Source organism: Bos mutus, chromosome 24, assembly GCF_027580195.1.
Source record: "Bos mutus isolate GX-2022 chromosome 24, NWIPB_WYAK_1.1, whole genome shotgun sequence".
In the NCBI taxonomy this organism is placed as follows: domain Eukaryota; kingdom Metazoa; phylum Chordata; class Mammalia; order Artiodactyla; family Bovidae; genus Bos; species Bos mutus.
The window spans coordinates 9,492,421-9,636,599 of record NC_091640.1 but is presented as its reverse complement, the minus strand read 5'-3'; the positions used below and the strand labels follow the sequence as shown (position 1 = coordinate 9,636,599).

The window sequence follows — 144,179 nt, the reverse complement described above, 5'->3', positions numbered from 1 at the left end:
AAAACGTGAGGAAGGGCTTTAATCTCCCTGAGTGATATTTAATCTGAGATCTGAAAGAAGAGAAAAAGACAATTAGACAAGGATGATGAGAAGAACCTTCTCACCAAGAATGTTTCATGAACAAAAAGCAACAGGGCTTGTACTCCAATGGTAATTTAATATTTATTGAGAGAATTACTGGCTTTGCAAGAATCTGATTCTTTTCCATTAGTTAGACTACTTCTAACTAATCTTAGCTTTTAGACAGTTTCTCTACAAGGATGACAGACAAGTAGTTTCAAAACCGATAGTAGAGGGTATAAACATGATTTATTTAGAATTGGGTGTGATGTTCCTGGTTGGCCTTGCCTCTTGGGAACACAAAACCAGTGTGTGCCCTTAGCAAAGGGCTGCCCTGCACCAGCTGTTGCAGAGCCCACAAACACCACTGTGAGATCCCATCAAGTATGATGAGCCACCTCATCACCAGATAATCACCGCTCCCCTACTGCTCAACCAGACACAATACGTAAAAATGTTAGCAGTCACCATATGCAAGCGTCTCTCTGAATTAAATGTTCCCTTTTCCTGCTTAAGAATTTACTGGCTGGTATGCTCAGCTGTGAGAGGCATTTCTCCAGAACTGGTATTATGTTCTGATCATCTCAACACCAGAAACCCCCTATTTCTTTCACACTGGAGCAGTCAAGCACCACTCAACAACTTAGATACGGAGCATGCTGTGTGTTTTCACTACAGTATTAAGAAGCAGCAAGTGCTAAGGGCTCCAGACTAGGGTAAAAATAAAAAAAATTTAGATACTATGTATTTTACTACTAGATGATGAGGAATTTTAATCAGAAATAAAAACAAAAAGAGGAAAAAAAAAAGGAAAAGGAAAGTGTATGTTAATTCATGAGATAAAAGCTTCATAGACAACAGAATATATCACTTAAAAGCTGTGTAATTTGTCTCACATGTTCATTGCCTTGTCACCTGTGTACATGTATGTTTCCATGGTATTAGCATCCACATGAGTTAAAATATAAGCATTTTCATGCCACCACACAGTCCCCTGAGACCTTGGAGAGATCAAAGCAGGACTGGTATAATTAGGTTTAAGAGCTGGCCCACGGGGCATCTGAGGACACAGGTAGCCAGGTCCCAGGTGAGCCATTTATCCCTGAGTTGGTGGAGACACTGTCATCAGGAGGGGAGAAATGTGTCTGTATATACACATCATATACACATGGGTGTGTGTGTATGTTCTGCCCAATCAGTTAGATCTTCATTTGAATGTTTTCATTCCCCAGATCTGATCAAGAAAAGGATCCTAGTTTTAGAAAGAGAACAAAGGAAGAACTGGGTCACCAACTACCCAGACTTTTAATTTTGTACCATTGTCCCAACTGCAGGTTTATACTTCAGTGTACCTGGTAAAATGCTAGTATGACATCTCCAGGACCAGAGCTGTGATGGTTGCTCAAAGGGGAAAAGATGAACAGTTTAGTTAGTTGTCAGTCTCACATAGACAAGCAGGGTGGTCTCAGCAGCATCCGTCTATATCATCAGGGTTCCAACCACATATGGTATCGTCCACCATCCCCACGCCATCCTAATTTCAGGAGCATCTGATAAACCTCAGTGTTACACCTCCAAGTAGTTTTATGACTAACACAGGTGAACAAGTTCTCATTGACTTCTTCACTCCTAAAATCCTCATTTTAGAAATATGACACCAATTAGGCTGTCATATTTGAACCAATTAGGCTCAACGGCATTGTCTACCCTAGGGAGATGAAGTTTAATAACATTGAGAACAAAAACAATTTGTGATTAGCTCCTAAATAATGTGTATGGGGCTGTAACCATTCCTTTTTCATCATAATTGAAATTCAGGTTGAGACTCTAATTTCTTATTTTTTATGTAGTAGAGTAAGATGACAAACAGAACTTAAAAATTCCCATATGCCATTTATGAATGTTTAGTTAAAAAAGTGAAAAAAGGGCTTCCCTGATGACTCAGATGGTAAAGAATATGCCTGCAAGGTGGGAGACCCAGGATCCATCCCTGAGTTGGGAAGATCCCCTGGAGAAGGAAATGGCTAGCCACTACTGGAATTCTTACCTGGAGAATTCCATGGACAGAGGAGCCTGGTGGGCTATTTATATCATTTATGAATGTTTAGTTAAAAGCAATTTAAAATCAGTGGAGTCAACTTGAAAAAAGTGGGAAGAGGGGGACAATTGATATTGGAATATTGGAATATTCAGTACTTTACTGAAAAAAGAAAGCTGACTAGGCAGTTCACAGATAGTCCAAGCATGAAAGAATTATTCTGAATTTACATTTTGCATAAGAAACAATTTCTAATCAACAATAGGTACTTAATTCCTTGGGCATGGCATCATAATGAAAGTGCCTTTGGTTCTTGAATCATTAAACTGATGACATAAATTCCTGAAAGATAATCTAATCAATGTTTCCACCAAAAATTTAAAGAAGTAATAAAAAGAAACATTCATGATGAAAATCTCAGGTGTTAACCCAGATGAGAATGAAAAAAATCAACGTAACTGCCTGTGTTTAGCTGGAGTCAATGACTTATTGCCTGTTCCAACTTTTAAAAGTTGTGGCCTAAATCTTACCAGTTAAACCTTAATGTTTAAATGTGCCCCTTTTGTAAGTATTGCAATTTAAATGATAAATTTAAAGTGGGAAAAAGAAAGCAGTTTATGCATACTCTAGTTTTAAAATGTATAATACACTACTAACAGCAGTAGGTGGGATTCAATAGGTGATTTTTGATATCTAGATTAGCGAATATTCAGGAATGGAGTCTGTGCCCTGTTGTCAAAAGCTCTAAGGGGTCTGTAGTGTTTCCTGACTTTTGAGCTAACTAGTCAGATGCCTCGGGTCTGTGGAAGGTGCCACAAGTCTTGGAAGCCCAGCGTCAGAGCGGAAGGATGGGAGCACAGCAGTAGAAGTAGCCGGAGCATCAGCGTGTGCACTGTTTCCTCGAGTTTCTCTTCTGTCAAAGTGAAGCAGGAACGGCCAGACTACGCTCCACACACACAGTGAGTTGTGTTACAGGACAGGAACCCAGAGCTTGGAGAACCCAAGTCTTTTATGATCAGTGGAGAGCCTGTCTGACCTTCACCAGGGAGAGGAGCAGTGTCTTTATAGCTCTGGACAGCACACACACTTGCCCTTTACTCCAGAGGGAGGCGCCCTCTCTCATTCCCAAGGCTGCTGGCTGTACAAATAATCCTTGAAAAGGCAACCCAGACAAAAGCAGTCAATCCTTCTGTTTGCAAGACCTACAGAAACTCGACACCCGCAGAGAACAGCTTCCTGACATACATTCCTCCAAACGTCTGCAGTCTTCAAAGCGTGACCTTCTGGCCGTATCCCAGTTAAGTAAAGCTTTTACAATGTGTTGGAATTTTCTGTCTGTCTTGTCACCCACAGTGACTGCTGATATCAGTGCCCCTTATTTTCAGCAAAAAAAAACTAACAAAGTGGCCCTAGAACATATTTTTAACAAGTTCATTAAAAAACGACTGATAAATTTGGGAAAAAAAGAGAAGAAACAATGAATACATTTTGCACTCTCCATGAGGATGGAGAGAAGAATACTTTTAAAGACAGAAATCCAGGTTACTAATGAGAAATTTGAACTATGAATTGTCTATAGTTTCAATAAAAGTAATTTTGAGTAGGAAGTCTTTCAGTGATGAAAGACTGCTGACACTTTCAATCTCTTTTGATTACAAATATATTAGTACGAGCTATGTTCAAAGATGCAAGAGTCTTCAAAGGCAAAGTCAGACTTCAAAGAAGAGCCCAATGCATGCGTAAGGGATGTCTTCTTTAAGAGTCGTTCAAGTCTTGGATGAATTTCATAATATAAAACGGTCATTTAAAGTTAGTTAATAAAAAAGACAAAGTCTTAGATAACAATATGGGCTTTGAAATGCCCCCAAAAGGATATCATAATGCAATACTAGTAAAGTACAAAGTAGGACATTCCTGCAAAATTTTGTTAAATAAAAAAAGAAAAAAATGAAGGTCAGAAACACAATTTTCCTCTTGTTTTTATTTTTTTTAAATACTGCAACAAAAATAACAAGGCAAGTAACCACAGACAGTTTCTGTGCTGTAAGACTATTTTAGTAGTAGCCACTGATGCGCCAAACCAAGAGTTTTAGCATATGAACCAAAGGATAAGAGCAAGGTAAGTCATGTTACCTGCTTGTGAGTGAAAATGACCAGTATATTAGTCCACTTCTGAAGATGAATTAATTTATATTATATGGTTAAACATATCCATCCCCTGAAAGTGAAAGTGTTAGTTGCTCAGTCGTGTCTGACTCTTTTTGACCCCATGGACTGTAACCCACCAGGCTCCTCTGTCCATGAAATTAAGAATACTGGAGTGGGTTGCCATGCCCCCCTCCAGGGGTCTTCCTGACCCAGGGATTGAACCCACATCTCCTGCATTGGCAGGCAGATTCCTTACCACTAGTGCCACCTGGGAAGCCCATGTGTCCTTGGATCAGTGTCTGGACCCGAGTCAGGACGTATCCGATGACTGACATCACAGCTCTTCTAGACATTCATGATCGTCCTCATAGTTCCTTACACAAGTCCTGGCCTTTAACCAAGTATCCTCAGATTTGGTAACTCCTTCCACTCTTCTCTGCACTCCCCAAAGACCATCTTTCAGAGCATGTTCAGCTAAACATGCTCCATTATTCTCCTAGGCTGCTCCCTGCTCCTAGTGTTCAGAGAGGACCAGTGTTCAGGCATTTGGATGCTCTGCTGTGCCATCAAGTCCGATGTCAGAGCAGACTCCTTCTTCCCTTCGCCTTTGTGTCAGGGTGAAAGGAGTCTGATTGGCATCTGCCAGGTCTTTTGTGCTGATTTTTCAAGGTTCAGAAAATCTAATCCTATTGGCCGTAAATGTATAATACAGGCTTGCTTCTTCTTCAGGCGTAAGTATGTGCCATTTTTTTCCCCCCACAGTTCAATCATCTCTTGAGATCACCAGTAGCTTAATGATAAAGAATAAAATACAAACGTGAAAATGACTAACTGATGGAATATCCTTGCCATTACTTGAGTTGAAAGATTAAAGGCTCATCTTTGTCAATTTCTTTCTGTAACCTTGTCAATAGAGTTGTAAGCATCTATTCCACCCAGAGTCCTCTTAATTATTATTACTGCCATTTAGTCAAGTGCAACAGTCCCTTGGTTCCCCAAGGCATTTGAATCAGTAGGCACTTAGCTAAATTAGTTGATGATGGTTAACCATGATGTCACACCATTCCACAAATTACCAGTATCCTGTTGCCAGTTAGGGAGGATCACTGTGTGTAGATCCAATGGCACAAACTAATTAACCCCAGAATCTCAGCTTTGAGGATTGAGTTTCTTGGGCAATTCCTGGTACTCAGCACTGTATCAGTCAGTATCAAGTCAGAAAAGCAGAATCCACATGTTGTTGAAACAGAGTGAGTTTAATGTATGGAATTGTTTGAGGGGATATTGATGGAAGGACTTTCAGGCATAAAGGAAAAACTGAAAATAAGAGACAATAAGAAGGAGCTCACTTTTAGAAATGAGAATACAGATGGGAGAGGCATGGGCTGTTACTTTCTAGAAGCTGTGAGGATGAGGGATCCCAAAGTATTAGCACTGAGACCTCCGAGAAAAGATACAGCCCAGATGGTCCTGGCATCTCAGAAGTTCAGAGAGGCCATGCAGAGCTGAGACATACACCTCTAAGGAGCAGGAGCTACTTGTCTGGGGCTAGTCCCTCTGAGTGGAAATGGCAGGACAATTCTGGGAGTGTGAATAAAAATCCTGGACCCTGAAACTACTTGCTACTCATCACCTAGTGCTCCTGAGAGTGAGGTTGGGGAAGAAAGCTGCTGGAGAGTTATGGAAAGAGAAGCAAGTGGATCAGTGAGGAGCAAGTCCCATCTATGTCTTCCTGCCTTCCCATCTTCCCCCAGAATCCCCTTTTGATACATCCTAACAGGGAGTATACTTCATGGGAAATAGATGGGGAAACAGTGGAAACAGTGTCAGACTTGCCAACAAAGGTCCATCTAGTCAAGGCTATGGTTTTTCCAGTGGTCATGTATGGATGTGAGAGTTGGACTGTGAAGAAAGCTGAGTGCCAAAGAATTGATGCTTTTGAACTGTGGTGTTGGAGAAGACTCTTGAGAGTCCCTTAGACTGCAAGGAGATCTAACCAGTCCATTCTGAAGGAGATCAGCCCTGGGATTTCTTTGGAAGGAATGATGCTAAAGCCGAAACTCCAGTACTTTGGCCACCTCATGTGAAGAGTTGACTCATTGGAAAAGACTCTGATGCTGGGAGGGATTGGGGGCAGGAGGAGAAGGGGATGACAGAGAATGAGATGGCTGGATGGCATCACTGACTCGATGGACGTGAGTCTGAGTGAACTCCGGGAGTTGGTGATGGACAGGGAGGCCTGGCGTGCTGCGATTCATGGGGTCACAAAGAGTTGGACACGACTGAGCGACTGAACTGAACTGAACTGAACTGAACAGGGAATATAGCTGGCTTTGCAAGGTCCCAGCACCAGTATCATGATAGAGAAGTATGGAATCTGGAAAATACAAGATAATCTGTGGTCTTGATGGAAGAAGGAAAATTTTAATGGTCTTCTCTGGTGGCTCAGACAGTAAAGAATCTGCCTGCAATGAAAGAGACCTGGGTTCGATCCCTGGGTCTGGAAGATCCCCTGGAGGAGGAAATGGCAACCCACTCCAGTATTCTTGCCCAGACAGAGAAGCCTCGTGGGCTACAGTCCATCGGGTCACAAAGAGTCAGATACTGAGCTACTAACACTTTACTTTTTAGCCTGTTATCAAGGTTTTTTGCTCCGGTTAAATTCCACATAATTCTGTGTGCCATGACTGATTGTAAGTATTTATCTAAGAAATGAAACACACATAAGAGACGCACTAGAATGAGACTGGTAAATGTAGAAACAAAAGCATTCTGAGTGAGCAGCATAGTCTACTGTGCTGGGGTCTGGCTTCAGAGAAAGCAAATTTGCATATGAACTTGTGACCATCGAGAGGTTGTTAGAAACACAAATGATTGGAATTTCTTGGGTAGAATTTCGAATATTTATACAAATTATGTTCCATATTTTAAAAAAAATTTTAATTTATTCAAGTCTACAATGCTCTTGTTGATTGAATAAGGAGCCCTATAATTTTTGACTGCAAAGAAGTTTGACAGTTTGACAACAGAGAAGAAAAACCGCTGCAGTATATTTTTTGACACATTATCAATTTTTCATATGATCTTTATGTATTTAACACAGTGGAGGCAAAGACCGTTATAACTGGCTTCATCTTTCCCAAACTTATGGTTGATTAAAATTCAACATTAAACATCATTTTCATGTACATTTAGCTTTTAATCAACAGATCAACATACATAAAGTTTATTATGCAAATGGGCTGTGTTCCTCTTTCATATTCACAGCTCAGAAAACTTTGAAATATTTCAATTAAATTGGAAGTCTCTTCCACTCTGCCAGGTTTTTCTCTAGGATTATGTCTTACTAAATAAAATCATAAAATTGAACAAGCTTTTAACCAGAAATAGAGCACCCCCAGAGTCTCAAGGACACTTCATGAGGAGGCCTTGCATTGGTCTGAGAGCTTCGCTCGATGTGCTCCCAACGCGGTGAATAACCTCTGATGACCAGATCACAGATCCACCATATCGACTTGGGTGTTTTCTCTTTTCGGTGAGGAATCTTGGATGCCCCTGAGTGACAGCATTAGGCTACAAGAGAGATATCTACCTATGTGATTCACTGAGAAGAATCAAACTAGACCCCAAACTTCTATTATTTCTTGCACTCAAGTGGTTACTGGCTAATCATCTTACACATGGACTCAGAATCTAGTGAAGGATTTGGAGCTAGCCATAAATGCTCTTAATGGAAATATTGTTATCTCTATACAAATAAGGATGACTAAGAAAAAATAAGAAGAAAGAATTAAATTTCCTTGTCCTATTTTGTTTTCCGTTGGCTTAAAATAGAATAAATGTAATATACCTTTTTTTTTTTTTTCAGAGAGGGAATTTGCTGTTGGAAGAGATTTAAGAAAAATAAAATGCGTGCCTTATTTTCACAAGAGGAACAATGAGATTTTTCTGAAGTAAGAGACATACCTTTTGGGGTAATAATTAGAAACTGAAACTTAAGGAACGATAAACATGTTACATCAAACTGTAAATGTCTCTTGAAATGAGATTTGAGCATAAGTAAACCAAAAATGGTAGATTTTTAATAAAAGACACTGCCTTCAGCTACTGTATCTAATTGTTGTTGGTTTCATTTAGAGAAATGTTTTTCAGAATAGAATAGCAGAACACACGTAGAGAGGCGTGCACACACACACTCAAACCAGCACCTAAAATCATTTTATTGTCTTTCTGCCTCTCGCACACATACTTTTAAGTCTTCCATTGCAAGGGGCACAGGTTCCTCTCTGGTTGGGGAGTGAAGCTCCCACATGCCTCCTGACCAAAAAACCAAAGCAAAAAACAGAAGCAGCACTGTAACAAATTCAATGAAGACTTTAAAAATGGACAGCATCAAAAAAAAAACTTTATAAAATTAAATAGTATATGATGAAGCACATGAATATATACATAAATGAAAGAAGTAATTCATTAGAACATGATCTTAATTCATATGGTCCTATAAAATATTTAGTAAGCAAACACACACACACACACACACACACACACAAGTGCTGGAAGAACAGAGATATAAATAAAATTAGCAATGTAAAGCTGGGCTTCCCAGGTGGCTCAGTGGTAAAGAATCTGCCTGCCAATGCAGGAGACACAAGAGATGCAGATTTGATCCCTACCTCCGGAAGATAGGGCTTCCCTGATAGCTCAGCTGGTAAAGAATCCGCTGCAATGGGGGAGACCTGAGTTCGATCCCTGGGTTGGGAAGATACCCCGGATATGGGAAAGGCTACCCACTCCAGTATTCTGGCCTGGAGAATTCCGTGGACTACAGTCCATGTCGCAAATTGTTAGGCACGACCCTGGAGTAGGAAATGACACCCCATTCCAGTATTCTTGCCTGGAGAATTCCATGGACAGAGGAGCCTCGCTGGCTGTAGTCCATGGGGTCTCAAAGAGTCAGACACAACTGAGTGACTGAGCACACACACACAGAGCAACGTAAGGCCAGAGCTGAAATTGGGACACACTTTTGAAAGTGGCAGAGTAGAGTAAGAGAAGCCAGATTTCAAAAATGATTTTATTACAAAGCAAGAAGCTGGCTATAAAGGAACAAGATTCAGCAATAAAACTTGTGGAACACAGGGCAGTCTGATGTTTTGACAACTGGCTACTGGCTACTGCTACTTGAACCCTTTCCAATGCAGCCACCTCAGAAGTGTGTGTGCATCCAGGGAAGAGCAGATGAAAGCAGATTTGAAAGAACTGCCTGGCCGAGCTGAGTGACACTATGCACACTTTCAATAGGGAGACACAAAAGAAGAATTATTCTCCTCCTCAATTTACTGCAGCTCTGTCCATCTCAGCACTGACAGCCTTGGTAGGTATGATGACCAGCTGGGGTCTGAACCTGTATTTTATACTTTCTCTCAGATCTGTGGATTCAAAGAATAGCCAGGCGTGGGGAATTAAACAGCAGACCAGCCACAGTAGAGAATCGCCTGCTCTGATTCTAGAGCTCATGTTGGAATCTCAGAAGTGCTAGTGTGAAAAACCTTGAAAACTGCAGTAATCCTGTGTAATCTGTTTATTAATTTTCACTGGACTGCATTAGCTCCAAGAAGACTGGTATAGCCTGAGCATCTATGAAGCATCTGCAAAGACAGGCTTATAATAGTGAAGAAAACCACAAGTTCAGTCCAAAGCTTAATTACTGCCCCTCAGAAATTATTATCAAGATGGGACATTGTGAAATAAAAGGGTATTAGATCAGCAAAAATGTAGAATTCTTCGAAGTTTTATCTATGCCACATTGTATATAAATTTTAGTAGCTTGTTATTTGAAAAAATAAACAATGTTAAGAAGTTAAGTAAGATCCCCATGGGAGCTTCTAGAAAGACTTTTAGTACTGAAGACTCACTAAAATTTACCTATATTTACCCCTGGAAACTTCAAACCCCACCCCCCCACCCCCACCCTGTAGCTCAGTTGGTAAGGAATTTGCCTGAAATGCTGGAGACCTGGGTTCAAACCCTGGGTTGGGAAGATCTCCTGGAGGAGGGAAAGGCTACCCACTCCAGTATTCTGGCCTGGAGAATCCCTTGGACTGCACAGTCCATGGGGTCGCAAAGAGTCGGACAGGACTGAGTGACTTTCACTTTCATCCCTGCAAAACATAAAATAATATATAGATTTATAAAATAATATCATATTTCCTAGGTGATTTTTTAAAAGCCTATAGAGTAAAGGAACAACACACACACACGTATACAATTTCTTTGGTATCCTGCTTTTTTATATTAGATAACTTGCTTAACCAATGGTAGCATATTATCTAGAATCTCTAAACTTAGGCACTCATACAAACATGAGATAATGTTCTTACCACACACACACACAAAATATTAATTATGTGATGTAATGAAGATGTTAGTTAACACTAAAATGGTAATCATATTGCAATATATAAGTGAATCAAATCAATACTTTGTATACCTGAGACTTATACAATGTCTGATGTCAACTAAGTTTCAATAAAGCTGGGGAAAATATGCGTTATTTACCAATTTTAGATATGGAGCATAAAATTGTAAAATGTCAGAACTGGAAGCGTCTACAAAGATCATCTTGTCCAAAGCTAAAATTTACAGTTAAGAAACAGAATCCAACAAAATTCTCTAAAGCAATTATCTTTCAAATAAAAAAATAGAAACAGGTAAGAATTAAAAAGACAAAATCACGTAGTCAAGGATATTAGTAATAAGAATGAGGAAAGAAGCAAGAAAGAAAAAAGAAGGGGAAATTGTGATTTTTATTTGTGGATACTACTGATACATGCTGTATATCACAGAGCAGGATTTGTTCTCTTAATTTTTCTTCTACACCAAAACACTGAATGAAGATTTTCAGAAATATTCAGACATACCATATTCATAATCTTCAGAGAAAATCACTTCTTTCAGAAAAGAGGACCTCATTTCATTAAGGAAAGCAGAGATAGCATTTCTTTGCTTCTTTCTTGCATTTTGCAACAATATCCTCACCCACAGAAAGAGAAGAGTCATGGAAATATTCTTAAATGCCGACTCTCCTTAGGTATTTTGTTAGAATATCGTTTTTCTCACTCCTTCTTGCAAGTCAGTCACTAGATATGAAGCATCCTGGAAAATGTCTCCCTTCCTTTCCATGTATGCTGCCTAAAGAATTTGTCCGGTTGCTGTTGCTGCTTTATTTTTAACCTGCTAAGCTGCCACTTACCAATGTGCTATTCTTGCTTGTATTGACTTTCTGTGTACTTATACTTTAAAATTCTGTATTTGTTGGAATTCAGATACAGTTGTTAATGAATGAGACCAACTGTGGTGACTTCAGCAATCAGGTATATTCTTTCAAGAAAAGGAAGTCTGGAGGTAGCTGGTCAAAGGCTGGCATTGCAGCCAATTCTGTGACGTGATTAATCAAGGACTTCTTTCTCCTCTGATATCATTAGTATTTGGCTCACAAGCCCAAGGTTACCCCAGGCTTTAAAATGGCATCAAGTTAAATAAAAACAACAATCGCGGATTTTCCTAAACCACAGGGAGAAGTACAGAATTTAACTGCAGATTTCAGGATTTTGTTAGACATATATTATTTTGTAATACAGATACATAACAAGTCCACGGGGTCGGGTCAAAAACAGTTGGACACAACTGTGTGACTGAGTACACACATACCCACAGCAACTAGTTTAGTTAATAAGATGCTTAGAGATAAAGGTATTAAAAAGCAGCATGGCAGAACTAACATTTAAATACTCCAGTCACGTAATTTTTTTTTTTTAACTGTTAAAGGGCAAAAATATCACCACATAATGCTATTTAAGAAACTTTAATTTTTCACAAAGTCCAGTTTAAAAATATAAACTAGATAAGGATGAGAAATAGAACTTTAGGCTGCCTTGAGGTTCAGGTGGACTTAAATAAAAGGAGTCATGTACTTTCTACAAATGGGTTCAGTTGTTAAATTAAAATTTCATCAGAAAAATACGAATGGAAATGTGAAATTTACAATTTGGATAATGACCCAAATTTTAGAGATCCATATAAAAAGTAACGTTGTTTTAACTCTGGAGAGAACAACCAGTTCATGAAAGAAATATAAGACCAAATATCCTTGGTTCCCTAAGAATTAAGAGCTCATAGAGAAGGATACAGGTAAACTAATTGCAAGCAAAAGGACTTTTGGAAGATCCCTTTTACCATATTGATAGGAAACAAGAAAAACTATCAAAACCTGTTCAGTATGTCCGCTTGAGGAAAAAATTAGTACTTCAAAAACTTCCTGCCATTTCTCTTATCTCCTGAGAGGCACTGTCTACAAATACAGAAAAATGGCAATACACTGGTAAATTTGGAAGTGCTCCATCCACAATTAATTTCAGCTTTAGAGAAAATGTTAAGTAGTCTGAAAAAAAAATAAAATTGAAGACAAATTATATTAAATAAAAAAGGAAAAAAGAGTAATTTTTGTCTTGAAGCAAAATATCTGGTTGTATCATTAAATGTTTTAAAAATCAGCAAACTTTTGCATGTATCAGTTGTAGAAAGCTGAAGGGAAAATCAATTTTATTTTCTCTGCTTTATTAGAACTACTCAAGTAGTAGAACTTTGTAACAGTTCTAAGTATTTTTCAATTTCTGATATAGACCTTCAATTTGGAGAATGTTATCACAGAATATTCCTTTCTTCTTTTTGTTATAACCTGTAAAAATTTAATAAGCAGGATTTACTCAGCAAATAGAACTGTCTGATAAAATATATTTAAATTTCCTTTAATTTATCTGCACATAATCAGATTATAGCTGATCCAGAAATTAGAACACTACATTATGTATGAGACAAAAAATGAGCAAAGAATTACCCAAAGTCCCAGAGTCCCTATGGAGAAAAGACTAATGGGGCATAGAGAGAATAATTGGAACAAAATCCATAAGAATTCAGATCTATTCTTCTTAGATTAATGTAGATCTTTATTTTTGTATGAATATGAAGAGGTTAAGAATATACCCTTAGGGTGCTAACTCAGGGCCCACATCAAAGACCTATTGTCTATAAAAAACTGATCTTCTGACCCAGTAGCCAAAACTCACCCTTCTTCCCTCAGAGAAATTAAGATCCTCAGCCAAATTAATCAAAGCATCTTCATGTCTTCTATGAGGATCATCTTTATTTTTAATTAATTAATTTTACTTATGGCTGCCCTGGGTTTTCTTTGGGGCACACAGACTTTCTGTTTGCAGTGTTCAGGCTTCTCCTTGCAGTGGTCCCTCTTGTTGCGGAGCATGCTCTAGAGTGCAGGCTCAGCAGCTGTGGCCCACGAGTTTAGCTGCCGCAGGGCTTGTGGGATCTTAATTCTTGGAACGGGATTGAATCCATGTCCCCTCTATTGGCAGGGAGTTTTTAACCACTGGACCACCAAGAAAGTCCCTAGGATCATCTCTAAATCCAAAACTACTCTACTAAGTGAGTCTCTGTGGCTAATGAAAAACACACAACATTTTTCTAGTTAATTAATTGTGAATAATTTTTACTTTCTTCTCACATTGCCATTCATTTTGGTAATATCCCTAATCAAGCAACTCTATGAGGCTTACACAGAGAAAAAGAATCTCATGATTGTAATTTTGTAGTTAGAGAAGTATCGGAGCCCAGGAAAGACTTTTGTCCCTTCTCATACCAAATGAGTCTTGATGTTTTCCTTCCTAGCAATTATTTTTAAATAGAAAGAGTTGATACCAGCCTAGCTGTTCATAGTTAGTATCTTGTAGAATTTCATTCCTAACCAGGAGCAAAACAGGTTCAAAGGGTAAAAGCTGGCCCTTTCTAGGGCTTCCCTTGTGGCTCAGCTGGTAAAGAATCTGCCTGCAATGCGGGAGACCTGGGTTCAGTCTCTGGGCTGGGAAGATCCCCTGGAGAAGGAAAGGCTACCCCCTCCAGTATTCTAGCCTGGTGAATTCCATGGGCTGTATGGGGTCACAAAGTCAGACACGAATGAACGACTTTCACTTTTCTGGGGCACGTCAGTTTGCTGTAAATAAAGAAATAAGTATATACACCGACAGTGTCTATGTTTGTGTTGGAGTAATACTCATGTGGTGCCTGCTGTCACTAGTGTAAAAGTCAATAATAAAAAAGATAATATTGAGTCTAGAGAAAATACTTACTAGATTATCATGCTGAATAGGTCACACTGGCAGAATCTTTATGCAAGAATCTTCTATAAAACAAACACAAAGCAGGAGGAGAATCAAAAATCCTGTCGTAGATATGGAAATGTGGCCCCAAATTCAAAATATGAGCGCTGGAAATGATCAGAGTGTAAAATCCACAGGAATTACATTTGGAAATGTTAGCATAGCCATCCAGTTGCCCCAGATAAAACTTCAGATACACATTTGCCAAAACCCCCCTTGAAGCAACACGGCAGAGACTAACTGTAACCATTAAGCAAACATTGTGAGAAAGCCAGAAAGAAATTTTTCTGAGACAGCAGAGCCTGGGGAATTCATGACTTTTGTGTGACTTAGATAATTAAGAAAAAGTAAAGGTAAGACTGAACTGGAACTATGTCCTAAAGAGATTTTGTATCATTTCCTTCTGCTATGGATATGGCAATATCCTAATAGTAGTCTATTATCTGAACAGGTTGCACCAAATTCCTATAGGACTACAACCTCACAGTAGCTAAAACAAAAATAGATACTGTGTTTCCCTGCTCGGACATTCAGATTTATCTATCCAGCAGTAGAGGAACATATTTTACTGGCCCAGCTGTTTGTAAACTATGCAAAGTTTTGTCACTTACTCGGAAACTTCATTTTCTTATCATTCCCAATACTCTTGAAAAATGGGGAAAAAAAATAAACATTAAGCCTAAAATTTTTAGCTAACCAACCAGATGCCATTGAATTCCTATGGCTTCAATTACTACCCTTAGTTTATATGAGCTTCCCTCGTGACTCAGACGGTAAAAAGTCTGCCTGCAATGCAGGAGACCTGGTTTCTAACCCTAGCTTGAAAAGATCCCCTGGAGAAGGAAATGGCTACCCACTCCAGTATTGCTGCCTGGAGAATTCCATGGACAGAGGAGCCTGGTGGGTTACGGTCTGTGGGGTCGCAAAGAGTCAGACATGACTAACACTTCCTTTTTTTTTTTTTTTTTAACATTATATGACCTTGTGGTCTTGCCTATCGGATATGCATAGGTTGTCTCTTTATGGATCATTTATAAGCAGATCCCTGCAACTAGAAATGCCACCATTCATACTGAATTCCAACTTTTTAAAGTTGCTCTAGCTGATCATTGTCAGGAAATGAACAGATATAATCAGTCTTACCATTAACGGCTACAGGCTGCCTTTCCTCAAAAAACCACCTAATCAGTTCCTCATGTGACTTAAAAATAGGTGAGCTTGTATCCTGGAAGAGATATCAGAGAAAGGTTACCCTTAAAAGCTGCTGGCAGAAGACCTTATCAAGGACTCTATTGTCAGTACAGAAATTGATGACAAAGAATTCGTCTTTGGATGCATATTTCTCAACTAAAACAACCACAAAACCTATAAGAATTGGGATAACACCTATTAAGCATCCTAAACTGTTGTTCGTCACAGAGTTTTTGGAAGAGATTGGAACACAAATACAGGATATTTGGAAAATGCAGACAAAACCACAGAGAGTTCTGCATAAGACCGCTGGAAAATTACTCTACATGTCACACCTTCATTTGTAGTGCTTTAAAAAATAATTATGCCTTTGGTTATATGTTTGCTTTTTACTTTTTTAAAATTATATGCTTCTGACTTTGCCTCTTTTTTCATATTGTTAACAGTAGGACTTTCCTTAGGTTTAAGCTTTACTACCCTAATTTAATTTTCATAAGATATTGTTAGTTATCACTATTACAAATAATATTGGTGCTGTATTTCACTAACCTACCAGTACTGTAATGATATGTTTGTGTTTACACACAGATAAAGTAATGTTCTTGCTCTCCATAAGGGATGCATAAGGGCTATAATCGTGTCATTATGACACCAAGAAACAATATATTATAACTATAATAAGTTATTTGTGTCTCTTCTGAAACTTCTGGATTGTCTATGTGGGAGATTATACTCTTCAGTGTTTGGGTGTAAGAATAACTGTTTTGTGGAGTTAGAAGTTAGATCATGTCAACCTCTCACAAGGAATCTAAAGAGATAAAAATGTTTTGGGTGAAATAAATAATAACTATTGGAACAGATTTCTAAAAATATCAATTTAATCCATAGTAATGGCTATGGAACATTAAACATTGAAAAGGAAAGAGAAGAACTTGTTTTTCTAAAAGTTGTTAGCATATTACATGTCATAGACAGAGTGCTCCATGGATGTGATCTGACTCTGGGGGCTTAGGTTTTAGAAACCTTCCATCGTATATCAGAGATACTGTCTGTAGTAAATGGTGATCCCTTGATTTCTAGTTACCTGTGCAGTCTGTCTATTATCTGTCCATTACCCATCAAAGAAAAAGGCTCTCTGGAGCCTGCTTGATTGACACAGGACTCTTCAAAGAAGTCAACTATTTGTCCTAAATGAATGTCTTATTCTCTCTGGCAATAGCTATCCATGTGGGGATAAACAAATAAAATATGTTTTTGTGGGGAAAGAATAAGAAGTCATCACAAGGAAGAAACCTCAAGTTTCATGGAGATTCAGAATATCTCTGGGAAAAGAAATTTGTTTAATTACTTCCTATCAAATTTGATAGTTTAAATACTTAAGTAGCAGATGCTGTTTTAAAGTATGCCAAAGTTGTCTCCCGGTACAGTTTGCTGATCATTATTTTATGTATGAAAAAAAAAGCAATTTTAATGAATTGTGGAAGAATTTCACTGTTACTGGTTTTACATGAAGTTTCCTCTAGATAGTGTTAAACTTTTAAAGAGGAAAATGATTGCTAATAAACTATAATAATAACCTTCTGCATGTTTTATAACAGGAAAGAGCTTTGAGGGAATAGAATGGTCACCATTTCAGTGGTATCCATTATGCATTCATGGCCATCAATGCATGTTATTATAAAAGTTGAATTGTGACATTCACTATAAGGCTTCGTGGGAATATGAGCAGCTTGGATATAAAAGCTTAGGAATCATCAACTGCATCACAATTACCTATAAAGTAGAGGTTATAGAAATGTAAAAGAAATTGTCTCATCTTCTTCTATGCAAAACGCCTTTAAAAATCTTTCATATGGTTTGCAATTTTATCCTTTAATGAAATTCAGTAATACATTGAAAAAATTGGAGTATGTTCCACGGTCAAAAATCCCTGACTCCTCCAGGGTTCAGGAACTAGCCAAAAGCTATGCTTTCAAAATGTATACAATTCCTATCTCAGTTGGCATATTTTAGATCAGAAAACTCTCATGGTCAATGCAGTAATTGTCCATTAAGTCTTATTACATATGGTGTCTTTTCTCATCTCTGATAACATTACATGTGGAATCAGCCATATGGTCCAAGCAGCTGTCTAGATCTGCCATGGTGCGTGTCTGAGTCTGGCTCCACTGAAAGCCAGCACTTTCCTGTCACAGACTGTGTAGGTCAGGGCACACACCTAAGTGTGAGACAGGCTGTCTGCAGAACTCAAAGAAACCCATTGAGTAGTGTGCCTTTCTTCTTTATCGTGGAAGCTTTCTTTTTTTTTTTTTTAAGATTTTTGACGTGAACCATTTTTAAAGTCTTTGTTGTATTCATTACAAAATTGCTTCTTTTTTTTTTTTCAATTTTATTTTATTTTATTATTATTTTTTAAATTTTATTTTATTTTTAAACTTTACATAATTGTATTAGTTTTGCCAAATATCAAAATGAATCCATCACAGGTATACATGTGCTTCCCATCCTGAACCCTCCTCCCTCTCCTCCCCCATATACCATCCCTCTGGGTCGTCCCAGTGCACTAGCCCCAAGCATCCAGTATCGTGCATTGAACCTGGACTGGCATCTCGTTTCATACATGATATTTTACATGTTTCAATGCCATTCTCCCAAATGTTTTGGTTCTTCGACTGAAAAAGGCATGTGGGATCCTAGCTCCCAGACCAGGGATTGAACCCTCACTCCCTTCACTGGAAGGTGAAGTCTTCACCATGGGACCGCTAGGGAAGTTCCTTGATTAGTTTTAAAATAGGAGGTATTATGGGATTAAATGCAAAGATGCATGATACAGATGAAAAGTAGTGTTATCGTCACCAAGGTCTATTAGAGAGGTTACTCTGCTGCGGCTGCTAAGTCGCTTCAGTTGTGTCCGACTCTGTGCGACCCCATAGAGTTAAGGTATGGTAATAAGGAGAATGTACAGATTGAACTGGATATGTATATTGGGAAAAGATGGAGATGTTCAGACAGGGATAAAGGGACATGCACTGCAAGTTATTCTGGGCTAACTCGTCACACAGGGGAGAACCAGGGCATTTTACTCTAGGCATGTTCACACTCTTTGGACATAGCTGGGTCCAAAAGACCCTGTCGGAAGGAAATCTTTTGGGTATTTTTATGCACAATAACGTATGAAAAAGACATTTCAGTTCTTACTTCACACTAACTCATTCCATTACAGCAGACTTTTGCTTGACACAAAATTCATTTTGGCTTTTTACTTTAATGAAGATGTTACTTTTATGATTACAAAGGACCTAATTACCAAGTTTGTCATTCCTCTTCCCTAATTCCATTAGTAATCAACCAAATGTATTATTAATTAAAAGACCATTAGCATAATGAATTGTAACAAAACAGCAGTTCAGATAATATGAGCTATTTAAAACATTCACATGCTTAGAAAATGAACCTTTTTTAGATTATGAGAAGTTATGAGCGGATAAGTCATGATTGACATCTGATTTTACCTGACAGATGTCACCAAATCTCGTAACATTTCTAACCCCACCATCCCCATGCCATCAATGATCCTTTATTAGCTCATACCCATGAATAATGTTCAATATATTTCCGGGACAAGTTTGCAAATTATTATATAATTTTACAAAAATATTTTAAAAATACACTACATTTATTATTAAACTTTGTTTACAAAGTGGTAAGTTATACCACAGATTGTCTATCATCAGTAAGTTTTAAGTCATTTAATTATTTTTAAGAAATTGTTCATGTAATTTTTTGTATGATGCAACTGTCACTAGAAAAGATGATCCTGTCTGAGGAGTAGGTTGATGTAGGTAAAGACGTTAAATTTTCCTAAAGACTCAGAAAACATGAAGTCTCTGTGCACAGAACAGTGCCTTCATCACCTGTGATGTAGTTTTCATTATGCTGAACCCTCTTTTAGGTTCTGCTAGAATAATAGCAGTGATGATATTTTGTGTAAATATACTTTGTGTAAATATACTTGAGTAATGCATTATATACCAAGTCACACACAAGAATATCACATTTGTGAGAGCTGTTTGCAACTAATTGTCTTAATTCGATATTTTTGTTCATATTTATACACAGAAACATCACTTTGTTAGTTTCAAGACAACTGGAATGAAAGAGCCTGAATATTTATTATCACCTATGTTGAATGCATATTCACATCATATTAGCTATTCTAGCAGTTTTTTCCTTCAGAATACTTTTTGCTCTTCTTTCAAGCATATTACATGTTCCCATTTTTATGTCTTCCACTTTTATTTATTATTTTTAAAGTCATATACTTATTATTTTGATTTGAATAGCTGAAACAGTACTTTTTTGTAAAGCAAAATACATAACTGACATTTTGAATGACAACTTTAAAGCTTAATTTAATTTCAAATATCTATTAGAAATTTCATATATACTAGAAAGTAAACTTTCTTAATTATTTATATAGTAAGATATAGTGGTATGGTAGGTAATGCCAAATTAATTATTCATTTTTTTTTTCTAAAATGTGACCAAAACTACAAACTCTATTCTGTCATTACATCATCAGAATCTATAAAAATCTAATAATGTTTTTATATGAACAGTTCTTATTGAAACATTTCTCTTGAGCCACACCAATACAGTTTCATATATTATTTTGGTTATTGTCTATTCTGGCCACTGGAATTAGACAAAAATAAGTGCAGTTTCTGGTCTTCTGTAAGGTTCAAAAGATTTACTTTTTTTCATACTTTTTAAGCAATAGTAATAATCTTTTAAAAAGTTACTTTTCTTTTATTCTGGGCTTTGGTTTTTAATATTTTATTTGAATTTCTACATTCACAAGAATATATAAATTGCATTTAGACAAAAATTACAACATTGTATTAGAAAAAAAAAAATTCCAACAATTTAGAAGTGGGAGCAGCGGGCTGTTTTGTGAATCATATACACCAAGGAGTCTCCTAAAGCAGTGTTGCTACAGAATGAGCCCCCAGAATATCCCTGCTCATGGGGACCCCACAGATACTCCTGTGATGGAGAACAGAACATGTGCTCTGATGGAGCTGAAACAGAAGGACCTTGGCAATCACGGAGAAATCTGGCACATGTTACCTTCAGCGGCAGCATTCACATGGGGACTTGTGTTGTTAATGTTTCTGCTTCCCGTAGGTTAATTCTATTGTCCTTAAGCATTGTGCTGTTGTTGTTTAGTTGCTAAGTCATATCTGACTTGTTTGCAACCCCATGGACTATAGTCCACCAGGCTCCTCTGTCCATGGGATTTCCCAGGCCAGAATACTGGAATGGGTTGCCATTTCCTTCTCCTAACCCAGAGATTGAATCCGCGTCTTCTGCTTTGGCAGATGGGATCTTTACCACTGAACCAGGAGCAAAGTCCACTTAAGCATAGACACGGGCTTATTTCAGAATTTTAACCCTTTAAAGAGCCATGTCAAAGTTTATTTCCCTATAGAAGAGGGGGTAGGTTAGTGTTTAAGGCTCAGGGATGATTTAATGGGGGTGACAGTGTGTATTTTGCTTCTTAACTGGTAACTTTTGTGGCTCAGATGGTAAAGAATCTGTTTCAAATGCGGGAGATCTGGGTTCAGTCCCTGGGTTGGGAAGATCCCCTGGCCAATCCCCTGGAATGAGAAAGGCTACTCATTTCAGTATTCTGGCCTGGAGAATTCCATGGACTTCATAGTCCATGGGGTCACGAAGAGTCGGACTTGACTGAGAGACTTTCACTCACTCACTTGAAAGGAGAGAAAGGAATATAAATATCATGTTTTATTTTCCAATCCAGCAAAACCAAATTTTTCTCCTCTTTATAATAACAATATCAATGTGAATATGTCAAAATGCACTTGGCATTAAAATATTTGTGTCAAAATAGCATATACCTTTAGGAAGTGTTGAGAGAGAAGATCTAACCAGTAGATCAGAGCCTAATAGCATCCTTGGAGTACACTGTCATGAATTCTGTAGATGAGTAATTACCAGGGTGGTGTCAAGGGAATATGGTTGTGGAAGTGGTGTTTTGGGGGGACTAATTTACTCCATAGCTAGGATTTGTTGTTTAGTATCTAAGTCATGTCCAACTCTGTGTGACCCCATGGGCTGTAGCCCGTCAGGCTCCTCTGTCCATGGGATTCTCCAGGCAAGAATACTGGAGTGGGTTGCCATTTCCTCCTCCAGGGGACCTTCCCAACCCAGGGATCAGATCCAAGTCTGTTACATCTCCTGCACTGGCAGATTCTCTACCACTGAGACACTGAGGAAGTCCTAGGATAGTTTTGAGTTTGAGAACATAAAGAAGAAGGTCAGTTGATCACCTATTATCATTATCCAGGATTAAAATAAGAAGTCATATAGGAGTGGAAATGAGAAGAGTGATTTCAAAGACAGAAAACATAGGATTATAAGAAGTATCATATATTGGAGATGAAAAGCAACAAGGACTATTAAATATAATATTCCAGTTTGTTTTCTCTCATATTAAAAAAAATATTCAAATGTAGGCAACCCAAGGCTGGTAGAGTTAGTTGCTTAATGTCCTTGCCAGGAATTTTGGTTCACATCTGCTTTCCAGATAGAAAGAAGAGGGAAGGAGGGGGCGGGGAAAGTTAGAACAAGGAGCATTGGTGCCATTTATCAACAAAAGAAAATAATTACGCAAATATTCTTCAGGTTTCCCCTTAGGTCTCATTCATTAGAACTACATGCATGCCCACTAATTCCTGTGCCCATTGATCACACCAACCTGCTCCCTTTCTCCTGGCATCTGGTGGTGGGGGTGGCCAGAACCACCAGGAGACTGAGAGTTGGAAGTGCTTACTTCCTGCCTCTCCCAGCGGGGCCACAGTCTGCCAGTGAAGAAGTCGGCTTGCAGAGGCCACAGCCCACATCAAGCAGCCCTCTCCTATGGCTCGGCTCTCACAGATACAGGCAATCTCCCTCCCCTCTTACCCCTTTAAGTATCTCTCACTGGTTTTTCTTGGGCTTCCCAAGTGGTGCTAATGGTAAAGAATTTGCCTGCCAATGCAGGAGACCCAGAAGATGCAGGTTCAATCCCTGGGTTGAGCAGATGCCCGGAAGAGGACATGGCAACCCACTCCGGTATTCTTGCCAAGGAAATCCATGGATAGAGGAGCCTGGAGGGCTATAGTCCATAGGGCCACAAAGAGTTGGACATGACTGAACACACACGCACACACAAACACACTGGTTTCTCTTAACCCAGCCCACACCTTTGTAAACAGTTCCTTCATTTCTTTAATCACTGCTTTTGTGAGCGCTACTCGTTTCCTACTGAAACTCAAGCTAATGTATGGGGACACAAATAAAATCAATTAGAAAAGTTGTTTCTGAATAAAACTGGGGAAAAAGAAATCAGTGGATCTTGAGTAGGAAGGTAGATAATAAAAAAAATAATTAGCTGCTTAATAAAAAAAATTTTAAATTCTCAAATTTGCATGAAAAATATGACCTAAGAAAAATTTTAAACAATAAATTATTCTTATGTGAAGGTGAATGGCAAGCATTATGATTTTTAAAGACTTAGATATAAAAGGGACCAGAAAATATGGCATCAGTGTGTTCATCCTTTTGACTGCAAGGAGATCCAATCAGTCCATCCTAAAGGAAATCAGTCCTGAATATTCATTGGAAGGACTGATGCTTAGCTTTAAGCCAACTTTTTCACTTTCATTGAGGCTTTTTAGTTCCTCTTCACTTTCTGCCATAAGAGTGGTGTCATCTGCATATCTGAGGTTATTGATATTTCTCTTGGAAATCTTGATTCCAGCTTGTGTTTCTTCCAGTCCAGCGTTTCTCATGATGTACTCTGCATATAAGTTAAATAAACAGGCTGACAATATACAGCCTTGACGAACTCCTTTTCCTATTTGGAACCAGTCTGTTGTTCCATGTCCAATTCTAACTGTTGCTTCCTGATCTGCATACAAATTTCTCAAGAGGCAGGTCAGGTGGTCTGGTATTCCCATCTCTTTCAGAATTTTCCACAGTTTATTGTGATCCACACAGTCAAAGGCTTTGGCATAGTCAATAAAGCAGAAATAGATGTTTTTCTGGAACTCTCTTGCTTTTTCCATGATCCAGTGGAAATAGATGGGGAAATGGATGGGGAAAGAGTGGAAACAGTGTCAGACTTTATTTTTCTGGGCTCCAAAATCACTACAGATGGTGACTGCAGCCATGAAATTAAAAGACGTTTACTCCTTGGAAGGAAAGTTATGACCAACCTAGATAGCATATTGAAAAGCAGAGACATTACTTTGCCAACAAAGGTTTGTCTAGTCAAGGCTATGGTTTTTCCCGTGGTCATGTATGGATGTGAGAGTTGGACTGTGAAGAAGGCTGAGCGCCGAAGAATTGATGCTTTTGAACTGTGGTGTTGGAGAAGACTCTTGAGAGTCCCTTGGACTGCAAGGAGATCCAACTAGTCCATTGTGAAGGGCTGTATATATTGTGGGATTTGAAATCAGTTAATATATATATAATTGAAACTAAATAAAATGTCAGAAATTTTCTGAAAAAATCACATTTTACTTTTGTTCAAATAATATATCAAAACAATGAAAGTTACTTTTGAAAAATCATTCAGAAGTTAAGTATTTCCGGTACTGTTTACCACAAATTTGGGGGAGTTATAGTTGAATCTGATAATTAATGAATAATAAAATGAATCACTTCAAAAAAATAAACAATAGTGACAAAGTAGAATTTATCACAAAATATATCCTCCAAGACATCCAGGGAGAAAAATCTAACAAGGAATGGAAGGACAGGATGTTCATCAAAAGCAAAAAGAATAAATTGTAGGTAACAGAACTAGAACTAACCTGAATATTTAAGTTCTAACAATAACTAAAAATAAAACAACCTGTTTGTTGTTTGTTTTCCTCAAAAAACAAACAAGTAAGAAACTGAAAATCCTAAATTTCCTGCAAGTTTCGATGACACTAAATAGCAGAAGTAACTTTATAGGCAAATTAAAACAGGCAAGTGCAAATAAAATTCAAGGCAAAAGTCATTAAGTGGTACAGAATTAGTCATTTCCTGTAAGTAGAAAGAACTTTCCTAATACAATCACATTTATACCAAAAGTGTTTTAGACAAATGAAACTGAAAGAAAAATGAAAATTCCAAACTGTTCAAACTTTAAAGAAGGCCTTGACATAAATTCAGAAGCTGTAGGATATAGGACAACTTGGGTCATGTAGCCTGCATACGTGCTAAGTCGTTCAGTCGTGTCCAACTCTTTTTGACCCCCATGGACTTTGGCCCACCAGGCTCCTCTGTCCATGGGATTCTCCAGGCAAGAATACTGGAGTGGGTTGCCATTTCCTTCTTTCGGGGATCTTCGCCACCCACAGATTGGACCCAAGTCTGTTACGTCTCCTGAATTAGCAGGTGGGTTCTTTACTGCTAGTGCCACCTGGGAAGCCCTTCATCCCTGTCATGTAGGCTTAACATGTGAAATTCTTAGAAGTGTGAATATTAATTTTATGTACTATGCATTATATCTATACTATATAAGAGTATGTGTGTTAACAAAATACATATTTAATTTTTATAACAGGACACTAACAGAAAATTCTTGTACTAAATGACCTCTAGCTCCCTTCCTGATGCCTCTACTGATAAGTTACTCCCTAAATGCACATGAGTGTCTTTCTCCCCCACCTTCCTTTTTTTTTTTTTTGAAACTGCATCATGTCTCTCAGGCCACTAGAGTACATCTGAAAAAAATTATTGCTTCAGTGCCTCCTCACAGAAGGTAGTTTTGAGTCTTACTTCCTATATTATATTCTGGGCAACTGCCAGAAAATTACAAGACACTTTCCTTGTAGTATTTCGTCATTTTAGGCATCCAGTCTCAGCTGAAAATCCAAAGAGAAAATGGAAAAAGACTCAAATTGCTTAACAGTGAGGAATTTATAAAACTTTAGGTAAAAGTTAATTCCCAAAACTCTCATAAGAGCATGGGCACAACAGTGATGCCTTTTCTATAGGTTGTTGGCAAAATAATTTGGTCTATTTTGAGTCTCATTTTTAATTAAACAACCAGGTTTTTTTGATCTAAATGGTCCATTAAATAAAATGCATTAGGAAAAGTATTGAAAACCCTAATAAAAATCACTTTATAAGAACGCACCTTTTCATTATCTGCAGAACTTCCCTCGTCACTTAGTTCCTGGGCGGAATTTTCTGTTTCTTAGCATTGCAGTATTAGAATAAAAATATGCTAGAGCAATGCATCTAAGTGTGGCAATTGCCATGAGTCACTGCAATTGTGAAGTCTCCTTCCAACAAAATCAAATACAAAATGAATCAAGAATTATGTAGTTATGTGTAATTATGGCATTGAAAATAAATTATTGTTGTTGTTTAGTCACTAAGTCATGTCTGACTCTTTTGAGACCTCCATGGACTCTAGGTTGCCAGGCTTCTCTATCCATAGGATTTCCAGGAAAGAATAACAGAGTGGGTTGTTGTTTCCTTCTCCAGGGGATGTTCCCGACCTAAGGATGGAACATGCATCTCCTGTACTGCAAGCAGATTCTTTACCACTGAACCACCTGGGGGGCTCAAAATATATTACACCATACAATTAATTTTCCCCTCGGATTTTCCTTTCTGTTTGGATATTATTTTGAGATATGGACCTTGAGGGCAGTATGCTAAGTGAAATAAGTCAGAAAAAGACAATTATTTCACTTATTTGCAGAATCTAGAAAACAAAACAAAGCTCATAGACACAGAGAACAGATTGGCGGTTGACAGAGGACAAAGAGATTAGGGGTGTGGATGAAATGAGTACAAACTTCCAGTTATAAAATAAGTAAGCATACTTAAATTAGAAGGTATAATGGGTTCCAGTTATAAAATAAGTAAGGATGTGATGTACAGCCTGGGGACCATAGTCAATAATATTATATTGAAAATTTGAAAGTTGCTAAGAAAGTAAATCTTAAAATTTCTCATCATATATATACACATATATACACACATATAGATTTGCTTTTCTTTCTATACTTTGCTTGAATATGATCCTGCTCTGTCAAAGGACTATGAAAGATCCAAACTCTTATTTGGGCTGTAAATCAATCACACAAATAAATTTACTTATTCTGTGTTCCAGATTTCAGGGAAATATCTTTGGCTGAAAGGCAGGCATAGATCGCATAAATATTAAGTGCTGAAGAAGGCAGGTGCAATTTGTCTTAACAGCCTAATGGAGAGAGCAGACAGCATTGCTTAAAGAAACTCAGGAAACAGAAATGCTTCATGTAGATCGCAGTTGCTCTGGGACTTGGAGAATAATTAGGAAGTCTCTGGGTAGTAAGGGGGAGAAAGAGCGCTTCTCCTTTTAACTAATTTCAAGAATTAAAAGGAGAACAAGTAAGAAACCTGGAAAACCCAAGTACAGCAACGGAAAGGTAGCAGCTTCAGTTAGTTGCCATGGAAGAATCCACTTTTATCAGGATTGCTCTACCCCCAGCGGAATTAGTGGCCATGGAAGAACTTAGCTTCTATCAGGTTAGGCTACCGCTGATGATACACTGAGTTTTTTATTTGATTAACAGTCTTTAAATAATAGTTGCTTCTTGATTATGTCAAGACTGTTGTTAAATCTATTTTCAATTAGCTGATACTCTGATATATTGTGCCTAATGATTGTAAAAAGACATTTTTACTTTTTTCTCTAATTAAAAAGCTGTCTAATCTTGATGGTTACCAAGTTATTTAAGAGGTTTGCCTACCTACTCGTTAAGTTGTAACCTCCCAAGGAGTCCTTATAAAGACATTAATTATACCATAAAAAGCTGTATTCAGTTTTAATTACATTAGCACATATTTCTTCCCCTGTCATTTTGCTGATAATAATCCCTGAAGTACAAGCAATCAACCAGTTATCTGGACATTTGGGAAAAACTACACAGGAGAATACATCATTGGTGGTAAGTAGCATAAGTAACATCAGCGGCTAGAAGAAATACCCCTCAGATCAGTGACTTACTCACATGACAGATGAGTGCAGATTCGTGCCTCTCCCCCAGTGACAGAGAGTCAGTGCTTGTTCATTCTGTCACTCTGCCATCTTGAAGTCTTTCACTTACCGTTGCAAGGATGAGATAAAGAGAGAAAGAGAACATAGGGATTTTGCAGGACATCATTTCTGTGATGTTCTGGACCATTTGCAGGCATGGTCCAAACTCAGTTACATTGCTCATACTTTATTTTATGGGAAGTTAGGGATGTTGAGAGATGTGGTCTGATCAGATTAATGAAATAGAAAAGATAAACATCTAGCCAGTCTCCACCACACTTGCCTAAAGGATTAAAAGGAATAATCAATTCTTCTCCCTCTCTTTAACACACACACACACACACACACACACGAGAAAGTAATTTTAACAGTGGAGACAATGGAATAGGGGATTAGTGGTTCCAGAATTTATATTAGAAGGGTTTAGAAGATGCATATTTCTTAAAAACAGGTGCCAGAGCTTCCATTCACACTATTTATTTAACAAACAAACTTTTAAAAACCTGTTGATGTGTCTTGAAGTGGAGGTTGGGAACTAGATTTAACATTTTTGACTTGCTTATCAAACATCCTTTCTTAATCCTTTTCCCCTTTTCCTATCTCCCTAAGGAGATAAAATGATAAATTCTCCTATTTCTACACTCTCTTGGCTAAAAATGTTCACATGTTACATTTCTCTTCAATGAGACATAATAAAAATTCTGCTAGAATATTCTTGGGAAGATTTTGCTTTCCTGGTAAAAAGATTGAAATATCTGTGGCCATCACTTTCTTTATCCCTTCTGCCCTGAGGGTGGATGTAATGTTTTAACACTGGCAGCCATTTTGTTACCATGAGACTACCAGAGCTACCACTCTAACATCATGGAACTGAATCACAACTAGTATCTACCTTTCTCTCAAGACTTTTTATTATCTTAGAAAAAATAAATCCATATTTATTAAACCTACTGCTTGAAATGTGGGTTTATGTGAAGCTGGAAGCATTCCTAGTTCTGGAAAGTTCTTTCCTAGTTGAGAAAGCAAGCTCAATATTTCAAGCCATGACTTTGTTTCTCCCATTGTTTATGAAAACACCAATGGCATGGATCTGAGGCCTGACCCTGGGAGGTTATGAGAGAATCGGCATGGGTTTAAAGACAAATTTTTAAATAAAATAGGGAAGACTATTCTTTTGGTTTTCATGTTTCTCTCTTCATACATAACTTTGTGATTTTGCATATTTAAATGGTCTATTGCTGTTGTTTTTCAGTCACTAACTCATGTCTGACTCTTAACAATCTCATGGACTGCAGCATGCCAGGCTCCTCTGTCCTTCACTATCTTCCAGAGTTTTCTCAGATCTATGTCCATTGAGTTGATGGTCTAAATTCTGGACTATTAAAAATTAAATTACAAATAATGAATCTATTAAAATTTAATTCATCTATAGTGAAAACAATGTGATTTCTGCTATGCAACATTGCTTAACATTTCCAAGTGTTCATCAGTTTGGATCTTGGGTAACTAATTGTATGCTTATTTCTGTTGTTGTTCAGTTGCTCAGTCCTATCTGTACAAATGATGTCACATTAACTTGTGGTTATATACTGGATACTTGACGTATGTGATTACTCACGCCGTAGTATTCTTAATTATAAACAAATTCCATTAACTCAGACTTAACTTCTTAAGAATATGTGGTACAATACAAAACCTAACTAGCCAAAATTTAACTTTCCACCATCAGTAAATAAGAGGCACTTACTCAGCTAGTGGAAAATATTTTAAAAAAATGTTTCTTAAGAACTACATGAATTCAATGCCTAAGACATAGAACTTTAACACAAGCAAACACTGATTATACTGGTGATTTGAAATCCTCATTACAGATGTCTTCATCAAACATCAAAATTGCTTAACCTAGTTCAAATTACTACCATGATTCCCAGTTTTCCCTTTAAAATGTCACTGCAAACAGCAGAGGGAAGCAGATGTTGGCTGGGAGGAGGGAGGTTGAAGGGAGTCCTCCCTGCGTGTGTTCTGTGTAGCTTGATTTTACTGTTGTCTGCTACCAGATGGTGCTCCTTCACTGATGAAAAGAAATCCAGAGGACCAAAGGAAACCACCACTAATGAATGAATTAAGGTGGAAAAGGGAGAAGTAGGCTCCTCTGAAATGCGTTTACAGAAATACAATAGGTGAGAAAGAGGCTGTTTTCTGTGTGGCATTCAAAAACATCATTATCCTAGAAGAAAATTATCATATTTTTAAAGACTTCCTTTGAAAGAAAGAAAAAAAAATCAACATACCTTTACAAAGAAAACACAATTATGGTACCCAAATGTGTATTTGATTGGGAACTAGAATACTACTCACTCTAAATATTTAGAAGTTCAGAAAATGGGAGGATCGATAAAAGAAATTTTTATGAAAGAAGTTAATGCATATGTGGAACATCAGAAAATGACTTGGTCTTTGAACAAAGGCTAAATATTGAAAAGATCTAAGTGCTTTGCACTTGATAATATTAAGCTTAACATATTTTACATTTTTACTTTCTAAGTAATTTAAACTGGCCTTGCTTCATAATTTCCCCAAATATACATATGTCCTTTTTCTAAGAGGGCTACTATTGGCAAAACTTTGTTTAAAAAATTAGGTATAATAGCAATTGTTTATTGAAATGCACTGGAAAAAAAGTAAGTGTATAGATGGAAAAGATTAATAATTTATGGACTTAAACTAAATTGTAAAAGTACATAGTTTTGAACTACATGGAAACACATGTAGACTCTTTAACATGTCCTTTGTATCTGTCATCTTTAGAAACAACAATGTGTATTAGTATTCTCATTTTACAGATGACAAAACTATGGCTCAAAAGGCTAAGTAATTTGCCCCAAGTCATGCTGCAAATAAATCAAATATTAAAATTTAGAAGTGCTGACTCCCAAGACCCAGACTACACAGTGCGGCTGAAATGTCACTGCAGTGATGTGGGTTGCATAACGCCTTCCCCCATGCCAATCACAGTCTTTCTCTCTGCACTCAGAGCCATGATAGCATTCTAGTCCCCATTTTATCCACGTAGCCTCCCACCAGTCTGTGAGTTCTTTGTGTCTACCTGAAAATCTGTGTCTAGGGTATATTATCTCAAAAATTATTTTAATGATGATTATAAACAGCAAAGCCCCAGGTTGTAGTGACAGGATCTTGGTTTTCAGCCAGAATGATTCAAATGATATTGTGGGTTGAATTGAAAACTCAGCTGAAGCACTTTTAATGATGTATCATTTTACTTAAACAAGGGTACCCTATTAATCTCTCAAATAACTCATGTAGTCTTTTTTTTTTTTCTTCTCCATGCATAAAAGTTTATCTCAGATGGAGAAAAGTCACATTGCTGTAAAACCCATTTCTTCCCATCCCTTTCCTATTGATGTAGGAAATAGGAGATAGATGGGCTTCAGGTTAAGGAGATAGATGGGCTTCAGGTTAAACAGTTACAACCAGCCTCCTGCTTGCATTTCCTGAGACAAGAGATAGGTGAGCCCCAGTTGAGGCATTTATAATCAGCCTCCCATTTGCCCTCCAAATTGGAAGTAACAACAGAAACGGGGTAAAAAGCCAGTGTTTGTCTCTCGTAAACACCTTAAGGTAATAGTCACGGTAAGGACAAAGAGGGGTAAAACCCTGTTTGAGTAAAGGGTTAAGGGATCTCCACTCACCTCTCTTTTGGAACAAGGGAGACACTACACATGCGCAGAAATCCTCCTTGGGGGTCAAGTGTCAAGGGATAATGCTAGGCCATAAGGAGGCGTGCTCCTCCCAGAAGCCTTCACTTTGAGATCCATCTTGGTTAAGAGGTGCCTGTGCATCCCAAGAGGGTCAGATGTGGGAAAAGAAACCAGATAATTGGCCTGAAGGAAGACAACAGCTGGAAGAAGTGACCTATGTAAATGACTTAACTGTCTCTTTACAGCAGTCCTTCTCACGCTTTCTCTCCAGGTGTTCATCTCTGCCTTGCTTCTGTCTTAACTAAACAAACCATTTCTCTGTGTGCTCTCCCACTTGTTGTGATATGTCTCTAATAATAAACTTTATATCTGCATTTATGTTTTCTGCCTTTGTGATGGATGCCTTTTTCACTGGGGGCAAAGACCAAGAAAAAAATAGCTTCTAGCCTCTAGTCCTTGCTGGTCTGGTGGCAAGGATTCCTGGTTCTCACCCAGCTTCAGTTCCTGAACAGGGAATTAAGATCCCACTTCACGCCACCACCCACTGCTGCCTGGCTGAGACCACTAACAGGCAATCAAGATTTGACTGTTTCATATTAGAATCATTTCATATTACTCTGTAACTAGATAGATAAAAAGTCAATATCTTACAAAAAATCCATGAACAGTAAAAATGACACATATTTCAAGATTAGTTTCTGTGGGGAATTCCCAGGTGGCGCTAGTGTAAACAACCTACCTATGTATCTTGAACATAGTTCAGACATTTTAGAAATAGAATTGGGCTTAAGAATCAGTATGCTGAGCTCAAGTCCTAAATATTTCTAACTATGAGACATGAAAAAAAAAAAAAAGACTCTGAGTTGTTCTTTATTTTACCAGGAGCACATAATAGTTTAAAATGTACCTCCTGTTGTTCTAAGAACTTTATGTGTTCAACTCAACTGAACTTTACAATAACTTTATGGTAGGTTATATTATTATAATCCTTGTACTGCTGGAGGAAACTGAGTCAGAGAGAAGTTAAGTAACTGGCCTGAAGAAATTCGCTGTAGAGACAGGATTTGAACTCAGGAAATCTGGCTCCTACCAAATGGAAATGACTTCCTATCTTGATGTGAAGATTCATTTACCCTTTGCCTCAACAAACCTTTGCTTAATTCTTGAGATATGCATGGTCCCAGCCTTGGTGTCAAACAGCAGTGATTCCAGAGGACAAAGATCTTTTATCATACACCTTATACACAGATTCCTTGTTTTATTGGAAACGTACTTTGCAACCTGTGGATTCTGGTGGAAAGAAAAACAGGTATTAGTAACATATTTATAAATATTCAGATTATTTTTTAATTGTTCCTCTCAATATTTTCCATGCTTTAAACCAAAATTCTGTTTGTTTATTCCAAAAATATATGTAAAGCAGCTGCTACCAAAATAAATAGTTTTAAAATGAAAGCTATTTGAACAAGTGGAGGAGCAGATTATTTGGAAAATTACTTCTTACAGTTCAGTTTATTGGGATAGGCCTTGCCTGTTTCCTGACAAACATATTTCTGGATAGTTATAATATGGTATAACGTTATCAACTTTCTTTTTAAAGTGTTCGTCAGTCACACAGTTGTGTCCAACTCTTTTGCAAGCCCATGGACTGTAGCCCACCAGGTTCCTCTGTCCATGGAACTCTCCAGGCAGGAATGCTGGAGTGGGGTGCCATTTCCTTCTCCAGGGGATCTTCCTGACCAAGGGAGGGAACCCAAGTCTTCTGCACTGCAGGCAGTTTCTTTACCATCTGAGTCACCAGGGAAGACTTAGTAACTGACTCTAGTAAGTTTCTAAAGATTTGTCTTTATGCTCAAATGTAAATGCTAGTTTGTCTTTATCCACAACTGTTTTTGACAGATTGAATTGAATAGATAGATTGTATTTCCAATGAAGTGACTGGTCTTTGGGTGGAAAGGGGAGTGCTTCCTACCCTCTGTGGTGAGCCCACCTGGAGGGGCTTTGTGCTGGTCACTGCTGCCCTGTTTCTTCTCCCGGTGGGTGACATTACTGGTGGTGTGTCTAACTGGCCCATAGCCCACACTCCTGTTGCCCCTAACAGTAGATGCTCTAATCTCCTCCCCCATGCTGAGAGTACCGTCAGGGTTGATTCCCATGGGAGGCTTCCAGCACCACTTGGGACCTTTGGGAAAACTCTGCCTATATCCAGTCTAAAGGATCAGGGACCCCGTTTCCCCCATGGTCCTCCAGCCTAGTCATTCTCACTGATAAAAGCTTCCATTTCAATCTTTAGTCACCTGTTCCTCTATTTAGGAATGTGTTAGTCTATATGGCAAAGAAGAACTAAGGTTTCATATTGAATTAATGTTGCCAGTCAGCTGACTTTGGGATTGGGGATTTTTATATATTATTTGGGTGGGTTTGGTATAATCACAAGGATCCTCAAAAGAGGATCAAAAAAGGCTGAGAGAGGAGGGAGATGTGAAGAGATGGCAATGTGAGAAGCTTATGGTTCAGAGTCTCTACAGATGAAGAAATGAAGATATAAGTCAGAGAACAACAGTGCCCTCTAGAAGCTTGAACATCCACAGAAACATATTCTCTTCTGGAGACTCCAGAAAGAAATACAGATCTACACATAAATTTATTTCATCCAGTGAGACCTATGTCTGATTTCTGATCTCTGTAATTGAAAGATAGTAAATGTGTGTTTTCTTAAGCCACCAAGTTAATGGTAATTTGTTACAGCACCCACAATAACCTTATACATACATATATAATCAAACTTTTATGAAAGCACAAAGAAGCCTGTACCCAGTCCTCCTTGGATTTTAGCAAATATTGTCCATAAGCAAAAGTCAATCACGAGCAGAAATTTTCTATCATTTTAGGTATGATTTTATTAAGATTTTCACAGTTATAAGCCTCCTGGCCATTATTTAGATTAAAATATTTAAATTCAAGTGGCAGCAGTCTATAGATGGGTAATTTTTGCATCTCATGTATCCTCTGGTTTTCTACATGAGGTGATTTTATGTATAAACTACATGCAAATAAAAGCAATTTGGGCACATCTTTTAAAAAATGTTTAAATAAACATTATGATTTAACAAACTCTGCTAAGAACTGTCAAAAGAAGTAAGAAACATGAACACTTTTAAATACTACGTGTGAAGTAGTTTCTCCTAGCGTGAAGTCAAATGTATTAGTGACTCAGCACTGTGACAGCCAGCACACTGGAGATTAGCTCTTTAAAGTACAGAGACAGACTAGGAAATTAATGGTATTTTGTCTCAGATTCAATCTAAATGTCTGCATAGAAAATACTGGAATAATATTTCTTAGCAGATAGTCACATTTTCAAATTTGGTAAGGAATGCTAATTTTACTTTAAAATCTCCTGTATAGCTTCACTAACTGATCAGGGTGCCAAAAATAGTTTTGCCCTGTACCAGAGTATTTGAATTTTTTAAATCATCTTAATACTTCCATGCCTGGCAGGAAGTATTCACACATACTTACTTCAATGACTTTTGATTTTGTACGTTTGTGAAAAATGGCTTCCTGAGTAGTTCACAGTAAAGTATCTGTCTGCAATGCAGGAGACCCAGGTTCGATCCCTGGGTCGAGAAGACCCCCTGGAGAAGGAAATGGCAACCCACCCTACTATTCTTGCCTGGAGAATCTCATGGACAGAGGAGCCTGGCGGGATATGGTCTGTGGGGTTGCAAAGAGTCAGACACGACTGAGTGACTAACACACACACACACACCACCACCAAACACAAATGTGTTTTGCATTTTATTTAGAATATTTTAAATTTTATTTTTCATCAAATATCCATACCAGAAAAAAAGATGAACTCCATTTCTTTTATCAAAGTATAACTTTAATTAATCTTTCATAAGATTAATGGCCGAAACTCACTGATGATGAAGGATTGAAGATAAATTTTTAAAATATAGAATCATCTACTTTATGTTAAAAATGAATTCAGTAAGTTTACTGAATTTACTTCAAATTCTTGTCTTCCAATCCACTCAGTATACCTGTCTCTGAGACAGGCTTCTCTGAGTGCTGTGAAATCAAAACTGAGGTTAACCTGTATGAGTGGTGATGTTATTTATCCAATCTAAATTAGATCAGTTAACAAGCAAAATGTAAGTTCATCTGTCACATGAAAAAACATTATTGACAAACAGAATTGATTCAAAATGTCCAGTCAGCAGTTCAGTGTAGGGATTGTTATTTCAACAACAACCCTTATTTGGTGAAAGTTGAAGAACAACAAAAAGTGACAACTGTAAAAATATTTCCTATGTTAATTACCTATGTGCACAATTTCAATGAATAACGTATATAGTTTTTGCAACAGTTTTATTTTCCTATCTATTTGATTGGATTATTGAAATGTGGTCTTACGTCTTTTGAGTCTAGTAATAAAATGGTTCTGATTTCATTTCTCTTGTATTTATCATTTTTCTAGAGATTTTTTTTATATTTCATTCTTATTGTATTATATAAAAACACAGATACCTGACAAATGGAAATTAAAAAGCAAAACTGTCCCTTACCACAGATGCTTTGAGAAATACTGCTATGAAACCCACCCCATATTAAAGATAAGGAAAATAAGCCAAAAGAAGATTAATGGTTTCTCACAGAAAAATCAAGTTGTATTGCAGCTAGATGCCCAAAGAATGCTAATAAATATTAAACTGCAAAGTGGAATAGTCTCTAGCAGATTTCTACAGTGTGTGTTGGCTCTTATCCCTATCTTGTTAAAAATTTGATTAATACCCAGGAGAAAGACAGATAAAGGGCATAGCTTTAAGATGTGTAGATGGCAGCAAGCTGGAAGTGATAACTAAAGCAATAGAAACAAAATCAAGAAAGAGGAAAAAGAAATAGTTTTGACCATCTGGTATGCTGTGTAGAAACTCAGACAAAAATTTATAGAAACTGAGCAGAAGTCTGGTACTTCTCAAAACTCAGTGGTATAATTTCAGAAAAGAGGAAACTTCCTTTGCAGTAGTTCCTTTAAAAAATCTGGAGATTTGGACATATATATACATTTTGATTAGCAGGATGAGATTCCTAAAAATGCTAACAGAGAAACGCTTGGTTTGCAGAATAGAAAGTTAATGCTAGATGTTATATTCCTCCACCCTCCTGGGTTAAAAGGCAATTTCAAACAATATTTTTATTTCTGCCTTTGTCAGATGAAAAGGATGCCCTCCATCACAATCAGTTCTCAATTTGCCCAAGTCTTAAATCTAATGGCCAAGGGGTTCATACATAAAGCCACACAACAGGCAAGGCCTAGTTCTTGCTTCTCAATTTTAAGTGAATATTTTTGCAGAGAAATTGTCTCATGATTGTTAACCATAGTTTGAAAATTTTACTATTAAAACATGTCTGTCTATATCATGGGATAGTCTATGGCATTTTTACCTCCTTTAGTAATGAGGCTTTAAAGAAATTCTACCTGGAGAAGGAAATGGCAACCCACTCCAATATTCTTGCCTGGGAAATCTCATGGACAGAGGACCCTGGTGGGCTACAGTTCATGGCACTGCAGAAGAGTCAGACACAATTTAGCAACTAAACAACAAAGTGTTTCATGTAGATGGATTCTTAAAAAAAAAGGAAAGAAACTTAAGGAAATTTGGAGTGTGCACTAGGCAGCTCCAAGGAATACCCACTTCCCTGCCTCCAGGTCCCCATTTCTCATCTGAGGATAATCACAGGACTGCATTCCCTCCTATGCTCATATTATTGGCTTTTCTTTCACTCCTTGAGTATACAAGGTTCCATCTGTTTGATTACTTTTCTACATAAAGAACATCCCCTTATCCTTTCTTGTAGCTCACATGGGTTGGTGATACAGTTTATCAAGTTTGTGCATAACACAATGTCTTTATTTTTTCCTGAGCTACCTATTGACTGTATAGAGACATCTGGGTTGAAAGGTTGTTGCGTTCATTCAGCACTATAAAGACATTGGTGCAATATCCTCTAAATTCTATTTTTTTGTTAATGTATTTTTTATTGAAGGATAATGCTTTATAGAATTTTGCTGTTTTCTGTCAAATCTCAATTCTATTGTTTTTAATCAGGAGTTATTTGAATTATTTCCCAGTGTATACACGACGCCACTTTGCTCTCACGGTATTTAGATGCTCTGTTGTCTTTGATTTATAGTATTTTGACTATGGTGTGTCTTGGCATAGTTTTCTTCACATTTAACATACTTGAGGTTTTTTGAGCTCACAGAATATAAATTTGCATCTTGCCACAAATTTGAGGATATGTCAGTTATTATTCTTTGACTATATTTAGTCCTATTTTTTTCTCTCCTTATAGGACTCCAAATATGTGTGTGTTATTGCTTCCAAATATTACTAATATCTTCTTTAGTCTTTAAATAATTTCTACGGCTCTGTCAAGCTCACAGTGTTTGCTATCTCCATTTTGTTGTATCACCATCAAGCATGTTTATTGTTTTTTTTAAAGATTTCAAATATTGTGCTTTTTAGCTATGGAATTTTCCTTCTTATTTTATATTTCTCAATGGAAATATTCTCTTTTTCAGCTATTGCAAATTAAGCTTCCTTTATGCCATAAAGCATGGTTATAACAGCTGCTTTAAAATCTTAGTCTGTTAATTCAAAAATCTGTGTCTTCTAGGAGTCAGTCTCAAAAAATTGTCTTTAATTTCAAATATAGGTCACATTTCTCTGTTTCTTTAAAATGTTGTGTGATTTTAAACTGTGTCCTGTGTGCTATGAAAAGCATTTTGTTGGAGAATTTGTATTCTGTTATTTTACCCTAAAGAGATATTTTTATTTTGTTTTGGTTTTAATAGGCAACTAGTTCAACTGTTCTCAAAATGAAAACTCAGTCTTTTGAGTAGCAGGTATTAAAATTAAAAGCAAAATGAAGACCAGACTTGAGAATTTCCTGAGAAGACAAAACCATTTAAGTCATATAAGCAAAACTAAGTCTATTTCATGAGCACAAAAGAAAAAGCTTAGGTTATTTCTTGCAAATGCATCTGATAATCATAAAAGAAACTTACACCATCTTCCTAAAAATAATATGAAGTAATCACTCTTAAGCAACCCCTTGCCAACCAGAAACCCCCACTGTAATCTCTCCAAAGGGCAAACAACTTCTTTGTTTTCACTTTGTAAGTCATCCTTGTAACTTAATGAAGGCCCTTTTGAAAGCTCCAGGTTTGCAAACGTATATGCATGATAATATAAGTAATGCTCAAAATTCTCCATGCCAGGTTTCAACAATACATGAACCATGAACTTCCAGATGTTCAAGCTGGATTTAGAAAAGGCAGAGGAATCAGAGATCAAATTGCCAACAACCGCTAGGTCATCGAAAAAGCAAGAGAGTTCCAGAAAAAAACATCTATTTCTGCTTCATTGACTATGCCAAAGCCTTTGACTGTGTGGATCACAATCAACTGTGGAAAATTCTGAAAGAGATGGGAATACCAGAACACCTGACCTGCCTCTTGAGAAATCTGTATGCAGGTCAGGAAGCAACAGTTAGAACTGGACATGGAACAACAGACTGGTTCCAAATAGGAAAAGGAGTACGTCAAGGCTGTACCTTGTCACCCTGCTTATTTAACTTATATGCAGAGTACATCATGAGAAATGCTGGGCTGGATGAAGCATAAGCTGGAATCAAGATTGCCGGGAGCAATATCAATAACCTCAGATATGCAGATGACACCACTCTTATGGCAGAAAGTGAAGAAGAACTGAAGAGCCTCTTGATGAAAGTGAAGGGAGTGAAAAAGTGAAAGAGTGAAAAAGTTAAAGCTCACCATTCAAAAAGCAAAGATCATGGCGTCTGGTCCCATAAATTCATGGCAAATAATGGGGAAACAGTGGAAACAATGAGAGTCTTTATTTTGGGGGGCTCCAAAATCACTGCAGATGGTGACTGTAGCCATGAAATTAAAAGACGCTTACTCCTTGGAAGGAAAGTTATGACCAACCTGCTGCTGCTGCTAAGTCGCTTCAGTTGTGTCCGACTCTGTGCGACCCCATAGACGGCAGCCCACCAGGCTCCCCCGTCCCTGGGATTCTCCAGGCAAGAACACTGGAGTGGGTTGCCATTTCCTCCTCCAATACATGAAAGTGAGAAGTGAAAGTGAAGTCGCTCAGTCGTGTCCGACTCTTAGCGACCCCATGGACTGCAGCCTCCATAGCTATAGCCCCAGGCTCCTCCATCCATGGGATTTTCCAGGCAAGAGTACTGGAGTGGGGTGCCATTGCCTAGATAGCATATTTTAAAGCAGAGATACTACGTTGCTAACAAATGTCCATCTAGTCAAGGCTATGGTTTTTCCAGTAGTCATGTATGGATGTGAGAGTTGGACTATAAAGAAAGCTGAGCACCGAAGAATTGATGCTTTTGAACTGTGGTGTTGGATAAGACTCTTGAGAGTCCCTTGGACTGCAACGAGATCCAACCAGTCCATCCTAAAGGAAATTAGTCCTGAATATTCGTTTGAAGGACTGATGTTGAAGCTGAAACTCCAATACTTTGGCCACCTGATGCGAAGAGATGACTCATTGGAAAAGACCCTGATGCTGGGAAAGATTGAAGACAGGAGGAGGAGGGGAAGACAGAGGATGAGATGGTTGGATGGCATCACCGACTCAGTGGACATAAGTTTGAATAAGGTCAGGGAGTTGGTTATGGACAGGGAACCCTGGTGTGCTGCAGTTCATGGGGTCATAAGGAATTGGACTCCACTGAGGGACTGAACTGAAGTGATGCATGATAAACTCTTACTAAAGACTGTTTATTGATTTAATGGTTTTAATTCTGCTCAGTTTTGGACTTTTGACTGATTGAATCTTAGATGGGTTATTTTATGTTTATGGTTAAGCTAAGACTCAGCCCTTAGCATTCATGGTTTACGAATAGGCCAGGTGTTTAGGGGCAGTGGTAAAGAATTCACCTGCCAAAGCAGGACACATAGGAGACTCAGGATTGAGTCCTGGATCAGGAAGATCCCCTAGAGGCAGAAATGGCAACCCACTCCAGTATCCTTGCCTGGGAAATGCCATGGACAGAGGGGCCTGGTGGGCTACAGTCCATGGGTCACAAAGAGTCGGACATGACGGAGCACACACTCAAAGATACTTAGGTAGAGTTTATGCATGACGTTTGTGCCCCCAGTCTCTGGCACTCCTCTTTTACAGTTTCTTCTTTCACCGGAAAATGGCATTTTCTAGTCTGTTGGCTTTTTAGCTTCCGTTTGCGCTGCAGGCGAGGCCTGCTTTCAAGCTAGAAGTGGTGAAACAAGAAAATCCCTAGTGCCTCTTCCTTTTTCCAATAGTGAAATTCTTTCGGATTTCTGCTCATTTTTGGATCACTCTCCAGCATCTTCTAGTAGTTGCGTGTGTGTTTATTATTTATTTAAAAAGTTTTCTCTAGAGTTAAATGCTGCTGTCTGTGAGAGGGTTGAAGCAATATTGGTTTCTTTGGTCCGTAATCAAAAGTGAACTCAGGCATGTGAATATTGAGTCTTGGTTAGAAAGCCTTTTCCTGTACCCAGGTCGAAGAAAATATTCTAAAGTAATCTGATAACTATAACTAGGTGACACTGATACTAATGCTTTCTCCAATATTTATTTTCTCCAGTTCTTATTACTACTTAATTTTTTTGTTACTGACTCAATCTTCTTATTCATTATTGGTCTTTTCAGATTTATATTTCTTCAGGATTCAGTCTTAGCAGGATGCATGTTTTTAGCAATAAATCTAACTTTTTAGGGTGTCCAGTTGATTGGTATATAATTATCATATCTTAAGAGCCTTTGTATTTATGTGGTATTAATTTTAATTTCTCTCCTTTTACTTCTGCCTTTATTTTTAAGTCCTCTCTCTGTTTTTCTTGGTAACCATCCTACGGTTTTTAACAATTTTATTTATCTTTTTGAAGAATAAACACTTAGTTTTGTTAATCATTTCTATTGTTTTCCCATTCTCTATTTCATTTATTTCTATACTAATCTCTATATTTGCTTTCTTCTGTTAAATTTGGGCTTAATTTGTTGCTTTTCCTAGCTCCTTGAAATATACTATTGGGTTGTTTGTTTGAGACCTGTTTTCTTAATGTAGTCACTCATAGCTATTAATATAACCTTTCCTCATAGAACTACTTTTGCTGCACCCCATGAGTTTTTATATACTGTGTTTCATCTTTGTTTGTCTCAAGATATTTTTTGATATCTCTTTTTATTTTTTCTTTGGCCAGTGGGTCTTTCAGGAGTGTCTTTACCTCACTTTAATATCCAGGTTTTTATGGATTTTCCTCTTACTGATTTTCACTGATTAGTTCAGCTTTGCACATGTGCAGAGCTACTGGGTAGACTGTCCACTCAGGTACCACTGGAAGCAGGAATGCAGTCCGTGGATATTTGAACACTGGTTGCTCTTAAGTTCCATCCTTCTTCTCCATTTCCCCAGCTACTGAGCTCCTAGGATTCTTCCGGGGACCCCCTGAGTTGAGACTGGAGGGGGCCTCCTGGGAAGTGCCCTGCAATGACGGGAAGCCGGATACCCACCTTAGATTTTCTTCCCTACTGGACTGGGTCATGTGGTTTTCTGGCCATCTTATATCTGTATTTCCTGAAGTAATCCAAATCAATTTCCTTGGTGATTGCCAATTTCTTTCCTGAAGGGGCCCAGGGCATTTGTGAACGTGAAGTGACCTATAACTGATACCTCTTTTCAAAATCTGGAAGTAGAGAGCCCTTAAAATTGGTCCAGCATGGCCCTCAGAACAATCACTTGTTCAAAAAAGGACGAGAAAATACCTGAAATGACATTCCCCTGGGAGGGGATTTTAGGCTGGTAATCCAGTCTCTATAAAAATGTCTAATGGTTTTTGCAAGGATGGTGCAGGAGGTGGGTGTAATTTCTGCATAATATCAATACACACCTAATGTAGGCAAATTTTCTAGACCCAAGAACAGCAGTCCAGTAGGCTGTGCTTTCAAGAATAAAATTAAGGAAAAAAAAAAAAAAGTGGGGAGGTGAATTAAAATGAACTGGCCTTTTGTGCATGGGTCACTAATGTGAACTCTGCAGAAACAATATAGGCATGTGATTCTAGCCTCTGTAGAAAAGCATCATTTGTTGCGTTGGACAGGCCCAGTCATCTACAGTGATACATTATACCAGTGAGAAACAGGTAAAGTATTGGTCACATGGGATTAAAGCTCTTTCTTGATTTATGTTTGGAAGTAGTCCTAAACCTTTTGATTAAATCCCAAGGAATTTTAGACTTTTTCCCCTGTATTTTTTTTTTTTAAATTTATTTAGTACTGGGAGGACAGGCCTTAAGTAGAAATAATTTGGAGGCCAAGATACAAACTGTGAAAGAAAAGGGAAGTGACAGTATTTGTACTTTGAATTAGTGAAACTGATTATCTGCTCTATTGCTTTTAACTTCTGTCTCTTTTAAAGTTGTAATCATTTTTTTGCTTACATATAAGTAAAATCTTTTCTACATTAAAGATATTGAATCTTTACTTGTTTGTGGTAAAATCCTATTTTCTAATTGGTGCTTTTTTTAAATACTGTTTTTGTTAGTTCATTTTTTTATATAGGGCAGAGCAAAGCTGTACTGCTTAAAACCCTCTTACTCTAATAAATCCAGTTTCTTCATGGTGGTTTTTGGCTGGTGAACACTGACAAAAAATAATGGGGCATATAATTAAAGATTAAAAAAGAAAAACAATTGATGTTAGAGAAATAAAGGAAATATATAAGATTAGGAGCTGGTTATGCAATAGCAAATAAACATAAAATATTAGATAAGAACAAAAAAGCTAAAAATTAGTCGTTGTAAAGGACCTTCAATTTATATTCCTAATACAGAAGATAAATAGGGCTTCCCTGGTAGCTCAGTCAGTAAAGAATCTCCTGCAATGCAGGAGACCAGGATTCAATCCTTGGGTCTGGAAGATCCCTTGGAGAAGGAAATGGCAACCCGCTCTAGTATTTTGCCTGGAGAATTCCATGGACAGAGGAGACTGGTGGGCTAGCGTCCATGGGGTCTCTGGTGGGCTACAGTTCACGGGGTTGCAAAGAGTTGGACATGACTTAGCGACTAAACCACCACCAATATAGAAGGTAATTTAACTATATGGCCTATTATTGTCAATATCCACCAGCCCAAAAGCATCAGGAACATAAAGAAATAAGGCACACATACTCAGTATTAGGGAGAGAAATACTTATGTGGGAGATGGATGATTAGAAATGCAAATTAGGTAATTTGCATTTTGAGTAAATTTAGCTCAATAAATGTGAAAAATTAAAAGAACAGTACAGATTCCTTAAAAACATAATTTGCCAAAATAGGCTTCAAAATAAGTTCATGAGGTAAATAAAAGAACCCTATAACCACCAAATAAAATTTTATATTTAGTTAAAGTGTTCCTACAAAGAAAACAGAATGCTCAGATAATTTTACAAATGAGTTCTAACAAACATTCTTGTATTAGGTCATTTCAATCCCATGCAAACTCATCTAGAGAACATCCTCAACTTACTTTGTGTGACAAGTTTGCTGACTTGAAAATTAGACAAATATATCATGAGAAAATTACAATTACAAATGTTGATATAAACATCTTAATTATTAATAAGCTCAATTCAGCAACAAATATAATAAATCATTCCCAGTCTGGTTTCATCATAGCAAGCCAAATTTGGTTTAATCTCAAAAGAAAAAAATATCTTCACAAAATACCTTGCATTAACAGATTAGGGCAAATAAACATATGATTATCACAATAAATACAGTAAAAGCATGAATAAATCTCATCATGCATTGATGATAAAAAGGCAATTATCAACTGGCAATAGAAGGGAGTATTGCATCCTGATAAAGGGAATCTATGAAATACACACAGCATCCATTCATTTGCTCAGTGGTGAAATGTACAATTACTCCATTCACATTAGGAACAGTACAAGAATATTCACATTGCCAGATCCACTCAGTACTTTACAAGACGTCCTAACAAATCCAGTAAGAACATTAAAAAGTTATAAAATTAAAAGGACAGAAATGTATTCCATTAATTACAGATTACAAAATCATCTTATATAAGTATTTCAAAAAATTTACAGGTAAATTATTAAATTAGTAAGTTCCCTGATATAATATAAATACACAAAAGTCAACTGTATTTTCTACATACTATCATCAGTTAGGACATACAATTAAAAATAAATATGATCCACTGTAATATATAAAGTGCTCATACTTAAATCTATCAAAGGATTAACAAATGTTATATAAAAGGAGAGATATGCCATGCTTATGAATTGGGATTAATTAAAGAGGTCAATTCTCCCAAAATTGACGTAGTGCATTTACAATAACATGTATTGTTCTTTGTTTGCTTGCTTTGAGGAGCTATGCTAACTAATTCTAAAATGCATATGGAAGAACAAAGGCTTAAGAAATAGAAAAAAGAAAATAAAAAAACTTCCCTTACCAGATTTCAAGGCCAACAAAAAGACTGCAGTAATTAAGACAGTGCAGTACTGTCATCGGGTAATCAAATTTGCCAGTGGAGTACAGTAGAGAACTCAGAAATCAGCTCACACAAAATATAAGGACTTGATATGCAGTAGAAATGGCATTGAAGATTAGTGGAAAAGAGAGGGTACTGAATCTTTTCAGTCTAGGACAGCAGGTTATTCATACAAGGGAAAAAAAAAAAAAAAAAACCTCAGAATGGACTTAACAGTTAATGTAAAGCAGATTAAATGGAGAAGGAAATGGCAACTCACTCCAGTATTCTTGCCTGGGAAATCCCAGGAAATTTCATGAACAGAGTTGCCTGGTGGGCTACAGTCCATGGGGTCCCAAAGAATCAGACATGACTGACCAACTAAGTATGCAGATTAAATACTTAAATATAAAAGGCAAAATAAGCTCTCCTTCTCCTGGTAGTCCTGTCCTTGTGGAAACCCTTTCCTGGGTGTAGGGGTAAGGGGACCTCTGACTAGCTTCTAACCAAAGCTGCCTGGGTGTCGCTTCCAAGATTATGATAGCATGTTAGCAGTTTCTCTATAGACTCTCTCATCCTGACTTCGTGAAGTTAACTGCCAATGGAGAAGCTCACATGGCAAGTGATTCAAGGTCTCCTGCCAACAGGCAGAAAAGAACTGAGGCTTTTAGTCCAATAGCCCACAAAGAATTCAGTCTTGCCAACAATCACATGAGCTTGGAAGTGGGTGCTTCTCAGATGAGATCTTAGTCCCATCAATGTCACTGCAGCCACATGTACGAGCAGACGACCAAGTTCAGCCAGGCTTAGATTCCCGACCCACAGAAACTGTGAGACAATGAATGTGTGATGTTCTAAGCTATTACAAGTGTAGTAATATTATTTGGCAGCAACTGATAATGATAGGAAAATAGAGGAGAACATTTTCAGTACCAAGACGCTAAGATTCTTTGATAAGATGTTAAAAAGTATAAATAATAAAGAACAATTATTTGTAAACATATTTTGTCTACGTTCAAATTAAGAACACCTGCATATCAAAATGTATTATAAAAGTCATAGTGCAAAGATCATAAAAATATAAGCCAAGAAGTTATTCACTTCAAGTATAACCAAAAAAGGATTAGTATTATTAATATACAGTAAATGTCAATGAATCAATGAGAAAAAAATGAATGCCATGGAAAAATGCATAAAAGACAGGAACATGATTTCTTTTCACAAAAGAAGAAACACAAATGGGAAAAATAAGGACGGCTGTGTGTGTGTGTGCACTAGTGCATTGCTGCACATGTGTTCTATGTTATTAACAGAACCAAAAAAAAAAGACATAGCACTCTTTTATCCCACTAGACAGAAAAATATTTAAAACTATGAAACTGCCAAGTACAGGAGAAGCTTTGGAGCAACACAAGCTTTTCAACAATTGCTAGAGTGTCAACTGGTACAAACAATCTGTGAAAATAATAATTTGGTATCAAGAATACTTGAGGATGTGCGTTGAGCCCTCAATATATACACTAGGCTGGAGTGGGGCTGGGTGGGAAGGTTTCTGAGTACAAAAAAAAAAAAACACAATGACAAAATTCTTGCATTAACATATATGCATTATATAGCATATATAAAGTTTTATGTATAATGTTTAAAATTACAAAAATTAAAAATATTCCCCAAATCCAACAAGATGAAAGCTTCATAAAGTATGCTGTTTGGACAGTAGTCTATATTGGAACTCACTGTGTTGGAAATAAGTGCTCTCCACCTGCAAACATCAACATGCATTAGACAAAATTTTGAGTGAAGAAAAGCAAGCTGTGTAAGAATATATGCAGTATGTTAGGTTTACATAATGTATAAAAACATGCAAAAATGCACGATGTGTTGATAAATATAGAGACATATGTGGTGGAGCTATAAAGAAGAGCACAGAAATGGTAAACACAAAACTCAGGATAGTTGTTACCTCTGGGGTCGCTGGTTAGGGTGGGAGGATACAGTAATCGAAGGTCAGAGGTATACGCTCTGCACCACATGGTAGGGTGTGAGTATAGGGGTTCTGACTCTAAGTCCCAGCTCTGGTCACAGAGACTTATCAATATCACAGAAGAGGGCTTCTGATAGGGTCAGCACGTCTTTTCAGCACCCACATATTAGCATAACCTATCCATCATACCTACAGTTGGAGAAGTAGGGGCAGCAGACCTGACACGTGCAAGGCTCAGCAAAACAGTGTCTTCTGATTTGCATACAGTGGACCTCAGCCAGGGTCTGGACGGCAGTATCCAGGGAAAACCAGTCATAGAAGAGGAATTCCTGTCCTCAGTGAGATGAACGCTGTGATCGTAGGTGTGTGACACCCGTTCCCTGGGCAGAGGTGCATGCTGTCCCGGGCTCCTTGCTGGAAGGCTGAGGTTCCAACTGGAGGCTCTGGAACTGCTCCTGGGTTGTGATCTACAGCCACAGAAGGGAAAAAACACCCACACTTACAAAGCACCAGGCAGATGATAACGTATTGTAGAACTTAACCCTGAGCCAAAAAATGTGTGTGAAGGATGTGTGCATTAAGTGTTCTATAAAGAGATCATTTTATATTCATAAAACCATCTGTTACATACAGTGTCAAGCTATATAATCATGACATGTATAACTTGGATATGCTACCTCAGATTGTTGTTGTTTAGCTGCTGTCGTGTCTGACTCTTTTGCAACCCTGTGGGCTGTGGCCAACCAGGCTCCTCAGTCCATGGGATTTTCCAGGCAAGAATATTGGAGTGGGTTGCCATTTCCTTCTCCAGGGGATTGTCCTAACCCAGGGACTGAACCTGCATCTCCCGCATTAGCAGGCGGATTCTCTACCACTGAGCCACAAGGTTGGCCCTCACGTATTCCATCATAGCCAGTGCAGTAAATGTCATGTTCACACATAGTCTTCAACACTCCCAGCTTTTATGCATATTTCATAATAAATAAATGAAAATATTAAAATAGGAAAATACATTGATTTTGATGCATAAGATCATAATAATGTATCTACTGAATGAAGGTATGAACATAAAATTATGATTAATGTTATACAAATAGCTCTCGTAACATGATATAAAACTTCAAGTAATAGCATCATACTTAAATTCAATAGGCTTCTCTGATGGCGTAGCGGGTAAATAATTCTGCTGCAATGCAGGAGACACAAGAGATGCAGATTCAATCTCTGGGTTGGGAAGATACCATGGAGGAGGAAATGGCAACCTCCTTCAGTATTCTTGCTTGAAAAATCCCATGGACAGAGGAGCCTGGTGGGCTACAGTCCATGGGGTTCCAAAGAGTCAGATACAACCGGGTGACTAAACATAAACTTAAAAGAGTCTCTATCTTAATAAAATTCAGAAGGAAATACAATATTCTCTAGAATAACTCAAACCATGACTTTAGAAATAAAGCACTGAAGTAAGTGAAAATTTGAATGATTTTTTTTTAATGTGAACATGAAAAATGCTCCAAATTATTTCCACATATATTAATTGCATAATTGTGATTTTACATGTTTTTACAACTCAGTGCATATATGAAATATGAAAATAGGTGTCTATTTGGTCTATATGCCAACTATGTAGGCTCAAATCCTCTGGGGACACTTTAATATTTTCTTCTTCGGAGAATGGTGCATTCTGTTACATATGGGTTTGATAGAAAATGAATTTGAGGTGATTGCAAAGAGGAAACAAGTATCATTCTATTAATTTTTACATGTGATTTTACTTAATCCTTACATCAACTCTGGGGAGTTTTAAAGATGGGGAAATGATCATTTCAAATTAAGAAAACTCCCCAACACCACACAGTTCAGTTCAGTTCAGTCACTCAGTCGTGTCCGACTCTTTGTGACCCCATGAACCACAGCACGCCAGGCCTCCCTGTCCATCACCAACTCCCAGAGTTCACTCAAACTCACGTCCATCGAGTAAGTGATGTCATCCAGCCACCTTATCCTCTGTTGTCCCCTTCTCCTCCTGCCCCCAATCCCTCCCAGCATCAGAGTCTTTTCCAATGAGTCAACTCTTCACATCAGGTGGCCAAAGTATTGGAGTTTCAGCTTCAGCATCAGTCCCTCCAAAGAATACCCAGGACTGATCTTCAGAATGGACTGGTTGGATCTCCTTGCAGTCCAAGGGACTCTCAAGAGTCTTCTCCAACACCACAGTTCAAAAGCATCAGTTCTTTGGCACTCAGCTTTCTTCACAGTCCAACTCTCACATCCATACATGACCACAGGAAAAAGCATAGCCTTAACTAGACAGACCTCTGTTGGCAAAGTAATGTCTCTGCTTTTGAATATGCTATCTAGGTTAGTCATAACTTTCTTTCCAAGGAGTAAGCGTCTTTTAATTTCGTGGCTGCAGTCACTATCTACAGTGATTTTGGAGCCCCCCAAAATAAAGTCTGACACTGTTTCCACTGTTTCCCCATCTATTTCCCATCAAGTGATGGGACCAGATGCCATGATCTTCGTTTTCTGAATGTTGAGTTTTAAGCCAACTTTTTCACTCTCCTCTTTCACTTTCATCAAGAGGCTTTTTAGCACCTCTTCACTTTCTGCCATAAGGGTGGTGTCATCTGCATATCTGAGGTTATTGATATTGCTCCCAGCAATCCTGATTCCAGCTTGTACTTCTTCCAGCCCAGCATTTCTCATGATGTATTCTGCATAAAAGTTAAATCAGCAGGGTGACAATATACAGCCTTGACATACTTCTTTTCCTATTTGGAACCAGTCTGTTGTTCCATGTACAGTTCTAACTGTTGCTTCCTGCCCTGCATACGGGTTTCTCAAGAGGCAGGTCAGGTGTTCTGGTATTCCCATCTCTTTCAGAATTTTCCACAGTTGATTGTGATCCATACAGTCAAAGGCTTTGGCATAGTCAATAAAGCAGAAATAGATGTTTTTCTGGAACTCTCTTGCTTTTTTGATCCAGTGGATGTTGGCAATTTGATCTCTGGTTCCTCTGCCTTTTCTAAAACCACCTTGAACATCTGGAAGTTCACAGTTCACATATTGCTGAAGCCTGGCTTGGATAATTTTGAGCATTACTTTACTAGCATGTGAAATGAGTGCAATTGTGCGGTAGTTTGAGCAACAACTCACAGCTGGTTATTATTTACTGACCTGGTGATTTGTATTCAAATTTTATCAAATTTCAAAGTTCATATAGTATACAAAGTGTTGTTAATATAACATTTTTAATAGAAATCTCCCTCTTCAAATTAACCAAGGAAATGGGAGAAAGGCATAAACATAGCTTGTGAAAAACCCATGAGTACAATATGTTGATTATACACAGAAAACCTTACACCCCATATGATAACAGAATCGTGCCAGATTTTCATGTGGGTGCACAAGAAAGTCCTGGAGAAGGAAATGGCAACCCACTCCAGTATTGTCTGGAGAATCCCATGGACAGAGGAGCCTGACAGGCAACAGTCCATGGGGTTGCAAAAACCTGGACACGACTGAGTGACTGAGCATAAAAGCAAGTACCTTTTAGTAATGGGGTTTTTGTTCAGTAACTATAAACGCAAATTTTATAGTTCAGTTCAGTCGCTCAGTTGTGTCCGACTCTTTGCGACCCCATGAATTGCAGCACGCCAGGCCTCCCTGTCCGTCACCAACTCCCAGAGTTCAGAGACTCACGTCCATCGAGTCAGTGATGCCATCCAGCCATCTCATCCTCTGTCATCCCCTTCTCCTCCTGCCCCCAATCCCTCCCAGCATCAGAGTCTTTTCCAATGAGTCAACTCTTCGCATGAGGTGGCCAAAGTACTGGAGTTTCAGCTTTAGCATCATTCCTTCCAAAGAAATCCCAGGGCTGATCTCCTTCACAATGGACTGGTTGGATCTCTTTGCAGTCCAAGGGACTCTCAAGAGTCTTCTCCAACACCACAGTTCAAAAGCATCAATTCTTCTGCACTCAGCCTTCTTCACAGTCCAACTCTCACATCCATACATGACCACAGGAAAAACCATAGCCTTATAAAGTATAACTGAATGCATGTACATTTCAGTTTATTTTGGTCAATCTAAAGAAAAATAACACGAGTTCCTTGGTGCACATAAGCCCACTGTGAGTGTGATGTGTTCGAGTTAACACTGAATGCCAGGACCCCCAGGTTAATGTTTGGAATAAAAATGAAGAGCAGAACCCACCTATTTCACTGTGTAGGGTTAACTTTTATTAACTGCACTCTTTATATGTAGTTGTCTTTTCATGGGTGTTTTATGGAAGCAATTTCATCACTTCTTGGTTGTATTGTGTTCTTGTAAATCTCCCTTCAAAGTTTTGTGGAATACTGCATTAAGGCATCAAGTTAAAATAGCTCAATATAGTTTAAAAAGCCTTATTTTAAAATCCCAGAAACTTTAAACAAATATATAAAACAAAATTAATCTTTTGGAACAAGGCAAAGGAATAAATGAACACTTAAAACAATAAATAAACACTAATAAAGTTGGGCAGTTATCTTTCATTGTAGTAGAACAAAGTTTGGGAGCATTATTTCCATTATGAAATGAATAAGGTAAGAAGTGGTTTATGCATTGTCCGTAGAGGGATGTCAGATTTTAATGCAGGGATTAGAGATTTCTGTGTTGTTCATTTACTCATGAAGTGAGAAAAGTGATGGTGATGGGAGGTGAATTAACTTCCAAAAGAATGAAGAGCACCATGGATGTCCCATGTGTATGAATGTCTGGTTCCTTAAATCACTGGGATCATTGTATATACCCCTCACTTGGAAACAGAGAGGGAGATAGTATATAGGAAAACACCACACTATCTAGAAAGCTGTAAAACCTAACACTTAGATGCAATTCAACACCAGTGTTAGTACCCTTGAAAGGAAAAATTCATTTCATCTCAAGAGTCACAGCAATACAGAAATAGTTAAAAGAAATAAGATAGAAAGAGTAACTGCAATGTACTATAGAAAAGGTTTGTTCAGATTACAATCTTTCCTTTTTTCTGAAGTTTTAGCTATAATAAGATTTCAAAGAGATTCTTAAACAGTTCATACAATAATTAACTCAATTGTTAGAGAAACAGTTCTCCTTATACACCTTACTTTGTGTTCAGATTTAGGTTCAGAATTCCTTCCTTCCCTCCTTTCCTTAGTTCTACTATTTTCATAGTAGGAATAAGAACAGTTCCCCCCCGCCCCAATATATTTGGTTGACTGTCAGCTCCATAGGTTTTGTTCACTGCTGCCTTCTTAGGATTGGTCAGCTCCGCCTGGTAATATGAATCTGGAGGCACTGAGAGGGCCGGGGAAGGAAAAGGAGATGCTACTGGCCAGCTGGAGCCCAGATGAGATACCCTGAGTTATCCTTTACTGCTATTACCAGCAGCAATCTGCATGCACCCTAGTCCAACCACACTCACACAGCCTTCTCTTCAGGGCATCCCTTGCTGTTCAGTTATGGACCACATTTCTTTGTGAGAAATGTGTTGGGGCAATTAAGTCAGGGGAGAATTGGGAGAGAGTGTCAGCAGTTTTGTTCCGCTTGTGCCTATCACTACTTACTGATGGGATGTCCTGTGATGATAGAGTCAAATCTAACTAGGAAAAGCATGGATGGTGATCTCTCTCCAAATGTACTGAAGCTCCATAAACTACTTCCTTTTCTCATAACCACCATTTCTAAGGCAGAGCAGCTGACACTTTGTGGTGCCTCTCCTTGGGTGGTAATCGCTACTGGCATGCCCTTCCTCTCCTTCTCCTCTTGATGAATTCCTACTGGCTCTGAAGTCTCTGGCGAGAACACCAATTCTTCACAGGGAAGGCACAAAGTCAACTCATTTTTGTCTTCTTCCCTCATGCAAATCAATACCTTGGTGGTAGATACCCTAAAACTACCGTGAATTGATAACTGAATTGTAAACCTGCTCCAAATGTCTTCACAAAAACAGATTCCCTGCAAAGAGAATACAGGCTTCAGATCTACCTGTAAAATCAACACCAGTGAGTTGTGAAGATTGTAATGATGAACATGAAAACGTTAAGGTTCTGTGCAGCACATACTGAGACTAATTTATGATGGATCCTTCTGTCTTTAAAAGCAAAAGTCTCCACTATGCCAACCCTCTGCACCACCTATCGGAATGACTCAAGGAACCTGCACCAACCTTCCTTTCATAGATCTCCTGCTCAAATGGAGATTCCACCAGTGATAGGAGGGGCAATTGTGGAGCCCAGGTATACAGTACCAGGATGTTCTTACTACTTAGTAAGTTAGGACAAAGTACAGAGAAGAGTGAAATGGACTGAAGGCAGGACTTAAAATTAGCTTACAAGAGTGGAGTCATGGCTTGTCCATCATTGAAGGGTACAAGTTTAGTAGCTGAAATCATGGGACTGCATTTCCCAAATCTGCCTTCTCAGCTCCAGACAAAATCCTAGCACAGGTACCCAAAGACCTAAAGAAGAGGGCTATTACAAATTATCCCAACCATAGCCAAGTTGCTTTTAGCTTTTTATTAACAGAGGAGTCATGTTATACATATAGTTAGAATAAACTGGCGGAGAAGGCAATGGCACCCCACTCCAGTACTCTTGCCTGGAAAATCCCATGGACAGAGGAGCCTGGTGGGCTGCAGTCCATGGGGTCGCTAAGAGTCGGACACGACTGAGCGACTTCACTTTCACTTTTCACTTTCATGCATTGAAGAAGGAAATGGCAACCCACTCCAGTGGTCTTGCCTGGAGAATCCCAGGGATGGGGGAGCCTGGTGGGCTGCCGTCTATGGGGTCGCACAGAGTCGGACACGACTGAAGCGACTTAGCAGCAGCAGCAGCAGCAGAATAAACTGGGCTATGGTCTCCAGTATAGGTTTTCTTCGCTGCGTAACTGGATAGATGTGAAAGAAAAATGAAAATGAAGAACAAAAACAAGATACCCGGCTAAGGTTTGGAAGCTTTCTCCAAACCTATCTTTGGAAATGGAACTAAACATGTTACTTGGACTAAACACAACATAAGCTCATGTAAATTACAGCTCAAGCATTTACAAGTTAGCTAGAGAATGTGAGAATCTGTTTTAAGTTCCTTCCATTCTTTGTGCAAAAAAAAAATAAAAAACAAAAATTCAGTCTAGTTCTTAAAATGTTATTTGAATTTTTCTGCCAACATGAAGGGAAATAATGATACTAGTCAAGTATGGAAAACATTGCCTTAGCAGCTATTTTTAGACATACTTTGGTCTATATTTAAACAAGCAGTAGATAGCCCACATATGTATATTAAATTCCTAGATCTGTCTTAGAATATTAGGCTCCCTTACCTCTGTAAGTGGTGTTATAACATATTATCTTCTACTTACACTTTTCACTAAATTAGTGACATTTTTCTAATTATGATCAGAATTAAGTCAGAGTTTAAAACCATTGTCCATATTTACTTATAGATAACTGAATGAGATAGACTTTATATAGTAGCTTAGATGGTAAAGCATCTGCCTGCAATGCAGGAGACCTGGGTTTGATCCCTGGGTTGGGAAGATACCCTGGAGAAGGAAATGGCAACTCACTTCAGTATCCTTGCCTGGAAAATTTCAAGAACAGAGGAGCCTGGTAAGCTTTAGTTCACAGGGTCGCAGTCACACATGACTGAGTGATTAATACACACAGCATCTATGATGACCCTAAACCAAATCACCAAAAACTGTGCTGATAAATGATGCCAATCAAGTCAATGGCAGACAGAAGGGGTGGCATTTCTACAAAAAGAAAAAAAAAATTAAACATAACTAGTGTGTGGAGAGAGTCTCTTCAAATATGAAGGTATTTATGGCAGATCCTATACCACGTCTGGGAATTAGACACAATTACCCCATTCCTGCCAGGCATTTATAGTACTAATTATTCTGTTTGTCCAAAAACCCAGTTAATCAAACATCTAATACTCAGGTTCTAGGCTCAGTATGTAGGTATTAAAGTGTATCTACCTAAAATTCATGCCTTTCTGGGTTTCTATAGATTAAGTATAATCATAGACTTCTTCTTTCTCCTGAGCAGGTTCTCCCATTTCCTTCCTTTCTGGAATTGTCATTACAGTAAATTCGGCTATGGATATGGCCTCTCTCATCCAAAGTGAGTAATTTGCATCATTTCTAAATTTTGAAAACTAGATCAACATTATCACCACACTTAAGCTACTTTTTATGTCAGCAAACCTAATCCATTCTTTCAGAATTTCAATATGTAAACAGTATTAATAAATGCTTTTATTCCAATTGGGCCCAAGTTTGGGGAAATTAATGAAGGAAAGAATTGTTTTTATGGAAAGAACATTTTGTGTTTCCTTTGAAAATGTCATAAAGTCATCAGGGTTGCTTTAATTATTTTTGTGATGATCAGAGTGAAAATGTAGTAAAAGTAAGTTCACATTTTTCCTAGGATAACACTCTGGAAGTGCAGGACCTAGGTGTTCTGAGATCATAATTGGATGTTAAGGCAGTGGGTCCCAAGCATGTACAAGTCCTTGCACATGCAACGGCTGGGCCAGCTTTCACCTACGTGTAACATTCCTCAGAAACAGAACCTGTGAACATTAGTCTCCTCCAGCAAACTTTCCCTTGGGTCAGAAGTAGACAGGGAAATTCACCCTGACCTTGCTAAGTGGTGAAAGATACCCTGTGAAGATCACTTTAAGTGCGTCCCTTTCCTTATCTATTAATAATGTATTCTCATCTTGTTCCCATATTCATTCACAGAACTGCTCTTTTTCATTTTCTGCATCTCTCCCCAACCCCTGTGCATACTTAACCTGGCTCTCTTCTGCCTGTGAGCATGTTTCTGTGCAAAGTTAAAGGAAAGGCAGTGGTCCAGAATCGGTGTTCTCTGCTGCTATCTGCAAACATTGGTAATTCTTACCTTGATCGAACCTCATATTATTTTCAACCCAAAGCCTTTTTATTTGATATACGATCACACATCCTGGAAATTGAAAGCAGACACTGAGACTCTGACCAGTAATGGAAATGGTGTTATCATCCATGTAGAAATGTTACATGCATCACGATAACCCTGAGATAGGAAGAATAATCTTCCTTGAGAATAATAGTACGGATTTGAGTCTTTGGTTGCCCTCTCAACCTGTATTAATCCAACAGGATTTTCATTCATTTTGACATTGTAGAGAGAGGGCAGGGAGAGCTACACCAGGAAGTAGAGGTGGGGGCGTAGGAGAGAGCTGTTTTCCTACTGTAACGGAAGAAAAATGACAGCCTGGTTAGCTTCAGCTGGAATGTAACATACCCACAGCTTGATCACCCTGGAGGCACATTTTGACATAACAACAAACTACTGAGAAAGAGCCACTTTTATCTAGGTCAGAATGACAGAATTCCAAGTGTTAGCGCCTGGAGGGTGAGGGGGGTGGTGTGAAACTACAGTCTGAAACATCAGGAAGACTGCAGTCTACACAGAGATTTGCATTAAGTCCCCACACTGCCTCATGGTTTCATCCAGTTCATTGTAATTGCTCCACTGGTTTCTAATGGCATCACATTTTGATTTCAGCGTCTACCAAAATAAAATGAACCATGTGTTATGACGACAACATTTATAATAAGATGCAGATGGTAAAGGAAGCAGATGCCTCTGACATCATCTGCCATTGGCCTTCAACTTCTGCAGACACCGGCAGTCTGGAGACTCATTCAAAGGGACGCAGGATAAGTCAGGCAGTTTTCCAATTCTGTTTCCAGTCTAAAAAAACACTGGCAGCAGCAGCACTGCTTTGACTCATACAGTGATGCTTCCACAAGGAGAAATCTGATTCTAAGGTGGTCTCAGGCTTTGACACAAAATTAATCAACAGGACAAGGAGAAAAAAAATCCCCACAAATATCAGAGTTTAGCCATTAGCAACTACTGACTGTTTTGCGTGACAGTGGCAGAAAGGACAGGGTGGGAGCGGTAATGGTGAACAGCTGCAGTTTCAAGGAAGCAAGAATGAGAGGATTTTAAAGAGACAAGAGGGCCTAAAATACCCTACCAGCCCTTGGCATCCACTGTTCCAAGACTGATTCCTTATAACTTCTAAGTAAAAAACTTGAAGGAGGATTTTCAGGTCACTGTTTCTGACCTAAAAAAAAAAAAGTCCATTCTGTATTTCCATTTGTATTTTCCAGAAGGGATCCGATAATTCCAATAGGAGCTTTCACCATTTCCCCAGTGATATCTGTGAACATTCTACACGATAAAAGGATTTGTGTGTATGTGTGGCGTGCAAGATAAATGTGTTGGGACACCTTCTAAAAAACTAGGAAACTTCTGCAGTTCATCTTGAAAGCAAGAGGCGCTTGGGTAAAGCAGCAACTGCCAGGCTTTCAGCAGTGCATGAGGTTCTGGGCTAGATCAGCTGAGTTACAGATGAAGCAGAGAGTTAGACAAAAACCTTTATAATCCTCCTATCTCCCCTGACCATGGTAATATAACTTCATCTAAGCCTCTGTGGCAGAAACATATTAGCAGAAAAAAATTCAGAAACAAAGGCAAGGGAAGTGGTGACAAAAATAAATCCTGCTAGGCCAAATACGGTGCTTATTTTTAAAATAATCTCTCTCTGCATGTAACAAATTGATCACAAACACACACACAAACACACACAGTACAAGAATAAACAAACTTCTAATTCATATCCACAAATTGGGTTGGAAAGTATTAGTGCAAATCTCTGCTGACCTGCAGCATTCAGTCCATAAACTTTGGGTATCCTAGACGATCCATCAGCGTCCAGCAGATGTTCTCAATCAGTTTAATTTCATCCTTCGGCAAGTTTCGTTTCCAAACGTTAGTATTAGCGGGTGATATCTCCCCTTCGTAGGGAAGATAGAAAAGGTTTGTGGAGGTGGCAAACAATATTTGGTTTAAAGTAGCAGGAGATAAAGGAATTCCAAGGAAGGCAAAAATCCTTTCCGTGGTATTCTGAGGGAAATGCACAAGATCTTCAAACTTGATTAATTGGTAGCTGGTGGGCAGCAGGTCTGCATTTAGCCTCAGGGCAGCAGCCGTGTTTGCCAGCCACGCATGGGCCAGCAGCGAGACTGGGTGAGGTCTGGATGCCAACAGTTCCTTCCGCAACAATTCATACTCCACAGCATAGCCTGAGTTCAAGGTACAACGGCCTGCACTTCCCTCCGTTTTAAACAGCTTAGCTAAGTGCTCTTGTACATTCTTCAAAGAGTAAAGGCTAGGTTTACTACTGTACAGCATGGAATAAACCCACGCCCGAGGGTCCCTCACCACGTACAAGGCCCTCATGGAGGCTCCCAACACCTCGTGAAAGAAATGCAGCTTTAACGTCCAGCTCCCGCTGCCCAGGCTGAGCACTGGCCGCGCACTGGGGTAGTGGACCAGGTGTCTCCGCAGAGCCCGGACGTATTCAGCGTCTCTGTCAAAGGCGCCTTTCATTCTGCTTCTTTGTTCTGCCAGAGACTCTCTCCTTTTCAACTTCCTTTTCTTGTCTTTATTCATGCTAAAATACTGGGCCAGTTTCCCCCTACTGGGTTCATGCAGATGGATGTTCTGCAAATGGAGTTTCGTGTCTCGGACCAAGGACTGCAACCAGCCTCGGAGTAAACGGAAACGCACGCCGTGGACTTCGGACGCCGTCCATTCACAGGCGTCCACAAAGGAGTCGATTTCCAATTCCGTTTCCGGGATGTCAATGTAGGCTGTGGGGACCCGGATGTAGAGGAAGTCACTGCTGTTGAAGAAGAGTTGTTTGAGAATCTCGGCTCCGGAACCAGGAAGTGAGGTAATGACGACGTCCGGCGGGTCTGTGCGCTGGCCTCCCGGGGCCAGCGCCTGCCCGCTTGCCTCGGTCTCCGGCCTCGCCCACTTGGCACAGATGGGCTGCGTGCAAGCGCTCCACACGTCCAGCAGTTCAACGGACCACAAGGCAATAACAAGGATGAGGATCCACCGCATAAGCTTTCTAAAAGAAAGGTAAAACCGCCACTGAAAAGTTAAGATCACCAGGCCGATGCACAAAATCAACCCAACTGCTACATTAAATTTAAATCCAAAGGGGAAAATAACTCTATCGCGTCTTATGGGCTTTACTATTGCCTCAGTGCCCAAACCGAAGCGGGTTACTTGGGCCTGATCAGCCACAGTGGCAAAGCCGCCAAATCCCAGGTAGTCAAACCTTGTCTTCAAGTTCTGGTAGTCAGTCACGATCGAAACAACATGGTCGGTGTTATTGACATTGAGAGAAAGCTGAAGTCCAGAATTGGAATTATCAATAAATCTGCAACTGGAAACATTGACATATGGTCCATAGAAGACATATGCGATTCTTGTGATTGCGGATTCCATCTGAAACGTAACATTGACAAACTGAGTCCACCGTTTCTTAAATTCAGCGGCTTGCTCTGCTTCCTGTATACTAGCAAGGGGGCTACTGCCACGATGATCAAACCAAAACATCTTGTAGTGAGCATCCCACACGTCCATCAAGGCGCCATTATACCTGTTCATGAACCTATATGGGATGTACTTAAAATCAATATCCAGATTATGGAAGAAGGCACTGACAGATTTTATTGGGGAATCTTCTTGCTTCTCGACATGATCAACAACTAGCAGAGTCTGAGAGTTTAAGAGAAGCAAAGCCCGATACACGCTTTTCAGCTTCATTGCTGAAGAGTAAGCCGACACGGCCTCCCCACTCACAAATATCATGTCCCCGTGCTGAGAGGCAGTAATGATTTCCCCGGCCGCATCACCAACCTCCTCGCCGGTCCACTTGAGCCACTGTGCACATTCTCCCAGCTGACCTTCCCAGGGCTTATTACACTGACTTGTGGGTGACGGCGCGAACACCAGTACGTTGTTCAGGTGGCTCAACTTAGGTCCATAGAGAGCTTCGGAAACAAACACCTGCCCGTTGGGGGCAAAGGTAAATGAGTTCTGATCCGGATGTTCATGTCCAGGGTTGAAGCTCCTCCACCCATCAATCCAGGAGTATGGCTGGAAGTGAACTATGTCATACACAGCACGCCCTCCTAGCTTCCCAGACTTAAAAGACACAAAGGTATTGGTCTGTGTATTTGGCAGCCCAGCCCCATAAGTGACCACACCCCAGTTAGGGAACATGTGCATTTTTGCAGTGCCATATTCTGCAGGAGGCTGTGGGGTGAGCTGGGGGTCATACCAGATGTATTCAGTGTGAAGGGTACTCCACCTCTGGGCAGTGGAGGGGACCATGGGTCCATCTTTAGGTCGGTGCCTTCTGATTTGCTGAGCTAACCAATTTCCAGCTCCATTCTTTAAGACAAACTTATCCAAAAAAACTAACTGGCTCTCAGGACCATAAAACCAGTTATAATTGGAATCTGCTATCCCCACGGTCCTTTGGAAGCCTGGCAAAAGGGTGGCATAATAAAACCAAAAGTGCATTTTTAACCAGTTGTTATCCAAGTTGTTGATATTAAAGTGGCGCTGGGCCAGAAAAACATACTGTGTGACTGATTTAGCTGTGTAGCTTCCATAGGCCACACCTTCATCCAAAGAGCCATCGACAATGTGATTCAACAGAAACATTGTCTTTTCCATCACATCTACTACAACCTGTTTCCATAGATTTACCTTAGTCCCTTTATCTACCCCAGTCACCAAAGCCCCGGTCAGCAGTGCTATCATGTTAGTAGCTTGATGGTTGTGAAGAAGTTGTTTGCCCCAAGAGCGGACCTTAGAATATTCATACATTTCCTCAGTAATAACCCATATTTTTTCTAGGTATTTTTGTCTCCGACGACCATCTAATAAGTTATATAAAAAGTCAAAGGCAGTGGCAAAACCTGTTAGGGAGTGGCCAACTGGAACCTCATCCCCTGGTGCATTCTCCACCAGCCAGTCTTTGTAGCCCACCATCCTGTCCATGTATTCCAAGGCAAATTCAAAGGCAACTTTGTCTTCCGGGCACAGCAAACAGTACAGGGCTAAAGGAGGCAGATTGTTGCCATAGATTTCATTCCACTTGGCAGCAAAATCAGCATGCTTGGGTGGAGGTAGGTAGTATGTCGGGTTCGACAGCATAGCAGTCACCGCACTTCTGATCGCTCTAAAAAGGTGCAAATGGGTTGTGCGAGACTTCTGTCTCATTGCTTGGATCTCTCCAGCATCAAAATACAAACGTGGATGAAGCATACTCTTCTTCGGTTTTTGATTGGGTCTGACATCTTGCACTCTCTGTGTCTTAAATGGATCTATGTCATCTGGGAAAACTGCCCAGTCAGAGTAATTGCTCACAGATTCCTCCAAAGTAGAGAAAGCAAACATCACTAATACTAAAAATAAGCAATGTCCTGTAAACATTAACGCCATGATCCATCGGGGAGCTCCTTTCCTCAGGCATACATGTCAAATGCAGCGTTCAATGTGCTTCCCATCTGCTGAGTATAAAACATACATTTAAGGCCTTGATAAAACAAAGACTGTAAATTGTATGTGCTGTGAAATCCTGCTGACATTCGGCTCATTCAAAGTACAGTTGCCAAAAAGAGAAAACTTACACTGTGAATCTGCCTCCCTGATGCAGTGTTGCTTCCAATAAAACTTCAAGGAATGTTAAAGCCTCTTGATTTTCCCATGTCACACAGCAAACAGGAGTGGAGACAGTCAAGAATACTATGAATTCACAAGTTACTTCCGTGACAGAAATCTACCTAACATGGAGAGTCAAAAACCCCACATGGTAAAAAAAAAAAAAAAGCACTCCAAAATCCAAACTAAGAAGTCATTCCTGGCACAGGATACCATCACTGGTGACAAGCTCATCATACAGGTCTGATGCCTTTGTCTGTGTGCTCTCAAAGAAGTTGATGAAGTACTGAAATCCTTGGAGCAGACTGGGTTGTTACTCCGCTCAGCTTTTTACACTTCTGGCTGTGAGAATTTTTTTTCTTCCTCCATTTTTGGGAGAAAAACATCCTCAGCAAGTGTTCAAAGTCCTACTTGGTTTTAAAACATTCCGGATTCCTGCCCTCATTTCCAGTCTGTCTTGTCAGGCTTACTTACTCATCAGCCTATTATGACCCATCTGAGAAAGCATATTCTCATCTTCTTTTATCAGCTTCATCTGTACAACTATGAAAATCTAATCTTTGCAACCACCTAGGTACTTCTTTTCCAATCATGAAGTAACCATCAACTGGGAAAGAAAACTCCCCTTTCACCAACAGTGACGTCTCTTTTCCGTTCCTTTTTCATGACACTGGAAAAACAAAACAGAAATTTTGTTCTGGGGGACAAAACAAAACAGAAATTCTCGGAGGCTACAGGTATGCTGGGACATAAACGGAAGATTTAAACGTTCTACCATCTCCTGATAGAAATTTTAGAATGACAATAAGATCTGTTATTTAATACAATCGAAGTTACACTAAATGATTCCTTTTCTCATACTTTTCAAGGCACATATTAGGATAACAATGGTGGTAGAAGACAAGCGGCTACAAGATGTAACTTTCCCAAGAGTATTTATTTTAACGGTGGCTTGCTTTCTTAATTTAAAATGTTTTTACTCAAATACAGTCAAGAGAAGATTGAGTACCGCTGTCATTCTTGTTTTGATCACGGAAGACTCAGAGACAAAAACCCAAAGTTGAAAGGACCATTTTATGATTCTCGATGAGGGCTTAGCTTTCAAGGGCTCAAGGTGTCTTTGCCAGAGGAACTATAATACTAAGCGCAGTCACTTTTGTCTAAGGAGAAGTCATGACAATGTGTGGGAGCGAAGAACGCCGGTTCTGCTCCAGTCTCCCTCCCGAAAAGCCTGGTTTTCCATCCTTAAAAGAAGCCACCAGAGGGAGCTCAGACCCAAACCCGGACTCAAGGAGCAGCTTCGCGGCAGCCCGTCTGGGTTCCGAAGAACCTCACCAAGTTTCAGTCTTGGACAAGTCTCCTCTCTGTGGGAAACATGAACACTAGGAGTTTCCTGCTCCGCTCCGCCTGTTGCATTTTGTGATTCGCTTCCTACGAACATGCCAGCTCCATCCTCCGCTCCCCATCCCCGACCCCTGGCAGTGGTCTTAGGACAAGAGACCCCTCAGTAGCCAAGTCCTCTTACCTCGGCAGATCTGGACGGGGTCTCTCCGGGTGGTGGTGGGCCCGATGAGACGCAGGCGGAGAGTTGGAAAACACTGCTCTGCGTGGGACTCGGGCGGCCCGGCCCCCGCAGGGCTCCCGAAGCCCCCGGGTCCGGCGCCCCCGGCGCTCCAACAGGCTGAGGCCCCGCGCCCGTGCCCCGCCCGGCGCCGCGCGGACACGCCCGCCCTCGGGGAGCGCCGGACGCCCCCGGGCAGCCCGGGGCCGCGGAAGGCAGATCCGCGCGCGCCGGGCGCTCTCGGGGATGCCGTGTCCAGCGGGGCGCTGGCGTGCCAAAACGCGAGGCCGCCGCGGCCGCCGGTGCTCAGTGCCAGCTCCGGCCGCGCGGCCGGGGGAGGGCGAGAGACGGCGACGCGGGCCGGGGGCGGGGCGGGAACGGCTGGGGGCGGGGCCGGGGCGGGGCCTCGGATCCTGGGAGGGCGAGGCGGGTGGTGGGCGGGGTGGAGAGGACGTTGGTGGGGCGGGGCCTCGGGCGGGGGAGCGCGAGCACAGGCTACGCCGGAGATGGATCGGGGGCGGGGCTGGAAGGAGATGAGGGCGGGGCCGAGGGCAGGGCCGACCGCCCCCGGGATCTGAACCCTAGGGCCCTCGGAGTGCGCGTGTTCCCGGCTGCCGTGGCGGCGCGCGCTCCCGGAGCGGCGAAGCCGGGAGAAGAGGGAGGGAGGGATTTGGTCAGAGGTCAGAGGACCTCTCCTTGCCGGTCGAGTCCCGCTGCTGTTACACCTTTGGTTGTGGGGAGAGGGCCGACCTCACAGGGCTAGGAGTGAGAGGAAGATAGAGGAGTTTCTGGGCCAGATTACAAATGATGGGGGAAGTGGGGATGGGCGGGGTGACGCCGTGGGATGTCTGGGATCAGCCTTCAGGAAGAGCAAGGGCTGAGGAGGGGAATGTGCGGCAGCCGGGCTGGGGCTGCTGTCATTTAGAAATGCAAAATCAATATACCGTATTAATACAAGACTGACTTGAGGAGCACAGATGCTAAAGATCAGGGGAAGACAAAAAAGACTAATCAGCCTTATTGATTGCAATAATTTCTCTGGCAGTGTAAATATGGAAAGGTATGTGACAAACAGGTGGAAGGAACCTCTTTCTTATTCAAGAAATGGAACCTGCAATTCAGTAAAGACCCACAGGCAGCAAAGACTGTGGCTCAGTTACTGTGACACGTGTGTGCAATTCCAGACTTTGGAAATCGTCGAGCACCTGTAATTCCTGTGGTACTGGACATATGGAACCTCTCACTAACATCTGAGATTACACTTGGCCAAGAGTCAACCTGAGTCTGCCATCTAATATAGTGAAATACCAGTTGTTGCAAATAAACTCAACTCCTTTGGGGATTGGTGATGCCTTCAGTTTCCTCCTACTCCATTCCATTTTGGTAGAAAGGGACAGATGTGCCTATTAAAAAATAAGTGTCTTGCTCTGATCGCTTCCTAGTAAAACCAAACAGTAGACTGTTGCTAGCAGAATACATTTCAAAATAATTTACCTTGGGTGTGAAATATGGCCTCTGCCTCACCGTCAATCTTCTATTTGATCCTCTTGGGAACCCTACCTCTGTCCAAATGGCCCATCTTGCTTTTTGCCTGCGGCTTCTGTAACTATGCTTATCCAGCTCCTTCCTGCATTGTGTTCTCTGCCCCCGACACTCCAATTTACTGGTTGAAAGTTTTTCTGACTGTTGAAGTTCTCTCATTATACTTGTCCCAGCTCAGATGCTTAAATTCTCCTGTAAATACACCCTAGGTTTTTCCCTAACCACGCTATAGTTTTTATCTGTAAATATATTCAGCCTCAGATCATTTGTTTTATGTGCTATATTTTCCCTGGCTGACTACTGTGCTCTCCTCAAAGCTCTGTCAGGTCATGGTCAGTCTCAGCCCCTCTCATAAGGACTGTACCTATGTTTGAAATGAGCTGAAGCGTCAACAGTTGGGCTCACGTAGTGCCTCATCTCCTTCACTGAGATTCATTCTGAAACAAGGGTCCTCCTCCAACCTCTAGAGACAGAACTTCCTGTAAACATCGGGACTGTCCCCGTATATGACCCACGATGGAGAAAGATGACTCCTGGCTTCTAGCCTCCCTTACAGGAGAAAGTAGAGTTGGAGGAAAGAGGAGCCCAGATGCAAAGATTGTTATAAGTTTCTGCAAAGAGGAGCTTTAGAAAGTGACTAGGAATCCGTGTTAGTAAATACAGTGAGTAAATATGCAGACCGTTTCTAAGAACAAAATGTGTGGATGGGATTCTTTTATTCTGTGAATCCAAAATGCCTCATGACACAGGGCAAAGTGAACCGTGGAGAACTATTACAAACACTAACATCTGCCAGGGGAATATTTTAACTTCCATCCAAACCTTTGCTTTTTCTTTTCAGATTTAACATCAATATAATCATTTTCACTTTACAGATGAATGCATTCCGGTACAGACATTATGACTTTCAGGTCTGCCCTGAGCGTCTGCACCTAAGCTGTGGGGTGCAGCAGGCCTTTCAGCATTTCCAGATGAACTCTCTGGTTAATTCACTTTGAACTGGCATCGTCTCCCAGTTGTGAGTCTGTTGAAACTAAACAGGAGCTACAGCTGATTGTTTCAAATCATTGGCAAGAAAGGGTGGTAAGTAAACGGTTCTGTGACAAATGAAGAGCGTCTTGCTTCCTGTGAACTAAAAATGGATAGCTCCAATTATTGCTCCTTCCACACATGAAGATGGTACGAAGTTAGTTAATTAGAAATAATGCATCCAGCCACAGAAGGCATGAGGTATATATTATGTTATTGTGCATTAAAAATCTTTATGAGTGTGGCAAGAGACACATATACCAGCAGCTGCTAAATTCAGAATCCTGGAGCCGTATCTATTTTAATAGAAGAGGAGAACCATGGAGTCTATCACTCTAGCTGTAGGGATTTCCTGCTATATCCTGTAATATAAAAAGATCTTAAATCTACATGAGATTTTACTTGTCATTTCAAAACACTTAATGAAAATCTTTTTTTTTTTTTTTACTTGAATATCTTTCAACCCTACCCCCAGCCAGAGAAGGCAATGGCACCCCACTCCAGTACTCTTGCCTGGAAAATCCCATGGATGGAAGAGCCTGGTGGGCTGCCATCCATGGAGTCGCTAAGAGTCAGACAGGACTGAAGCAACTTAGCAGCAGCAGCAGCAGCAGCTACCTCCGGCCACTCTGCTTACATCAGAGATGATGCTTTCTCAACTAGATTCCCCAAAGCAGGAGGTTTCCTTTCCTCCTCTTTCCTCTTTCTTTCTTTTTTCTTACCTTTTCTTTTTCTTCTTTTCTGTTTTTAAATTCTTCAGCTCCTAACTCAGAGCCCAGCACTTTGTGTGGAGTGTGTATCGACTGTTGAACATGAATTATCACCCTCATTTTATGGCAGGCTAGGAAACAGTCATAAACATCTAAAGTGGGTTGCTGAATTCTGAGTAGAATAGAAGCTCTTACTCTCCCAATGGTGCAGAGGACCTCGCCACAGCACAGAGTCAGAGCTATGTCTTGGAGGGACTTAATTCAATTGAAACCTCAGAAGGAAGCTGGTCAACATTTTAAGGAGAATTTCTGCAAGACATTTTATTCTTAAGATAAATTCAAGTTCTGAGCCTTAGAACATAGGTAAATACTGCATCACCTTACAGAAGGATAAACAGCAAGTAATAAAACAAACCAAGAACTACATAAAGTCCCTTGACTGAAATCGCATTTGTCCGTGATCTGTTATTCTGGTGGACTCTTAATAACTGGGACAAGGATGTCAAGGAACTAATTGCTGTATGTTCAGCAGCTGACTGTGCACAGGTCTCCGAGGTGTAGGCTGGTGTAGAGCTCAGGCGTTTGAATCTAGGGAAGACTTAGTTATTCTTCCCTTAGCATATCTCTTCTTTGGCATGGTTTTGTCTGCGTGAGCTCAGATGCAGATTCCTTGAACCACTTATCAAGGCCAGAGGTGTATTGTATTGATCCATGAGCACCGCTGTGACTAGTTTTGTGCCAGAGTTTGGGAGGGTAGTAGCTCTGTACAGACACCAAACTTAAGCTGCAAATGTTATTGCACAATTGGCCAGCAGTAATAGGCCACCCCAATGATAAAGACAAAACCGCAGATTTAAAGCAGGCAGTAGGATCTGGAAATACTCTTTCTGTGATTGCTTTGAATACAAAACATCTCAAAGTGACGGGGATTCTGCCTGCAGAGCTGCTAATGAAGATGTGGCTGAGAGTGTTCTTTGAGTTTGTTTATCCAGCTGTACAAGTCTGTATGACAGTAACAGGATTTATGAAATTTCAAAAATACCAAAGCCAACTTCTGAGGAAAGAAGTTTCCCTGTAAGTCCACTAAAACCTCGTGTTTGTAAATAGGACATTTTACTGCTACCACTTCTGCTTACGTATAGTCCTGCTTTTACTATGAAAGACAGTTTTAGAGGAGATGAAACTTATTAAGGGAGCCCAGCCCCAGCGTGGGACCCTTCCTCTTTCCCTCCACCCATCCCCCACCCCCACCCCGTGCCTCTGGAACAGTGGTCTCTCCTGGGGACAGTTTTGCCCCTCAGCACCTTCAGCAAAGTCTGGAGAAGTGCTCCATCATCACACTTGGGGGTGAAGCACTGCTGGTATCTAGAGAGAAGAGGCCAGGAAGGCTGTTCAACACCCGACAATGCACACAACCTCCCAGCCTCTAACCTTAAAGAATTTTCCAGCCCAGAATGTCAATACTCCTGAGTTTGAGAAACTTTGCCCTAGCCCCCTGACTCTAAAAATTGATTATGTGCAAATGGTTAGTAGTTGTTCAAGTCCTGAATTCTCCCCTGGGTTTTCAGTCCGCTCTTTACCACTGGTTCTTGAGCTAGCTGTTACCTAATTTGTTCACACATGGCTTTCTGTTTAGCCGGTACTGGGTCCATTTGTCTTCTCTTGACCAAAGACACTGCTGAACCCAGCTGTTTCACCTCATATGAAAGCCTGGGCTAGGCTTCCAGGCAAAACTGGCAGTAAATCAATGACTTTAAAACAGTAAGGGAAAAATGTGACTTCAGGGTTATCAGAAATCCTCTTCGGATGTTAAAAAAATCAGAACACACACACGGACACATACACCTCACAAACATATTTTTGAATATCTGATTTTTTTTTCCTTTAGGGCTAATCCATCCATCATGTATTCAGTATTGTCCGCTTCGTTACCACCCTATGGAGTATAGCCCACTGGGCTCCTCTGTCCATGGGATTCTCCAGGAAAGAATACTGAAGTTGTAAGGTATAGTTCGGGCCGAGGCAGAAAGAGGAAAGACGACCTCAACAGAAGTAGGTTATCTTTATTTAGACAAGGAGGGTCGACAGTTGGCCTAACGACCAGGCTGAGCACGGAGAGGGATCAGGGAGGCTCCATATTTGTAGGGAGGCTTGTGGAAACGATAAGGGAAACATTAATCAGGCGGGATGTTTTGGGTATTTTTTAGTTGAGATAGCATTTGTAGTTGGGCAAGCGGTGATAAGTCTTTTGGGCAGGTGTAGAGGATGGAAGGTTTCTGGACAGGGGGTGATAAGTCCCAGATAGATGCAACTGGCCTGGAGCATCAGGGCGGGACCTAAAGTTCTGTTTTGTTTTCTCCGAAGTTAGGTGATTCAGCAAGGGCCTTTGAAATTGTTGTTTTCTTTTTTAGGCCCCAAAGACTCCTTCAGAAGTGGGTTGCCATTTCCTTTTCCAGGGGATCTTCCTGACCCAGGGATGGAACCTGAGTCTCCTGTGTCTCCTGCATTGTAAGCAGATTCTTTACTGCTTGAGCCATCCAGGTGACTCTCCTTTCGGACAGTGCTTTCGAAATTAAAATACTTGTACCCCCTAGCATTAGAAAGACCAAGGTGTTGTAAAAACATGCCAGTTTCTCAAATCTATCTGAGCCTTATGGATTAAGAATCCCTGAGTGTCCAATCCAATAGTCCACACCTTTGAAATGCTCCTGGGGTGCATACCTAGTTTGGAGTTACTATTCTAGGACAAGGGTTCTTTTGTTCCCCACACACCTGTGTGTGCGTCTCCGCTGGTTTGTCTGGATATGTAACCAAACCATCCCCAGGCTGACCGGAGCACAGGGATTACCTAAGGATGGGAATCGGTGTTGTAGAATACCCAGAAACACATGGGTAACTACTTCACAGTGAGTTTATTTTCCTATGCTAATTGTTTATTCTCACAGGAAAGAGTGAGGTAAAGAGGGTTTCTAAGAGAGAGGAGAGAAAAATTAAGACCATCTGGGAACAGTGGAACTTGTATTGCATGTTTTGGGGCAGAACAATAGACTGGAAGGTAGCAGAGACATTTGTCTTGGGTCCTTGAGTGGCCAGCTTGCAGTTCTTTATGGATTCCCCAGAAAGCAGTGAGAGCTCAGCCAGTGTGGCAGGCGGTCCTTGTCTGATGTCAACCGTGAAGTCCACTCAGTTCTGTCACCCGAGTCAGAGCCGCCTGCACCCTGTCCTCACTGAAGAGCCACTCGGATGTGAGGAGGGTCATTCTCTCCTTCCATCCAAGGCCGGGAGGTGCCTCTCTTTGCTTCTGAGCGTTCGCTTCTTTTTTCTCTTTTCCTAGGAATCGCTTTACCAGATCCTTCATGGCAATCTGAATAAACCGGTTTGCCCCCATCGTAAGTTTTTATCATCTTGATCCTACCATCATTTCTCCTTTTGGAACTCCAAATTCAAAGTCTCAGGAGAGAAAAGATGGCTGTACAGCACAGTCGGGGTTCTATCATGACACACACAGTGATGGAAAGCAGTTCAAGGTCACCTGGTTCAAACATGGCTGCAGGGGGTAGCATTTGTGGGTTTAGGGCATAAATCATCACAAGAGAACAGAGCTGGCTCATATCTGAAAAGTGCCTGTTAGGAAATGACTCACCAGAGGGCCACACTCCCTCTTAGAGGCCTGTCGAAGGAATGGACTTGAGGGTGGGTAGTCGAGGTGGGGAGGTCGAGGTGAGGGTGGGGCAGTGGAAGGTGGGCCGGGAGGTTGGCACTTGTTCAAAAACACCTACACGTTCATTGCATGATGCAAGCTCACTCCTCATCCTTGTCCCTCTTTGAATTAAATTTACCTGATTCTAAGAATCACCTAGAAGACACTTGTTAAACACGTATAATATGAGATCTGAGTCCCTGCTTAGAATCATCAGGGTAGGGTGGGGAAGGGGATCCAAAGAATTCATGTTTTTAAATGTCATCTTTTCATTGCAAAACTGTTAAATTGTCCTTGAAGACAATGGCCCCCAACCTCTGAGATCTAATGCCTGATGAACTGAGGTGGAACTGATGTAATAATAATAGAAATAAAGTGCAAAGTATGTGTAATGAACTGGATTCATCCCCAAACCATCTCCTGTCCCCCATCCATGGAAAAATCTTCCCATGAAACAGGTCCCTGGTGCCAAAATGGTTGGGGACTGCTGCTTAAAGAGATAACCTGTATAAAATATTGCCAGTTTCTTATGATGGAACATAAATTAGTTTCAAGTCCAGAGAGCAGAGTTTGACAGACAGGGAAGGAAAAATAAGCTATATTTGAGTGAAGCTTTAAAGCTGTGTGGTCCGGTATAGTAGCTGTTAGCCATGTGTGGTTAGGTAAAGTTAAATAAAATAAAAAATACAGTTCTTTAATTGTATTATCCACATTTCCCAGTGTGCAGTAGCCTCTTGTGATTAGTAGTTATAATGCTGAACAGCACATGTAGAGAACACTTCCTTTGCTGCACAAAGTTCTGTTGGATTAGAACACAGAGGAGGAGTCAAGGAGAAAGATGGTGTAATATTTATGTCGGGATCCCCATCCTAGGTCTGTGCAGAGTTGGTGGGTAAGTATCACAATGTTGATGATGTTGAGGTATTGAAGTACTGATGCTGCTGATAACAATGACAGCGTGTGTTACTTCCAAAAGATTCTACTATAATCCTCCAAAGAACCTAAACCCTGCGGGACCACACCGGCTCCTTAGGTCACATCTGTGGGTAATAACCCTTGATGGTTGCTTTGTGGAATTTAGAACCACATCTAACCTAAATACTGTGGTACCACACTGTCTCACTAGGTAACATCTGTGGGTAACCACTGATGGTTGTCATGTGGAATTTAGAACCACGTCTAGCCAGATGATCTGATTTTGCAAGGACAGACAGAAACCTCGATTTTTATGTGAAACAATGTGATTTTTTAAGTGGCTTATTTTTTTTTTTTCAAAACCACATGAAGACCAAATAAAATATGTCTGTGAGATGGATTCAGGTTATATAATGCTAGGTTGTGACTTTATAGAAGCTGGATGTACTGAAAATTAATTTTCTGATTTAGCTATCTTCATCCATCTCCACTCCAGGAATTCTACTTCCTTTTTAATGCTGGAGAGAAAAGTACCGTTCTTTTAAATTATCTACTCCTATAACCCATCTCAGTCTGGAATAGTCCAAGACAGATGATATGTTCAAATAATCTTATTCATATCTGTAGAGATGTGTTAAAGTTGTTCCATTTATTCAATAAATATGCACAAAGTGCTCAATAACACATTCTGCCAGGCACTGTTTGGAAAAACTTTATGAGCAAGTTAAAAAAAAAACAAATCCTAGCCAAATGGAGCTTATCTAATCTTATGGACAGAAAAGGCATAATGAAAAGTCATAATAGGTATGAAATGTTACTTCGTTGTTTGTATTTTAATCACTCCTTCATGAGATTTGTCTTTTGAAGATGCCTCTATGTCTTGCTGTCATTATTTTGAAAAGCACATTTGAATTGACAAGGATGGAAGATCAGTAATGACTCAGGAACGGGGAAAGTGGATAAAACCTTTCATTTTGTAAGAAATCTTGAGGCTATTTGCATTTTCTCAGAGCTGCACCCCCCTCTGTTAGAATCCCTGGAGTTCAGCCAGGCACAAAATTCGCCAGATGACTAGTGCAGAAAGGAATCCTGGAAGCTCTGTTGCTGACCTGTCTCTAGACTTCCCAGCGCCCTGCGCTGGCCAGAGACTTCCTATGGACAATGAGGGGATTCAGCAACAATGAATGCAGCAGCGCAGCTGTTTATCTGGGAACCGCTGGGGATGAGACAGAGCCCTTATCCCGCAGCAGGCAGCGAAGCCGGCCACGGAGGAGGCTCAGTCTGAAAGAACAGGGCCATGCAGTTGGCATAGCCCTCATTCTGAGCTAGAGATTTTAATCATAAGATTCAGTCAAGCCCCAAATACAAGATGAAAGTCACCTCTCATTGATGCGTGCGTGCTAACTCGCTTCAGTCATGTCTGACTTTTTGCAACGCTATGGACTGTAGCTTGCCAGGCTTCTCTGTCCATGAGATTCTCCGGACAAGAATCCCGGAGTGGGTTGCCATTCCCTTCTCCAGGGGATCTTCCCGACCCAAAGATCGAACCCGCTCTCCTGCAGCTCCTGTATTGGCAGGCGGGTTCTTTACTGCTGAACCACCAGGGAAGCCAGCCTCTCCTGGGTACTCATAATCAATAGAAAAGAGATGGACAGAAGCATGCTTTCCAAAAGTCCTCAATGGTAAGAATCACCAAAGGCATGTAGAGATTCTCCATGCCGAAAATGCAGATTCGGAGGAAAGGATGGAATCAGCGGATATTTTCAGTGATTGTTACCGCCAGAGATGTAAGAGATACCGGAGTGGAAGGATAAAGAAGGCTTCTCTCCCCTGTGATGGTGTGAGTTCCAGTTACCCATGTTATGTCAGCTTTCATGGTGAGATGGTCCTGAATTTGAACCTGAGCTATGAGGCCATATTGTAAGTTGCTGTGAGACATGAGCTCACTTCTGTAACTTTTCTATCGTTGTGCTCAACTGTAAAAATACAATTGTTGTTTAGTCGCTAACTTGTGTCCAACTCTGCTACCCCATGGACTGTAGCCCGCTAGACTCTTCTGCCCATGGAATTCTCCAAGCAAGAATACTGGAGTCGGTTGCCATTGCCTCCTCTGCCAGGGGATCTTCCCAACCCAGGGATCCAACCCTCCTCTCCTGCATTGCAGACAGATTCTTTACCACTGAGCCACCAGAGAATACTAATTTTGTCATAGGAAGTTGAGAATTTTAAATGAGAAAAGGCAGGTAAAATCCTTCCTGCAGAGTTTGGGGATGTTCACTGAGCACTCTTTACAGTGAAAAAGCAATTTTACTTACGTTGTTTCATTTGGTCCTTTTATCAATCATGCGAATAGTACATGATTAACTCAGTTTTGTAAATTAAAAACTGAGGAAGAGACGTTCTGGAGAGAAAACATATCTTGGGAGAGTGTGGCAAAAATAGTACACTGGTGTCTAGCAACTTGCTTTCTGAATTTGTCTAATTCTAAAGACTGAGAATGTTTTAAGGAAATATTGAATACATTTTGCTGGCATTACAGGTGAAGACTCTGAGACCCAGCGAAGTAAACTAATTTGTTCGGTGTGAGAGAGATGGATGGACAAGCAGACCCAGAACTCAAGTTTTGCTTTTTTTTTTTTTAATTGATTGATAATTGGTTTACAATATTGGTTTGATTCCTGTCATACATCAACATGAATTAACCATAGGTATACATATGCCCCCTCCCTCTTGAATCTCTTCCAATCTCACACCCATTCCCATTGCTCCAGGCCATCACAGAGCCCCTAGAACTAAGGATTTTAATGTCCATCCTGCAGCGTTGCCATTGCCTTGTTGAGGATGTGATTTCTCTCTAAGTAAATCCAGTGATGCATGTTTTAGATTTGATTCTTTGATATTAAAAAAAAAATTAACTCCTTAGTCACCATTCTATATGCATCCTAAAATGGGGCATTTTTTCAAGGGATTATCTAGCGTACAGTTGTACCAAAGTTCTATCAGAAACTTTTTAAATACATAGATTTCTATGTCACCAGAGATCATTTTTGAATCAGAATCTTGATATGGAATGAGAATTTGCATATTTATCAAGTTTACTAATTAAAGTTGGAGAACTAGCTAATTAAACCATTAAGTCCTTGAGAACAGGAATTGTATACTTTCCTTCTTTTGTATTCCTGTCACTTCCAGCCAGAATTTTAAGCAGACACTTTGCACTCACTTAACTCATTGAATTGAATGGTGATAGAATCAAATTATGGTAAAATGATTTGATTATATGAAAATCTGTGAAGCAGGTGTATGGATGAATCACTTCCAAAGATATATCATTTATAAAATTTGATCTGAATTAGAAGCATAATTCTCTTGCCAGATATATTGTTTGTTTGGAGAGAGAGAGTGTGTGTGTGCGTGTGTGTGTGTGTGTGTGTGTGTGTACTCTTTCTTTCCTATATATATGCAAGAGGGAGATCAGAAAAAATTAGGCTTCAGACAAAAGGAATCTAATTTAATGGAGAGGGGAAAAAGCCCAAATATCATGCCAATTTTGAGGAACATTAGCTTGAATGTTAGTTATCTATTGCTGCATAACAAATTATCCCCAAACTTGGCAGTCAAAAATAACCAAAGGTTTATTTCCTCCAAGTTTCTGAGGATTAACAGCTGGTAGCAGGGCTTCCCAGGTGGCACAGTGATAAGGAGTCTGCCTGCCAATACAGGAGATGCAAGAGACGTGGGTTTGATTCCTGGGCTGGAAAGATCCCCTGCAGGAGGGCATGGCAACCCACTTCGGTGTTCTTCCTGGAGAATCTCCTGGACAGAGGAGCCTGGCGGGTGACAGTCCACGGGGGTTGCAAAGAGACAGACACCGTGGAGCACCACCACATCATGCCATATTTCAGAGGTCCTCGGGAGGCTGTAGGCAAGAGGTCTCTGTTTTAACCACACCGTCTTGGCTGAAGCACAGTGAGGCCAAATTTGGATCAAGAGAGAGAAAATGGAAAGAGCCTCCCATCTTCGTTACTCCTAGAGCCCTGGGGAGAAAGAGCAGGGTCTCTCGGGTGAGTAGTGAGTGGGTCGCAGGGAAAGGGAGCAGAAGCTGTGGACACAAGTGTTGAGAGTGGCCTCTGGGGGAAGGACAGGTGATGCCGGGGAAGCAGGGTTAGGACTGCCCAGTTCACATCGTCTCGGCAGGTTCTGGACAGAGAGTCCTTGTTGTCTGGGACAATTCAGGTGAGTGTGTAGCAGCCCTGAATGTGAGACCCCATTGCACAGGTGGTTGGAACGTGGATTTAAGCTGCTTAAGGGGAAGTGACTGGCCTCTAGCCAAGACCTCAAAACAAGTCAAGACAGCATTTTAAGGACTATGTTACAGTTAGTCAGAATTTCTCACCTTGCTTCCTGAGCAAGCCTTTTCTCATCGCCACAAGGAAGATATGGCAGATCTTGGTTATACCTCCATATTCATGCAGACTTGTCATTTCCGGGGGGGTGGTGGTCTGGTCCCTGCTATGAACACTCATCAGTCCCTTCCCTTCACAACTGTCATACGTGGTAACATCTCTTTTTCGATAACCTTGAATCCATGGTGTGTTTCCAAGCTCTGAGTGGGGAGAAGTTCACATTTCTTGTGCATGGAATAGCAAGTGCAAAATACCTGCAGTGGGAGTGAGGTGGGCATATGAGAAAAATAAAAAGAATTGTTTACCTGGAAAGGAGAAAGCTGAGGGTAATGTGACGTGAAAGAAGCTGGAGAAGGGTGAAGTAGCTAAGCCAAGTACCATCTAATATACAAGGTAATACTCAATCCCGTTTTGCCCAGGGCGGTCCTACTTTACATTAGCTTTCCCAGCATCATTGCAAATAGTACGTGCCATAAATCTTGAAAGGCTCCGGGGTTGGATGATGTATTTTATGGTCACACTATTTGAGTTAAAGATTTTGGTCTTTATCTTAATAATGATAGGAAGCCATTAAGGGTTTTGACCATAGAATAATAGGGATAACAGATTTGTGTTTTTTGCTATCTCTCTGGCTGTCGTGAGCAGCACGAGTTAGAATGGACGACAGAGCATACAGGGAGGCTTGTCTACTGCTGTAGCTCGGCAGATGGGGCTGCTTAGACCATGCTGGTGAGAGTGAAGATGTGCAGAGTGGCCTGATTGAAGAAAGAGGCCATCTGTCTGCATTGCAGTCCTTCTGTGCACCTCTGGGCAGCTGACGGTTTCTCTTTCCATGACAAGAATGAGCCTTTTTCCTTCTCTTACAAACTTGGACTCCACCTCTACTTCCAAACGTCTCTCTCTTTACCCTCAGCAGAGGAAATTGTGCCCTTTTCCTTGAAAACTAAACCAATAAACAAAACCTCTCTCATCGTCCAGCTGTAAGATCTGCAAACCTGCCTACACCCACACAAAACTCTCTTGTTCTCAGATTACACTGTGGAAGATATTACTCCTTTTATCTACAGTCAGTAAAAGTTAAAAAAGTTCAAGTATCAATCACTCAGTCACGTCCAACTCTTTGTGGCCCCATGGCCCCACCAGGCTCCTCTGTCCATGGAATTCTCTAGGCAAGAATACTAGAGTGTGTTGCCATTGCCTTCTCCACAGGATCATCCCGACCCAGGGATCGAAATGCCATCTCATGCATTTTCAGGCAGATTCTTTACCATCTGAGCCACCAAGAAAGCCCAGTAAAGCCTCCTCTGATTTAGATCTTGGAAATTATCTGTCTACTTTGCACAGCACATGGTGGGTCTGTTTTCTCACCTTTTACTCACTTTTTAACCTACTGTCTTCTGCTTCCTTCCCCGGCCATGTCCTGGAAGTGTTCCGTTTAAGGGCAGCTGTGGCATCTGGAGATCTTTTCCAGGTCTCCTCTTACTTGTCATCTCTGCAGCAGATGATGTTGTCATCACTCTCTTCCTAAAACCATCACTTACAATGGCAATTTTCCTGCTTTTTCCTTCTACCTCTTTGCAATCATTACATGTTGGAGGAACTTCAGACTTCTGGACCATCTTCTTACGCATCCTTCCTCCCCACCTCTACAATCTTACACATGTCCATATCTCTAATAGCTATTCATAGATTGTTGATTTCCCAGTTTTATATATCCAGGTCAAGGTAATCAAATGTTTTCTCAGTAGCACCAATTGAATGAGAAACAAACATTCACAAAGCCAAGCTCAAATTTGTGATTTCCTCCTATGCTAAAAGTGACTGTCTTCCTCACTTGTATTTTAGGGAGTGTCATGGCTTCCCTGGTGGCTCAGTTGATAAAAAATCCACCTACAATGTGGGAGACCTGGGTTCAATCCCTGGGTTGGGAAGATCCCCTGGAGGAGGGAAAGGCTACCCTCTCCAGTATTCTGGCCTGGAGAATTTCATGGACTCTATAGGCCACAGGGTCGCAAAGAGTGGGACACAACTGAGTGACTTTGGGCTTCCCTCATAACTCAGTCAGTAAAGAATCTGCCTACAATGCAGGAGACCCCAGTTCGATTCCTGGGTTGGAAAGATCCCCTGGAGAAGGAAATGGCAACCCACTCCAGGATTCTTGCCTGGAGAATCCCATGGACAGAGGATCCTGGCAGGCTACAGTCACAAGAGTCGGACATGACTTAGTGACTAAACCACCATGATGTACATCTAGTCACAAGTCAGGATACCAGTCATCGTTTACTTCTCCATCTCCCGTAATGTATCTTCAAACAAGTGATGTCAGTTTGATCCCCTGAATACCTAAAATAATGGTATTTGCTCTCTTCGCTGTCTTCCCTAGTGGCTCAGATGGTAAAGCTTTTGCCTGCCATACGGGAGACCCGGGTTGGATCCCTGAGTTGGGAAGATCCCCTGGAGAAGGAAATGGCAACTCACTCCAGTACCTTTGCCCGGAAAATCCCATGGACTGAGGAGCCTCTTAGGCTACAGTCCATGGGGTTGCAAAGAGTCAGGCATGACTGAGCGACTTCACTTTTTCACTTATTCTGTGGGGTAGCAATGAGTTGCGTGGGTTCATTCATGGAAGAAGCAGATTATAAAGTCAACCCAATACTAGGTTTTTGCCTTGAACACAGTACAAGGAGGCTGGTGTTTGTGGCGGTGCTGCTGAGATGATGACCCATCATTAATCTAGCTGCATCCAGAGGAAGGAGAGATGAAGTTGAGCTGAGGCTGACAAATGGCCTTTAGAGAAACAGCTGTACAAGTGAGCTGGAAGAAGCAGTGTTTTCAAGAGGGAAGATTCTTTTCTTTTCTTTTTTTTGGTTGTTATTTGGGTTTTTTGTTTTTATTTGTATTCTTTGTATTCACATTTTTTAAGTGTATTCTAGCTAAGTTCAGTGCTAAAGGTTGACCAGTGAATCATACAAATAAAGCCCTTGTCCCTCGGGAGATTTATTGTACCTTCAAGGGGGACAATAAACATATAAGCAAGTATAATTTTACTGCTATGTCACTTCAGTCGTGTCCGACTCTGTGCGACCCCATAGACGGCAGCCCACCAGGCTCCCCCGTCCCTGGGATTCTCCAGGCAAGAACACTGGAGTGGGTTGCCATTTCCTTCTCCAATGCATGAAAGTGAAACGTGAAAGTGAAGTCACTCAGTCATGTCTGACTCTTAGTGACCCCATGGACTGCAGCCCACCAGGCTCCTCCATCCATGGGATTTTCCAGGCAAGAGTACTGGAGTGGGGTGCCACTGGGTAGCAATAAATACTAAGAAAAAAATAAAGTAGATTAAGGGGTAACATAAGCTTGGAATGTTCATTTAGAGCTGTCACCCCTCTTTGAGAAGTGATGTTTGAGACCAAAAGAAGGGACGGAACAAGGAGAGAGAAATCTAGGCCAGTGGGTCAGTGGGTGCACAGTCCTGGGGTCTGGGGTGCTGAGTTAGACTTAGGATCGGCTAGGATGGGGTTTGTGAGGATGTGAAGACCTATGAGCCCAGATACACTCTGTGGCCCCTGGTGAGGCCCTGGGATTGTGTTCTTGGTGTGATGGGAGGCTGTGAGAGTATTTGGAGCAGAAACTGGGAAGATTTGACCTATGTTCCAAAGGACTTTCTCTGACAACTGTTGAGAGAATAGGCTTTGGTGGAATAAGAGCGACACTGGGAAAAGCCAGAGCAGGACGTAGAAATTCCTCATTTATTAGTAGTGCCATGAGGAGGTCCAGAGCATGACCACAAGTGGAGACAAGAGGAGATTTCATTGGGACATGTTGCTCAAGCTGCTGAGAGGCCATGGAAGGTGAATGTTTGCAGGAAACGGGCCAGCTAGAATATGCCACAGTAGAGCAGGCTGCAGCAATATGTGAACCGTGAACTTCCAGACGCTCAAGCTGGTTTTAGAAAAGGCAGAGGAACCAGAGATCAAATTGGCAACATCCACTGGGTCATCGAAAAAGCAAGAGAGTTCCAGAAAAACATCTATTTCTGCTTTATTGACTATGCCAAAGCCTTTGACTGTGTGGATCACAATCAACTGTGGAAAATTCTGAAAGAGATGGGAATACCAGACCACCTGATCTGCCTCTTGAGAAATTTGTATGCAGGTCAGGAAGCAACAGTTAGAGGTGGACATGGAACAACAGACTGGTTCCAAATAGGAAAAGGAGTTCATCAAGAATGTATACTTTCACCCTGTTTATTTAACTTCTATGCAGAGTACATCATGAGAAACACTGGACTGGAAGAAGCACAAGCTGGAATCAAGATTGCCAGGAGAAATATCAATAACATCAGATATGCAGATGACACCACCCTTATGGCAGAAAGTAAAGAAGAACTAAAGAGGCTTTTGATGACAGTGAGAGAGGAGGGTGAAAAAGTTGGCTTAAAGCTCAACATTCAGAAAACTAAGATCATGGCATCTGGTCCCATCACTGCATGGCAAATAACAGGGAAACAGTGGAAACAGTGTCAGACTTTACTTTTTGGGGCTCCAAAATCACTGCAGATGGTGATTGCAGCCATGAAATTAAAAGACCCTTGCTCCTTGGAAGAAAAGTTATGACTAACCTAGACAGCATATTAAAAAGCAGAGACATTACTTTGCCAACAAAGGTCCATCTAGTCAAAGCTATGGTTTTTCCAGTGGTCATGTATGGATGTGAGAGTTGGACTGTGAAGAAAGCTGAGCACCGAGGAATTGATGCTTTTGAACAGTGGTGTTGGAGAAGACTCTTGAGAGTCCCTTGGACTGCAAGGAGATCCAGCCAGTCCATCCTAAAGGAGATCAGTCCTGGGTGTTCATTGGAAGGACTGATGTTGAAGCTGAAACTCCAATACTTTGGCCACCTTATGTGAAGAGCTGACTCATTGGAAAAGCCGCTGATGCTGGGAAAGATTGAGGGCAGGAGGAGAAGGGGACAACAGAGGATGAGATGGTTGGATGGCATCACTGACTCAATGGACATGAGTTTGGGTAAACTCCGGGAGTTGGTGATGGACAAGGAGGCCTGGTGTGCTGCAATTCATGGGGCCACAAAGAGTTGGACATGACTGAGCGACTGAACTGAACTGAACTGAACTGAGAAGGAATCACTGTGAGGTCTTTAGGGACCATAGTATAGGCAGAATGTGATCGAGATGGCTATCATGATTTCAAAGAAAATAGTGTTTTTCAAGAACAGGAGATATAAGTCTAGAGCCAGTTCTAGCTCCTATGTGAAGTGGTATCAAGTCATCAGGTGCATCTCAGAAGTAGTGTTTGAGAATTAAACAAAAATGTTGAAATGTGATGAAATCTGTCTCTTTAAAACACACCCCCTCCCTGCTAGAAAGAAGAAAACAGAGGAAGTTAGGACCATTTATTTAGATGCTAAGAGCTGAGCCACAGGTTAAAAATAATTCCAGTTATGTTACTCTTTTGTCAAGTAATTTTAAAGTCAAATAGCACATTTAAATTAGACCAGATTTTATGTTTCTCCTTCCTTTAAAAGAGGGGAAAGAATCTTTATGTAAAAGGATCTTTGATAAAAGATGTTGCAAATATTAGAAAAAAAGTAAACATAGAACATAAAAAATTAATCCAACTGTTTTCTTAAAAAGAGATAAACATTTAGCTTTAAAAGCTTCTTTTTTTGGTAACTAATGCTACTTTAAAAAAATGAAGATCAACCTCATAGAGATTATCATTTTATTGTTACCCTTAAAATTAATTTTAATGCTATCCTGAATGTTAAATTCAGCATTTTCACTATTTGTGCATAGATTTAATATTACTCTTCTGTCATTAATTAATACTCTGTCTAAACAGATAGGAATAACAATTTGACAGAAAATATGAAGACCACCAAAGTTTTCTTACCTTGTGGAAAGGAAGTTGCCTTGGCCTGAAGAAATGATCATTAGACTTTGCTAGAACCTGGTATCTTGTATTATGAGAGGTGGTCTGGATCCTGATTCAGAGCACATGCTAATGAGGATCTTCCCATGCCAAGGTCAACAGGGTAGAACAAAATGTAATGAATGAATCCTAAATTGTTCACATATCTCTTGTTTATATTCTCCTTTTGGCAACTTGAAAAATTCTCTCTCTTTTTTGTGTGCAAAAATAAAAAATAGTTATCACAGCAAGAACCTCAACAGAGAATTATTTCTTTTGAGTTTTGCTGCCAGTTACAGAGTTCCAACATCTCATGAAAAAACAGTGCATCTCTTAGAATGAAGATATATTTTATCCTACTGGTTTCGAATTGTTCTTCTGTGGTATATAGTAATTTAAAATCAGAAATTAAAAACTTTTATATGCATAATTTAAAAAGGAAATCTATGGGTATTTAAAAATGGATCAAAATGGTCACTTTCCCCCTATTCATTTAGTTAACTTAATTTCTGTTATTTTTTCCAGAGGCCATTATCTTTGCATTATAATTGTGCTGTGAATAGCATTGTTCAATGTGCATTTAATTTGGACCAATTTTTTCTTCTCGAGTACGTATTATTTTTTAAAGCATGAAACCCAGTATAGTTCAATAGCTTCAAATATTTCATTTTAGTTTTTTGTAATTGCTATTTAAAATTTTAAAACCTTTTAAATTATATAATCAAACGACTGCAGCAAAGGAAAAAAAACCCCATAATTTCCTCATTTTCTGCAGATATAGTCTTCTTTTTCCATATGAAAGACTTGTTAATCTGTAATCGAACTGAACCACATGACCCTTAAAGTGTCAACTTAATCACATTACTTGCCCTTGTGAGACTCTGAGAGCTTTGAATATAGTGGTATTAAATAGATTTTAAAAAATCAAGTGAATTAGAAGCAAATCAAATAATTCCATTATCTTGAAGAAAACTACACACAAATACACACACATGCATATGTATATATATAAATATATATATTTAATGTAGAAAAACTCTTTACTTGTAAGACTGAACTTTTTCTACAACTATATAGATTATTTGGAAATGAAAGGAAAGAGCTTGGTGTAAATGGATTCAATTTTTCAAAGTGCCTCTGTTTAATTCCACTGTTTGGTTGGCATTATATGACTCTTACTTTCAAAGGTTTGCACATAACAGTGAACTTAGTGGTCTAAAAATAGTTTACAATTAAATTTACAATGAATCATAAAAATATTATATTCTACCTAATCAGACATACAATTAAACCTCTATAAATATTTGGCATTCAAGTTATTGCTAGATAATATAAGATTTTTTAAAAAATAAGTAGTTTTATATCACAATTATTGAGGATCATTTACTTTACCAAAATTTGGCTTGTTCAAGTCAACTAAGATGCTAAGACCTTAGTCATGGGGTGTATATGAAAATAGAGAAGTATAGAGAGTATTTTGTGAGCATCATAGAAAGCCAGAATTTTGTTCAAGATTCCATGAAGATCTGGAACTTAGATATATTGACAATCTTGATCTTTATTTACTGGTTTTTTATGATTATTTTTCTATGATTTCATTATTTTTTAATGATGATTTTAATGAAAATAATAATGATTTTCATTATTTTCCTATGATTCTGCTTCTATGGCTCTTGGCACTAGTAGCTAACCCAGTCCTCTGTATGGGCTCCTATTAATGAACTCCCCAACCACTGCATCTCACTGAGTCACTCTGTAGCCAGGGCTATCATCAAGGTCCTATTTCATCTATACTAACCAGTCAGCTGTGACCAAGTGGACAGAGTTCTGTGGTCAAAATCCTGATGACTTGTTTGAAGACCCCTTGAAAGAGGTCTGTGTATGCAGGCTTCTTGCATGACTGTGTCACAGAGTAGCTCTGCACTTTTACTGATTCTCAATCCCCAGATTTTTAGAACAAGAATGGACTCTAGTGATGATATAAACTAACCTCTCATTTTGTCCTGGGGAAATGATCACTGTTCCACTTGCTGATCTTACCATCTTTGCCAAATTCAAAAATTCTAAGCTATCATCATTTCAGAGGCTGCCTTTCCAATGCAAAGAATGAAATGAGATTATAAAAAAATAGAAAACTACAGGAATAGTAGAAGCAGTAGACATTTAACTAAGTCATTGTTAGTGATTAAAGCGAATCAATGGGTTTCCCTGCTGGCTTAGTGGTAAAGAAACCACCTGCCAATGCAGGAGACGCAGGTTTGATCTGTGGGTTGGGAAGATCCCCTGGAGGAGGAAATAGAATCCCAATCCATTATTCTTGCCTGGAAAATCCCAGGAGCCTGGTGGGCTACAGGCCATGGGGTTGCAAAGAGTCAGACACCACTGAGTGACTGAGCATGCTCACAAGAATAATCCAAACGAAGATCATGGCATCCGGTCCCACCACTTTATGGGAAATAGATGGGGAAACAGTGGAAACAGTGTCAGACTTTATTTTTCTGGGCTCCAAAATCACTACAGATGGTGACTGCAGCCATGAAATTAACAGACGCTTACACCTTGGAAGGAAAGTTATGACCAACCTAGATAGCATATTCAAAAGCAGAGACATTACTTTGCCAACAAAGGTTCGTCTAGTCAAGGCTATGGTTTTTCCTGTGGTCATGTATGGATGTGAGAGTTGGACTGTGAAGAAAGCTGAGTGCTGAAGAATTGAGGCTTTTGAACAGTGGTGTTGGAGAAGACTCTTGACAGTCCCTTGGACTGCAAGGAGATCCAACCAGTCCATTCTAAAGGAGATCAGCCCTGGGCTTTCTTTGGAAGGAATGATGCTAAAGCTGAAAATCCAGTACTTTGGCCACCTGATGCGAAGAGTTGACTCATTGGAAAAGACTCTGATGCTGGGAGGGCTTGGGGGCAGGAGGAGAAGGGGACGACAGAGGATGAGATGGCTGGATGGCATCACTGACTCGATGGACGTGAGTTTGAGTGAACTCCGGGAGTTGGTGATGGACAGGGAGGCCTGGCGTGCTGCAATTCATGGGGTCGCAATGAGTCGGACAGGAATGAGCGACTGATCTGATCTGATCTGATGATATAAATACCACAACACAGTTAACTGTGGGTAAGAAGAGCAGCAAAGGAAGGAAGGACCCTAGATATCCAGGCCCCTAGATACCCTTGGATTCAGCTCAAGACAAGTGTGCTTCTGGACAAAACACTGGACTGGCTCACAATGCCATCCACAGCCTTGCCCAGTTAATATTGTAGGAAGAACAGAGGTCATCCATTGAAGAGAAGTGCTCCTTTGGAGCTAATCGAATTACAAAGGGAGGTCATGTTAATTATTACAATTTATGGGATTCTAGAATCACTGTGAAGTTGGTAATATTTTTTATAGCAAGTCCATTTCTAAGCAAGGCATATTCATTTGCTGAGTGAGATTAAAGAAGGAATGGAAAGGGAGACAAAACCACAGTCTGATTTACACAGCAGTTTTCTTTCTTTCTTTCTTTTTAATAATGCCAGAACATCCATTTGAAAGGAGGAAAAACTGAAGAACACATAGGCAATTTTGCAAGAATAATGTCAGTTTGTGGATGTTTTTTTCCCCACCAAATTGACCAGATGTTTTTGTATTCTGGAGAAACTGTCTCTATAAAAAAATATATTCTAGTCAGATTAGTTAAAACAAAACTATAGTCTGTGCAGTTATCTGACACGCTGGCAAAGGGCATGTGACTGAGCTGACTTAACAAATATTTATTGCAAGGCTCAGATGGTCTAAATAATACAGTATATTTCTTATCAATAGAGTTAGACAGTCCCAAAATAAGTAAGTCCTGGTTACTGTCCTTGAAAATGTCACTGTTTATTCAAGGAAGAAAAATATAAACAAATAATTACAAATGTGAAAATAGAGTTACATTACCAAGCTAGACCCAGAGTGCTGAGTTAACCCCTGACTTTTAGGATTGGTGGCAGCAGTGGTAAAGAACAGGTCTGCCATTGCAGGAGACCTAAGAGACCTGGGTTTGATCTCTGGGTTGAGAAGATCCCTTGGAGAAGGGAATTGCAATCCAAGAATTCTCCAGTATTCTTGCCTGGAGAATCCCATGGACAGAGGAACCTGGCAGGCTATAGTCACAAAGAATTGGACACGACTGAGCAACTGAGCACACGGCACACATAGTAACTAGACAGGAGGAAGAAGGATGCAAAGATAGTAAATTCAAACACTGAATTTACTAGAGGTGGTAGTTGTTAGTGGTAGCTCTTCAGAATTTATAAGCATGGTAATATAGTCTACCAAATGCTAAATTCATTGATAGAATCTATAATTCCTACTAGAGAAATTTAGGAAACACAGCCCCAAACTGAAAATCATTCTTAAAGAAAGAATATCAATCAGAAATTGATTGATATCAATCAATCAAAGAAATGTATAAATGAAAAAAATAATTAAAAATCTTTACTTGGGGACAGAAGGAAATTATATATACATGAGATTCACTCAATTACCCACTCATATTTCATTTATTTAATGTTGGTAAAACACTTACTTTCAGGGGTCAAGTAATTAAATGTTCTAAGTTATAAGAACACATACTCCATAAAATCATATTATTTTTCAAATTCTTTGCTGGCCAGTCTGAACAGGCAATATTTAACAGGGGGTTGGTAATTTTTTACCTTCAGATACAGAATCAAAATGTTAAATAATACAAAAGATATAAAAGTATAAATCTAACAAAAGGCCATGTGCAGAAATTCTATCAATACTTGGTTTTATCAATGACAGTAAAGAATAGGAAGCCATTGATGTTGGCTAGATTAAGGGCTTTTCAGTTCAGTTCAGTTCAGTCACTTAGTCGTGTTTGACTCTTTGTGACCCCATGAATTGCAGCACGCCAGGCCTCCCTGTCCATCACCAACTCCCAGAGTTCACCCAGACTCACGTCCATCGAGTCAGTGATGCCATCCAGCAATCTCATCCTCTGTCGTCCCCTTTTCCTCCTGCTCCCAATCCCTCCCAGCATCAGAGTTTTTTCCAATGAGTCAACTCTTCGCATCAGTTGGCCAAAGTACTGGAGTTTCAGCTTCAACATCAGTCCTTCCAAAGAACCCAGGACTGATCTCCTTTAGGATGGACTGGTTGGATCTCCTTGCAGTCCAAGGGACTCTCAAGAGTCTTCTCCAACACCACAGTTCAAAAGCCTCAATTCTTCAGCACTCAGCTTTCTTCACAGTCCAACTCTCACATCCATACATGACTACAGGAAAAACCATAGCCTTGACCAGATGGACCTTTGTTGGCAAAGTAATGTCTCTGCTTTTGAATATGCTGTCTAGGTTGGTCATAACTTTCTTTCCAAGGAGTAAGCGTCTTTTAATTTCATGGTTGTAGTCACCATCTGCAGTGATTTTGGAGCCCCAAAAAATAAAGTCTGACACTGTTTCCACTGTTTCCCCATCTATTTCCCATGAAGTGATAGGACCAGATGCCATGATCTTCGTTTTCTGAATGTTGAGATTTAAGCCAACTTTTTCACTCTCCTCTTTCACTTTCACCAAGAGCCTTTTTAGTTCCTCTTCACTTTCTGCCATAAGGGTGGTGTCATCTACATATCTGAGGTTATTGATATTTCTCCCAGCAATATTGATTCCAGCTTGTGCTTCTTCCAACCCAGTGTTTCTCAAGATGTACTCTGCATATAAGGGTTAAATAAGCAGGGTGACAATATACAGCCTTGACGTACTCCTTTCCCAATTTGGAACCAGTCTATTCCATGTCCAGTTCTAACTGTTGCTTCCTGACCTGCATACAGGTTTCTCAAGAGGCAGGTCAGGTGGTCTGGTATTCCCATCTCTTTCAGAATTTTCCACAGTTGATTGTGATCCACACAGTCAAAGGCTTTGGCATAGTCAATAAAGCAGAAATAGATGTTTTTCTGGAATTCTCTTGCTTTTTTGATGATCCAGCAGACGTTGGCAATTTGATTTCTGGCTCCTCTGCCTTTTCTAAAACTAGGTTGGACATCTGGAAGTTCACGGTTCATTTATTGCTGAAGCCTGGCTTGGAGAATTTTGAGCATTACTTTACTAGGGTGTGAGATGAGTGCAATTGTCCAGTAGTTTGAGCATTCTTTGGCATTGCCTTTCTTTGGGATTGGCATGAAAACTGACCTTTTCCAGTCCTGTGGCCACTGCTGAGTTTTCCAAATTTGCTGGCCTATTGAGTGCAGCACTTTCACAGCATCATCTTTCAGTATTTGAAATAGCTCAACTGGAATTCCATCACCTCCACTAGCTTTGTTTGTAATGATACTTTCTAAGGCCCACTTGGCTTCACATTCCAGGATGTCTGGCTCTAGGTGAGTGATCACACCATTGTGATTATCTGGGTCATGAAGATCTTTTTTGTGCAGTTCTTCTGTGTATTCTTGCCATCTCTTCTTAATATCTTCTGCTTCTGTTAGGTCCCTACCATTTCTGTCCTTTATCGAGCCCAACTTTGCATGAAATGTTCCCTTGGTAGGGAACTTTTAGAAAGTTAAGGGCTTTTAGAAAAACTTAAAATCTAAAGTGTTTACATATTTACAACAATGTCAGATTGTGTGCTGAAAAATATCATAGGGAAGAGCAGATAAAGGTATGAGATTAAATACCGAATACCTTTATCTGCTAAAGCATAGCACCCCCCTCCAATCCCTTCCCAAGATAACATGTCAATTCCATGGAGGCATGTTGTATTAGCTATTTCCAGTTTGCCCAAGAATTGGCATTTCTAACAAGTGCCCATTGACCCAGATGCTGCCTTTCCATGGATGACACCACTGTGTAACATGCTGAGAAAGAGAATTTGTCTCATGTACCAGTGGTTCTCAAACTTTACATGCTTCATAACAGCCTGCAGGCTTTTGCTGGGTCCCTGGGTTTTGGGAGACCTGGGTGGGACTGATAAGTTACAGTTCTAACTGGTCCCCAGGTGATGCTGATATTGCCAATCTCAGAAACAGTCTTTGAGAACTACTATTCTAGACAGGGGAGAAGGCAGTGGCAACCCACTCCAGTACTCTTGCCTGGAAAATCCCATGGACAGAGGGGCCTGGTGGGCTGCAGTCCATGGGGTCAATAGGAGTTGGACACAACTGAGCGACTTCACTTTATTTTTTACTTTCATACTTTGGAGAAGGAAATGGCACCCCACTCCAGTGTTCTTGCCTGGAGAATCCCAGGGACGGGGGAGCCTGGTGGGCTGCCGTTTATGGGGTCGCACAGAGTCGGACACGACTGAAGCGACTTAGCAGCAGCAGCAGCAGCAGCTCTAGACGGGAATGCTTGATTTTAAGTCAGTTAATATTTTAGATATTCCTCTCTGGCTTCAGGGTGATCAGTGTGATGGTGAAAATAATGCACTGAATAGGAAATTTTAGGAAGCCGGAGACATGAGGAGAGCTACTTTCCTGTCATTAGTGGCGAAGGGGATAGCAAATATTTAAATAAAAAATGTGGGAGAAGATGTGGGATTCTTCCTCAGGGAGAGGGATGATGCAAATAAAAATTGTAGAGCCCTGAGTAAAGTAAAAAGGCAAAGGTCATGCATACTAAGTGAAGAAAATAATTTTAGAGGGTAAATTGGTTTCTGGGAAAAAATAAAAGCTGAGTTCAATGATATGACAAGATCAGTATATGTACATGAAAACATAACATTTCACTTCAAATATTTTTGCAATTTCAAAAATATGATAAAATATTTATGTTCAATGTCTGTATTATGGGAAGGAAACCATCTAAACTCTTTGCTTTTGCTTTTACTTTGAAAAAATCAGTTAGAATTTTTTATATTTGTGTGTAAGATAATTAAATCAGATAAAATGCATTCCTGAGTAATAAGTTATTTTATTATGCCCAGGAACTCTGTGGGACCCTAAATGTGGAAATCTGGGAGAGAAAAACCATACGATAGTAGTGTATGTGTGTAGCCCTCTAGGCTCCGCTGTCCATGGGATTCTCCAGGCTTAATACTGGAGTGGTTGCCATTTCCTTCTCCAGGGGATCTTCCTGACCCAGGGATCAAACCTGGGTCTCCTGCATTGCAGGTAGATTTGTTACCACTCTGCCACCTGGGAAGCCTCATGCTAATGGTAGGAGACAAATTCAGCAGGAGGCAGATTTAGCACCATTGCTGTGTGATTTTACACAAAAATGGTAGTTTCGTGTCAATTCCTCAAAATTAGATCTGAGTTGCAATACAGTAAAGGGGGAGATAAATGTTGCCAAAATTTGCTTTGGTCCTTTTGTTTACTTAGTTATTGGGCAGCCGCTCTATTACTTGTTCCCTACAAAATACATCAAGCGATAGAAATATCAGAGGTTTCATTCCCTGTTGACAATGGCACAAAGACAGATTCTTGTTCAAGAATCTCAGTCTCTCTCCATCTCGGTCTCTCTTTCTAAAATCTCAGCCTTTCTCCCCCTTCCCTTCCACCTCCCTCTCTCCCATTTTGTACTGAAGAAAGCTAATAAGTTATAGATTCTGAAGCATTTAAAAATGTATACTTAATGTAATTGCCTATCAAGCTACTACTAAATTAGGCATCTTTTTAAATAATGTAAACATCTGGTCTTTAAAAATTAGATCTGCGTATTTATTGCCAAATAAATTGATGGGGTGGGGTATATTCCAAAAGTGAGAGTGTGTGTATGTGTGTATCTTATCAAAAAGATTCCTGGAAGAGTGTGATTCAGTTTTCCTGAACTCTGTCTGGCTTCTGGAACATTGCCGCCTTGGATCTGCAGACCTGAGAACAAGACTCTGGACTGCAGTGCAGCCAGCTGCTCTCCCTAGAGAAATAAGAACGATACTTCCTCCTCACTTTTTCTCATTTCTTTGCTGTGTTTTATATACACACACACACATACACACACACACACATTAACTAATTTCCTCTTCACTCTCTTCCCCTAATTACATGTAAATTATCTGTGAAGTGGTTAAATTTTCATATTTCTCTCATGTTACAGAAGAATCTTAAAGTGATAATATGACTGAACTGGATGAGGAAGAAATAATTTATTGGACTTGAAGCTGATCCAGAGGCTGATGAGATGTGGGACCTCTCATCAGAAAGTGAACCTGTTTTCAGTTTTATAATGAAGTTCTATTTTCCTGGGTTGGGGGAGTGTAGCCTGCAGCTCTCCTTTTTTTTTTTTTTTGCATTTGGGAGAGTGTTGATCTATGTTGGGAAGTTTTAAGTTTGGGCTACCAAAGGATGTTGAAATCCTTCTTTGTATTTTGAGATTTCCAAATATTTCCTGCAGAGAATCTAATAAGCTACATTTCCCAGTTTCCCATATCACCAGAGTTTATACATGTGACTTGGGCTATGCCAAACTAACGTTCTTTTAGGAGACACAGATTTGATAACACGTTTTAGAGGAAATATGGGATGAAGGATTCTTCAGGTTTGAGTGGTCTCGGGGCAGGATTTCTTGATGGCTCAGTTAGTAAAGAATCTGCCTGCAATGCAGGAGACCTGGGTTTGATCTCTGGGTGGGGAAGATCTCCTGGAGAAGGGAATGGCTCCACACTCCAGAATTCTTGCCTGAGAAATCCCATGGACAGAGGAGCCTGGAGGGCTACAGTCCATGGAGTTGCAAGGAGTCGGACACGCCTGAGCAACTTTCATTCACTCACTCAGGGGCGGGGAGCTCCCATCACGATGCTGGCCCTTCAGTAGACTCTACTTTCATTGTCTCTTTCAGACAGGATTCTGCAGGGATAAGAGGAACTAAGCTAGCGCGACTGAACAAAGAGAAGAAATACAGCTCCACCCACCAGAACACCGACACAAGCTTCCCTAACCAGGAAACCTTGACAAGCCACCTCTACATACCCACACACAGCGAGGAAACGCCACAATAAAGAGAACTCCACAAACTGCCAGAATACAGAAAGGACTCCCAAACTCAGCAATTTAAACAAGATGAAGAGACAGAGGAATACTCAGCAGATAAAGGAACAGGATAAATGCCCACCAAACCAAACAAAAGAGGAAGAGATAGGGAATCTACCTGATAAAGAATTCCAAATAATGATAGTGAAATTGATCCAAAATCTTGAAATTAAAATGGAATCCAGATAAATAGCCTGGAGACAAGGATTGAGAAGATGCAAGAAAGGTTTAACAAGGACCTAGAAGAAATAAAAAAAGAGTCAATATATAATGAATAATGCAATAAATGAAATTAAAAACACTCTGGAGCCAACAAATAGTAGAATAACAGAGGCAGAAGATAGGATTAGTGAATTAGAAGATAGAATGGTAGAAATAAATGAATCAGAGAGGATAAAAGAAAAACGAATTAAAAGAAATGAGGACAATCTCAGAGACCTCCAGGACAATATTAAACGCTACAACATTCAATCATAGGGGTTCCAGAAGAAGAAGACAAAAAGAAAGACCATGAGAAAATACTTGAGGAGATAATAGTTGAAAACTTCCTAAAATGGGGAAGGAAATAATCACCCAAGTCCAAGAAACCCAGAGAGTCCCAAACAGGATAAACCCAAGGAGAAACACCCCAAGACACATATTAATCAAATTAACAAAGATCAAACACAAAGAACAAATATTAAAAGCAGCAAGGGAAAAACAACAAATAACACATAAGGGAATTCCCATAAGGATAACAGCTGATCTTTCAATAGAAACTCTTCAAGCCAGGAGGGAATGGCAAGACATACTTAAAATGATGAAAGAAAATAACCTACAGCCCAGATTATTGTACCCAGCAAGGATCTCATTCAAGTATGAAGGAGAAATCAAAAGCTTTTCAGACAAGCAAAAGCTGAGAGAATTCTGCACCACCAAACCAGCTCTCAACAAATACTAAAGGATATTCTCTAGACAGGAAACACAAAAATGGTGTATAAACTCGAACCCAAAACAATAAAGTAAATGGCAACGGGATCATACTTATTAGTAATTACCTTAAACGTAAATGGGTTGAATGCCCCAACCAAAAGACAAAGACTGGCTGAATGGATACAAAAACAAGACCCCTACATATGTTGTCTACAAGAGACCCACCTCAAAACAGGGGACACATACAGACTGAAAGTGAAGGGCTGGAAAAAGATTTTCCATGCAAATTGGGACCAAAAGAAAGCAGGAGTCACAATACTCGTATCAGATAAATTAGACTTTAAAACAAAGGCTGTGAAAAGAGACAAAGAAGGTCACTACATAATGATCAAAGGATCAATCCAAGAAGAGGATATAACAATTATAAATATATATTCACCCAACATGGGAGCACCGCAGTATGTAAGACAAATCCACAGTATGTAAGACAAATCCTAACAAGTATGAAAGGAGAAATTAACAATAACACAATAATAGTGGGAGACTTTAATACCCCACTCACACTTATGGATAGATCAACTAAACAGAAAATTAACAAGGAAAAAAAACAAAACAAAACATGTATCTATAAAGCTCACTAAAGCAAAGCACAGTAAAATGAGGTATGGCAATAAAAGGCGTTAAATTTATCAAAAAAAAAAAAAATAAAGTGCTGAAAAATTAAAGCTGTCAATTCTGTAATAGATATTCATTGAAAGTATCTTTTGAAATGGGGGTGAAAACACCTTCAGAGAAATGAAAGCGAAGGAAGCATGCACGAGCTATAAAAAATGATAAAGTCCTTTATGAATGATGATAATATCAAAACAAAACTGGGAAATACAGGAAGGAGTAAAGAGCACTACGAACAGTCAATACTTGGATAAACATTAGAAACTATTCTCTTTTCTTAATTTCTTCATGGTAAACTATCAACATTATATTGTGAAATTTTTCAGAAAAAAAAAAAAAGAATATGGTATGACATAGTTCTGTCTTAGATATTATGCTAGTGGGATGAATACTGAAAATAACTAAAGTACCTCATGGTACATATTTTCAAAAAAAAAAAAAAAGAGGAACTAAGCTCAATGACTTCTCTGCAGTTACCTTCTTACTTCCCCGTATAGTCCCTGCCACCCAAAGCCAACTTTCCAGAACTACGCTGAACATATTTAAAAGTAAAAAAAAAAAAAAAAATTAAACCTCACAGGGAAAACAAAAGCACATAATTAAAAGATGCAAACATCACAGTATTTTGCAGTGCATGGGGAAGAAATTGGCCACATACGACCTGGTGTGAGTTATTTAACCTCCCTCAACTGCAGTTCTTTCAACCGTGAAGATAAATGGGGCCATCAATAAATACTTAAAGTAATTATGTATGATAAAGCCCAAATAGAGGTGCTTAGCCATGATCCTGGTGAAGAGCTCACCTTCTGTAAATGTTAGTTCCCTTATCTGACCCTCAGGATCAATTAAGAGCTTATACATCTGTTACAGAAGAGTAATTGACATAGGTGATAGAATAACACAGAAACGGAAAATGCGTATGAGACGCAACCTTTTTTCTGACCACACACACAAAATAAGGGGGTGAAGACTGCAGTCTAAGAGAGTCTCGGTTCTCCTAGCAATGAACTGCCCATTTTGAGCAAGTCATACACTTCACAGGCCCTTAATTTCCTGTTCTGAGAAGTGAAGTGTTTGGGTCATCCGATGCCCAAGTCTCTTTCAGCTTTATGAAATTATATTGATTAATAGTAAAGATAAATTTCTCTATAGCAACTTGGATTTATTCCTTAGAAGATGAAGGCATAATTTAATTCTTACATTTGCTTTGTGTTCCTTAAAACCGGATTTTTGTTTTTATGAGATTTTAAAAATCAAATTTACATAATGTAGCTCAGAAATAGGTATCCATCTATTCTTTGTTATTCTGAGCTAGCCTGAATTTTTAAAAAGAGTCCTCATTTTTCCTGCTTTTTATGTAGAGTAATATCACCATATGGTCACTTTGTAATGATTTTTTCAGGTTTCTTGCACAGTGAAATCATTAGAAATATAATGAAAATTACCCTTCTTCCCTCACGCATTCAGGCAATAATTCCTTTGGCAAGTGTTTTAAGAGTAACTCTTCGACACTCTCCCTGCTTTAGAATGTTGAGAGGCAGCCTTGCTTTCGTCTTCATTAAGTAAAAGAGAGATTGCAGATATTAAGAACCTCAACTTCTTATCTCATCTTTTAAAAACGCTATAAGCATCTGACCTACCTTTATGTCATTTCCTTGGGTCCCAGAGAATTTTTCTTTCAGATTAAACCTTCATCTGCCCTTCTGCTTTGTCACATCTCCTCTGGGACTTCATTCATTCTCTCCTCTCTAGTGGGACACAGTTGTGAGTTCAAGAGACCAGAGTCAGCCTCTATCACTACAAGCTGTAGTAGTGGACTTGAGTATATTATTTAGGATTCTGTGCCTCTGTTTCCTTAACTATAAAATATGATATGATGTTTTGGGGGAGGGTTATTTATTTACTTTTTAATTGAAGGATAATTGCTTTAAAACGTTATATTGGTTTCTGCCCTACAACAATGCAAATCATCAATTATATATATATATATATGTATGTATATGTATGTGTATATATATATAAAGTGAAAGTGAAGTTGCTCAGTAGTGTCCGACTCTTTGTGACCCCATGGACTGAGGAGCCTCCAGGCAAGAGTACTATGGAGTGCGTTGCCATTTCCTTCTCCAGGGGATCAAACCCAGGTCTCCTCTATTGCAGGTAGATTCTTTACCATCTGAGCCACCATACATATATATATACATATATATGTATATATACCCCCGCTTTGAGCCTCCATCCCCCTTCCCATCACAGAGCGCCGGGCTGATATGACATTTGTGTGTGGTAGTTGCTCAGTTGTGTCCGACTTGTATCCGACTCTTCATGACCCCATGGATTGTAGCCCACCAGGCTCCTCAGTCCTTGGAATTCTCCAGGCAAGAATACTGGAGTGAGTAGTTGTGAGTATTAAATGAGATACTTACAAAGTACTTGGAGGCTTCAATAAATATTGGTTATCATCAGTTCTTTCACCTCTCCCTCTCATATAACCTGAACATACAAAGCACAGCATCTCTTCCACCATAAAGATTATATCTCTTAGCTTTTTGATTTTTATTTGGATGCTGCCTTTCCATCACTCCTTTCATTCACATCTAAGCTACAAAGAGTTTATATTTGCTGATTTTACCAATCGATCATGAAGTCCTACTGATTTCATGACCTATTTCTAAAATGGATGTCCTCCTCTCTGTATTACTGCCCTAATGAATGCTTTTTATCATGTCTCACCTATTCTAAGCCAGGAACCTCATACCTGCTTTAAATAGAAGTTCAATTTTATCCCAAATAAATATATAATTTAGTAAAAGGATAAACTGAAGATATGGCCATACACATCTACAGTATTAGCATTTGTTAAATGGATTACAAGTTTAATGACCTACTATTACTAGATAATTTGTGGGGGGAAAAAAGCAAGAAACATGATGACAGAGCCAGTCAAATGTTGGGAACCATTCCATCTAAATTGTTTATTTATTGATCCAGAAGGCAAACATAGATTACCTCCATTTATTGGAGAATGGATCATTTATAAACATTCTGATGCAATTTGCCTTAGAATTAGCAACATTTAATTTTTATTTTTCTCCATAGTTTTTTTTTTTAATAAACAGACCATTTATTTGGTAGCAGGATAATTTACTTTTGTGACTCTTTGCTATAGCGTATAGCATTGAAGACAAAAAAATGGCTATCATTCACTAGAGGAAGATTAATAAACAGATTAATAAACTATGATCCTATTAACAATTCTGTTGTGAAGAATAAATTTTATTTATTTTGGAGGTAAAACTCTGCATCTTTAATAACATTAATGTCTGCTTCAATGTGAGATATATAATTAGTTTTTCAGGTCTTGCATTTTATGTGTGTCTTACTAGAATTATCCTTTTATTTCTATTTATTGGTTCAGAAAAATATTCCTAAAATTGGTGTTGTACATTCACTGCCTCTATTTATCTTCACTCATAGATTGAACCTGTGAAATATGAATATGAATTCATATTTTACTAAAGAGTTGGAAGATAACTTCCAACACTAGTAAAATGACTCTCTTGTATTAAATTAAGTCATTTAAATTCTTCTGTCTTTCTTGGGTAATACAAGGCTACCTTTTCTTGATCTTCTATCTATCCTTTAATTGCATTTCGATTTCTTGACATTGGGTTATTTTCTCCTTCATCTTCTCAAAATCAGGGTCAGAGACTAACCAATTCCTTACCAACATAAAATTCAACATTTCTAAAATTTAATTCACAATGAGCCCTACCAAATACCATACCTTTCCTGTTTTTTGATAAAGAAGGTCCAGTCTTGGAACTGCACTTTACCACAAAATGGATATAAGATGATTAAATAATAAATTCCCAGTGCCTCAGGTCAAGACAGAAAGGGAATGAGCCATTTGGATGTGAAGGAGTGCACGGACTTGGGCTCCGTGCAGAGTTAAGGTCAGGCCCATCTTGGAAGCCGTTCCTGACAAAACACCAGGAAGCATAAAACCATCCCACCAGCAAAGCACCATTCAAGGACAATCCTGAGGGAACTGAAGCGGGACAATAAACAACGTGCAGAAACAAATCGAGGCACGCAGGATGGGACAGCCTAATGAGGGAGATGCAGAGCAGAGGTTGGAAGCACACTGCAAGGGCAGAGAAGCTGTCCCTTGTCACGAGAAGGTGGCAACGGACTCCGACATGGAGATGGCACTCACATTGTGCTGTAGAGGAGAGAAGCACTTTAGAACTCAGAAAACAGCTAATGCCAAGGGTAAAGCTCACCTGCCAATTACAGCCAAAGACACAGAGTTTTTGATAATAACAAATGTTCTTTTCATTCAGTACTCTGAATTGGAAACTACAGAATCTTCTCTAGCAAGGTTGAAAAGCAAGTTTGTACTAAAGGAAATTAGAGAATTAACAGAATTTTCCAGGAGGGGCAAATAATCAGGCTTGGTGATTAGAGTCCAAAATAACAGAGCCAAGGGCTATGCCCAGCCTCATAGTCAGACTGTCCTAGTAAAAATACCATCATTGCCACTTGGCATTGACAAGGCTATCGAATGGACCAGCCATTGCACCACTGTACTTGTCTGAAGACTGGCCTGATTGTTGTGGCCATCAATTCAGGCTTCCCCCTTCTACCTCCAATTCTCACTTAAGTGCATCTATTAGAATAACCATGGTAACAAGGTGACCAGTTGGAAATGTAGTATTTGGATATCTACTTTGGGAAGGTGGGACACATACGGCATGAAACAATCAAAGTACTAAGTGGAGTTTCCAAAAAATGCTGGACGTCCAAGCACAGCAGATGGCCACTTAATTCCTGACACATGGAAATGACCATTCTCATGAAAGGCATCCATAATGGAGCACCAGGTGGACAGAAGGCGACTTACTGGTGAGGGATGAGAGAAGCTGACTTACCTGTGAGTGATGAGAGAAGTTGGAATAAACTAGACTAGCAGTCCCTGACTTTCACGTGCATGGAAACCATCTGGAGAGTTTGTTAAAACACAGGTTGCCTCAGCCCCAGCCCTTAGTTTTTGATTCAGGCCTGGGCTGGGCTGGGAGAGTCTCCAGTTAGTAACTAACTTCCAGGCAACCATGATAAAATAATCCCAGGTACACACCCTGTAAACCACTAGACAACTAGACCACAAACATTCCTTTCAGTAATAGCTGGTTTGCCTTTTCATACTGTTTGTGGGATTCTCAAGGCAAGAATACTGAAGTGGTTTGCTATTCCCTTCCCCAGTGGATCACATTTGTCAGATGAAGCACAAGGTAGAATCAAGATTGCTGGGAGAAATATCAATAACCTCAGATAAACAGATGACACCACCCTTACGGGAGAAAGCAAAGAAGAACTAAAGAGCTTCTTGATGAAAGTGAAAGAGGAGAGTGAAAAAGTGGTCTTAAAACTCAACATTCAGAAAACTAAGATCATGGCATCCGGTCCCATCACTTCATGGGAAATAGATGGGGAAACAATGCAAACAGTGAGACTTTATTTTTGGGGGCTCTAAAATCACTGCAGATGGTGACTTCAGCCATGAAATTAAAAGATGCTTTCTCCTTGCAAGAAAAGCTATGACCAACGTAGACACCAATATTAAAAAGCAGAGACATTACTTTGCTGACAAAGGTCCATCTATTCAAAGCTATGGTTTTTCCAGTAGTCATGTGTGGATGTGAGAGTTGGATTATAAAGAAAGCTGAATGCTAAAGAATTGATACTTTCGAACTGTGGTGTTGGGGAAGACTCTTAAGAGTCCCTTGGACTGCAAGGAGATCCAACCAGTCCATCCTAAAGGAGATCAGTCCTGAATATTCATTGGAAGGACTGATGCAGAAGCTGAAACTCCAATACTTTGGCCACCTGATGCAAAGAACTGACTCATTTGAAAAGACACTGATGCTGGGAAAGATTGAAGGAGGGAGAAGAAGAGGCTGACAGAGGATGAGATGGTTGGAAGGCATCACCGACTCGATGGACATGAGTTTGTACAAGCTTCATGAGTTGGTGAAGGACAGGAAAACCTGGTGTGCTGCAGGCCGTGGGGTCATAAAGAGTCAGACATGACCGAGAGACTGAACTGAATTGAATAGCTGGTAAAATGTTCACAAATTCAGTCTTGATGCTGCATTGAAAATCAGTAGCAGAGGCACAATTTATTAATAATTTTATATGTTTAAAATAAATATACTTTACCTGTGTGATTTTTAAAAACATTTTTTGGGGGAGAGCAGTTTTAGTTTCACAGTCACATTGAGAGGAAGATACAGAGGTTTTTCAAGTATCCCCTGCCCCCAACATGCATGGCTTCCCTCATTATAGATGTCTCTCATTATAGATGTCTCTCATCAGAGTGACCCATCTGTCAAGGCCAGTAAAGCTACATTGATACATCATTTCCCCTGAAGCTTACCTTAGGGGTCACTCTTGATGTTACATGTTCTGTGCATTTGGACAGATATGTAATGGTGAGTGCCCATCACCATATCATCATACAGGGTAGTTTCAGTGCCTAAAAAATCTGTGCTCCACCAATTCTTCCTCTTTCCAACCCCACCCCAATAACCAACGATCTTTTACTGTCTCCATAGTTTGCCTTTTGCAGAATGTCATATATTGTTTAGCCTTTTTGGATGACTTTCTTTCACTTACGAATGTGCATTTAAGATTCCTCCATGTCTTTTCATTGCTCGATAGCTCATTTCCTTTCAGTGTTGAATAATATTGCACTATCTGGATGTACTACAGTTTTTTTGTTGTTGTTGTTGTTTCCCACTCATCTACTGAAGGACATGGAGAAGGAAATGGCAACCACTCCAGTATTCTTGCCTAGAGAATCCTGTGGACAGAGGAGCCTCGTGGGCTGCTGTCCATAGGGTCGCACAGAGTCGGACACGACTGAAGCGACTTAGCGTGCATGTGTGCACTGGAGAAGGAAATGGCAACTCACTCCAGTATTCTTGCCTAGAGAATCCCAGGGACAGAGGAGCCTGGTGGGCTGCTGTCGGACACGACTGAAGCGACTTAGGAGCAGCAGCAGCAGCAACTGAAGGATACTTGGTTCCTTCTAAATTTTGGCAATTACAAATAAAACTGCTACAAAGATCCATGTGTAGGCTCTTGTGCAGACATACATTTTCAGTTTCTTCAAGTAAATAACAAGAATCATGATTGCTGGGTCCTATACTAAGAGTGTGTTTCATTTTGTAAGGAACCACCGAGCTATCCTCCAAAGTGGCTGCATCATTTTGCGTTCCCACCATCAATGAATGAGAGTTCCTGTTGTCCCCACATCCTTGCCAGCATTTGGTGTGGTCATCATTCCAGATGTTGGCCATTCTAATAGATATGTATGTAGAGGTATCTGACTGTTTTTAGTTTGCACTTTCTTGATGACATATGATGTGGAGCATGTATCATTTTTTAATTAAACCTATTATTATCTATGTGAATTCTAGGGTTAGAAGGTTACTTCGAGGCTACTGAGGGTATGGATCTAAACTACACGTTTTCAGCCTGACAGCAGCTCTCAGAATTCAAGAGCATAATAAAAGCAGGGCCACTGTGAGTTCCTACGGGGTACATTACGAATCACAGTATGAAACTTCAAAATAATTTGTTATTTAGTGTGGGTTTTAGTAACTCATATGAGAAAGAATTGGAGCCAGCATACCCAAGTGTTAATTTTAAAGATCTTATGAATTTTGGAAACCATGTTATTGAGGGAGGAGGAATATTTAAAGACAGTGTACCAGATGGAAATGAATATGCTCTATTTTCATTTTTCTATTTTGTAAATAAAAGCTGATGCCCTCATGAAAATGAAACATTTCTATTGACACACAATTTGCCTAATAGATACAGATATCTGTATCTAGGGACTAAAATGAGGGTATGATATAATGGAAAATATACTCAGTGGTTAATGATTATTTTTATTATTTTTGTTTCTTCCCTCCAGCTTATCAGTTTAGAAAGCAGAAACAAAACAAAACATTATGGTGAAGTTTGGTGCCTATGTTTTGGTTGATATTGTTACATATTATAATTGCCCTTTCTATGGTCCTAAACAGTAACACAACTGAAGTGACTTAGCAGCAGCATCAGCAAACAGTAATACAGCTTCAAAATCACATATGACTTTATACCAGTGAATATTTCCTCTTTTTTTCATAGACATTATTTTTCTGCCTTTGAGTTCTCTGAGTTGAATGCAGTTATTTCAAAGCCAAGAAATCTCAGATTAAAAAAAATATTCCCCAGTAAATTTTGAGTTTTAAAAGTTATTTTTTTCACAAGTTTGAGAGAAAAATGCCATTTTTCAAAGCATAAAATTCTTGATCAAATACAGTTCTAACTGGATACATTTGTGTTTTCAATTAGGTACACAGGCATAATAAATTATGCATTCATATTACCTATAATGCTGAATTTCTGCACCTTGAGAGAATGGTTAGCCCCTGGTGATAATTACACAACAGATGGTTCTTTCTGAAGCAGAACAACACATATCATGCGATTTAACCATGAAGAAAATGGAGAGAGAAGTTATAAAAATAAATGGAGATAGGCGTCTGATTAAGTGGCAGTACTTAGCAATATGTTGAGTCAGACACAAGCAAACATTTATTTTCCCCCCATAAATTTGGCTGATTTTCATAGCACCGTCCTAGGTAAGGATGTAAACAAATCCGTCCTCATTGCATTCATCGTCATGTGCAGTCTGTCCTCATGAGCGTCAAATATTTTTAAATCTGCTTTTGCCGTAGCTTTTAAAATCTGATCTTCGCTATTTCAGGTTCCTGAAGCGTGAACAATATCTTTTTGGTGGAGGGGACTCAAAAGGTATTTTACCTGGACAAGTCCAGTGCCCTTTCCTTAACAGCTTTATTCAGACATAATTCACATACCATAACATTCACTTTTTAAGTGTTCATTTCATTGGTATTCGTGGCTTCCCAGGTGGCACTAGTGGTAAAGAACACAGATGCCAGTCCAGGAGAGAAGAAATGCCGGTTTGATCCCTAGTTTGGGAAGATCCCCTGGAGGAGGGCATGGCAACCCATTCCAGGATTCTTTGCTGGAGAATCCCACGGACAGAGGAGCCTGGCAGGCTACAGTCCATGGGGTCACACAGTCGGAACCGACTGAAGTGACAGCACAGCACAGGTGGATATATATTTACAATGTTTGTGCAACTGTCACAACTATCTGTCATTTCAACACCTCAAAACATGTACCCCTCCATAGTCATTCTTTATGGCCCCACGGCCATTTAACAACCCTCCCCTCCCAGACAGAGACAAGCAAATTTGCCTGTTTGAGTACAGTGCAAAAATGGAATGATACAATATGAACTCTTTTTAAACTTTTTTTCACTTTGCATAATACTTTTAAGTCTCATCCATGTTATAGCATGCCGATGCCTCATTTAATTTTATGGCCAAATAACACTCCATTATATGCATATACCCTGCAGAAGGCAATGACACCCCATTCCAGTACTCTCACCTGGAAAATCCCATGGATGGAGGAGCCTGGTAGGCTGCAGTCCATGGGGTCGCTAAGAGTCAGACATGACTGAGGGACTTCACTTTCACTTTTCCTTTCATGCATTGGAGAAGGAAATGGCAACCCACTCCAGTATTTTTGCCTGGAGAATCCCAGGGATGGGGGAGTCTGATGGGCTGCCGTCTATGGGGTTGCACAGAGTTGGACATGACTGAAGCGACTTAGCAGCAGCAGCATAAGGATATACCAAATTTTGTCTCTCTATTCCTTAATTGGTGGACAGTTTTGGCTATTATGAAGAGTACTACTATGAACACAAGCTTTTATGTGGACATAGATTTTCAATTATCTTGGATATATAGTTAGGAGTAAAATTACTGGATCTTATGAGCTCCAAATTAAAATTCTGAAGAAATGCTTTTTTTTCTCAAAGCTTCTGCACCATTTTATACTCTCATCAGCATGAGGGTTCCAGCTTCTCCATATCTTCACCAACACTTGCTATTGACTACATATATATATTTTTTAATTTTATTTATCCTAGTGAGTGTGAGAGGATATCTCCTTGTGTTTTTAACTTGCAATTATTTATTTTATTTTTTGGCCACACCACAAGACTTGTGGGATCTTAATTTTCAGACCAGGGATTGAACCCAGGTCCTGGTGGTGAAAGTGCTGATTCCTAACCATTGGACTGCCAGGGAATCCCTAAAGTTGCATTTCTCTAATAAGGAAGGAATGGTATTGAGCATCTTTTCATGAGTTTATGTACTTTGTCTTTATACATTGTATATTGTGCATAACTGTATAACTTCTTTGGACAACTGTGTCGTCAAATACTTTGCCCATTTTTAATTGGACTTTTCTTTTTCTACTGATGAATTGTAAGAAATCTTTATATATTCTACATGAAAATCTCTTAAATATATAGTCGCAATTATTTTCTCTCATTATGGGTGCTCTGGGCACTTTCTTGATGGTATTCTTTGAAGCAAAAGGTTTTAATTATGATAAAGCCAAATTATCTACTTTTTTTTTTCTTTTGTTGCTTCTGCCTTTTGCTGTTGTTGCTAAGAAACTGTTGTCTAACTCTCACCCACAAAGATTTACTTCTGTGTTTTCTTCTAAGAATTGTATAATTTTAACTCTTTTGCTTAAGTCAGTGATCCATTTCGAGTTCATGTTCATGTGCATATGAGCTGGAGGTCCACCTTAGTTCTTTCGCTTGAGGACATCCCATTATCTCAGCATCCTTCTCTAAAAGGCTATTCACGCTCCCTTTTGAATTGACAAGTTCATCGCGGCAGGTGGTTGTATGAGGCTCTTACGCACAAGTTTACGTGTAGAGAAGTAGTGAGAACAGAAGCTGAGAGGCCGTAATACAGGTGTGCACAGTCTTCGTCTTCATTCCCAGACCCAGTTCTTTCTTCTCTCCTATTTCTTTCTACTTTCCAAGCTCCATTTATTGTAGTCAAAGGCAACAGCCAAGACCGTAAGCGGGGAGAAAAGGATGAGTGTCACCTTGGGCAGGATGAAGTTAAGTACTGTGGAACTAGGTTTATGATTCTCAAAGCAAGCCCACTTTTAACCTACATTCATTTTATCAACACAGACCTTGCTGTTTAGTAATTATGAGCACATTAAACACATACTGTTGAAGACCACAGCCCTCCTAAGCCTGCTTCATTTGACAGCTTTTCAGGAGTGTTTCTGTTTTTTGAAAATGAACATTGTATTGAATGAACATCTTATGCAAATGATGGATTCTTTTTAATCATTGTTGAATTGCAACTTCTTCCTATAAGGGTGTCTCCATTTAACAGACCTTTTTTGACTTATCAGAGTACATATGTTATCACATATTCACATCAAAATATGCAGGTTTTGAAACTTATGTTGCAAGTGTAATATATTTATGGGCTTCCCTGGTGGCTCAGATGGTAAAGAATCTGCCTGCAATGTGGGAGACCTGGGTTCAGTCCCTGGGTTGGGAAGATCCCCTGGAGGAGGGCATGGCAACCCACTCCAGTATTTTTGCCTGACAAAAGAATCCCCATGGACAGAGGAGTCTGGCAGGCTGCAGTCCATGGGGTCGCAAAGAGTTGTACACAACTGAGTGACTAAGCACAGCACAGTGGCATTTATATATATGAATGTGACTTTATACCAAAGGAAGCCACTTCACATGCCAGCTATCCAACTTTTGGCTCTTCATTACAAATAAATATTAGGTACACAAAATGATTTTCATTTTTACCAATTTAATATTTTTACTTTTCCTCTAAATTATTTTTAAGTTTAATTTCAGACATTATTATCTTATAAACATAAAAATAAAAATACTATAATTCATTCACTATAAAATTATTTAGGTTAATATTTTTGTTTAAAAATTAGGAAAGGAAATAATAATAATGATTATAATTATTAGCATAAAGTCTATCATCACAATTTGAGATTAGACTTCAAATTATAATATTAAAGCTTTTATTTAAGGATATAAATTTTAATACAGGATCACCATTGTTTTATTTTTTGATACTTTAAATACTGCATGCTGCTGCTGCTGCTGCTGCTAAGTCGCCTCAGTCGTGTCCGACTCTGTGAGATCCCAGATGCCCAGACATAGACGGCAGCCCACCAGGCTCCCCGGTCCCTGGGATTCTCCAGGCAAGAACACTGGAGTGGGTTGCCATTTCCTTCTCCAGTACATGAAGGTGAAAAGTCAAAGTGAAGTCAGTCGTGTCCGACTCTTAGCGATCCCATGGACTGCAGCCTACCAGGCTCCTCTGTCCATGGGATTTTCCAGGCAAGAGTACTGGGGTGGGTCGCCATTGCCTTCTCCATAATGTATGCTAATTACAGCTTTTAATACTAGTAATATATCCTTCATTCCTTCATTTTCTTTCTGTTTTCAGTGATTTTTTTTGTTGATAACAGTAGGCAGCCTCAAAAAACAATCACTAACATTGACTTTCTTATCGTTCTTAGAAACCTCTTTATTACAAGTGCTCTTCTACACTTCTCTGCATGCATTACAAAAAGGGTATAACTTCACTGACTAACGTGATGCTGTTCTCAATGTAGTGAGCAAGTAGTATTTCTAGAAACATCTTTATTACAAGTGTCTTTAAGCAGCTCTCCACTGTGCACTGCAGAATGAGTATTAACAACTGACTTACTATGCAATACTCCCTCCAAATTGTGCCTCTGGAAATACATCAGAGAAAAAAAGTAATTTAGAAAAAATAAAGTTTGTTATTTTCCCAACAATCCACCCTGCTAAGATTTAGAGAAGCTGTTATTTTTTTTCCAAAGGTAGAACTCTTTGAAACATTTAAACATATTTGATTGTATGCATTTGAAGCCCTGTATTTAACTGCATGCAATCAAAGATGTTTAAATGTTTCAAATGTAAGCAGAGGGCACAGCAGCAATTCTTGAAGAGCGTGTTTTCCTCTCTGGAATATAAGTATAACAATAATGATACCTTTGGAAAGTCCACCACTTTCTTTTTTTTTTTTTTAATGGACCAAATGATCTTTTCACATTTGAATTTGTAGCTGATTAGAAATGCATTCAACTGTTCCTTTGGTGAATAAGCTCAGAAGAGATTGGGAAATAACTGCTTTAAATGTGCTAGTGGATGTTTCATTTAACTCAATAATAGGTTTATAAACCATTAATTTTATAATTCATTCAAGTCTTATAAGATGGTCAAAATTTTCAAAGCAGGTATTAACTCTGCTTTTTGGCTATATCGAATCCCACCTCTGCTACGAATCTGGCTACCTGCCTTTGTTGTTTTGCGGGGGGGCGGATTCTCAATTTCCTCACCTTAAATAAAAGATTATGAAAGAAATTTCATTTTTTTAAATTTTGCCTTCTTTTGGATTTTACTAGAACCAACTGTACTAGCAAATTATTGACTAAAGAATTCCCTGGAGCACAGCCTCCAGGCTGGAGGGTTTTAGGTCCTGCCTTTGTACTTAGAAGTCCTGAGTGAAATCTATGCACCCTGCCGTTTCTCTCCCACCATATTATATGGACTACACTCTCCCCATTGTGGGGTATTTCTATCAATGAGCAACATTTCTCCTTTTTGTTACTCAACTAGAATTGTTTGATTCTTTGCACTGAAGTTTCAAATGACAATCTGGATAGAAATGTTTACTGGGTAGAAATGTTTACTTATGTATCTCTCTACTTAGAAAACTTATCCTTCGAGCTGCTCAGCCTTTCAGGAGTATTTTCTAATCATCAACTATTTCTGCAACACTGGAGACAAAATTCCAAAATGCAATAGTGAGAGTTTTTGCAGTTATGAAGCTTAAAGCCTAATATTTGTATAATTAATTAAACTCTGAATTGCACAATAGATTATTTAAGTGCAGTCACCAAGCACACTGTGAATGAGATGAATGGCACTTTGAGGCTATGACTTCTGGGGAAGTCAGGGGTGAGAGGAGTGATGTCCCTGAGGAACAGTAATTGAGTTAAATTCAAAAAGAAGAAGAATCAACCAGAGAAAGAGGAAAGGAGAAGTTATTTCAAAAGGGGAAGTCAAGGCCAGAAGGTCAAGGGCTTGGAAATGCCTGTCTAGTTAGAGAGAATGAGGACAATTTTGAACAGCACGTAGTCCGGGGCCACGTCCTTGAGGGCTTGGTAGGACATGTTCAGTACTTGGGTCTTTAAGAATAAAGGAAGCAATTAATTGGGAAGTACGTGATAAGACTTGAATTTGCAGAAGCTCAGCCTCACTGAGTTAGAAACGCCTGACTGTTTTCTGCTGTCTTGCTGTTGTTGTCAGTCAGTCGCTCAGTCATGTCCTCTTTGTGACCCCATGGACTGCAGCACGCCAGGCCTCCCTGTCCATCACCAACTCCCAGAGCTTGTGCAAACTCATGTCCATTGAGTCCGTGATGCCACCCAACCTTTTCATCTTCTGTCATCCCCTTCTCCTCCTGCCTTCAATCTTTCCCAACATCAGGGTCTTTTATAATGAGTTGACTCTTCGCATCAGGTGGCCAAAGTATCGGAGCTTCAATGTCAGCATCAGTCCTTCCAATGAGTATTCAGGACTGATTTCCTTTAGGATGAATGGGTTGGATCTCCTTACAGTCCAAGGGACTCTCATGAGTCTTCTCCAACACCACAGTTCAAAAGCATCAATTCTTCGGTGCTCAGCTTTCTTTATGGTCCAACTTTCACATCCATACATGACCACTGGAGGAAACCATAGCCCTGACTAGACAGACCTTTGCTGGCAAAGTAATGTCTCTGCTTTTAAATATGCTGTCATGGAGTGAGGAGCATGGGGAACTGCAGTTCATGGGGTCGCAGAGAGTCGGACATGACTGAAGTGACTGTGCACGAGGTCTGTCATTGATTTTCTTCCAAGGAGCAAGTGTCTTTTAATTTCTGCTCTCTAGAGATGAACTAATGGTAACTTGGTTAGAATAGTGGCAGTTTACCTGGATGAATGCAGATTAATTCTAGGAGTAATTTGGAAGTAAATTTTACATGATCTGATATTAGAATGGGCATCATTCAGGCATGACTCAGCAACGGATGTGAATGAGAACCTCCCCCATGCCCACCTTGATGGATGCTGTTAATTATGCCAGGGCTTGGCGAGGAGGACTAGAGCTATCTTAGTTCTTGCTTGGTGTTTCTTCAGGGAATGAGTGCCCATCTACTGGTGATTATTTAAATCTAACTGTATTAAGGTTGTACATGTGTGAACATTCAGTTTAGGATCATATACATGTGCCTGCCTATGTAATGCCTGCCAGTTTGTCATGGCTCAAGAAACACTTGTCAATTATATCAGAGAGGTGGCTGGAGCTCTAGCTTTGGGGACTTCTCTGGTGGTCCAGTGGTTAAGATTCATGCTTCTGGTGCAGGGCATTCAGGTTCAATCCTTGGTAAGGGAACTAAGATTCCACATGCCTCTAGGCTAAAAAACCAAAACATAAAACTGAAGCAGTGTTGTAACAAATTCAATAAAGACTTTAAAAGTGGTCCACATTAAAAAAAAAAATCTTAAAAAAAAAAAGAATTCTAGTTTTGGAATCTGATTATCTACACCAGTGACTTCCTACAGATAACACAAGCCAGTAAGTGGTCTAAATGAGATTTAAATATAATTTTTACTTAACGAAAGCAGGGCGTAGACATTTTCTAGATTTTGTGGGGCTATGTGTGTGTGTTCGTCACTCATTCATGTCTGACTCTTTGCCACCCCATGGAATATAGCCCATCAGGCTCCTCTGTTCATGGGATTCTCCAGGCAAGAATACTGGAGTGGGTAGCCATTCTCTTCTCCAGGGGATCTTCCCAACCTAGGGATCGAACCCAGGTCTCCTGCATTGCAGGCAGATTCTTTACCATCTGAGCCAGCTATATTTCGTTTTTATTTATATCAGCAAATATCTTTGCTTGGTATTTTCTCTCTCTTTCCAGAGCCATCTATTGGACTCTGTGGTAGGCTGAATAATGTCCCCAAAGATATCCATCTCCTAATTTTGGAGCCCGTGAATGTGTTACCTTCCATGGGAAAAGGGACTTTGCAAACGTGCTTAAGTATCTTCATATTGTGGGATCAATCTAGTTCATCAGGTGCACTCAATTTAATTATGAGTCTCCTTTTAAGAGCAAAAGAGCCAGTCAGTAGTTGAAGATGTGATGTGATAGCAGAAGAAAGAATTCTAAATGATGCAAGGAAGGGACCGGAAACTGAAGAATGCAGGTGGGCTCTAGAAGATAAAAGAGAAGTAAACAGCTTTCTCATCTTGAGAACTCCAGGGGGAACTAGTCCTGCTGACTAGCTTCATAAGACTGATTTTAGCCCAATACCATATTTAAAGCTTGTCATCTACAGTCCCATCAAACAATACATTTGCATTGTTTTAAGATACCAGTCAATCCTAAAGGAAATCAATCCTGAATATTCACTGGAAGGACTGATGCTGAAGCTGAAATTCCAATACTTTGGCCACCTGATGTGAAGAGCCAACTCATTGGGAAAATCCTTGATGCTGGGAAAGATTGAGGGCAGGAGGAAAAGGGGGTGGCAGAGGATGAGACGGTTGGATGGCATCACTGACTCAATGGACATGAGTTTGAGCAAATTCTGTGAGATGGTGAAGGAAAGAGAAGCCTGGCATGCTGCAATTCATGGGGTCACAAAGAGTCAGACACAACTTAGTGACTGAACAACAAAACTAGCTCAGAGAAAGAGCCTCTCTCAGGCCTTTCTCAGCCTTCTCCTGAAATTGATTACTACTCACCTTATAAGTGTCTCCTCCTTAACCTTGGATAACTACCAAGTAGCCCTAAATTTTTTATGAAACTATTTTTTCATTTAAATAAATTTCCTTAGAGCAATCATATTATTTTATCCAGATTTCCTCTCAGAGTAAAAAGACATATGGCTAATACAAGAATTTTTATCACAGCATTATTTATAGCAGCAAAAAATGGAAAGACATAAGGATTTATTGATAATTCTGCTGAATAAATGAGGCCCATTTAAACAATGGAGGATCAATCAGCTGTTGCGAATAATGCATTAGATGTGTGCCAGCTGACCCAACGGTGGGGACATTCCATAATATACTAAGTGTGAACAACACGAGGTAGGAAGGTGTATACATGGCATATTCTTGTAGCTGTAAAACAACAGAAAAAAACCTTGTCCACAAGTCAGTGCATCTGTTTGTGTCTGCACGCATATTCGGAAAGAGGAAGAAGGCCATAAAGAACAGGTTTTTTGAAATTGGTTAGAAGTTTGGAGAGAAGCAGGGCAGCTGTAAGTAAGAGGGAGGTGATGATGGAAAAGATGAGAACAAGGAAGTTCCGACCTTAGGCTTTTCTTGAAGTTCTCACAGCATTTTTCTAACACAGAAAAATAGATAAAGTATACATGGTATAGCATTTAGATTGTGAAGTGGAAAATTCTATCCACAATATTATAACTATGCATATTGAATATGCATGTAGAAAAGTCCTAGATGGTATCAAGGATAAATGCAAACTAATTTGATTTTAAAATATAAATTGTCAAAAAAAGTACCCTTATATCTTGGTTATTTCAAAGGAGCATGTGAAACAAATTATTTCTAAAGAAAAATAGATATTGCAATACTCTGCCAAATAGTTTAGTTGTAGAAAAGAAATCCCTGAGGGGCCAATTAGCTTTGCTGGGTTCTGTGGTGGAAAATTTTACCCCCAGACAGAGACAGTCCTGACTCTCTCACCTCCATTAGGCATCCGGGAGGATTTGTGAGCACAAAGGACTCAAAAACCAACCCTTCACCATGAGATGAAGAAGAGAAGGAGGAGGAGGGAGAGAAAGAAAAGGAAAATCAAAGCATCACACTGATAAAGAGAAGAGCTTCCGGCTGAGTTCCTAAGATATACCAGCCAGGTTCCTAAAGAGAAAAACGTGTAGCATCTGATTTACTCCTCCAACCAATAGAAGCATGAATTAATACTGTTTTCTTGAAGCCTACTGTGGCTCTGATGGTAAAGAATCTGCCTGCAATGTGGGATACCCAGGTTTGATCCCTGGGTCAGGAAGTTCCCCTGGAGAAGGAAATGGCTACTCACTCCAGTATTCTTGCCTGGAGAATCCCATGGACAGAGGAGCCTAGTAGGCTACAGTCTATGGGGCCACAAAGACTCAGACACCACTGAGTGACTAACACTTTCGCAATACTATTTTCTTACTTATTTTGTACATAAAGAAACAGAATCTTTCAGTTTCAGTAACTTACTGAGCTCCACATAGTCATTAGGGACTAGTAAAGAATTCCCAGGCTGTTAGCTCTAAAACCTGTGAAGTTTATCTCTCTGCTATATCGCTCTGCCTGGATCTCCTTTCCCAGTTTTCTAAGCTGTCCTTGTAATTTTCAAAACTATCTTATTTGATTTTTGAGGTTTATGCCTTTGAATTTTCCTAAAGCTCCTACTGTGAGAGCATGCACACACACCCACACACACCCACCTGTATTCCACATTCTCCTCCCTCACCCCCAGCAATAACTAGTCTCAGCATCTCCACATTTTGGGTTATATTATTTGTTGATAGACCTTCCTTGTAACAGCTCTCACTGCACAGGAAACAAGGCTCTGGAAGAAATATAGACAGATGCTGACGGGGACTTGCACTTAGAAAAACCAAGAGTAATAGATGCTTCTGGAGGAATCCAGTTCCCAGGAAAGCCCTGCAGGGAAGGGATTGCCCGAGAGCATGTGGTATTGAGGGCAGCTGGATACCTGTATGTGGGAGGAAAGAGTTGAGAATAAACAAACAGCACAATAATTCTGCATTTTCCCAAAGATGAACTCTCATTTTTACCCACACTGAATCTTCACCTAATGTTAAGCAACTGAATTGGTAGACCCAGACCTGAAAAACACAACTCACGAAGCTGGATGGTATCTTTGTCCAGAGGTCCTTCTGATAAATGTTTGACTTTTAGAATTTCTACTTGCAGTAGAAGAGAACTCAAAGATTTTCCCCCCATACTACTCCATCCAATCTTATGGAAATTTATGCAAAACAGCGTCAATTTCCCAAATGACTGAAATATTACAAGTAGGGCTCTTAATTCCTGTTCAAAAGCAGTGATCAATTTCAAAATCTAACCTAACTCTTGTATTGAGTTTTTCAGTGGCATAATGACACTTCTTTATCTCTCAGGGATATCACACTTCTTTTGACAGAGTCTGTTGCTTCAAAACAAAAAACTTATTTTGGACAGAAGTTTAGCTGCCTATTAGTCATCACTCTGACTATTTTCTCTTTCAGCTGCACCTCTGTTGACTTGCAAGATGTCATTTGTTCTACATCCAGAGTATCTCATTCCTCTACTGACTCCCTCCTTCCTTCCTTCCAGGAGCTCTAGGAAGCCACCACAGCACCCCTCCTCCTCCCCCTACCCAACCCCGGCTGTTCTGACTACCTCTCATTTTCCGCTGTTCTGAGGATCCTTTCCCAGAGCTGGCTGCCAGATCAATTTTCTGAAGGCCAGCACTTACTATACCTCCCCACCTTCTTCACAAATATTTAATGTTTCCCCATTGCCTGTAGAATGATGCCCAAGTATATTAGTCACTCTTCCATGCTCTGAACCCAATAGCCGATTTAAACGGTTTTCTCATCATTCACTATACACAGCCAGATGCTGGCCATAATGAACTATAAGCCATTTTGAGCCAAAATGAGCTGTGAGAGTTTCCTCCTGCTATGTTTTTTTTCTTTTTTTGGTCTAGGTTATCTGTATTCTCTAACTGTAATGCAAACCTGTCCTTCTTTCTAACTCAAATTCTCCATTTAACATGAACTTTATATTTCTAAAGGGAAAACTATAAAATCCTCCTTTGAGTTCCCAAGTGCCTTAATCGGACTCTTTATAGCATACAGATCTAATTGCTAGTATAATTAGTTTCTCTTTCTGTGTATATTACTCAGAAACGTATTATACTTGCTTACATTTATAAATTACATCCCAAGAACTTGAAGACAATACAATTTATATATTTGTTTGCTTATGTATCCCTTAGAATCACCAGAAAAATTTCTGGGAGATCTAATCAGTCAATATTCAGTGAGAAACTGAATGAATCAAGCAGGTGAATTCACCTTGTAACTACACTGGTCACAGTATATCAAGCAGTTTAATTAAATGCAAAGAAAACCAATTTGCACCAGCTTTCACGCAGCAGGCAGAACACAGAGGCCCACCCTTCTGTAATCACTCTTCCAGTTTCTGATCATTCACCCTGGAAGAATAATCACCTCAAACAAGGACCTCAGGGTTTTCAACCCCAGCCCTTTGCTGTTGTGGTTGCTGCCTAAGGCACAAGACCATACTCCAAAGTTGACCAAAATCTGTGCTGTCAGATGCATCCTCGGGCTGGTGGTGGTAATGACTGAACGTCTGATGGTCCTGAATCTAATCCACAGTTTCACTGTGGTTTAGTCACACTTCTCTCTTTTGCACACACTGTGGATACTGCCTGAGTTTAGCACCTGCAAGCCTACTTTCTGTTTAGTCATCCTTGTTGCTTGCTTTTAATGGGAAGATGAGTGATTACTTTTGAGAAAGGCAGGTAATAACACGTTCACAGAGGACATTTTTCACTTATAGAGAGCTAGAAAACTTGGCTGAGATTTAGTTCTGGAGTTTCTGTGATCTATTTGCACCATCAGTTCTCCAAACCTCAAGTCACAATGACGGAAGTAGATACAAACAAAGGAGATGGGGATAAGGAAGCTTAGTTAGTATGTGGAATAGGAAAACACAGATTATAGAGTAAGGATGCATCCTTACAGAGAGATTCCTTTTTCCTAAATAACTGAGATTCTCTTTTCAATCAATGAGGGAATTTACAGTCCTGATGTTATATTTTCTTTCTTTTCCCCCTGTGTCATGAGAGACTGAACAAAACTCTGAAATTATTGGGAATGCCACAGAGTATCAATAACCTCAGATATGCAGATGACACCACCCTTATGGCAGAAAGTGAAGAGGAACTCAAAAGCCTCTTGATGAGAGTGAAAGAGGAGAGTGAAAAACTTGGCTTAAAGCTCAACATTCAGAAAACGAAGATCATGGCATCTGGTCCCATCACTTCATGGGAAATAGATGGGGAAACAGTGGAAACAGTGTTAGACTTTATTTTTGGGGGCTCCAAAATCACTACAGATGGTGACTGCAGCCATGAAATTAAAAGACGCTTACTCCGTGGAAGGAAAGTTATGACCAACCTAGACACCATATTGAAAAGCAGAGACATTACTTTGCCAACAAAGGTCCGTCTAGTCAAGGATATGGTTTTTCCTGTGGTCAAGTATGGATGTGAGAGTTGGACTGTGAAGAAGGCTGAGCGCCGAAGAATTGATGCTTTTGAACTGTGGTGTTGGAGAAGACTCTTGAGAGTCCCTTGGACTGCAAGGAGATCCAACCAGTCCATTCTGAAGGAGATCAGCCCTGGATTTCTTTGGAAGGAATGATGCTAAAGCTGAAACTCCAGTACTTTGGCCACCTCATGCGAAGTGTTGACTCATTGGGAAAGACTCTGATGCTGGGAAGGATTGGGGGCAGGAGGAGAAGGGGATGACAGAGGATGAGATGGCTGGATGGTATCACTGACGTGATGGACGTGAGTCTGAGTGAACTTCGGGAGTTGGTCATGGACAGGGAGGCCCGGCGTGCTGCAATTCATGGGGTCGCAAAGAGTCGGACACGACTGAGCGACTGATCTGATCTGATTGTTTGCTTGCTCTTCTTCAAGGTTTAATTGAATCCTGGTCCAGGGATGGCTGGAGATTTATAACTGGTGGGCCCTGGATGATAGAGACAGATCACATAAAGCCTCTGTCTGACTTTCCCATCGTCCCTCTCTCTCCTTTCTTCCTAACAATTAAAATTTGTGTTCTGTTCATATGTACCTAGTCCTTTTCTGGTCATGTGAAATGTATGATGAAAGAGGCATTCTTTCATTTCAAGAAATTACTGCCTGGAAGGGGAAAATAACCTACCAGGTAATTATGTGATAAGAATAAGTTACAATTAGGTTGTTGACAACTCAGATGAAGGTGTTGTCTGAGAAACAATCCCTCAGGGTGAAAGCTTATTTACCAAGTGAGAAGAGTGGGAGAATTTGAGAGTCCACAGTTTCTTTTCAGTTGTGACATTAAGATTTTATATCTCTACAGATATATATTCCAAATATGTATATATATAATATTTGAAAATATACATGCATATTATATATAATCATTTGGAATATATATGCATATAGAGTCACATACTTCTATATGTACATAGGGTTTCATATATGTGTTTTCATATATGTGTATATGATGCGGATAACGTGTGTGTGTCTGTTCAAGCCATACACAAGCGAAGCAGAAGATCTAGCTAACTGCTAACTGCTAAGTCGCCTCAGTTGTGTCCGACTCTGTGTGACCCCATAGACGGCAGCCCACCAGGCTCCCCCGTCTCTGGGATTCTCCAGGCAAGAACACTGGAGTAGGTTGCCTTTCCTTCTCTAGAAAATCTAGCTAAATAATACCATCAAATAAGAGGTGGATTTGCAATCAGTATTCTCATGGTCAACTGTACTTTAAAATATCACATCTTTGTATATGCTATTAAGTAAATACAAATCAGCTGTGATAGAAAGTGTTTTCTAATTTAAAAAGGTGAGCTGCCATTGATAATAGAAATCTCCTTATTCTGTTTCAAATTACAGAAGATCCCCGGTAAAACTGGGCAATTAAAAAGGTATGTTAGGATCCAGTATCTTGATTTCCAAAAATGATCAGATGCTGACATTGGTAGTGAGTTAGAAGATGTTTTATGATTTAATGAATGAGTTTTAAATAGTCCCGGCTCCTTTGTTAATTTCTATGAGTTTTTGTTTTTGTTTTAGAGGAGATTGATTATATATGTGGTAACTTATGTCAGTCTTTTTGTACAAAATTAAATGTATTTCCCTCTTCTTGTTCTAATTCAGTTTCCTTTTTATTTGTTCTGTTTTTAGTGAAAATTGCTCCCAGAATCCACACACCACATCACAGGGACTTGGAACTGTCCTGCTTGTAAGGTTTGTAACCCACTGACTGTTAACCTTGATTAGAACACAGGGACTGGCCTTTCTCCAATTGTCATTCTCAGGATTCTCACAAACCAGAGTGTGTATGAAGCAAAATGACCTTCTTAATCAGAAGAAAACTACTATTTAGTCCAAGGTACACCATTGCATTTTCTGTATTGAATTTGATTTTGTTTTATATAGTTCTAATTTATATTTAATTCATATATTTATGGCCTTCTACAATGGCTAATATTTTATCATCTTACTCATATTAATATACTTTCTTATATTTTATTTAAGTTTCTTGTTATTCTAATAAAAAATCAATTATACCAGATTTCCTGATTTGATTTGTTTCTTTTCCAAATCCTTTCCTAGCTCTTGACAACATAAGCCAGGAGACTCTAAACCTAACATATGTAACCAAATGATGCTATGGTTTGCCAAAATGAATATATCATCATGCAGGAATCTGGCTGCTGTGGCCAAGATCTTTACTCTTTTTATAACACAATTTCCTTTTATGGTTTCACATTTACTCTTCCATTTTTTCTTAATCATTTTAGCAGATTTTAATTTTCAGGAAAAAGAATTTACTTCTTCCTTTAAATGAGCTTGAGATTTTGCTATAAATCTGACATACTGCTTTCTAAATAGGAGCTTGACTTGTTAGCTTAATTGTATTTTGCGTGTTATAAGTAATTACCTGATAACTTATACTGAGAAGAAAACCTCTATAAAATAGATAAATTATTTAATGTGTTCTTTTATCTTTTAGTGAAATCTTAGCAAAAATTTTTTTCATGGAGCCCAACATATGATATTTACTTATCTCTTATTCTATAAAGTTCCTAAAAAATGTGGAATGCAAAAAAAATCATAGTTGCATTAATTCTAAAATGCAGTAAAAGTTACATTCTACTGTATATTTATTTTTCAAACTTACATATATTTTACAATAAATTTTGCATTTGAACAAATGTTTCTCTTGGTATAACAATGACTTTTGGGTAATTATTACATATAAGAATGCCATTAAAACCAAAATAGTGAGAGCAGAGAACAAGATGGCGGAGGAGTAGGTGGACATGGAGTACATCTCTCTCCATGGATACATCAGGAATACACCTTCAGACACAAAAGCGCACGCAGAACACCAGCTGAGAGCGGACAAGAGGACCTGACCAGTGTAAAAGAATATATAGACCCACCCACACACACACACACACATATATAGATCCATTCTAGAACTAGGGGGAAAAACAGGAGTGTCAGAAGGACTGGACCTGCCCTCCGTGGGTGGGGGAAAAGAAGCAGGGTCTGATCCGCACATCGGGGCAATTGTCTGAGTCAGACAAGAAACATTTAAGGCTGAGAGTAAAAGAGCTGATCTGTGGCAGCCTAAATGGAATGAGAATCAGACAGTCCTTGCCACAGCCATACATACCCTGGACAGAGATGCAGGTCCTCTGGCAGATGCAGCGGCTGGGAGCTGGAGTTGAGGGATTCTGGAGCAATCCAAGGCGAGGGCTGCTGTTGACTGTGGAGAGACGGATCGAGGGGATGTGAGGGAGGAGACTGTGGTGGGAAATTCCAAAGCTGGGCAGCCATGGAAGCAAGGTGATACTGCTGAGTCACGTGTAGTGGGCGGAGCCATCACCATAGCCTCTCTCTCTCTCACATACCAGCATTGGCAGCTGAACAATAGAGAGGCTGGCCCATCAAATGCCTGATGCACTGAACTACAGAGTAGGACCCCACCCAGGGTGCCCCTTTAAGTGCCTGACGCACTGATCTACAGAGTAGGACCCCAGCAGAGGGTGGGGGAGGGGGCCTCTATGTGCTTGATGCAGCAAAAAACAGAGAAGGACCCCACCCAGGGTGCCCCTTCAAGTGCCTGATGCACAAATGTACAGAGTGGGACCCCAGCAAAGGTGGGGGAAGGGGCCTCTATGTGCCTGACACACCAAACAACAGAGGACCCCAGGCAAGGAAGCCTCTAAGTGCCTGAATGGGCAGAGCTACAGAGAAAGACTGGCCAAAGAGGACTTCTGATCTCCAGCTACAAGAGGCTTGAAAAAGACTCTGGCAGGGTCATAACTCCTGTGGCAGAGGCAGTCCCTGTCCTTGCACACTTGGCACCACCAGGACCCACAAGCTAAGCAGCTGTGCCACCTTCATGCTCAATTCTCACTGGGGCAGAGCTGCCACAGGCGAAAAAAAAAAAAAAAAACCTTGCCCCTATGCACACAGGGTCGCTTCAGTAGTGTCCGACTCTGTGACTCTGTAGACTGTGGCCTGCCAGGCTTCTGTGTAAGGGATGGGGGTTCTCCAGGCAAGAATACTGGAGTGTATTGGGCAATACTGTTTTCCATACCCTTCTAGAGCACTATATTTCTTGCTGCCCTAGCTGCCAGCTCTCCTGAGTACCTGGTGCTGCCAGAACCCCTGTGACCCAAGCAGCTGCACCACCTCCACACCTGGCCATCACAGGGGCAAACCCAGGTCCTTCAGGGCAGCCTCAGGAGCAAACCCCAGTGGACGACCCACATGCAGTTCAGTACAGTTAAGTCGCTCAGTAGTGTCCGACTGCGACCCCAGGGGCTGCAGCAAGCCAGGCCTCTCTGTCCATTGCCAACTTCCAGAGTCTACCCAAATTCATGTCTGTTGAATCAGTGATACCATCCAACCATGTCAACCTCTGTCGTCCCCTTCTCCACCTGCCCTCAATCTTTCCCAGCATCAGTGTCCTTTCAAATGAGTCAATTCTTTGCATCAGGTAGCCAAAGTACTGGAGTTTCAGCTTCATCATCAGTCCTTCCAATGAACACCCAGGACTGATCTCCTTTAGGATGGACTGGTTGGATCTCCTTGCAGTCCAAGGGACTCTCAAGAGTCTTCTCCAACACCCCAGTTCAAAAGCATCAATTCTTTGGCTCTCAGCTTTCTTTACAGTCAAACCCTCATATCCATACATGACTTCTGGAAAAACCATAGCCTTGACTAGATGGACCTTTGTTGGCAAAGCAATGTCTCTGCTTTTTAATATGCTGTCTAGGTTGGTCATAACTTTTCTTCCAAGGAGTAAGCATCTTTTAATTTCATGGCTGCAGTCGCATGCAGAGGTAGAAGTAAAACCACAATTAAAACCCAGGGGCAGTGTGACTAAGGAAGGAGACCCAAAACCTTCCAACCAGCTTTACAAGCTGTGGATTAAATCCACATGATCAACTAGGCAGACTCTGTGTCTATGGAATATATAAAAGGTCATTGAGCCCTCCCATGAAAGAACACACACTAGTTCTGATAGCTGTGGACATCAGAGGCAAGAACACAGAGGAATAGGACCAGATTAGAATCTGAATTGCCCCTACAGCAGGTCCAGAGATCAGCACAGTGTTGGAGGGAACCTTGGAGGTGAGGTAGACACTCAGGAAAAACATTTATTATTATGTTTTGACTTGTTCCTTAGATTCTTTTGGATTTTTTTTTTCTTTTTTTCCCTTCCTTCCCCCGTCCCCCCTCCCCTGTTGAAGTTGTCAATTTTACTGGCACTATGAAATCTACTTAAGTTTTGAGCTTTTTTTTTTAATCTTTTTCTTCTCAGTCACATTTTTAATTGTTGTTATAAACCTCTGCCTGTGTTGGGCTTTTGCAGTTCTGGGGAGTTAACCTTTTTTATTCTCCCATATCTTAATTTAAAATTTTTAAACCTATGATAATTTTTTTCTACATTTATTCTATTGTTTGCTTTTCCTACTGTTCTTTTCCCCTTACAGTTAGTCTTTAATATATATAAATCTTCTTTATCTACCTCTATTGAACTTTGCATATCTATTCTTTCTTTCCTTTCCTTTCAACATATTTATTAGTTTTATTTTCACTACTTTATTCCCCAATTGGCACCTTGCTTTAGTTTTGTTTTCCAGTTTGTACTTTACTTAGTTTTGTTCTGGTAGATACAATTTTTGGTTTCCTTTGTTCCCGGGGTCAATCTATTGTACTTTATTTTTGTTGCACTATTTGACTTTGCTCATGTGTGTAAATGTATATGCATATATTCCATTGTTTTAATTATTATTTGCTGAAATTTGTAACCCCATTTGTCTGGGGTTCATCTTTGGTTTCTCATTTTTGGATATTTGTTATAATCTTATTTAATGCTATAACAAACCACTTGTGGAATCTTCATTCCTGACCAGAGATCAAGCTCTGAGCCTTTGGAGTGGGAGCACTGACTCCAAGACCCTAGACTACCAGAGAACTAACCCTAGAAGGTATCAAATACTGAGAACTCACACAAAGGAAACCACTGGAATACAAGACCCTGCATCACCCAACCACCAGTAGCACCCTGTGCAGGATGCCTCATCTAAACAACCAAAAAAAGCCAAAAATACAAACCCTATCATCAGCAGACAGGATTACCACCTCACTCACCCTTGCCTATCAGAGGAAAAACAAACAAAAACTCAGCAAAAATCTCACCTTATATGAAGCTTACACAAACCACTGGACTAACCTCAGGAGGGCAGAAACAAAAAGGAAGAAAGAACTAAACCTTGAAGCCTGGGAAAAAGAGATCTCAAACACAATAAGTTTAAAAAAAAGAAAGAAAGAAAAGGTAAAGAAATACTACACAAATGAAGGAACAAACTAGAAACACAGAAGTCCAAATAAATGAAGAGAAAATAGGCAAACTACCTGAAAAAGAATTCAGAATAATGACAGTAAAGATGATCAAAAACCTTGAAAACAAAATGGAGAAAACACAAGAATCAATGAACAAAGACCTAGAAGAATTAAAGAATAAACATGCAGAGACAACACAATTACTGAAATTAAAAATACTCTAGAAGGAATAAATAGCAGAATATCTGAAGCAGAAGAATGAATCATATATGTGCTGTCTGCCAGAAACCCACTTCAGACCTCAAGGCACATATAGACTGAAAGTGAGAGGATGGAAAAATATATTCCATGCAAATGGGAAGCAAAAGAAAGCTGGAGTAGCAATCCTTATATCAGACAAAATACACCTGAAAATACACAAGATTACAAGGGATAAGGAAGGACACTACATAATGATCAAGGGATTGATACAAGAGGAAGACATAACAATTGTAAATATCTATGCACCCAACATAGGAACACCTCAATTCATAAGACAAACACTAACAGACATAAAAGAAGAAACTGACAGTAACACAATAATAGTAGGATACTTTAACACCCCATTCACACCAATGGAAACAGATCATCAAAAGAGAATTAATAAGGAAACACAAGTCTTAAATGATACATTAGATGAGATGGATCTCACTGATATCTTCAGGACATTCCATCCAAATGCAGAAGAATATGCCTTCTTCTCAAGTGCGCATGGAACATTCTCCAGGACAGATATCTTGGGTCACAAATCAAACCTCAGTAAATTTAAGAAAATTGAAATCATATCAAGCATCTTCTCTGACCACAGTGCTATAAGACTAGATATCAATTACAAGAAAAAAACTGCAAGAAACACAAACACATGGGGATTAAACAATATGTTTCTAAATAACCAACATGTTACTGAAGAAATCAAAAGGGAAATCAAAAAATTTCTAGAAACAAATGACAATGCAAACAACTCAAAACTTACAGGATGCAGGTTCTAAGAGGGAAGTTTATAGCCATACAATCCTACCTTAAGAAACAAGAAAAACATCGAATAGACAACCTAACTTTACACCTAAAAAACTGGAAAAAGAAGAAGAACAACAACAAAATTAGTAGAAGGAAAGAAATCATAAAGATCCAGGCAGAAATAAATGAAAAAGAAATGAAAGAAAAAATAGTAAAGATTAATAACACTAAAACCTGGTTCTTTGAAAGATAAACAAAACTGACAAACCTTTAGCCAGACTTACTAAGAAAAAAAGAGAGAAGAATCAATTCAACAAAATTAGAAACAAAAAAGGAGAGGTTACAACAGACAATGCAGAAATACAAAGAATTATAAGAGACTATGATGAACAACTATATGGCAATAAAATGGATGACCTGGAAGAAATGGACAGATTCTTAGAAAAGTTCAGTCTTCTAAGACTGAACCAGGAAGAAATAGAAATTATGAACAATCCGATTATAAACACTGAAATGGAAGCTGTGATCAAAAAATCTCCTGAAAAACAAAAGCCCAGGACCAGATGGCTTCACAGGAGAATTCTATCAAACATTTAGAGAAGAGCTAATGCCTATGTTTCTAAAACTTTTTAAAAAAATTGCAGAGGAACAAAGACTTCCAAACTCATTCTATGAGGCCACCATCACACTGATATCAAAACCAGACAAAGACAACACACAAAAAAAGAAATCTATAGGCCAATATCACTGATGAACATAGATGCAAAAATCCTCAACAAAATTTTAGCAACAGAATTCAGTAGCACATCAAAAAGCTCAAACACCATGATCAAGCTGGGTTTATTGAAGGGATGCAAGGATTCTCCAATATACAGAAATCAATGTGATACACCATATTAACAAACTGAAAGATAAAAACCATATGATAATCTCAGTAGATGCAGAAAAAGTCTTTGACAAAATTCATCACCCATTTATGATTAAAACTCCTAAAAAAATGGGCATAGAAAGAACATACCTCAACATAGTAAAGGCCGTATATGATAGGCCTACAGCAAACATTATTCTCCACGGTGAAAAACTGAAAGCATTCCCCCTAAGATCAGAAACAAGACAAGGGTGCCCATTTTCACCACTATTTTTCAACACAGTTCTAGCTACAGCAATCAGAGAAGAAAAAAAGGAATCCATATTGGAAAAGAAGTAAAACTCTCACTGTTTGCAGATGACATAATACTGTACATAGGAAACCCTAAAGATGGTATCAGAAAATTACTAGAGCTAATCAGTGAATTTTGCAATGTTGCAGGATACAAAATCAATACACAGAAATCACTTGCATTTCTATACACTAACAATGAAAAATCAGAAAGAGAAATGAAAGAATCAATCTCATTCACTATTGGAATAAAAATAATTAAGTATCTAGGAATAAACTTACCTAAGGCTCAAAGTACTGCACAATTGCATTCATCTCACACACTAGTAAAGTAATGCTCAAGATTCTCCAAGCCAGGCTTCAGCAATACATGAATCGTGAACTTCCAGATGTTCAAGCTGGTTTTAGAAAAGACAGACGAACCAGAGATCAAATTGCCAACATCCATTGGGTCATCGAAAAAGCAAGAGAGTTCCAGAAAAACATCTATTTCTGCTTCATTGACTATGCCAAAGCCTTTGACTGTGTGGATCACAATAAACTGTGGAAAATTCTGAAAGAGATGGGAATACCAGACCACCTGACCTGCCTCTTGAGAAACCTATATGCAGGGCAGGAAGCAACAGTGAGAACTGGACGTGGAACAACAGACTGGTTCCAAATAGGAAAAGGAATATGTCAAGGCTGTATATTGTCACCCTGTTTATTTAAATTATATGCAGAATACATCATGAGAAACACTGGGCTGGAAGAAGCACGAGCTGGAATCAAGATTGCTGGGACAAATATCAATAACCTCAGATACGCAGATGACACCACCCATTATGGCAGAAAATGAAGAGCCTCTTGATGAAAGTGAAAGAGGAGAGTGAAAAAGTTGGCTCAAAGCTCAACATTCAGAAAACTAAGTTCATGGCATGTGGTCCCATCACTTCATGGGAAATAGATGGGGAAACAGTGGAAACAGTGTCAGACTTTATTTTGGGGGCTCCAAAATCACTGCAGATGGTGATTGCAGCCATGAAATTAAAAGACGCTTACTCCTTGGAAGGAAAGTTATGACCAACCTAGATAGCATATTGAAAAGCAGAGACGTTACTTTGCCAACAAAGGTCTATCTAGTCAAGGCTATGGTTTTTCCTGTGGTCATGTATGGATGTGAGAGTTGGACTGTGAAGAAGGCTGAGCACCGAAGAATTGATGCTTTTGAACTGTGGTGTTGGAGAAGACTCTTGAGAGTCCCTTGGACTGAAAGGAGATCCAATCAGTCCATTCTAAAGGAGATCAGTCCTGGGTGTTCTTTGGAAGGAATGATGCTAAAGCTGAAACTCCAATACTTTGGCCACCTGATGTGAAGATTTGACTCATTGGAAAAGACTCTGATGCTCGGAGGGATTGGGGGCAGGAGGAGAAGGGGGACGACAGAGGATGAGATGGTTGGATGGCATCACTGACTCAATGGACATGAGTGTGAGTAAACTCCAGGAGTTGGTGATGGACAGGGAGGCCTGGAGTGCTGCGATTCATGGGGTCGCAAAGAGTCAGACATGACTGAGCGACTGAACTAAACTGAAGGAGACAAAAGAACTGTACCCAGAAAATTATAAGACACTGATGAACGAAATCCAAGATGACATCAACAGATGGAGAGATATTCCATGTTCCTGGGTAGGAAGAATCAATATTGGGAAAATGACCATACTACCAAATGCAATCTACAGATTCAACGTGATCCCTATCAAATTACTAAGCGCATTTTTCACAGAACTAGAACAAAAAAATTCACAATTCATGTGGAAACATAAAAAACCCCAAATAGCCAAAGCAACCTTGAGAGAGAAGAATGGAGCTGGAGGAATCAACCTTCCTGACTTCAGGTTATACTACAAAGCTACAGTCATCAAGACAATATGGTGCTGGCAAAAAACAGAAATATAGACCAATGAAACAAGATAAGAAGTTCAGAAATAAACCCATGCACCTATGGGTACCTTATTTTTGACAAAGGAGACAAGAATATACAATGAGGCAAAGACAGCCTGTTCAATAAATGGTGCTGGGAAAACTGGACAGCCACATGTAAAAGAATGAAATTAGAACACTTCCTAACACCATACAAAGGTAAACTCAAAATGGATTAAAAAGCTAAAGGTAAGACCAGAAACCATAAAACTCTTAGAGGAAAACATAGGCAAAACACTTGATAACATAAATCAAAGCAAGATCCTCTATGACCCACATCCTAGAGTAATAGAAATAAAAACAAAATAAATAAGTGGGACAGGATTAAACTTAAAAGCTTTTGCACAGCAAAGGAAACTATAAGCAAGGTGAAAAGACAACCTCAGAATGGGAGAAAATAATAGCAAATTAAACAACTGACAAAGGGTTAATTTCCAAAATATACAAGAAGCTCATACAATTCAATACCAGAAAAATGAACAGCTGAATCAAAAAGTGGGAAAAAGACCTAAACAGACATTTCTCCAAAGAAGACATTCAAATGGCTAACACACGAAAAGATACTCAACATCTCTCATATTAGAGAAATGCATATCAAAACCACAATGAGATATTACCTCACACTTGTCAGAATGGCCATCATCAAAAAGTCTACAAACAATAAATTCTGGGGAGGGTGTGGGGAAAAGGGAATGCTCTTGCACTGTTGGTGAGAATGTAAATTGATATAGCCACAATGGAAGATGGTATGGAGATTCCTTTAAAAAGTAGGAGTAAAACCACCATATGACCCAGCAATCCCACTCCTAGGCATATGCCCTGAGGAAACCAAAATTGAAAGAGACACGTGTATCCCAGCGTTCATTGCAGCACTGTGTACAATAGCTAGAAGATGGAAGCAACCTAGATGTCCATCAACAGAGGAATGGATAAAGAAGTTGTGGTACATATACACAATGGGATGGTACTCAGCCATAAAAAGGAACACATTTGAGTCAGTTCTAATGAGATGGATGAACCTAGAACTTATTATACAGAGTGAAGTGAGTCATAAAGAGAAAGATAAATATCACATTCTAAGGCACATATATGGAATCTAGAAAAATGATACTGAAGAATTTATTTTCAGGGCAACAATGGAGAAACAGACATAGAGAACAGACTTATGGACATGGGGAGAGGGGAGGAGAGGGTGAGATGTATGGAAAGAGTAACATGGAAACTTACATTCAGTTCAGTTCAGTTCAGTCGCTCAGTCGTGTCCGACTCTTTGCGACCCCATGAATCGCAGCACGCCAGGCCTCCCTGTCCATCACCAACTCCCGGAGTTCACCCAAACCCATGTGCATCGAGTCGGTGATGCCATCCAGCCATCTCATCCTCTGTCGTCCCCTTCTCCCCCTGCCCCCAATCCCTCCCAGCGTCAAGAGTCTTTTCCAATGAGTCAACTCTTCGCATCAGGTGGCCAAGGTATTGGAGTTCCAGCTTTAGCATCAGTCCTTCCAAAGAACACTCAGGACTGATCTCCTTTAGAATGGACTGGTTGGATCTCCTTGCAGTCCAAGGGACTCTCAAGAGTCTCCTCCAACACCACAGTTCAAAAGCATCAATTCTTTGGCGCTCAGCTATACACAGGCCCAAGTACTTTTCTTGTTTTATCTACTTACCTATCTGATTCCCTGCCCTCTCCCATTCTTTTCTTTAGCTGCCTTCTTATTTCCTTCTGTTGTGACTGTTTATCCTCACCCCAACTGTAACAGCAAATATGCTTATTTTTTATATCCTCTGTTGGCCGTATTTCCTATTTTCTCCTCCACATCAGTGCCAGTCTTCCTTCTTGTACTCCCTTCATCTTTCCACGTTTTCTTCTTTTGCTCTACTATTTTTAATTGTTTTTTTTTATTTTATTTTATTTTTAAACTTTACATAATTGTATTAGTTTTGCCAAATATCAAAATGAATCCGCCACAGGTATACATGTGTTCCCCATCCTGAACCCTCCTCCCTCCTCCCTCCCCATACCATCCCTCTAATTTTTAATTGTTTCATGAGCCCCTGTCCTTTTTACTAAGGGAAGGTATTGAAGGTATCTTGGCTTCACAATTGTCAACTTGTGTTATCATGGGCCAGTTTTACTGACTGACACATAGGTCACATTAGCTGAGCTTGGTTTAAGTCTCAACATATCCTGGTACTTTTCCATGAATGACTTGGAACACTTGGCTTTAAATTATTTAGGTCAGAAAGAAGAACTGGGAAACATTTTTGTCTATTTTTGTCATTTTCTTGAATCTGAACCCAAAACAGGGTTCAGAGGGGGTGAGGTCTCCACATTAACATCAAGCTTTTGAAAGTGAAAATTACTTTTTGCAACCCCGTGGACTGCAGCCCGCCAGGCTCCTCTGTCCAGACATAGAGAACAGACTTATGGACATGCGGAGAGGGGAGGAGAGGGTGAGATGTATGGTAAGAGTAACATGGAAACTTACATTACCATATGTAAAATAGAGGGCCAACTGGAATTTGCTGTATGGCTCAGGAAACTCAAACAGGGGCTCTGTATCAACCTAGAGGGGTGGAATGGGGCGGAGGGTGGGAGGGAGGTTCAAAGGGATGGGATATATGTATACCTATGGCTGATTCATGTTGAGGTTTGACAGAAAGCAACAAAATTCTGTAAAGCAATTATCCTTCAATAAAAAAATAAAAAGAAAAAAATGATCTTTTGAACATAAACACCTTTTTATATATAATAGTGAATATGTGTGTGGTTTTAAGGCTAGTTAAGTTTGAAATTTGAAATATGCTTCTCCCATGTCAATCTCTTTGGCTAACCTTCTTCAATATATTTTCACTTCAATCATTTTGCAATAATACTGAAATTTTGCAAATAGAGAAAAATGAAGATTTGAGTGACAAGTTAATGTTTCAAAAGCCTTTGACCAAGAATCAGGTAATTTACAATTTGTTTTGATTCTCAAATGGAATTAAATGGCGCTAAAGACATGTTACTTTGTTCCTTGGGGTATTTTTTGTGTATTCATTTTTGTAGATAAGTATTTAGATAGATACATATAGACATGCACATACATACAAGGAAGTGCATCTACTTATTTCACCATCTTCACTAGTATACAATAAGATAAAAAACAGAACAATAATAACGATAAAAACCTTTCTGGCTAATGGTATCATAATGTAATTTCAATTAACTTTTCTAAGATATACCAGATATTCAAATAACTTAATTCCTGGTTAAGGACAAATCCAAATTCTTGATTTAGAACTGTGTGTTGTAAAACCTAAACTTTTAAGGGCTGCCCTGATGTCATCAGGGCTTCCCAGGTGGTTTGGTGATAAAGAATCCACCTGCCAATGCAGGAAACACAGGAGATGCAAGTTCGATCCCTGGGTTGGGAGGATCCCCAGGAATAGGAAATGGCAAGCTATTCTAGCATTCTTGCCTGGAAAATTCCATGGGACAGAGGAGCCTGGCAGGATACAGTCCATGGGGTCACAGAGTCAGACGTGACTGAAGCAACTTAGCTCTCATGCACGCAGTGATCACCCCTTCCCCAATGAAACAAACAGAAGGTCATCAAAACATAGTGTAGTGAGAGGTGGGCCTCTACCTACTTTTGACGATTTAAATCTCAATAGGTGGCCACTGTACTTTCACAAGGGAGTGAGACAAATGCTCATGGATAATCCTAAGATATTTTCCCACTTTGTGACTACAGTGGGACCCCCTCGATCCGCAGGCGGCCCCAGGGAAGACTGGATGCCAAAGTCCTAGATTGCCACATTCTGAAACAAGCACAGAAAATTTTCATCTGGAAAAATATAATGTAGGTTGACATTAATTATCTATTATAAGTATAAAAATCATCTCACTGAAGTGCTCATTGACTATTTAAATCGAGGTTAATCAAATATTCTGAGAACCCTCTCAAAGCACGTAGGTGCGCCAGCCAGCCCTGCATGATTAAATGTGATTGCTTGACTTATGGCGTTGCTGGGTCTGACAGTTAAAAACCAGAAGATGTACAAAACAATGATTAATTCATTTTAGAATAATTGATCAGGAGACATTTTTTCCCTATAGCAATTTATATGATAAGTGTTGGGGAAAATAAACAGAGGAAAACCTCCTCGAAGTCCAGTGTATCGTCTTCTCCACAAACGTAGAGAAGGATTAAACCATCTTGTTATTGAATAACCATTAAACCAGACTGTGACACACATGACAAGAAATCCAATAAAGGGATTGCAAAGGCGGAAAGAAATTTCATCTTTTCTGAAAGCTGGGCAGCTACAACCCATTCCTTACAAGTTCTTAAGATAAATTATGTCATCATCAAGTCTGATGAACTGACAGCCCTGCTTGGAACACATAGTTCATCCAAGCTTCACCTGGCAATCAAGTGGCCACTTGTGTTCCTTAGTTGCCTTTATCCAAAGGAAATGAAAAGTCTGCCCTCTCTACAGAAGGCTCTCTGCAACTTGGAGGAGGGTGCCTAGCTTAAAACTCATGGAGAGACAGGTTGCATGAGATGCTATTTTCCTTGACCTTTGCACTTTAAAGAGATAGCTCCAAGGGCCTTAAGGAAAAAAAAGAAAAAAAGAAAAATCTTGGGCTGTAGAACAGGCAAGATACTTACAGTCTTAGGGACAGAGAAATACTTTGCTACAAATTAGCTAGAGAAAATTTGCTTAGAAGACGGAGGGTTGAGCCTTCCCTAAGGGCAGATGAGGGCCTGGGCCCTTCCTGTACACAGGAACCCCTGTGCCATCCTTGAAATGGCTTACAACAGCCAGAAAGGTGTCAACTCATTTTTCTATTAAGGCCTTCATTTTCACTGAACAAACATTTACGTTTAAGGAGTTGGGGGTTTCCATGCTTTCTTTTTCTTGTCCCTCCCTCCCTGCCTCCCTCCTCCAGCCAAAAAAAGAACCCATAGTTTTAGGGATTGTTTGTGCATAGACTCTTATCATCGTACATAACTTGTTTTGAAGAGAAGTATTTCCATTGTGGGTGTGTCTCACTGTAAATATTTGTTAATTTTTTGTGTGTGATTTCGATACTATGTACCATCGTATTGTCCTGGCTTTTATAAAACAAACCATAAATACACAAAGAAAAGAAAATGAGAGGTTGGAAAATCGTCTTCCTCTTTGGGCATCAGGGAAGATTCTATTTTGTTTTATTGTATTTACTCTTAGATAGGACAACACACTGATATGATTTCTCTTTATCATGTTTTCAATATAATAAAGGGTAGGCTTTATCTTTTTTATAGTAGGTGGCTGAGGGGGGCATACAACCGGAGTGTCATCCAATCTGATACGACAGACAGAAAGTCACCTTTGTCATCCGGGAATTGTTATCTGCTTTCCTGAGACATCATTTCTACAAACTCTGAACTCAGTGAGAGCCTTACGACGTAGTTTCAGTCTGATCATAAATATCACTAGATAATTCTGTTCCAATTCAGTTTACTGTATGACTGCAGCCTGGTCACTGTTTTAGTAAGGTTAGCCTAGACAATGCTATCGTCAAAAGCTAATGCTGACATCCGGAAGCTTGGACTTCCTTCGTGGCTCAGTGGTAAAGAATCTGCCTGCCAATGCCTGAGACACAGGTTGGATCCCTGACCCATCAAGATCCAACATGCCACGGAGCAACTAAGCTCGTGTGCCACAACTACTAAGTCTGTGATCTAGAACTGGAGAGCCACAACCACTGAGCCCACGTGCTGGAGAGTAGCCCCCGCTCTGCAATGAAGATAGCCCCTGCTTGCTGCAATTAGAGAAAAACCCACAAAGCAACAAAGACCCAGCACAGCCAAAAATCAATTACAAAAAGAAATCCAGGTAACTTGAAATCATTTGGTTTTATCTAGTCCATGTTGCATTTCCGCTGCAAGTAGGCTCAGGGGATCAGTTCTACACTGGTACTCAGGAATCCAGGGGTCATGGAGACCCTACAGTATTATAGCTGCATTATCTAGAGGATGCGGGTCAGAAGCAGCAGCTAAGGAATCAGATGTAAGCTCTTAACCTGTCCAGCTTCAGTTCAGTTTGTGAACATATCACTGACCACGGTCTATTGGCCAGTACTTGCGAAGAGGTCCCATCTGACTCCTGGTTGGGCACTATCGTGGTGTAGCCTAGATGCTGGTTTCTGTCCAACTCCTTTGCTCTTAGGAAAGCACCTAACCTCACTCAGTACTGGGCCTCCTTCCTCATAGCAGCATGTATACAGTGACTTCTCGAAAGAGATGAAGGGAAAAGGTCTCTGTTTCTATTCCACTCCCAGCATCTCTGAAGACCCATCACAGTGCCAGGGTTTTGTAGGATGCCCAATGCCACTGCACACTTTCTCCCTCTGCCCTCTTGCCCCTTCACCACAGGACTTGATCCCAATAGCATTTTCCAGCAAGTTTTCTGCAAGCAAATCTTTGGTGCAGAGTCTGCTTCCCAGGGAGTTTGACCTATGGGTCACCAAACATATTATAAAATCAGAGTTTTGTTAAAAATGCAGATGGCTGGTTTTGATCCCAGGCCTATTGAATTTAGAGTATCTATAAGAGAATGGAGGCTAGGAATCTGCATTATTAAAAAGCACCCAGAAAATGATTCTCCTCATTAAACTGACACTAACAATGACAGTTGTAATTACCTTGATTATGTACAAAATTGAAGAGTTGAAGTGATAGTGGTGAGGGAGAAGGGTTCAGAGAGTTAGAAAACCTCATGCAGGCTCTTCTGTCAAAATCATTTATGTTAAAATAGAAAAGTGTCTACAAGCAAACTCCATCAGGAGTAAACAAACCACTTGCAGAAACAAAGATTTTAAATCTACAGACGGTGAAATGTTAGACTGTAATCAGCTACATGAGCCATACGCACATATTTTAACATAATTTTATATCTCACCTCCGTGATGCCAGAAATGCCCCACCTCAGCCACCCCTTCTCTCCGGTGAGCTTTGGGAATTGTGAACCCGAATGGCCGAATTACCAGGGCTGAGCTGAGAAGTCAAATCATTTTTGGAAGCCACTGTTTTTCCTGGAGAATTCTTCCTGCAGACTGACATTATCCAAGCGGGCACATAACTACAGGCTTTCTTTCACATTAGACATAAATTAGTTCCGCTCCTCCTTCTCTTTGTTGTTCAGATCTAAACAGAAACTCCAAAAATCTCCATTTATCAAGAATTAACCCAGGGACTTCCCTGGTGGTCCAGGGGTTAAGACTCCATGCTTCCAATGCAGGAAGCAGAAACTGGATCCCTGGTTGGGGAACTAAGATCCCACATGCCACGAGGCCAAAAATAAATGAATAAATGAAACAGAATGTTAAAAAATAAGAATTAACCCTTTAAGCATGGACTTATTGCCAAAAGTAAATAAAGGAAGTAAAACATTAAAAAATGGAATTAACCCATTAAGCACTGGCTTATAGATAAGCATACAGTAGCAGGAAGCAAAACAACGTGTGCCCCTTATACATTTATCAAAACATCTTCACATATTTTAAATTCAGTAGAAAAGGATCGTATAAGCCCTACAATCAACAGACAGGACTTTGTATAAAGAGCCTTTGTATCAAGAGTCATGTTGTCCAATCTGTTCACACACTGTTGTTGACACTCTCAACCCTATCTGGCTGGGTCCAGGGACTGTAGGCTGGTTGGAAATGGTCTCATACACAATAACTCCATTTCCATTGCATCAGAATACCAATTGTGAGAAAAACAAATGACCTGTTTTTATGATGATCTTACTTATGATTAATTTTTGCAGTAATTTTGACTTCAAAAATATTACATCATTGTTTTATTGTGTTCTCTGGAGTCCCCTGAGATTATGTGTCTGAGACAGGTGTCTCACTTCCTTCACCCCAATGTCAGCCCTGATGTCAGGGCTCATTACTTTCATATTCAGGGGCTCACTGTGCACCCCTAATATCTGATATGTGTCTTATTTAAAAGCCATAGTGATGCAGTAAAAACAGTACTAAATTAGCAGTGAGAAGACATGGGTAATGATCCCATCTCTGGAACTCAGAACTAGGAAAACCATAGACTCATTTATCTTTAGAGTGGTTTTTGTTTTTTTGAGAATAATTATAGCTTGTTTCTTTTTAAAGTTTTTTTTTTTGTTTTGTTTTTTAATGTGGACCATTTTTAAAGTCTTTATTGAATTTGGTACAATATTGCTTCTGTTTTATTTTTTTGGCCCTGAGGCATATGAGATTTTAGCTCCCTCACCATGGATTGAACCCATACTGCCTGCATTGGAAGGCGAAGTCTTAAGTACTGGACCATTAAGGAAGTCCCCTATAACTTGTTTGAGAATTAGACAATGTGAGGTATATGAAAGCACTCTGAAAAAACAGTCTTTTTTTTTTTTTAGCACATCAGCTCAGTTCAGCACAGTTCAGTCACTCAGTCCTGCCTGACTCTTTGTGACCCCATGGACTGTAGCATGCCAGACTTCCCTGTCCATCAGCGACTCCCTGAGCTTACTCAAAATCGGTGATGCCATCTGACCATCTCATCCTCTGTCATCCCCCTCTCTTCCTGCCTTCAATCTTTCCCAGCATCAGGGGCTTTTCCAATGAGTCAGTTCTTTGCATCAGGTGGCCAAAGTATTGGAACTTCAGCTTCAGCATGAATATTCAGGACTGATTTCCTTTAGGATGGACTGGTTGGATCTCCTTGCAGTCCAAGGGACTCTCAAGAGTCTCCTCCAACACCACAGCTCAGAAGCATCAATTCTTTGGTGCTCAGCTTTCTTCATAGTCCAACTCTCACATCCATACATGACTACTGGAAAAACCATAGCTTTGAATAGATGGACCTTTGCTGGCAAGATAATGTCTCAGCTTTTTAATATGCTGCCTAGGTTGGTCATAGCTTTTCTTCCAAAGAGCAAATGCCTTTTAATTTCATGGCTGCAGTCACCATCTGCAGTGATTTTGGAGCCCCCCAAAATAAAGTCTCTCACTGTTTCCATTGCTTCCCCATCTATTTGCCATGAAGTGATGGGACTGGATGCCATGATCTTAGTTTTCTGAATGTTGAGTTTTAAGCCAACTTTTTCCCTCTCCTCTTTCACTTTCATCAAGAGGCTCTTTAGTTCTTCTTTGCTTTCTGTCATAAGGGTAGTATCATCTGCATATCTGAAGTTATTGATATTTCCCCTAGGAATCTTGATTTCAGCTTGTGCTTCATCCAGCCTGGCATTTCGCATGATGTACTCTGCATATAAGCTGAATAAGCAGGGTGACAATATACAGCCTTGACATACTCCTTACTCAATTTGGAACCAGTCTGTTGTTCCATGTCCAGTTCTCACTGTTGCTTCTTGACCTGCATACAGATTTCTCAGGAGGCAGATAAGGTGGTGTGGTATTCCCACTCTTTCAAAATTTTCCACAGTTTGTTGTGATCTACATAGTCAAAGGCTTTGGCATAGTCAATAAAGCAAAAATAGATATTTTTCTGGAACTCTTGCTTTTTTGAAGATCCAGCGGATGTTGGCAATGTGATCTCTGGTTCCTCTGCCTTTTCTAAATCCAGCTTAAACATCTGGAAGTTCACAGTTCATATACTGTTGAAGCCTGGCTTGGTGAATTTTGAGCATTACTTTGCTAGCATGTGAAATGAGTGCAATTGTGGGGTAGTTTGAACATTCTTTGGCATTGCCTTTCTTTGGGATTGGAATGAAAACTGACCTTTTCCAGTCCTGCGGCCACTGCTGAGTTTTCCAAATTTGCTGGCATATTGAGTGCAGCACTTTCACAGCATCATCTTCTAGGATTTGAAATAGCTCAACTGGAATTCCATCACTTTCAGTAGCTTTGTTTGTAGTGATGCTTCCTAAGACCCACTTGACTTCACATTCCAAGATGTCTGGCTCTAGGTGAGTGATCATATATTGTGGTTATCTGGGTCATGAAATCATGCTTTTTGTCCGTGTTGTAGCCCCAAGTTTGAAACATATATAATGAATGTGAGAATGAAAGGAACGCATTCTAGCTCAATGGCCCAGAAGCTGCTAACTGAAGTATCTTTCTCCTCATCCCTCCCTCCTATAAAATATGGTCCTAATTCTTATGCCCTTGGACCAATAAATACTAAGATTTGGGTGGTAGTATCAGAGCCGAGTTTCTAAGAGCAAGCACCTCTAACCAGCACATACACATCATCTGGAAGCTTCTTAGAAATGCAGGTTCCCAGACAACATCCAATAATTGGGGTGTTCGGCCAGCAGTGTCATTTTTAGCAAGCCTTCCATGCAGTTCAGGTGCAGGACCAGAACACGGGAGCAGAGGACAGGAAGGGAGGGGACCCATGTCAGTTTGCCAGGCCATTTGACTGCCAGGCTGTTTGCCAGGACTTTTGAGTGTGTTGTTAAGAATCCTCATGAATTTCCTCTTTTGCCTCTGCCTTTTCATCATTAATTCTCAGGCCACATCTTGTTTCTTTTACTTTTATTCAGCTTTATTAAGTTACAATTGGCAAATAAAATTGTAAAGGATTTAAAGTGTGCAATGTAATGATTTGATACATGTATATATTGTGGGAAGACTTCCTTTTTTTTTTTTTTACTATCCTGTCATTTAAGAAAAATGCAAACCTAAGTGTTTTTTATTTAAACAGAAATTCTGCAGAATAACTGGTGTACTACTTACAGGGTTTTGCAGGTGATGCTAGTGGCAAAGAACCTGCCTGTCAATGCAGGAGACAAGAGATGCGAGTTCGATCTCTGAGTTGGGAAGATCCCCTGGAGGAGGGCATGGCAACTCATTCCAATATTCTTGCTGGGAGAAATCCCATGGACAGAGGAGCCTGGAGTGGACTCAGTTCAGTTCAGTCGCTCAGTCAGACTCTTTGTGACCCCACGGACTGCAGCACACCAGGCCTCCCTGTCCATCACCAAATCCCGGAGCTTGCTCAAACTCATGTCCATGGTCCTCTGTCGTCCCCTTCTCCTCCCACCTTCAATCTTTCCCAGCATCAGGGTCTTTTCCAATGACTCAGTTCTTCATGTCAGGTGGCCAAAGTATTGGAGGTTGATAGTTGCAGAGTTGGACACGACTGAAAAGACCTAGAACACATTGATCCAACATATTCCAGAGGATGGTTTGGTCCCACAAGGGCGGATATTGCTGGTGAGTCAAAACAGCCCTGCTTCTATCTTTTGTGAAACAGAGGCATCAAAACCAATCTTCCTAAGATAATGGGAGGATGATTAGATTTTCCTCCCCGAGACTCTGAAATGGGTCAGGAGAGTACATTAAGTACACAAAATGCACATTAACTCTAAGGAGGAACTACCTTCAGGCTGAAATTTCACTCACTGTTCTCTCTCCAGAGCACATCCAGCCATATTGCCAATATCATCAAAGTATTAAATGTGTTTTTATAGTTAAAAAAAAAAACTGACAACATAAAAATGTCTTGAACATAAGATCTGTCTGCTGTTGAATTTTAAAGGAATGATTAAAGTCACGTACTCACTGCTTTCTTTTCTTGAAGAAATATGGTCCTGAACTGCATGAGAAAAGATAAGCACATGTGAATTTCTGGATTTTTTTTTTCATATCATTAAAACTGGATCTGCCTTCCCAATTCTGTGTTCAGTGACACCACACTGATAAAATACCCAGAGTGGGAATGTTTACAGCATGGAAATCATCAAGTGGCATAAATGAAGGCTGTTTCCCCACCGCGCCACCCCGCTTCTCAACAGTGAGTTTCAGATCAGATCAGTCACTCAGTCGTGTCCAACTCTGGAAAAACCATAGCCTTGACTAGACGGACCTTTGTTGGTAAAGCAATGTCTCTGCTTTTCAATATGCTATATAGGTTGTTCATAAGTAGCCTTTCTCTTCTCCAGAGGATCTTCCCAACCCAGGGATCAATCCAGGTCTCCTGCATTGCAGGCAGGTTCTTTACTAGCTGAGCCACAAGGATAAAAATGCAGGGTTTTAAGTACAAGCTAACTACAGGTAAGGTAAAGACATGAAATTGTTGTCTTTCTTAAACGGGTAGTGAAGCGAGCATGTCCATTTTAAAGCAGTAGTTGTGAGCCAGGAAAGTACCCACGAGCAGTGACAGAGGATGAAGAAGGCAACCAGGAGGGGGTCAAAGTCAGCTCTCGCTCCAGGGCCTCTACATCTTCACACACTCTTGGAGTTCAGCTCACCCCCTCCTTGAATCGGTCCCTCTTCTGTCTGCTCTGTCCTCTTTGGAACGAGACTAGGGTGCTGTGGATTTACCAGCCCATCACCCAACTTTCCCACCAATCTTTGGTTTCTCCCGGCTTCTTAACACCCACCCCAGGGTCTTAAATGGTGTAATTTGCAATACACAAATCTAGAGAAATCTCATTTTAGATAGGGGGAAACTGATACTCAATGAAGCAAAGATTAAATGAAAGTGTTATCTGCTCAGTTCAGTTCAGTTCAGTCACTCACTTGTGTCTGACTCTTTGCGACCCCATGAATCACAGCACGCCAGGCCTCCCTGTCCATCACCAACTTCCAGAGTTCACTCAGACTCATGTCCATCGAGTCAGTGATGCCATCCAGCCGTCTCATCCTCTGTCGTCCCCTTCTCCTCCTGCCCCCAATCTTTGCTCAGTCATGTCCAAATCTTTTGCAACCCCATGGATTGTAGCCCACCAAGCTCCTCTATCTATGGGGTTCTCCAGGCAAAAATACTGGAGTGGCTTGCCATTCCCTTCACCAGGGGTCTTCCAGACCCAGGATTGAACCCGAGTCTCCTGCGTTGCAAGCAAATTCTTCACTATTTGAGCCGAATAGGGAGTTTAAGGGCTTCCCTTGTGGCTCAGTTGGTAAAGAATCTGCTTGCAATGCAGTAGACCCCGGTTCAATTCTTGGGTAGGGAGTATTCTTGCCTGGAGAATCTTCTTGCCTGGAGAATCCCATGGACAGAGGAGCCTGGTGGGCTACAATCCATGGGGTTACAAGAGTTGGACACAACTTAGCGACTAAACCACCATCACCACCAGGGAGTTTAAAAATCTTTTTTCTTTGTGGTTACTTTCTTCCCTGCTATGAATTATCAAATATGCATGGTGTGGGAGGTGCTGAGGAGGAAGATCCTTAATTCAGACAGCTAACTAACACAGCCTTTATGGTTCCTCTCAGCTAGACTACAGACCATTTTCTTCCTGACTCTGGACCTCTGAGCTCCCTTTTCTTAGAACATTGACTTTAGAAAACTTATCATTGTAAATCCTTCCTCTGCCCCTTTGAGGTGTAAATCTTTTTCAAAAGCCTCTTTCTAGTTTTATAGCCCAGGAATGTCTTTCGCAAGGACCCAGGAGCCTAGCCTTTGAAGTGAGATTGTAAAGGAAGGTGGTGACTACCTCCTAGTCAGGGGTGGGGGGCGGGGGGTGGCTGGGGGCAGAGCCTAACTACAGAGGGCTCCAAATTTAGTTCAAATGGTAAAGAAATCTGCCTGCAATGCAGAAGATTAGGGTTCAATCCCTGGGTCAGGATGATCCCCTGGAGAAAGGAATAAATGAAATGGTAACCCACTCCAGTATTCTTGCCTGGAGAATCCCATGGACAGAAGAGCCTGGTGGGCTATAGCCCATGGAGTTGCAAAGAGTCTGACAGGACTCAGCGACTAACACTTTCACTTTTTTTTGCTTTTTACAATTTGACTTTTTGTCAAATTGTAAAACTGTGGTTTTTACAACAGAAAAAGTTTACTTTCTGTTTGGATAAAACCAATTAGCAAACACACTGGCCTAAGATACTCTCCTCAGGCCAGACTTTTGTTTTAGGGAATTGAACATAGATTCAGTTTTTAACTCTTTCCTCTATTGCAATAGCCTTGGATAAAGTCTTCTTAACCTGTTTAATTCTGATGCAAATCGAAAGCTTGATTCTGCCACTTAATTTGAAATTATTATAGCTCTGTAAAATTAGGTCTATAAAATGGTGATTATAATACTAATGTCAGAATTATTCTGATAATCAAATGAGCTAACATAAGAAATGCCTTTAGCACAGTGCCTGACTCCTAGTAAGTACTGGCAATGACGATAATAATAATAATAAATAATAAGTGCTGTTGTTACACCACTTAATTATCAGTGTGGACATTGAATTGACATTTTTCTCTGTCTTGAAATGGCCATATAGTCTACTATAATAATGCTATTATCATAATTCTTTCTCTTTTCATTGCAGGGCTAACATCTGAGGTTCATTATGCAATTAAGTAAATTCCTGACTACTTAGGGACATTTAGCTATCGTGCAAATTAATCTTTTCACCTTTTATGTTAGACTTGGTTCACACATGGCTTTTTCACTGGCAATTAGCACTTCCTCTGTTTGGACTGCCACTGCCAAATTATTAACATCTCTCCAGAGGAGATCAAGGAAAGGGAAAGAGAGAAAACTCGAAAAACTCAGTTGCCAGCAGTACTTTGGAGCACTGAAGTAAAGTGATTCTGAGCAGTTACGGTCAAGGCTTCTGTCTTTTGATACATTTCTGGCTTTTTGCCCTAACAGCTCCACACAAGTCTAGTGGACCCTTGGCTCTGGATCACAGATAAGGACATTTTAATTTTATTTTTTGTGAAGGTGGGAGAGTTCTTTTGACTCTCACTAACCTGAAATTGAGTTCATTTCTGAAAATGTGTGCTTTGGGAATTGCAGAGGACCAAATTGCCAACATCCCTTGGATCTCAAAAAAGCAAGAGAATATCTGAAAAACATCCACTTCTGATTTATTTATTGATTAGGCCAAAGCCTTTGAGTGTGTAGATCACAACAAACTGTGGAAAATTCTTCAAGAGATGGGAATACCAGACCACCTTACCTGCCTCCTGAGAAATCTGTATGCAGGTCAAGAAGCAACAGTTAGAACTGGACATGGGATGGGATCAGTGTCTTGGTAAAGAGAGGAGCTGGGAGAAGAGGTTTGTCTGCAAACCAGGAGGGGTGTTCTGTACCTGCTGGTGCCTCGATCTTCCAACTTCTTAGCCTCCAAAAAAAAAAAAAAAAAAAAAAGAACTGGACATGGAACAACAGACTGGTTCCAAATTGAGTAAGGAATACATCAAGGCTGTATATTGTCACTCTGCTTATTTAGCTTCTATGCAGAGTACGTCATGTGAAATGCCAGGCTGGATGAAGCACAAGCTGGAATCAAGATCGCTAGGAGAAATATCAATAACCTCAGATACACAGATGACACCGCCCTTATGGCAGAAAGCAAAGAAGAACTACAGAGCCTCTTGATGAAAGTGAAAGAGAGTGAAAAAGCTGGCTTAAAACTCAACATTCAAGAAACAAACATCATGGCATCTGGTCCCATCACTTCATGGCAAATAGATGGGGAAACAGTGGAAACAGTGAGAGACATTATTTTGGGGGGCTCCAAAATCACTGCAGATGGTGACTGCAGCCTTGAAATTAAAAGATACTTGCTCCTTGGAAGAAAAGCTATGACTAACCTAGACAGCATATTAAAAAGCAGAGACCTTATCTTGCCAGCAAAGGTCCATCTAGTCAAAGCTATGGTTTTTCCAGTAGTCATGTATGGATGTGAGAGTTGGACTATAAAGAGAGCTGAGCACCGAAGAACTGATGCTTTTGAACTGTGATGTTGGAGAAGACTCTTGAGAGTCCCTAGGACTACAAGGAGATCCAACCAGTCCATCCTAAAGGAAATCAGTCCTGAATACTCATTGCAAGAACTGATGTTGAAGCTTAAACTCCAATACTTTGGCCACCTGATGTGAAGTGACCATTTTCCAATGACCACCTCATTGGAAAAGACACTGATGCGGGGAAAGATTGAAAGCAGGAGGAGAAGGGGACACCAGAGGATGAGATGGCTGGATGGCATCACTAACTCAATGGATATGAGTTTGAGCAAGCTCTGGGAGTTGGTGATGGACAGGGAAGCCTGGCATGATGCAACCATGGAGTCTCAAAGAGTTGGACACGACTGAGCGACTTACCTGAACTGAATAAAATACACCAAGCACCACAGTTTGAATAAATATGTCTATATAATAATTTCATTTCAACTGGGCGCAGTGGAACATAAATAAAGAGATAATTTTTTAACTTCGACATGGTGGTAGTGGCAGTTGATCGCTGAGTCGTAACTCACTCATTGCTATAGTTCAGACTTTTTGTTGGCAGGTTTGAGAAGCCATACAGATACACAGCTCGGTTTTATAAGGCTTGATTAAAACTGCATTGTAATGACAACATTTTGTCTCTGTTGAAATTTTTTAAAAAATACTTGCTTAAAAATCCATTTACTCTTTGATGTTTTTCAGTTTCCAGGCCTGTTAGCACACACTGCTGACCAGCACCTACTGAGGGCAGGTTAATTAGGTCTTCCAAAATCAGTGGGGAAGATTAAAATCTTGAAAACTATGATAACTCTCTCTGCACGTCATCTTTTTTTTTAACTCCATATTTGAGTTTTATTGAAAAAGACCACTTGTTGGAGATTAAGACTGAAAAGTAAGTAATCTACTTCAGCTTCACTATTTTTTCTTGCTTTCAGAAATATAAAAAATGCATCAAAGAAGTTTTTTTTTTTTTGGTCACTGTTTTGCCTTTTGATTCTTTATAGTCAAAGATTTATATTAAAGTAGATCCACTTGGTTGTACTGGTAAGATAAAAAGAAAAAAAAATATTGCACAATATACAGGATAAGGGGAGACGGACTCATGTTGAGAAACATTCCAGTTTCTAGTATTCTGAACACAGTTGCAAAGAGGTAGCTGATTCTTCCATCTACCAGATGGTCCTTGCATGATATTCCAGAAATGAGATTTACAGCCTCAAGGGACCTCAGATACGAGGGGTAGAAGTGTCTTCCTTTTTCTTCTGGGAGTTCTTAAAGCTAATTCTCCAGTTCTCAAAGCCAAAAAATGACCTCATAAAGGTTTTTGGGCCATGCCTTTTTTCTGGAGAATCTTAATGTTCTTACACAGTCTCAGGAAAAAGCCCTGGTGACTAAATTTCAGTCATTTATTAGCATGGGAATAACACAGTGGGGAAAAGTGTGATGTAGTGAACCAAAGACCCTTGTGCTTAAAAAACAAAAACAAAAGCAAAATTTGCCTATTGAAATTCCTTACACAAAAGCCTCGTGGGCCCCTGTGAGGTCTTAAGCAAGTCTATATGGGATGAAAGAATATATTCTGCCCAAGTTGTGGTTAAGGAACCACTCCAGCTTACAGGGGTATAATTAAAGCTGTTTCAATCACTTATGTCAGTCGGAGCTTGGCTTCTAGTGGAACATGAACATGCATCTTGTGTGGAGAGAGGATAGTAACTGGCTAAAATTTGTGAATGTTAAACTCATTTTAAAGAATTGTTCATGTTACCATCACTCCTGATCTAAAAATAAGCTCATGTTTATAAACCTCAGGCATATATATTTTGGGTATATGACATAACTATATCAGTGTAGCCTGTAATATATAGTTGTGCCAGGGAGGAGGGAGGAGGGTTCAGGATGGGGAACACATGTATACCTGTTGTGGATTCATTTTGATATTTGGCAAAACTAATACAATTATGTAAAGTTTAAAAATAAAATAAAATTAAAAAAAAAAAAAAATTTCACAGTAAAAAAAAATAAAATTAAATTAAAAAGGGAAAAAAAAAGAATATCCCTTTGCAGCCTAATTTTTATAATGTTATGTATATATTTAAGTATAAATATCAGTCTAGAATTCCATTTTCAAAGTGTATCACACAATCTCTGTATTAACTGAAAGTATTTAAAAATCACATTCAGTCCTACTTTTATTTATTTAGAATCATCTATTTAGTTTTCTGGGCTTTCTAGGTGGCTCAGTGGTAAAGAACTCGCCTACCAATGCCAGAGACATAAGAGACACGGGTTCAATTCCTGGGTCAGGAAGATCCCCTGGGGGAGGGCATGGCAACCCACTCCAGTATTCTTACCTGGAGAATCCTACAGACACAGGAGCCTGGTGGGCTACAGTCCATAGCCCAAAGAGTCAGATATGACTGAAGTGATTTAGCATGCATATACTTTTCTACATTTTGAATTATTTATTTTATTTATAAAAAGAAACCTACAATATATCCACTAAAGGTCTACAAATAGATGGGAGTGAATGAGATCAAGGAAAAGGTATATGGCCAGACATATTAAAAGTATCATTACTTCTTTTTCTAAAAATACACTAATAAAAATGTCTGCATCTTGTTATAGTTAAAATATTGCCTTATTTATTTACCTTATTTGGTTGGCAAAGTCTTAAAAAAAAAAAACTAGTGTCTACAACTCTTTTTCTTTTGCTATATCCTTAGTAAATGGCTGTATTTACTTCTATATTTGTTTTATCCAATCAACATTCATGTGAGAGTTGCTTAGTCATGTCCCACTCTTTGTGACCCAGTGGTCTATGGCCCACTAGGCTCCTTTGTCCATGGGATTCTCCAGGCAAGAATACTGGAGAGGGTAGCCATTATATAACTAAAGTATAGAAATTCTTCAGGATTCTTTACTTTACCAAATACTGTAACTCTCTTGCTATAAAATATCCATGTCCAAGTTTCAAAAGTCATTTTGTGAGCCTAATTTTCAAATCTATATTGTTCATTTTAATCATTATTGAATTTCCAAATCTATATTGGTCAGAATTAACATAACTTTCTACAAATATGGAGATCATGCAAAGTACATGTTTTTCTATCTCAATTCATCATCTCACCCAGGACTTCTCTTCCATAAACTTAAGATTCAAGGTACGGTGTCCTATCACAGTCCTAAAGGGCTCTTTTGTGGGTGACCCTTTATCATCCTCAACACCCACATTGTAGAAGAGTTGGTTCCTTTCTACATTTTTAACTCTTTTGTCCCATTCGTTGTTATTTTACCTGAACTTCAGTGGTAATCCTCTAAGTAAGTAATTCATGATTTGGACCAAAATATCCCTTTTAGCACTATCCACCAGTGCTTTGGTATATCCCTATTGCATTTACTTTGAGACATTACTTCATAACACCTTCTCTATTTTCCTGTCTTTCAAACATTTACTGCACCCTCACCTTTAGGTCCTGAGTGTGCGTCCTGTTTCCGCTCACGAGTTCCCTCTGCCGTCTCTGCTGTTGCTAAAGATGAGCCAGTGCTCCTGGAGAAGCCTCAGTCTCCATTTATGTACCAGATTCTTTCTTCTACCAAAAGACAGTGCCCTGAGCATTTTCTCTTATTTCTACTGCATTACCA

At 39.8% G+C, this 144,179-nt stretch overlaps 1 protein-coding gene and 1 long non-coding RNA gene across 6 annotated transcripts; both read right to left on the bottom strand.

Annotated features, from left to right (window-relative positions):
• Window positions 1-44,171: 44,171 nt before the first annotated feature.
• Window positions 44,172-63,318, bottom strand: DSEL (dermatan sulfate epimerase like). 5 transcript variants are annotated; one of them, XM_070362029.1, is made up of 3 exons: window positions 63,180-63,318; window positions 57,788-62,324; window positions 44,172-47,504 (listed from the first exon to the last, which is right to left on the bottom strand). In XM_070362029.1, exon 2 carries the CDS (start codon window positions 61,433-61,435, stop codon window positions 57,797-57,799), a length of 3,639 nt encoding a protein of 1,212 aa, XP_070218130.1. In that variant the 5' UTR covers window positions 61,436-62,324; window positions 63,180-63,318; the 3' UTR covers window positions 44,172-47,504; window positions 57,788-57,796. The 5 variants fall into 5 exon arrangements, with proteins under 5 accessions (XP_070218130.1, XP_070218129.1, XP_070218131.1 ...); XM_070362028.1 differs by lacking the exon at window positions 44,172-47,504 and adding an exon at window positions 50,270-57,188; XM_070362030.1 differs by lacking the exon at window positions 44,172-47,504 and adding an exon at window positions 50,270-53,949.
• A 10,519-nt stretch (window positions 63,319-73,837) lies between these two features.
• On the bottom strand, window positions 73,838-117,719 carry LOC138985423 (uncharacterized). The gene is made up of 3 exons (XR_011462479.1): window positions 117,586-117,719; window positions 75,508-75,771; window positions 73,838-75,030 (listed from the first exon to the last, which is right to left on the bottom strand). It is a non-coding gene; the product is annotated as an uncharacterized lncRNA (long non-coding RNA).
• Window positions 117,720-144,179: the final 26,460 nt, after the last annotated feature.

What these genes read in the sequence shown, in the direction of transcription:
- DSEL (XM_070362029.1), bottom strand. Translation starts at nt 61,435, where the DNA reads ATGGCGTTAATGTTTACAGGACATTGCTTATTTTTAGTATTAGTGATG.